We start from the raw sequence: 107,816 nt of genomic DNA, 5'->3' as shown, positions 1-107,816 counted from the left end.
TTGTTTGCACCTGCTGAAACTGCTCCAGCCCTGGACAAAATTAAATCATTACAGATACTAACATTCATTAATATAAAAAAAACTTAAAAACTCAAGATATTCCACTATGTATTCTAAAAACCTCAGAGATCACAGATCAAACTTTGAAGGCACTGGAAAACAGCAGCTCTGCCTTAAGTTATTCTAACAGTAATTACTCATTACCTTTGAAAATAAGTCCCTAAATTTGTTTTGAACTGTGTATAGACTACATGATCTTCAACTGAGAGGAAGTGTTTTGGTTTTTTTTATTTAATACAGCAAGCAATGACACTTTCAGCAGTTTTTAGTTGGTGGTATTTGAACTGTGATCTTTGAGTTTGTCCTAGAATTCTTCACATACCTTCTAAAGCCCTTCTAAAGAAGTCCTAGGTGAGCACATCACAGTCTTTTCTAATTAAAGTCCCTTTTCTTCAAACATCTTTCCATCTTTCTCTAGTTTAACACTGAGCTTGTTTCCCACAAACCATTATCCACAGAAATTTCTTTGTCCACAGTTACAAAACCTCATTCATCTCTCCAAACATTTTTAGACTTTTAGGTGCAGAATAGCAGAAGGTGCAGAAGGTATTCACTTGTCACTGGTTTTGCTCATCTTAAACCTAACTGCCTCTGTGTGCAATTCTGTCCAAACCTGGACAGATACTCGTAAGTTAATTAGTCATATTTCACATCATAACATTAAGTATAAAAATAAACAAAGTTTTGACTAAAATATAAATGTCTGAAGCATGGGATAAACATCTCCTGAAATAAGTATTTCCCTTGACCAAGTACAGATCAGGTATGCAAAGCTGTTCACTGGGCCTTCACTGTAGACATCTAAGGTCAAGCAAGATGAATTCTACTACCTCCACCCATTCTGCAGAGATATTTCCATATAACTGAGTGTGCTACCTGACCAAAGAATAAGCAATTAAACTCAAAGCCACAACAAGGATCAGAACAATTAGCGAAAACCAAGTGCACAGACTCACCAACCTGAAAAACACGGAAGGGGAATGATACAGATGACTGCTCCTAGCACAAAACCTACTAAACATGTGTGGGGAACTCCCTAGGAAACTGTGCAAACTGAGGGATTACCTAAAGGTTTTAAGACTTCAAAGGAGTAAGAATTTAGGGACTGTGTAAAATTTATTAGAGGATTTTTTTTTTGTGGATTGCAGCAATGTGCCAAACTTATTCTGGGACGTTTAAGGGAACTACCAGAAGTGTGTAAAGGGAGTGACTAAGGTAGACTGAAGAGAAAGAGGCACAGAAAAACCAAGGACAAAGAGGATAAAGGGGACCAGTCCCATATAGACAGCTTACCAATTACAATGCACTGCTGCAGTCCATCCCATATTATTATTGCACCCTATTTCTAACTAGTCTTGTGTGCATGTACCTGTCAAGGCTAGCAAACTTCAAGTGGGACTAACCCACAAGCAGGACAATAAGAGTATGAGCCACTGGACCAGGACCACATGTCTGAGGGACTTGAAGGTCCAGGGGCCTGCAAAGGGGAATCATGGGCTGGATGCCAGTCACTGCCTGGAGCGTCTCACAGAGCAGCTACCAGAGCCCCACGCTGCAGCTGTGTGCACACCCACAGGTGAGGCTCAGCCCTGGAGAAGGAAGGGAGGAGAAGGAAGAGGGTGGAGCAGCAATACCCAGCACAGCCCCTGTTTACACAGGTGCCAGAACAGGCACTGCACTCTGCCCCTGTGGATTTGCAGCTGGCAGTGTGTTTGTTGTTCGTATTGTGTGTAAGGTGTGCACACAGGTATTGTTTTATATTGTTACGAGCTTGATGGTACAGAATCACAACAGCCTGGGGTCCTTTGGCTTGGGAGGGGAAAATGTACAAAAAGCCCTGCTGCCAAAAGTCAGGGAATTCTGTTACCATGAGCAAAGTGAAGAAGAGCCAAATGGACATTGGCAAGAAAACCTCCTGTTGAAATTTTTAGTTGGTCTAAAAGGTTTATATATTTCCACATACCTAAGTGGCCATGTAGTTTGTGTTAGGTATCTGTAATGTATGGAGGGTAAAAGAAATTATTTTATTCAAATATCTGTTTCATTACATAGTCTGGCTATGATAAAATAGAAATAAAACATTGATGACTCCGTAGCTGCTGCATCATGAAACAGCTGAAATTCACCAAGGTTATGAATACTGATTTAAGTATTTATGCAATAAAGAAATTCTTTTTCTTTCAAGCCACTTCTTAAGTATCTTCCCAAAGAAAGAACATATACAGAAGTTAACTTTTTTTTTAAATCACCAGGTCTGTAGGCATTGCATTGGTTTAGAAAATATCTATCAGCTTCCTTTTTTCCTCAATCGACACCACCAACATTTTGAAGGGAAACACTACCAGTTTCCTTAGATTTTCAGTATTTTATGTGGTGTTAAGGATTTTATTTTGAATACACTTGGGTACACATACAGGCATGTATCCATAGTCTTGTTACATATAAACATTTTGATAAATCTAGGCAACTCCATTAAGGTGTCTAAGGTCTGATTACACCTCTCAAATGACCAAGGGGAAAAAATAATAAAAAGCCCTGCCAAATAAAAAATTATTAAGGGCTTCAGCTCCTTTATTTTAATTTCTAAACCATTTCAGCAATGGCCTGTAACAGATTTACATGAGCACTTCTTGCAAGCACAGCTACCACCTGGCAACTACTACATTTAAATAAATTTGAAAACCCCTACTCTTGAGTATTATGGGATTATGTACTTTTGGTGGATGACCACAAAGTGTCAAACTGTAAGGGTTTCCAAAAGGGATAAATCAACAGTGTACAAATCCATGGCCAGGGATCGTCTGAACTGACGGACTGCAACTGCCACCTGCAAAATTCCAAATGACTGATTTCCAACCAGGAAGCCCCAGCTCAGACCTACACGGGTTTTACAACGTGCATGTTTCTAGGAGTCACAGCAAGATTTGACTTTGGAAAACAGACTTTTTCCTGGAATGCTAAGAGGGTGCCCCACTTGATGCCAAGACCAGTCTCTGTGTAAAACTATACCCAATGATTTTGAAAAAGGAATTCATAACCGAATGCAGACTCCAAGTATCCTCCTAACTTTAAAATTCCATTTTTTAGCATAGTTACAACCTTTCTAGCAATTTTTAGCCAACCCTGATCCCCTGAGTTGCACCACTCGGGTCCTCTCTGAAAGCAACAGTGCACAAAGGTGTTGGAACGTGAGGAGATCCTTTGGACATGGCTCATACTGATTGCTCCACATCAATACCACACCACAACCTAACCAACTTCTGAAATGAACGTTCTTGTTACATTCACAGTTCTGCACAAAAGCTAATAAATTGCAAGCAGCAGGGCTTGTTCACACCAGAGGTTATCATGACTCAGCAAATCAATAATCTACAACTTCAACTCAAGCTAAACTGACAAGGCCGAAAATTTTTAATCACATTTCAGGAGATTAGTCTGGTTTTGCAAATTGTGCAAGACTTGACTACAGCTGTGTCATGAGCCATACTTTGGACTGCATATTCTCCCTCAAATTTTTCAGTATTTCAGGAAGAAAATAAACTGTATTTGGCACAGAGTGCACTGTATTAGTACAACAGGCACACAGCCAGCATCAGCTATTCTGTGATCTGTTCCACTTCTTATCATCATCCTACTTATAGCTCTTCAGCTCTGCTTCTCTTCCTGCATCACCCCATAACCTAAGTGATCCAGAGATTAAAAGAGACATTATGGCCAAAGAGCCATAATTTTGCCATGATGATTCAGGAATCTTGCCCAAACAGGACTGCAAGAGACAAGGAGTAAGAACCAGAAATGCATATGGATTAGTGTCAGTAGACACATTAAACAGGACATTACATGAAGGCAAGTGCTCCAAGTGCTCAATTTCCAGATTATAAAAAAAATTGAGTAGTAAGTTTACACTAATAGAGTTCATAATTTTTTTTTTGGTGCATAAGCTCAGGGAAAGGGGAGAGTCATTACAGACTGTAGTGCTAAGACTTTAAAAGATCTTTTCGTACAGATGATGTTAAGCAACATAAGGGTTATTACATATCTCATACCTCTCTTCAGTCTAGACAGCCTAATTTAATTCCAGCATAGCTTTCTGATCACCTTGGTATCTTCAGTAAAAGGCTGTTTATCGCACTGGAAGAGAAGGAGGGCATTTCCCAGGCAAACTGTAAAGGAACTTTGGGCTACATATACCTTGTGAAATGTGAAACTTCCATTTTTCTTCCATAAAGTTAAAATAGAAAGTTTATAATAAATCTCATCTAAAGGAGTTTCTGTGGTTTATACAATCTATGTCATTTTTCATCCCGATTTTGTAAGCTTTAAAGAGAAAAAAATATTCAACTATGTAATTATCAATATTAGCAACTCAACAGTCAGAAGTTTGGTCAAGTCATATAACAATAGTTAAGAAGCCAGCGCAAAATTATAAATACATTTACAGATGCCTGAAAATCCTGATGAATTTCTTTTTTGATAAAAGAAAAATAATACATTGTGGTGTAAGAAGTATAATGCAAGATATTTGGAATAATCAAAATCTAGTCTATTGCTTAAGGTCACTTGTTTATTAAACTTGTTTAAATAAAAATTAAAAACAGACAGCGTAAGGACAATCATTTTTGTAACTCTGTATGGAGCAGGTTTTTTTGCTTTGACAAATATTAACCTATTTCATCCTTTTTTTGTAGTAACTGTACCAAGGAATAGAACTGGAATTACAGATATCCTCCACCAAGAAATCTGCTGCTATCAAAAGGGTCAAACTCCACTGCAATACGCAGTGTTGGGCCAGGAACGTCAGACAAATGGCAATAAAAGATTACTGGGGAAATTCCTGTAACTACTCAAAGCAGAGGTGACTTGAGAAGTCAGAGGATGCACAACCTTGGAAGAAAAGTCATGTTTCTGGAACCATATGCTGTCTTACCAATGTCCATTAAATTTTCTACAGTGTATTATTTCAATAGCGACATTTTTCTTTCATTGTGACATTTTGTACATGTGAAAACAATTATTTCACTACTGCCACAATATGCTTCTTCCTCTCTGACACAAATGGCACAGATCCCGGCTTGCTGTGCTTACGACGATTCAGTTCCCTAGAAACAAAAAAACAGAAAAATGAAACTCTGTAGTCAGCACAAATGTTTAAGAAATACTGGCTTCCTCCTCAAGCTACTAATGGAGTTATCCTACACAGAAAACCAAAAAAGTTAAGAATTTCTCTTTCTATTACTCAAAAGCCATGTACTCCTTTCGGAAGAAGGACCAGCCCTTTTAAAAGTAACTTTAAAGTTGGCTAATTTAGAAAGGTTTCAAATGGAGCCTTTCCTTGGGAGCTCAGCTTGGTTTTCATGTCAACAGGATCAGCTGCTCAAGTTTGTAGAGTTTTTTAGCTAATGAAGATGACTAGGGCCCACCACTTTACTGTTAATTCAGTGGCACAGCAAAGTATGGCACCTCCTGCTCCTAGAAATTCCAATATGGCAATGATCCAGGTGGCATAAAACATTCATCCTGGAATTTGACATTATAAAAAAAAACCAAAACCACAAACCCACAAAAAACCAAACGAAAACAAAAAACCCACCACACACCCAAAACAGCCCATCCTATTTCCAGTGCAATGGGGCATCATATCATGCTTAACCAAGCACTGTGGCTCCTTCCAACATGGTACCTGTTGCCATGTCCTCACTGTACTTTTGGGAAGCAGCCAGTCCTCACTGACGCTGGCATTTGTCTGCATTTGCCTTAGAATCAATCCAGTAGCTCATGGATCACTCATTCAGATATTGGAAGGAGCTTTATCACTCCTATACACTGCTGCTCAAGCAGCACTGCAGTGATGCATTTTATTAAGAGGAAGAGAAAGCAAAGCCAGAAGAGCACAAGAGGAACACGTACTTCCGCCGCCGAGCCTCCCTCATGATCCGCTGCTCCTTGATTTGGCAATAAATACTCTTGGGCAAGTGCCGGTGCTGAGCTATGCGCCGGATCTGCGGGTGAAACTGGAACTTCTCCTTCAGCTTCTGATTGTAATTCATAGCTGCCCTCTCTCGGGGTGCAAGCTACAGGGAGAACAACACAGACAAGCACATTATAAAAGAACAGGGATTTAACTGTCAATCTTCTCTACAAAATAAAATTTTAACTCTTCATTCAAAGGGCTTCCTTCTAGCAAATTCCTTCAGAATAAGGGTAGGTAAGTATTAAAAAACCTAAAATTCCAACAATATCCCAATGCTCAAGCACAAAAATTTATCATCATTTTAAAGCTGAGTGAAGTAACCAAATTTAATTCCCAAGAATTAGGTTTTAATGTGCTGTAGAGAACAAAAGAGAACATAAATAGCTGACAGTAAACACTCTTTGATTAGTCTTTCCTAACCTCTGATGATGATCAACTTTCCCTGTAAAACTAAGATATGCAGGCATTTTAATCACTAGGCAGTGTAATTATAAATGCTACAGAGGAACTGTCTTCATCAACAGCTTTACGGACAGCTCTTCAGGTGGCCTAAATTTTACCCAGCACCTCGATCCCTTGGGAAGCACAATGCATGTATCAGATTTCAAGTATTACCTTGACTATACGGCACACAGGGAGCTCCAACTTTCATCAAGCAGCTAAAAAAAGTCTTAGTATCACAAACACATGAAATACAGGCGAGCTGATATTGCCACAAAAGACTAATTTTTAATTCACGTTTAAAATTCTGTCCGAGCCACCATTAACAACACTGAAAGTAAGAAACACCTTCTCCTCACAGCCAATCTACAGAAGATTTTTTTTTTCAATTAGGTTTTTTTCTTTTGGTCTTCATGTTTATTTATCAAAAGGAAAAAAACCTGTTTGCTATTACTCATGAAGCAATGCATGCTTTAAACAAAAATGCAGCAATCTCTATGTATTTTGGATTTACTTGGATCTTTGGGAATTTCAGCTGCATTTCAGTCTAGTGATCTTTCACATAAACATAAAATCTGTTAGTATTAAATATGGGATGATGATAATCCCATCCTCTTTTTCTTACCCTACTGCCCAAACTCTGTAACTCCCATACTTCAAGCATCTTAAAACCCTTCATATTTTCAATTAAACCATGGCACCAGTCTTGCGCCATTTCACATTTATGTCATAAACTACTATCTCCACTTAAGGTATTAAAAGTAAAACAATAGTTCAGGCAACTTCTATTTATTCAGCTTTGTAAATGACTCAGTGTCACTAATTTCTCACTTTCAAGAAAAGACAGAAACTGATGCTAACAAAAAAAAGCAGTAAAAAAACCAACAACTTTATTACACACACACTTGGAAATTCCACTTAAAATATAATGAAATGTTTTTCCCCCCTTGAAATCAGTAACTGGCTATTTATTCTCCACTCTGGAGATCACTTTTGTACGTGACTTCTGGTAGAATTTTTCATGAATTCTGAATAAATAAGTATCACACTCAGATGATTTTGGTCCAGAATACCACAAATGGTCTGAAAACAAGAAGCTCCACAAAGGAGCTTCTGATTTGGGACAATAAAGAAACCAGGTACAGAGCTGCTCATGGCTCAGAAAACTCTTATTCAGACATCAGAAATACATGATGCTCTTAACCTGGTCTCCACACCCTCTCGTTCATAAAACCCAAATCCTTCTGCTTTACTTACATTCATTGTGGCCTCTGAAATTGAAATTGCATAAATTTTACAGTCTTAGCCCACTAAAGCTACCCTACCCCTTTTACTGAAATTCTTTCTTGTGAGCCAGCCTGTGAATAGCTGGTTCACCCTCAATAAATCCCAGGTGTTCCCACTCTGCAGAAAACTGCCAACATAATCCAAATTAAAGAGCTTTATTTTAATTAAATGCAATGATTTTCCTTTAATTTTAGAAGAGCAAATTGCTGCTGATTTAGTATAACCTTGATGATTCTACAGACAAGAGGTGAATCTGTAAATTAAAGATAAATCCAGGACATCTTATTTAAAAAATTAATATAGATTAAGAGGTGTTGGAGCCTGACTCCATTTTTAGGGGTAATGTGGTATAGAGAAAGGCACACAGCTGGTGACTTTCCATCCAACTACCGGATGCCAGCGGCCAATACACCCGGCTGTGCTAAGTGCACCCTCATCCACACAATTGTAAAAGAAAATTCTGCAGTAATGACAAGTTTCCTTTATGAGAGATAGGAGAGAGCTAAGAAAGCACACTGCAATAATGCACTGAATTCCAACTCTCTCTTGCAAGTCACTTTACAAAGGTCAGTGTGAAGAGCTGAAGAGAACAGCGTTACTTCCCATTCTGTTTTGGACTGGAGAAGATGCACAACATGATTTGCAGTACTAGAGATTTCATTTATAGGGACTAGAATGCTCTCCAATTTAATATATATAATAAATTAGGATTTATGTGACATCATGAGGGGAAGACATGCTTAAAGGTGACATATGACTATTTTTTCATATGTTCCAAAAATGAACTTGCAATTTCTTTCCTACTTGAGGAAAATGAAGATTATGTGGCAGAAACGTAGCTGGTTTGTGTCACTACCACAGAAGGACTTCACAGCAAATACTTAGGGTGAAAAAAGGGGAAAAAGAACTCTTTAAATGCAACAAAGTTGTCAGTAAATGCCTCCTCGAGTAAACTGCCCATGCCTCTTCTCCTCCCTCCTGATGACACAGACTGCTTATTTTTCCATCTCAGCAGAAGGAAAGTAAGCATTTTTGCAGAGCCCTGATTAAAAGCTAAAACCACCCTTAAAAAAAAATTCTCCTCTTCAAGAGGGCTGTATTTAAAACTCCACACTATTAAGACTTCTGTAGTTCAGCATGAGAATACGAAACGAATGTTTATCTGTCCTCTTCAGGTTGCCCTTCTAGGTTAGGGCAGGCAAGAGCACAGATGCAATATACTTTTAGAACGCAGATATATCCCAGCAGTTTTCTACACCATAGCTTGTATTTATTTATTTTTGTATTGCTCTGCTGAAAACACCTTCCTAAATTTATTCCCATGAAGTTCATGATTCATTCTTTCCTGGACCAGAAATTTTCATCTCTTTACATCTAAATGGATGACAAAAGCAAAAAACAGAAAGGTAATATAAAGCAATGTAGATGCAAAGAGCATAAAATCATAGCTATAGGGCTGAAGTTACAGGTGCACTGAATCACGAGCCCAAAATCACTATGAAAAGAATGCCACGTCCCACACTATCTGGTACTGCTTGTTACAGGATTATCTCAGAAAATGGAACCACGTACTAGAAACAGACTGAAAGGATAAACAATGGCTAAAGACAGTTTTGATGTGCTCCTGCTAACGCACTTTGCTAGATCAAAACCAAGATTTCTAACTGCACTTTCTCCTATCTCTACCAGCCCATACTCAAAATCTGCTATTTCTGCATTTTTTAAGAAAGCAGGTAACCTATTATTTACTTATAAGCAGTAAACTGCTTTTTAAGAAAGTAGTAAACCTATTATGCTCCACTATTGTTCACTCACTCATCAGTAGTTTTACTAAAATACTAAGCATCCTAAGCCACTGCTCTGTTCTAATTCATAAAAGTAAGAGATGAAATTTTGCAGCTGTTACTCCCAGAAGTAATGTTACTAAGAATTCACACTCTAAGAAGTGAAGTACAGTTTCTTTTTTAATGTGGCAGTAGACTGAAGAGCAATGCAGCTTTTACAAGTCTTACTGATGATTCATTGCTTTCAGTACAATTCAAAAAAACCTAGTCTAACCCTTTTCTCTTAATTACATTAACTGTACATGATTAACTGAAATCTCCTCTATCACTGCTGCTTTTTCAGCCTTTCCACTCAGATGAGGCTCTGTTTTCCTCCTCAAAAGTCAAAATCATTTACCTTTTCATAAATCCCAAACTTCTTCAAAAGCACAGGTAAAAAAGCATCAAACATACTTAAGTCGTATTTTATGTATTTGAACAGTCTAGAGTTTCTCAATTCTTAACTGAGTCTTTTGCTTCTGGGCATGCAGAGATAGATGTTTACTGCCTTAAAAATAACACCTGTTATGTTCTATTTAATAATACATTTTGATCAATTAAGGAAATTTCATTAAAACCTAAATGCTGAAAATTATTTTAAAGCAACTGCTGCAGTAGCTCCAACAGAGAGATTTGGGTTTTGTTACCCCTATTTAAAACCTGTGCAGACTTAATTGTCAGTGGAATAGAGACACAAGATGCCTCTGGCTCCTCCAGAGACTTTTCTTCTTTCTTTCATGTTTCACTGATTTTGAATAATGAGTGCAGTGCCAAAGACATTAAAACCCAAAAGAAACATGCATGTCAGAACTGATGACTGCTCGGGTAGCTGCGGTTCAGAAAGTACAACATTCCAACTGGATAAATGTTCACCAGCCATAGCATGAGTACTGTATATTCACTAGAACTTCTCTGGAACACAGCAATGCAAAAAAACAACTAAGTACTCACCAAAGGAAACAAAAAATGTTAGATGACTATTTTTCTTTCTTTTTCGGGACGTTGGTTTCTACCCACCCCAGCACAAAAACATCCATCTTAAAATACAATGTATTGCAGGATTTTAGCATTATAACAGAAATACAGTGACCTTTGGATGAGTCATTCAATCAAATCTTCTCAGCAAAGAAAAATAGCAGACCAAGCAACTAAGCATTTAAGACATACTTTGACACTTCTGACAGAATTACTGAATGTTCAGCTTTGAATATTCAAAACATTCAAAAAATAGCCACAGACTGTGGAAGAACTGGACATTCATAAAATGAGCAAGCATATGCCTGTGAAGATAAGAACACCAATACTCTAAAAAAGAAGCAGATACTGAAGAAAATCAGTGGAACCTGCTAAATAGCCATTAACAGTTGCAGTGTTAAGAATCACAGGAACTACCAGGTTGGATCAAACAGGGATTGGCACAGTTGCCTGAATCCAAGCAACATTTCCAAGATATATCCAAGAGCATGATAAGCCATGAGGACTCCTGAGTCCTATTAGCTTCAATTACTCTCTAAATATCTAAAAATTAAAATTTCATACTGCTTCTAAAAAAAAAAACTTTTAACAACTATAGCCACCTCGGGCAGCTTCAAATTCTGTCTTGCTAAATGCATGGCTTCAACAAAACCATGCTTGAACATATTTCCACGTAAGATACAGGGACGTGAAACATTCTCTTCCCATTATAATGTAATTCTTCACAAGTTCATCACTGTCCTGTGAAGTGAGAGCAATTTTTCTATGTAATACACTATGTCCATTTTAAGTTCTTTCTCTATTTCTAAATAATTTTGCTTTCTTAAGTTGTCTTTTGATGTTGTGAGGTGTTTTTTCTAAGATAGGATGATAAATTCTGTATTCTAAATTATGGGAGGACTTTCACTTCTGAGAGTAAAAAAAATCCCCAACCAAAAAAAAGATCCCCCCAAAAGTAACTCAAAAAATGGGGTGGGGGGAACAAACCACATGTCACTTGACCGGTGTCATAGATAGTTATTGATTTGCTTCTCTTGGGAGCCAACAGCCAAAGCGCTTTGACAGAAATACACCCTTACACATGTTACAAAAGCTTTACTGGAAGAAGAGCAGAACTGAATCACGGGCACAGACTCCAAGGGGCAAAGCAAGCAACAACACAAAGGAAACAACAAAGGCTGTTTTGTGTAGGACTCCTGTCAGGTCAAGGAACACAAGAGTATGAATGTGCAGACCATATCCAATACCCAGTAGTCACAACTACTAGTGCCTTTTTTTAGGCCCATCCATGGCCAGTTTTCACTGACACAAATACTACAGAAAACAGCAGAATGTCACTTATCAGTCTACATTCTGAACACTTCAACAATAGCTAAGTTGTCCTTTTGGTATGCCATATTCCTGCAATGCAGGAGTAGCTGTGTTTGCCTATTACTTCCCAGAGAGAATTATCCTTACTCTTTCATAAGAAAAGAAGCCAATGCCATCTAGTAGTCAATAAAGTCAACTTTTTATTCACATCTGAAAATATTAGGAACCCTTCTACATGAAAACGGTATTTGTGACATTCTTTTTACCCACTTGTCCTTCACACAAAGGGCTCAGAGTAAAGATGAACATACCAGACAATTGTTACAGAACAGTATCTTAGAGAGAAACATCATGATCTCTCACTAAAAATATAGTGAGTAAATGGAGGAAGTTTCAGTTAATATCACAAAATCAGGTGAAAAGGGTGTTGCCATGAGCATATGGATATAACAGAAGGAAAACAGATAGTATTTCTATCCAACACTGCACTATCTAAACAAATTCAACACAAAAGTTAAATCCAAAAGTCTCTAATGAGCTTTGTGGAATCCCTGAAATTCGCAACTATGGAACTGATATTTAAGTGTTTGACCAAAGCACCACATGGGAAAATCCCAAGAACCAATGCAGAAGGGAAAAAAAAAAAAAAAAAAAAAAAAAGCATCCTCAAAAAAAGAGGTATCCTTCAAAAAATTAAAATTTAAAAAATTCAACCTAAACAGTAGTTTGTGATCACAATTACTGCAGAGACCACAAAGCTGTGGGTTTCTTTATCTACTGCTCTATAACAAAAATGAGAATAACAGACTTCCCAATACCTATGGTGGGTCATGGCTAAAGATACACATACATGTTATTTTAGCTGTGCTATTCCATATCCAGTGTTTCACAGTGCACAGGAGTCCACGAATTATCCTGTTTCCAGTGTAGCCCTAAGAATTCCTATCACTCCCTCCACCTGCCAGCTCTCCCAGCTCTGCTTCACTTCCCTCCTACAGATACTTAAAGCTGATGGAGCTTCAGGTAATCACAAGCAGTTCTAGACATAAATATGCAACAGATCCATCATCTCAACTGTACCACATTCTTCCCTAAATCACAGCTTCCCTTTCCTCTCCTCGCATCCTTTCACAAGATCAGGCAGAAATTCCCCCAGACATTATCTGACAGCTCTGCCAATGGGCTCAGAAAAGGTAGTGTAAGCACCTCCAAAATACCATAACAATATAAAGCCACATAAAGGGATTACTCCCAGCAGCTAAAGTGCCAAATTCATTCTCCAAAGTCACTCAATATTTTGATACAACTATGCATATGAATCTATGCAACTGGTAACTGAAAGGGAACATTTGGGCTTCACCTGTACATAAACATCTGAACAAGTGTAACTGAAAAGACTTATTTAATGAGGCTGGTGATTGTTCACACTAGGAACACCTCAATCAAACAGACTTACATTGAATTAAGTGGACTTCAGATATCACACTAGTTTGCCCACTTGGTATCTGAGAGTTAGGTTAATGACAATCTCAGTGTCAAACTACACATCAGTGCCAACAGTCTATTTTACAATACATATGCTTATCACAGCCTGATTTGTTTTTTTACTTTTATACCTTTTTTTTTAAACAAACAAACAAACTGAATGAACATGAACTAATCACATGCCAGTCAAAATCTTTAAAAGTAGTAACTCTAAACTTAAATAGAATTAATTAAGTATGGCTAAACAGAATTTACTACCTGCTTTCCAGTGGTAAGGGATGGATTCTAACCATTAGCACACAGGTAAAAAAATCTAGTTTAGATAGAACTGATGATTGTTGTTAACATTAAACAAGACCAAAAAAAGTCATCTTGTGTAGCAATAAGGAGGCATGTCATTTATTATTATTGTAAGCTGCAGTAAGTGCAATGAGCTACACTGCACAGCAGTCTGCAAATTAAACACAAATGTCAAACATTTTACAGCCTCCCTTTAGAAACAAGTTTTCAAAAGTTGAAGAGGCTAACTGGTTGTAATAACAATGAAAAATCCCAAACATCTCGTGATAACAAAAAGCAAAATGCAACTCTTACCACTCCCAGTTTTTCAGAAGCATTAGCTTTCCACAGGCGAATATTCATCTCATCTGAGCCACACAGAATGTATTTGTTATCTGAAGTCCATTTTACAGTGATGACATGCTGCATTCGTTTGGTATGATAAACCTCCCTAAAGCAAAGAGAAACATTTTAAAATCATCTATCATCACTTTCCTCACTATTACCTTTCAAATAGCAGAAAGCATTCTGTTCTAGGCAAATTTTTTTTTTACTTTTTCTTGCTGTTGTTTTTTAAAAAATCTGACTTTTTAAAACACTGTGCTGATCTTATCTTTCTACAGTTAGATACAAATGAAGTGTGATAGACTGATAAAGGACCACCTAGGATAAGATGCTTTTTAAATAAGTGCTTTCATAGAAATTATAGTAAAGAGTTAAATAATAACACTTTTTGCAAAACATGCCAAAGGTATACAGTATGAAATGCATACTGTTCCTGAAATAATTTTGATTAATATGCTTTTACATTGAGAGTATTACAAAATGGGAATGCAGAAAAATAGATGCCAAAGAATCTGACACCACCCTAAAGAATAAGAGAAAGAACACCAAAGAAACACCTCCCAGATGTCCATTTATGATACAGCAATGGATTTGCTACTCTTCATTGTGATTTCTCTCCTTTACCCAAAAATGGCCTCCATTTCTATTTTCTTTGACTCCTGCTCAACAAGTGCTGTTGAAAAATGTTCCTGCATGCTACATTTAAACCAATATTTAAGTTAAACTCTTGTCTAATTTTCATTGAGTATGTATCAAACAAATTTATTCTTTTATTTCTGCTATAAAAATAAAGGACTAAATACACTCTTCTGGGAATTTTAGCTATTTATTAGCATTCTGGAAGGAAAGAAAAAGTAAGGCCTATTTATTGTCCACCAACAGCCACTTCTTTGATACATTAGTCAGGCACTACAGCTTATTCTCTATCTTCCACTCAGTTATTTTTGCAAGGAAAATCCAAGTAATAATGTGAAAGACACACGAAAACAGCATCTATTCAGGTGTTGTGGAGAAACCAGACTGGGGCTGAGCTAAAATGGTTGTGAGAAAAAGGAAAGTAATCAATATATCAGAATAAATAAGCTTTAATAAGCTTAATCACCTCTTGTAATTCACCAGCAAGCAATAATCTACAAGAACAACTATGTGGAAGAATTAGCACAAGTACCATCAGAAAACATTAATACTCACATCAGCTTTTCACTCTTTAATAGCATGTGTGCACATCTGCACTTTCACAAGAATTTCAACGTTTACTTTCCTTCTACTACATGAGTCAATAACAAACCTTTTCTTCACCCACCTTTGGGGAACTAAGTCCTTTTCCTTTCTATAGTTTAAATTTGCAGCCTTTGCCTATTCTATGTCTGTGATCACAAGGTATTAAATATCATTTTTCAGGGACAGAAAAAACAGAAAACATGGTGAAATAACCTGGATCTGTCATTTGAAAGTTCACACAGAAATACAGTTCTGTTTACTAAGCATTTACTAAATTTAATCAACTTCTTAGTAACTCTTATTTCTTAGGGCTGAACAATTTCATTATTTAAATTCTCATTTAAAAATAAAATAGAAAGCAATTGAAGTTAGGAGTTTTTCAGATTGGCAGGACATCAGAAGTTAAAACTAGACTAGCATCAGGATCCTTATTTACAGATATTCTTAACCACCCTCTCAGTTTTCCAAGTAGGATAAGATCTTCTATTTACAGACTTTTCTCCATTCCATGAGATTAATATGAACTGTGCAATTCTAAAGAAGCCCAGCTTCTAAAGAATTTTAAGTGTCCCAGAACACTGTAATCAGCTTACATGAGGCAAAATTTTTCATTTGTAAGGCTTCTCCTCACTAAATTTATGGCTACTACACAAAAAGGGGAAAAAGTGGGGACAAAGAGAAAAAAACTCTTCCACAGGCCTTGGCAACAATCTGCTAAAATGTGAAACAAAGCCTTTTATTGTTGCATTATGGGGCCTGCAAACTTCTCCTCAGTGATGCGTGTTATTTTTGCACATCAGCACTTTTGTGAATGTTATTAATGCATACAAAGAAGCTGCTAACCATATTGTTTAATAATGCAAGAATCAGTAAAAGAACCAAAACAAACCTACAAAGGAACTGCACTACCTAATCACATTTAAAGTATTATTGCAAGACAAAAAGAAAATGAAAGCTATCTGTAGAATAGAGGAAATGTAAACAGCCCCTCCCACTTTTTAATGCAGCACAGGAGCACAGTTACACATCATGCATAATTTCATCAATCAATAATAAAAATATACTCCTTCACCAACCAATATTTCAACATTTTTGCCCTCAAACCACCTAGAACTTGGCTAAGTAACAAATTTGTAGGGGGACAAGGTTGGAGAGAGGAAGTCAAGCAGAAGTAAAATAATATTAAGAATAAAGTAAAAGGAGGAAGAAAGAATAACGAAGGCAGGTTTATGAAGATCAAATTATACCACAAAGATCAAATAACTTGCTTCAGTTTTCATCAAACTGAAAGAAAAATAAAAACTAGTGGAGACAGAGTAGATTCAATCTGAACTCCAGCAAAATATTTAATATACTGACTTATGAAACCCTACATGAAAAATTAAATCCAAGTGAATTGTACTGAAAGCACTGTATTACAAATCAAAACCAGGTTAGCCAAATATGAACAAAAGGTAGTAAGTGCACTGAAACAGAGCACAAAAGGGTCCCAAACTGATTCTCAGGAATTCACACAGCAATCAATTTTACATAATGTCTTTAGCAATCTTCCATATAGGATGAAGACAACCCCTAGGAAACCAAATGCTACAATGTTGTAATACACTGCGAACTTAAGTGGTGACAGAAACAGTATAAAGCAACCTAAAACCATTAAAGATGCATAGAGGGGGAGATCAAATGAGATTCACCTTGGTAAAATATGAATGACCTAAGCACAATAATCCACTCTAATTTTAATTCCATATTATGGAAGTACTGCTACTTGTTAAGTAATTTCACTCTTGATCCATACCCCAGAATTATGTCAACTACACAGCCTGTCAGCTTCAAGCTACTGACAGCACAAGATCTCAACACTCACAGGAAGTGAATGCCCCAATGAAGATGTTAATGAATGAATCAGTAATTTTGAGGATTTGGGAGGAAGTTACTGGAATGAATGACAGCAAGAGAGAAAGGTGTAAAACTACTCACCTGCTGTGACCTTTGTCTACAGGAAAAATGCGGATGGACTTATCAAAGCTGGCAGACACAAATTCTTTCCCAGTGGGTGAATAATCCACATCAAGAACAGCAGACACATGATCCATATGCACCATCACAGGTGATTCAAGAAACCGCATATCAAAAGTATATAAGCTTTAAAATAAATACATCAACATCTTAGTATCATAACAAGTCCTAAGTAAACAGCACATTTTACAGAAACCACACTTGAGGATAGACCCATATTGCAGAGGGAACTCCTTAAAGCAGCTCATCATACTTGAAAAGAAAGAAAACTGCATTGTTTAGGGTTTGAAAGGAGTTTGCTAACCACAAGGTTTAGTTATTGGATCAGACCTCGTTTTCTTGCTCACTGTCAAAGGACAGATAGGCTCCACTATTCCCTTCATCATCTGTTCATGGGTCACTGACTCCAAGCATCACACTGGACTCCTTTACTCCATCTTCAGATGTTAAGTATGCACCCTGAACTTGTAAAAGCATCTCTGAATCATTACAGTAAGCCTATCAATTCTGAAAGGTTTCTAAATATTCCATATTGTGAACTCCTAGTAATTCAGAGTCTACTGTAAAGTTCCATTTGTTTGGCACCCTCTCTTACTGCCTATCTTAGGCCAGACAAGTGCAAGGAAAGCTTGGTGTAGCAAGTGTAGGAGTGCAGGGAAAGCTTGGTCCTTACACATGGAGATGCTAGCTCAGCAGAGCCCACTATCTATAGAAAAGCATTATGTTAAAAAGTAAACACCCAGCTGCTGGACCACAGCTGGCTTGCTCTTAAGGACTTCAAAGCTCAGATAAAGTCTACCTCTACTCCCTTTGAATAAAGAAGCTAAGTGGCACAAGCTAGGTATAATCACTGTGTAGACCATCAAAAAAGCATATGTGCTTTACAGACACTGCATTTATTGAAACCTGCTTAAGATATACTATTCAGTAGAACTATTATGTTAAAAAAATTTAATTCACCAGGTTTCTCCCCCTCCTTTCTGCAGATGAATGCATAACTGAAATTAAATATATCTTACTGAATAATATAATGGTGATTATTGCTTTTTCCTTCTAAATTCCCCAAGAGAAAGTATGCAGCATCTTATTCAAAACTGCTACTCCATCTAATCAGCAAATACTTGTATATGCATTGTTGATATATGCATTTGCCTTTGCATACTAAGTGCTTCAGGCTGCAAGAGGACAGTTGTCCCTGACAGTAATTTTTTAGTTTACCAAGAGGAAGAAAACAAAAAAAATTTAAAAACCCCAAGCCAACCAAAAAGCAAATTCATAAACAAAAACCCCAAACTTATAAACAAATAGATTAGGTAGTCTAATAGTTTTACCATACCATAACACAAATACAAGAAAAACAGCACATTGAATGTAACACTACTTTCAAGGTCTGAGTCAGATTCCATTTCCTTAGAAAAACAGCCTTAAGATAAGTGATAAAATGCTTATGTTCTAGAAGAAAACAGTGATCTATTGTTAGATCACTGACTTCCTGGAAAAAAGGATATGGAGCACATTTGAAATGGCCTAGTTTTGAAGAGACAGCTTTTTCAATATCAGATTAGCTGTTCACATGAATAGTATTGTTCAAAAGTAAAAAACTGCTCCGAGACATCGAAAGGATAAGTACTGCAGTCTACAGAACTGTCTCACAAAAGATTAATCTGGGTTTTTTTTAAGAAATGTTCTCATCAAAATAGCTGATCAGTACAATGCATCAAGCTTCACAAGAGCTGGCAAGAAAATGAACACTTGTATTGCCTCAGACTAGACCAACAGTACTCATTTTCGAGGTCCCATTTCAAGTTACACTTGCATTAGTTCAGCTGCATTTATTCTAAGTTACACTGCTTTTTACCCCCCAAGTACTGAGACATACAGAAAGAGGTAGTTTATTGTCAATTCATGTGGGATATGCCCAGCCCTCGCCCTGGAGGGATCTCTGCTGAGACAAGAGATTTTGCAATCGCCCAGCAGGACTCCCTGAAAGGGGCAGCCGCTTCTTGGGTCATGGCGAGGAAAAGTGGACCCACAATCCTTTGAGAGACACTATGCAGATCTTTCTGTAACCCATTGGTCCGTCCCAGACCCTCTGTAACCCATTGGTCCGTCCCAGACCCTCTGTAACCCATTGGTCTGTCCCAGACCCTCTGTAACCCATTGGTCCCCCGCTGATCCCCTGTATCCCTATAAAAGAAAGCCACCTAGCTCCGTGGGGGGGAGAGAGCTCGTCCCTGGCTTCCCCTTCGCCGGAGGGAACCAACAATAAAGCTACCTCTGTGCGGAACCAGCCACACGGGCCTCTCGTCTCTCTCTGGTCTGGTTTGGCCTGGAGGATGCCCTGCAGAGCTGAGCTGGAATCACGAGCTGATAATCACTAAAGAGCTGACAGTCTCTGCAAGGGCCCTCCTTTGCTAGCAGCTGAGAGGAAGACACTGGGCCTCGGGAAGGCGATCCCTTTCGGGACCATCTCTCCGGACCAGTCACCTCTTCCTGGGTCAGAGCCACGGACCCCCCCCACCAGCTGAAATAAATTCATATTTCTTAAAATCAGTATGCCTATAATTCTCTAGATTATTAAGCGATTCAAATTTAGAGTTTGAGTAGTGTTTTAAAAATTTATTTTAGCATGATCATAAATCACCAAGATAGAGGTTAAGAATATAGCATGTCCAGGATTATCAAAAAGCAAGGTTACACTTACTTGTAATCTTCATTTGCTGCAGTAAAAATAAAAGCTTCCATAGGGTTCCAACACAGTGTATTTGTCCTCATGTTCAAGATAACCTGAAATATATTTACACATTGCTACCTTGTTATAGGCAGTAAAATACTCACTATAGTTCAAAACTTCTTATATACAACTGCAGACAAATACTTTGTAGATAGAGAATTATGGCAGAGGAGTAGTACACGACAGAATGTTTCCTCAACAGTGTTAGAAGTGAAACCCAAGAACCTCCTGTTCCTCATCATATGCTTACTGCTTTGGGCTATACAACAATTAAGCTTTCCTCTGTAAACCACCTTAGAATCAAATTCTTCAAAGTGGTCATTTAGCATAGCAACCTGCTAGTGGTCAACAGGTAAATCTGGAACTTCCAAAAAATTTCACTTCTCTATCCTATTTACAGGAACCTTTAGTTAAGTAATCAATAGACATACCTAATTAAATTATTATTTCAAGGGATATAGTCATTAATTGAAGCTGTGAACCAGCATTTGCAAAGGAATTGTAATATTTTTATGTTCTCCCAGTTATTACCCCTTCGTTATTTTATGTCTGAAATTGTAGTTCACGAATTCTCCTGGACAGCTGCCATTTCTTGCAGAAGTGCCAAGCAAAGCGCACAGAAGTTACTGTGTTGTTATCTACTCAGCACTATCACTGTAGCAGCAGTGAATCATTCCTCACACATTTGTAAGATTTGCTTGCTGCTTGTAAGCACGTGGCCAACAAAGAGGCCAGTTGGCCCTGAAGTGGGAGGAAGGCAGCTGATAGGAGACTAGTAAGACCCTTCTACTTTGCTAACTGCAGACTAGGCAAGAGGCATTAGGAAGCTGTACGTTGGATGTCCCCACCCTGGAGGACAGCTAGGCCCCTGTGGGACAAGGCAAGGCAGGGAGGAGGCCACCTGACACACCAGACACAGAAGCTTTGGTTTGTGCCAAGCCTGAGAGGAACTTCCAACCATTTATTTAAAAATAAGAACTATACAGTATGCCTGACACAAAGTGGATGTGTAATTACAGAGCAACTTATTAACAAACTGAACAACTCTAAACAGGATTGTCTACAATGCTCCAGGCCAGCTATAATCCTACTTAAAAATCCTGAAATGGTACTCAAATCTCATTTTTGTTCTTGGCTTACTAGACCAAACACCATAAATTTACACACATATTTCAGAATATACTTGTACAATTATAACCCTTACAGTAATGAACACAGTCTCAAAACAAATTAATAGTGATGACTTTACTGAACACCCCTCCAAAAGATTACAATGAGCGTGTGCCTATGCTCATAACTCTCCCTTAAGTCCTCAATTCCTAGGAGACACCACCCTGCTCATTATAAAGTCTGTGCTGCAGAACACTGCTCATTTTCAGGAACTACATTCAGCCAGAACTGAATGTAATCATCAGATGTCTAAAGTGATCTCTCGTTTAAGAAGTGGCCACTGAAATGCCTTCTGTTTACACTAATGTGACAACTAGAATTTGCTCAAGATTTCAGTATTGTTCTAGTTATAAATCTTGCACAAATCTGGGAAGTTAATAATCAAGGACTGTTCTTTATTCCTTCCTGTACAAGTTCATCAGCCACTGCAAAATAAGCACACAATTAATGTTAACCCACCATACATATAATAAGTACTTTAAATCATGTCACAAAATAACTTCAATATTGCCAAAAAATCCAGCTCTTTCAAAAGGAGTCAAGTTCTGTCATGCTCCAAATCTTTGTTTTTTCACCGAAATTTACAAGCCTTCAGTTCATTTCAGCAGTGACTTTTGGAATTAAAACAGTGCCTAAGAAATGAGATTGTCTCTAATTTCTCATTTGTCTCACAGTTCTAGCATTAGGTTCAGTAACAACTATGTAAGGCAACCTGGGCTGGAAGTAATTTAAGTTGCTGTAAATACATCAATAATGGCATTTCAGAACTATCTAAACCCATACCAGAGCCATAATTTACTGTTACTTTTAATCTATTGTACATCATCTCATAAAATGGGTAAGTTTAAGTCCTTATTAAGACCAGTCAAAATTGTGAAGTCCCTGACACTTGGTTCTCTTGGTTTATTAATTTTAACTGTGAACACTTGCTCACAAAGAGTGCCAGCCTGGAAATGTTGAGATTAACACAAAAACAGATTACCCAAATAATTAACCTGTCTTCCTTTACTACCTACAAGGTATTTGGTTGAGATGAACACCTAAGAATGTAACAAGCAAGAGAAAACACAGTTCCTGTCAGCTGTTTAAATGCTAAAGTCTATCTTTAAAACACCCTAAGCTTTCCTGATCCCACAGGTTGTACAAGAATGACTTTCAAAGTGCACCAACTCCTACCAAAACATTTTCCTCTTGTCTTTCAACAGAATTGCTTTCATTGATGTTTTCCAGCTTTTTTAGAGCAGTTCTTATCATGAACTTAGGTAGCATCTCACTATCTCCCTTTTTAAAACTTAAGGCTTCAAAACCCACACCCAGGACAAACAGGCAACAGAGCTACTGCTTCATGATGTGAGAAGCTGTACTCCTATTTCCATTAATGAAGGGACTCCCACTGACTTCCAACTGCTTTGCTGATCAAATCCCAGGAACTCAGCAGTGCCAGAAACCAATGCCCATACATAAGTAAGGTACCTCTAATAAGCAAAACCTTTCCCTTAGGAGTTCCAGAGCTCTTGGCTCTCAATGCAGAAATGGACATTTCATCTCCTTTCCACAGCAGAATCACCCCTACCCCAGGAAGAAACCCAGTACTGTGTCCATGGAAGCAAGGAAGTACTAATCAGTGTTTTATTCCTATGACAGGAAATGCACCTCAGCACGCTGCTTACATGAGGTACACAAACACATGCACACAGGTCTATATGCACATGTATGTACAGTCATATATTTAGCATATATCCATATGTAAAATTCTGTTAGATTTAAACTTAGTTCACAAAGGATCAAACTGCATCCTTTGACCTTGCAACTGCAGCTCTACAGCACTAGTTGTGTTCATTTCACCATTCAGGTCTTCAGCTGGCATCACTGACAAGTTTTTATAAGCACTGCTTCAGTGGTCCATGTGAAACTTCACTGAAAATTCTTGGGGTACAGGGAGACAAATATTGTTATGCCAACAGCATTCCTATTTTATAACTAAATACCATTATCATGTTCTAGTGTGTATCAAATCAATGACACTGGAGACAGTATGTAACATAGGAGAACACTGAGTGCATATTCACAAGCCAGAATATTGTATTTCAAGAAGAATATTGTTAAGAAAGTTCTGGGGCTCAGAACTACTGAACTTGATAGAGGTTTGATATGTTTGTATGAATTACCAGCTTCTTAGCTAAAATAAATACATATATTCTGTTAAATAGGAATCTTTATGTCATCGGTAAGTTCCACATATAAATACTATTTTGATTACACTGCAAAGGAGTTCTGAATGTTTATAGTAGGTGCACAGGGAAGGGTTTCTCTCCCTACAGAGGAAGAACACATTTTCAAATGCAGAGCAAGGCTCTCCAGTGGTGAAGTTACCTTTTTTCCTTCTGGCAAGAAGAAAAAAAAAATTTAAAAAACACACATACATAGACAGAACACAATACAGGAACATAAAGTTCTTATTGTGCAATTGCTGTCAGGTCAGGCACTTGATCAAGAATTACAACAGAGTGAGCATGACAGCCCATCTGAATGCAGAAAAAGGCCCTTCTAACTCTGCACTGTTTAAATCCCAACACTAATTCAAACTCAGAAGACTCAGACATTGAAAATTCAGTGAACTCACAGTTCAGAGCTTTCCGTTCTCTACTGTCACCAACAGTTACAGGCTATTAACATATTCAGGATGATTATTAGCACCATTAATTAATCTTAAAAATATTACCTTCTTTAATGGAGTTGATTTTCTCATGTCATATAGCACGATATTTCTGTCAGAAGCACAGCTTCCCAAAAGGTAAGTCTGAAAAAAAAACCAAAACCAGTGTGTATGGTCTTTGAAATACTTCTGGAGTGTGGTTAACAGCTTACATCAGATACCTAAGCTATTTCACAAAGCTGGTCATCAGTTGCTTTTTCAGCCAAGGAGATACATTCATCATTTTTTCTGTGCAGCTAATTACTCAGCACAAACATTTTAAATAGTTTTTTCTGTAAGATTCAAAATCCATGCAATGCCCTCTACTTTAAAACTAACAGGCAAATTCCCATAAACACTTATTCTATGAACATAGCCCAGTCAAGGGGTATAATAGGAAGTGCTGTAAAAGATCAAATGCAATTGTTTTGCCATGGAGAGGGTGAGAAGTCTCAGTCAGAGGTAGCAGAATACTGGAACAGACAAACTGGCAGCTCCACAGCCACATAACTGCTACACTGTATGACTGAGGTACCAGATATGTATTGTTGTGGGCAGAATAGAGACTGCCCTGCTTTTGTTCCTCCTCTCCCCCACCAACAGAGACAAAAGATAGGAAGATAAAATATATGGTACTACATTCCAAAATAATATAACCATAAAGATCTATGTATACCTCCCCCTAAATATTGCATTAAAACATAAAAATCTAAATTTAGAAGAAAAAAATTCAAGATGGTGTAAACAGAGTTTAGATCTCATACTGCTCAAGAAAAATACTGACTTCCAACATGCAACACAAGCATTACCTCAATGGGATTAAATTTTACACTGCTTATGCTATCAAAACCCCAAGTCAGAGAACACTTGGGGCTTGTCCTTTGTTCATCCCAAATGTCCACTTGATGGCCACAGGTGGCAAAAACAGGTTCCTTCCAGTGGTGATCAATTCCTGTATACACTGTCTTTAAGGAAAAAAAAAACAAAAAACCAAACAAAAATTTAAAAACCCAATTGTATGCATAAATACTCAAGTATGTTCTGTTAGAAAAAAGATCAACAAATCATTGCATATGGAGTCTCACATGGTTTTACTCATTTATATTACTGAAAATTAAGTCACCAGTGCTACCAGAAACTAAGTCTTATCAGATGTACCCCTACCAGTAGGCAAGCTTTCTTTTTCATTTAAGGTGCCTGTATGCATTTCTTGTTAATTTACAGTGGAGCTGGCAATAAAGGCATATTTACAAAATCCTGGCTGACTTTAAAGCAAATGAAAATTTTAAGAGTGCAGCTAAATTTTCAGTGGGGACTTGAATGGATTCCGTAGACATTGCAATAACTAAAGAGTTTCAAATTATGTATTTGGAAAAAAGTTTAATGTTTTTCCTAACAAAGCTTACCATAAATTCAAGGTGCCAAAGTATATATTTTTAGACTGCTTTTGTCAAAAAGAAAGATGTAAGCTGAATATTTTGTATTGAATGGCTGCAAAGTATCAGCATGAAAAAGAAGTTATTTAATGCAGACTAAGCACTGACAACACTTCTGAAGAGACTACAAAGAAATGTGACCAGTTTGGAGGAAAGGGATAATTAGTACAGACAGAGCTAAGCAGTCTCTGATGGCATTTGAGGTAGTCCTTTCTGGTTACATGTAAAATAAATGAAATAAAAATGTGAAGATACTTTAAAAGCGCCATTAAAAAATTTGATCCCATCACCTTACAACCCATTATGATAACAGGTGATATCACACTATTTCTCTCTCCTTCAAAAACTAGATAAAAAATTATCCAAACTTAATTCAAAAGAAGAGGTATAGGAAAATCAAAACCCAGATTTACTACCTTTCCAAGAATTGTGTGAATAGGTTCTTCTTCTTCTCCATATTCCGGGCTCTCCATTTTCCACTGCTTCACGGTTTTGTCATCGCCAACCTGGAAATATTGGAGAAATCAAGTACAGTTTTATGTAAATATATTCCCTTTTATTTTGCTAGATGTTCTTTGCAATTAAATACAGGCATCCTTTAAAAATAAAAACATTCTGTGGCATACACAAACACTTCCTCCTGCCTGTTCACTGTTCCATTTTTTAACTCCAAGCTACAGATTAGCTCTCCTGGTCATAATATGTTGTTAAAACATGTACATGGTCTAGCTGGAGTGAACATTCTTCATAGCAGCCCACCTGGCAGTGTGTTTCTGATTTGTGGCTAAAACAGTGCTGATACAGCACCCAAGCCTTGGCTGTGGCTGAACAATGGTTGCACGGTGCTGAGGCATTTCCCCCTGCTCCCACTCTGTCTCCATCACCCCTGCCTCACCAACCAGCAAACAGGCTTGGTGTGGGCAGCAGACTGGGAGGGACACAGGCATGACAGATGTCCTGAACTGGCCAAAGGAGGATTCCATACCACAGAACAATGATCTGCAATAAAAACTGCGGTAGTGGGAGCAGAAAGAGGAGGTGGGGGCTGCTGCTCAGAGATTGTCTGAGGGGGATCTGCTCAGGGGATCTGTCTGCTTCTGAGAGCAGGCGATTGATTCCCAGTTTGTCACTTGTTTCCCATCACCACCTTTCCTTCATCTATTCAACTGTCTATCTTGATCCACGAGGCTTTTCCACTTTCCAAAATAGACAGCTAAATAGGAAAAAGGTGAGCTGGAATGATGGCTATTTTGTAAGGCTACATTTTGTGATTTTTAATCAACTGGCACCTTAAACTGCAAATTATCTTCTGGAAGTCACTTTGATGAGCCTGTAACCAGTTAAAAGGCAACTTTTCCAGTTGCTCTGGTTGCCTGTTCCAAATTTTGCACTAATGCCAGCACAAGCTTTTGCATGGCTGTGCAGTGACCCAGATCGTGCAAACAGGCCTAGAAAAATATTAGCATTACAAGTTTATCTTCCCCTACTTGACTGCACTACTACTGTTTCTTCTCTCCCTCTCTCAATTTTCAGGCAGAGGGATTGTCAAAAGGGGAGTAACTAACCTGGAGTCACTTAGGATTTTTTATTGTGACTTTCCCTATATTGTAACTACTGTCCCGGTGACCTGGTATATACCTTAGAAAAGACAAATATAATGTAGTGAAAATGGCTCTTCTATGACCAGTTCAAATGAAGCACAACCTCAGGACATCTCAGTTTTCAAAAACAGTTCTTCTTGTTGTCTTATCTTAGAACTATTTTAATGCCAACAGGAAGACATACTATTTCCAAGCAGTTTACATGCAACTGAATCTGTTGTGGTTGTTATGAATTAATAAAGCTTTATTCACATGGAATGATCTTGACTTAATCAGATTATTTTTAATCATAGTATATGCAAATGGTTTCTTTTTTATATGCTTCTATGTCTTTCAATAAACATAATCCATTTACTACTTCAGTGAAAACTAGTTTACTCGAGTTTTAATTACATGACCATCTGTTAGGTATTTTCTGGTAGTTATCCCTTGGATGGTCTTGAATGACATCCCTATCACAGCATCAGAAAAAATTTCATTGTAAATAGAACTGTCAACACATTCAATAAGTGTATTCATACAGTATTTAAATATTTTACAGCAGAGAGCATGTTTCTCAGTGGAAAACAGATGGTGAACAGGTACTCTGTGCTGCTGCACTGGTAAGGAGACACATAATACTTACAGTGAAGAATGACGTACCACAGAAACGGGCACACATGCCTCGAACAAAGCCCTCGTGGGCTTGTATAGTGCGGATACACTGTCGTTTGGTCAAGTTCCAAATTTTAACCTGTTAAAAACAGAGGAGCAAATATTCTGTAAGCTTTCTACAGCCCACAGCTGCAGTTCACAATTCAAGTACAAGAGATCACACATGTGGTAATGAAATGGCAGAGCTGGCTTGGACACTGGTCAGATTTTATAATGTTAAAAACTATTTAATTATTCCTTTCTTGAAAAATAATTTTAAAAGTGAGGCTCTTTCCTTCTTACTCTCTCCCCTGACCTAAGCTGTATACTTTCTTTATTTTGCACTCCCCTATTTTTGAACTAGAATTTTTGCTAAAAAACAGCAGCAGTTATAAATTTAGCAAAAAAAATACCCCTTTAAAGACAAAAGCACAAAGAAATTTGGAACCAACAGAGTTTTTTCTTTCCAGTTGCTGTACTACATTGTCTATAGATGTCCAACTCTCACAGAGGTTTCTGTTTCAAAGCTTTTGGGCTCATTTAAAAAAAACAACAACAAAGAAATGGAGGACACTTTTTATATTTTTATGTATTTATAGTACCCAGTACTTTACTTGTTCTATCAGTGAATAAGAAATCTGGCTAAACTTTCATAGGAATTAGTTCCACTTCTCTCTGAAAAGGTAAACGTCCCTTATACTACTGCATGACAAATGCACTTTCTATAAAAAGCAGAAAGCAACCAACTGCCCAGAAGACACCTTTCAAGTATTCAAGTACTATCAAATTAGCAATGTAAGGGTGAGAAAAGACAGGGAATTCAGAAAAGACAGGTATTTTTTTCTGCAACTAGTTCCAATTAAAGTGCCCTTGATTACTACTTATAATTGTTATGTAAAATAATCAAATACATATAGGCTTAGCCTTTTTTAGGTAGTATGAAAAATTGTTATTCCAAAAAGTTTTTGGTTGTGTGCCCATTCCCCCTAGCTAGTCTGACAGTTTAACTTCTTTAGGAAGAGGAGTGGGGGGGATCATGTGGGCAGCAAAAAGCAATCACAATGTGTATTGGGTTTGCGTGGCCAGGTTTTGGTAGTGGGAGTCTACAGGGGTGGCTTCTGTGAGAAGCTGCTGGAATCTTCTCCATGTTCAGCAGAGCCAATGCCAGACAGCTCCCACACAGACCCCCCACTGGCCAAAGCCAGGCTAATAAGAAATGGTGGTAATGACTCTGTGATAACATTCAAGAAGGAACAAAAGTTAGTGGGCAGATGTAACTGCGCTCAGAGAAGAGAGGAGTGAGAATACATGAGAGCAATAACTCTGCAGACACCAAGGTGAGGAAAGGAGAGGGAAGAGCTGAGGTTCCCCTGCAGCCTGTCGTGAAGGCCATGGTGAGGCAGCTGTGCCTCAGCAGCCCATGGAGGAAGTTAATGGGAGTGCAGAGATCCACCTGCAGCCTGTGGAGAAGACGAGGCCAGATGCACTCAAAGAATGCTGTGATCCATGGCAAGGCCTTACTAGAGCAGCCTCCTGGCAGGGACCTGTGGACCAATGCAGAGAGGAGCCCACACTGGAGCAGGTTTCCTAGGACTTGTGACCCTGTGGGGGACCTACACTGGAGCAGCCTGCTCTTGAAGGACTCCACAGCGTGGAAAAGTCACCCACACAGCAGCAATTTGTGAAAAGCTGCAGCCTGCAGGAAGGACTCACACTGGGGAAATTCATGAAGAACTGTCTCCCATGGGAGGGGCCCACAGTGGAGCAGTGGAGGGACTCCTCTCCCTGCGTAGAGGCACGAACAACTTGTAATGAACTGACTGTAACCCCCTTTCCCCATTCACCTATGCTGCTGGGGACAAGGTAGTTTTAAGGTTTTATTTTACTTCTCATTATCTGCTCTGATTTTGTTAATAATAAATTCAATTAATATCCCCAAGTTCAGTCTGTTTTGTCCTTGATGGTAATAAGTGAGTGATGTCTCCCTGTCTTTATCTCAACCCATGAACCTTTCACTACTTTTTGTCTCCCCTGTCCAGTTGGTAGAGTGATAGAGCAGCAGAAAGTTTCACCTTCTGAGTGAGGATAAAGGTAACATGCTGGACAAAGACAGAAAAGTGTGGGAAAACCAATCAAGCCCAACAAAACACAAAAGAGAAAGGAAAAAGAAAGTAAGAAAGAAAGGTACCTTCTCTTTTGTGGTTTGTAAGCTTACCTCTCCATCACAAGCTCCAGACAGCACTGTAGACAAACTTTTTGGATGTTTGGCCATGCAATTAACTCCATCTCTGTGGCCATCAAGTGAACTAAGAAAGGGTTTTGCAAACACGCGTTCCAGCTTTGTGGCATTCAGAGCTCTTACGTACTCTCGAGCAACCTCAAATGGATGCAACGCAGGGTCATAGTTCCTTGGAACTGCAACAGAAAGAACATACATTAAAAACCCCTGTTGGAGCAGGTCCAGAGGAGAGACATGATCAAAAGGATGGACTACTTCTCCCATGAGGAAAGGCTGTGAGAGCTGGGGTTGTTCATTCTGGAGAAGAGAAGGCTCCGGGGAGACTTCATTGTGGCCTTTCAGTACTTAAAGGGGGGGTATGAGAAAGACATGATATGACAATGAGTAACGGTTTTAAACTTAAAGAGGGTAAATTTAGACTAGATAGAAATAAGAAGTCTTTTACAATGAGATGGCACATGCCCCATCAAGGTTTTGAGCAACCTGGTCTAGTTGAAGGTGTCCCTGCTCACTGCAGAGCAGGGTGTGGGGGGGGTTGGACTAGATGACCTTTAGAGGTTCCTTCCAACCCACAAAACTCTATTATTTTGTGAGTAAAATCAGCACAACTTTTGGCAGTTTTAATAATGAATGTGCAAAAGCAGAACGTGACGCACCAGAATTAAAACAGCATTAAGTGCCAAAAACTGCAAGCGGTAAGCCAGGAAATACTAAGGTTAAGCGCAATCTCGGGGTACCAGAACAGTGGTTAAACCCCCAGCGCCACACTCCTGCTCTGACACCCCGAGATGCGGGTTCCGGCAGCCGCCCGGCCCCGGGGAGCGGCGAGGGAAGCTCTCCTCCGCAGACGGGCACGGCACGCAGTTCCCCGCCGGGGACTGGCACCCGCGGGGGACAAGTCCCGGCGCTCGGAAGGAAGGAAGCCCAAAACCCACTGCCGGGGCTCTCCGATTCCCGTCGTGGGCGAGCACCAGCGCAGCGGCGAAAGGGAGGGGAGCGGGGCGGGGCGCGGCGCGGCCGACGGGAGCCCGAGCGCCTTCCTGCCTCCCTCCGCCACGGGCCTCATCCCTTGCGGGCGGGCTACACTGGGCCCGGCCGGGCCGATCCGATCCGAGGGCCGCTCCGGGAGCCCCGCTCACCGCGCTGCAGGTCCAGCTTGGTCTCCCGGACGTAGTCATCGGGGTTGCGGCTCAGCACCTTCACCCGCATGCCGCCGCCCGCTCCGCCAGGAACCGCGCGCTCACGTGACCGGACACGCCGCGCGGGCCGTTCTCGCGCGAGGGCGCGAGCCCCGCCCCGGCCCCGCGCCTGCGATGGGTGGCGCGGGCCCCGCGTGTGCGGCGCGCGAGCCGCTGGCGCGGGAGCCGCCGGCGCGCTCCGTGCTGCGGCACGTGCGGCTGGAGAACCTGGCGGCGGGAATGAGCGGCGGCGTCCTGTCCACCCTGGTGCTGCACCCGCTGGACCTTGTCAAGATCCGCTTCGCAGGTGAGGCCGGACCGGCCGCCCCCCCGCCGTCCTGAGCTAAAGACGCACCGACGTGCCGGAGCTCGCCGTGCCCGGCCCGGGACCTGCCGGGCTTTTTGCCCGACGCCCGCGCTGCTCTGCCCGGCCCCGTGTGCGGCTGCAGCAGCGCGGGTGCCGGCGGGGCAGCCCCGCGGCTTGGAATAAACTGGCCGTAAGCCGAAAGGGATGGCCTCCGACTCTCTTCCCTACTATCCCAGAGCTTTTTCTTATCACTTGTAGGGACTGTAAAATGTGCTGTGTGCCACGAGCTGTTTGCAGGCAGATTAGAGAGCTGGCCAGCCTCCTCCCCCGCTTTCATGACCACCAGTGCCAGGGGACACCGGAGGACTGCCTGCTTTTAACAGGCGGGTTGTCCCAAGCCCGCGTTCAAAGTTCACCTTTATTCCACAGATTTTCAACACTCAGAGCGTAGGGGTAGCTTTGGAATAACCTTGGTTGTTAACAGTAGTGGTATTGTTTTGCAGAAAACTCTTAACTAGTTTGTTTTTCCACAGGGAAACGACGACTCCTCTTGACTTTTCTGCTAATTTGAGAAACTCGTCCACCATTTATCATATTGTCTTTTAGAGAGATTGAAACATTTTACTGTATCTTTGGATTCTTTTCTTAAGTAGATACGTGGGTGTTTTAAGATCTCAAAACCAAACTATCAGACATTTTACAAAATTTAAAACGTTGCATGTCCTTTTTGGGCACATCCTGGGCTGCATTGTGAAAAGCATAGCCAGCAGAAGTGTTCTTTTCTCTCTATTTTCCATTTGTAAGACTACGTCGGAAGTACTGTGTCTAGTTTGGGGATCTCCCGGACAAGGAAGGAAGACAATGACACTGGTGTGACTTCATTGGAGGCCACCAGACTGGTGAAGGGGCTGGAGCACATGGGATAGGAGAACAGGCTGACAGAACAGGATCGATTTGGCCTCCGAAAGGAAAGGCTGAGGGGAGCTAAAATTGCAGTCTGTGACAATGTTATTGGAAAACACAGAGAAGGTAAAGCCAGATTCTTCTTGGAGATAGTTCATAGGCCAGAAAGGAGCAGGCATAAGCATGAACGTGGAAAATTCCAGTTATTTTACTGTGAGAATAGTCAAATACTGGAAAAGGTTGCCCAGGGGCTGTAATCTCTTCAGCCACGGAAACATTCAGGAGTCAACTGGTCATGTCCCTAGGTAACCACATCTAATTAGATCTGGTTTTAGTACATGTTTGGATTAGGTGGCTTTTGGAGGTCACGTACTTTCACATGCTTGTTTGGGTTGAAAATAACAGTTCCTATGTTTTGTCTTCAACCAGGGAGTAGGAGCTGATATCAGAAATGGATGTTGTGAAGATTCTTGGCAGCATCATTGACAAAAAGACTTGCATTCATGTCTCTGATTTCCCATGTTGTTTAATATGTTTATAAACTTGATCTAGTGTTTGTATGGCAAAAAAAAATTGAGAAATGTCTTTGGGAAAGGTCTAGCAGCACTCATTCAGGAGGGAGAAAAGAGGTGTTTGTGTTCTAGTTTTGAGTGGTTGTCAAGGTGCTGAGGCCTTGTCACACTGCTCATCAAAAGCATTTTGTCTTTAATGCTGAAATCTGTCACAGTGTGCAGTACTGGACACAAAGTGCAAGGGGAATGAATAACAAATGTGGCACTGAACAGAAAATGCCTGTTTACCAGGCATCAATATTAACCAGGGTTAATATTGATGGGGACACAAAAGCTACACTCATTGTAAAACTTGGAGATCAATTTTCAGTACAGTTGCAGTCTAGCCATACGTCTATATTAAGAATGAAAGCCGCTGCTATGTTGGCATCGTAGAGTAATTTAGGTCCAAAGAGAGCTAAGGAGTTCACCCTCTACTCAGATAACCTCTGCTTCGATCAGTTTGCTCAGTCATGTGTGCTGGAGTTTTGAGTAGCGCCAAAGAGGTTCTTCAGGCAACTTGTTCAAGTATTTGGCCTCTCTGCTGGATAAAAAGTTCTGGTCAGAATTTCCTGTGTTTCAGCTTGTGTTTGTTACCTCTTATCATCTCACCATGCACCATATCACATGTCGTCAGTAATCAACTTACTCCCTTGCTGTTATGGTAGGAGCAATAGTAGTTACCACTCCAAGTTTGGTGGACATCCATGTTCTACATGATCTGTCAAACAAAAACTTGTGTGTTTTCTATATTTTTGAAGTGACATTTTTTGAATATTTGGACAACCAGCTAACCAATTAGGTTATTAGGTGGGAGAAGAAACCTTTGAGTATTCTGGTAAAAACTGACTTGGGAATCAGTAAGATATGACCCATTGCTTTATAGAACATTTTAAAGAGAAAATTTGAATTTAAGAGTTGTTACTTGGGACTTGTCTAAACAACTTGGAGAAACATGTTGTCAAGGATCCCATTCATATCACTTGAAATATGATGCAAAATTGCTGGAGTGCTAAAAAGAAGAGACAGAAAACTTCAAATCTGCTCCTCATCAAAAATGCACAAAAGTGCGTTTGTTTAGCCTTGACAGATTGATAGGAACTTTCCTCTTACTGAGCTAAGGAATTCTTTTTTTGTTTCTTTCCAACCCCCCCCCTTTTTTTTTCTAAGTTCTTGAACTCCAGGCTGTGGCGGGTTTGGTTCTGTAACCAGGCGGAAACACCAATTTAGTGTAGTGGTTTCGTCCAAAATACTCATTACTGTTTACCTTCTGTGAGATAAGAATTAGGAGAAATGCAAAGCAGGCACCAACCTGAAAGAATATAAAGAAGTTTATTAACAGACCTAAAAGAGGAAAAAAAATTATACCATACCTTCAGAACTCTCCTCCTCCCCCCACCTTCCTCCCTTCTCCCACTGACAATGTAAAAAGACAGCCCTTGAGATGTTTAGTCTGTTTACCACTTCCATAATAACCTTGTTCAGTCCATTTAGAAAGAGAAGTCTCTTCTTGCTCGTGCTATGAAAACAGTATCACAATGAGACAGCCACCCACTTCCAAATAACTCTGTTCAGTCCATTTAGGAAGAGGAGTCTCTCTGCTCATATGTGAGTCCCTTCCCCCGACTTGCAGCTTTTCCCACAACTGCTTTCGAGGGTCCACTCTTGAAGGTTTTTGGGGTTTTTAATTTTAAGGTTGAGCCATTCAGAAACAAAAGTTCTCTTCACCCATCTCTGGGAGCATTTCATCTCTAAGAACAGAGGCCCTTCTCCTTCCCTGGGAGCAAAGGGTCTTCCTCATCTTCATCATTAGGACTATCTCTGGGAGCATCTCTAGGAACTGAGGTTTTCTCCTTTCCCATTTGGAGCAAAAGTCCTCATCTGGTCCATCTCTCCCTGTTCAAACTTCTCATGAAATTACAGCTGTGTCAGCATCTGCCTATCTGAGCACAGGTGCTTTTGCTTACAAGTTGAACTGAACACTCCACCCCCCATATCTTCATGAAATTACAACGGGTACTCTGATATATCATAGCTTCACAACAGACTTTCAGCTTTAAGCATCTCCTCTCTCTCTTCCCTCAGGTTTTCAGCTCTTCACAGCACTAAAAGGGTTAATCTCACCTCGGCCTTGCAGCTGGAATGTGGCTTATCGAAGTGGAGGGGGGGGAAGCGGAGCTGCTCTGGCTGCCCACAGCAGGGCCGTGGGGGGCGTTCCATGGGTGGAGCAGGGCCCATCAGCTCCAGGATGGCCGTGGCCCGCAGCCACCTGTCCCAGCACCAGAAACGAGAGAGAGCTTGGGGGGGGCATTTGTCTGTTCTTAAGTGTGTATCACAGAGGTGGTCACAATTTTAAGTGGCTTAAAGAATTGTTCATATTCAAACTGGCCAGCTGATAGGTTCTGTCAGATCATGGGGGAAGCTGTAAGCACTCCTTTGCGAGAACATCACTTCCAAGACTATGCTAGCTAACCCATGACACAGGCTTATAAAGCTATAAACCTCAACTCTTGCATACTTGTGAAATAATCCTTTTGTAACACAGTTGATCAGCTAGATTTCGTGTTCATTTGTAGCTTGCTTTGTGCTTCTGTGTTAGCTTGGATGCAGTTAAATTTTATGCTTCCTGAAACGTTTTCCAGTATAATTTCTTTCTTTCTTTCATAGTGAGTGATGGATTGGAGCTGAGGCCAAAGTACAATGGGATTCTCCACTGTATGACCACTGTCTGGAAGCATGAAGGACTACGAGGCTTGTATCAAGGGGTAACTCCAAACATGGTGGGAGCAGGGGCTTCCTGGGGACTTTACTTTTTCTTGTAAGTAGAACTGTAAAGTGTGTCATGCCCTGCACGATGTAGTGTTCGGATATGCATCTTCTTTGTGGGGTATAAAAATGTGCTAAGTGACTTACAGACTTGTGATTCTCTTAGCTAGTCCATGTCTGTTACCCTTTATTATGGTTTACTGTTTTAGAATTTAAGCAGTTTGAGTCAGAGACCTGTTCCTTTGTCAGGTACAGTGCATTCCCTTGATGCTGTGAAAGTACTATGGAACTTGAGAGGTGGTGATATTACCCATAAAGAATCCTCTAAAAGTGCCAATACACTGTGGTTAAAACCTCTCAAAAAGCAAGAACCTAAATTGATTTCTTAAGAATTAAAGAACATGAAGTTTTCTACTAAAAACTAAATGTTTGATTTTTAACCATTTTAGTGACAATTCTTTCATTGTTTTTGTCAGTTGATGGACTTTGCTTATAAAGCCCATTTTTTTAGTATTCTACTTTATTAATTCTGTTACTGGGACTTAATTTACTGCTTATCCCTATTAATTGAAACATTTTAGGGATCAGTTAGCTGGTATGCCTAAGCAAAGCTCACATCGGTTGTATAGACTCTGTTATTGTTGTGCTTCAGTCCTTAAGCTTTGCTGTAGATTCCTATTGACAGTTCATCTTCTGTTGACCATTTCTTAATCCACAAAGATTGCAAACTGGATCAAGAGAAGAAAGCTCAGTGGATTTCTGAGCTAGAGGATAGATACCTAGCACTGTGGCTCCCAATAAAAAGGAGTTCCTTTGAAAGCTAATTCTTGCTATCTGGTAATTTTCAAGACGCAGTCCCAGTGATACTGACAGTTTGATAATACAACTTAAATATATATTACCATAGTTCACTTTAAAGACCCAACTCCTCAGAGATCAGTGAATCAATTAAACAAAGATAGTTTGGATACCTTTTCTTCAAAGGCTGTGTAGCACCATGATCTTAAGTCAGGTATGTCATTCTGGGCTTGGGTTTTTTGTGATGTAGGTCTGTTTTCACCTTTACTAAATTGTGTTTTACGTTTTCCAGTTACAATGCCATCAAAGCTTACAAGAAGGAAGGGAAGATGGAAAGTCTCAGTGCAAGCGAACACTTAGTGTCAGCTGCAGAGGCTGGTGAGTTTAAATGCAACGACTAATGTTCATTTCTAGCATTTCCATATACTGCTAGCTGCCTTTCTGTGTCAGTGCACCTTTTTCTTAAAGTGGCAAGTGTAAGTGTTCCAGCCCAAATGCAGTCATTTATTGTCTGTACATAAAATAATGATGTCTAGCACAAATAAATAGGTCACTGTGGTCCTCAGTTTTGTGCAGAATTAGCAGTTGTCAAAATTTCTTCTGTCCTTGTTTTCATTCTGTATAAGTGTTTTCCATATTTAGTGCTATACTGGGTCCCAAAATGTAACTATAGAAATCTGCTGCTGTCAGATTGTTAACTTGTTAAATGTTTAACACTTGAACCTGGAAAGGATAAGGCCTGTTGAATTATGGAATGCTTTGGGTTGGAAGGGACCTTAAAAATAATCTAGTTCCAACCCCCTGTCACAGGCAGGGACACCTTTCACTACACCAGGTTGACCAGGGCCCCATCCAGCCTGGCCTTGAACACTTCCAGAGATGGGGCATCCACAGCTTCTCTGGGCAATCTGTTCCAGTGTCTCTCCACCCTCACAGTAAAGAATTTCTACCTAATAGCTAATCTAAACCTACTCTCTTTCAGTTTGAAGCCATCCACCCTTGTCTGTCACTACATGCTGTACAGGCAATTCAGAAGACTTTTTATTAGGATTTTGAAGCATTCATTTAATGTTGAAATATAAGGCGTGTTGTTTGGCATGAAAAATAGTAATGGATTCTGTTACAATGGTATTTTTAGTAACCTATAAAGCTATAACAGGTTGTTGCTATTAATTTGTCAATATTATTAAGCAAATTTCTCATCACAGAGGTGTCCATTAAATTTTGAATTATTGTATACTGAAGAATAACTCGGATAGTCAGTGCTACATTAAGAAATTTCCTATATACAACAGATTGTACTACTTACTCTGCAAAGGTGAAGCAATAGGAATATGCAAAAATACATATGCTCTGCAAAAGTTCCCCCCAGCAGGAGTAAATTGGACTTGATTGTGAGCTTTGAAGGGAGAGAGAGGGAGCAATGGAGGGCATAAACTTTGCCTGTTTTAAACAATATGAGTGCACTGGTAGGAAAGGTAGTTTTATCATTGTAGAAGCGTGTGTTACACTGGACTGAAAAAACTGGGTAAAGCTTTGGAGTTGGCATAACAGTCCGTGTAACTTCTATCTGTTCTCAGGAGCCATGACTCTCTGCATTACAAACCCAATATGGGTAACAAAGACTCGACTTGTGCTACAATATAACGCTGGCGTGGATCCCTCCAAGCGGCAGTACAGCGGGATGTGTGATGCTCTCATAAAGATATACAAGACAGAGGGCATACGTGGCTTGTATAAGGTAACCACACTTAAGAAAAATTCCAGGATTGCCTGGCACCACTCAGTAGCATGGTGAGACTTGTAAATATTTGTCTACAAAAAAAAAATTGATAATAGCTCACTTTTATTCTGTGAGTCTTTCCCACTGAAGAACTGCAGCAAAAAGGCTTAATCAGAAGAAAAGCCATTATACTGTTGAAATATAGGAGATCCTGAAGAATACAGTGTAAGCTTTATGTATGACTAAGTCGTCTTCTGTTGGGTGATAGGAGAGTAAACTATAAAGTGCTTTTTAATTTTTTTGAGTCTTCCTATAATTAGAATTTGGATAAGCAGGGCAGCAGTAATGTAACCTATGTTGTTGGTAGTACTTCCTTCCATTTTATCCCTTATCTCTGTATTTCTAACATCTTCTGGAAGATAACATGACTAAAGTGCTTGCTAATTTTTTCTTCCGCAGTGGAAAGTTTCACAACTGCTTATTTTCCCTCTGGTTATTGATGTCTTTAATCTGTCAGGTCTAGATACATTAAATTTGCAGACTTCTAAATATGGTCTGCATATGTGTGGGTTTTTTGTTCCCTTTAATTTAGAGAAACAGATGGCAACTGGATTTGGACTTTTTGCCTCCTCCTCCCTTCAGGTCATGACATCAAGATGCATTCATCAGTGCCTGGAAGTTGTGAAGAAACCTATTTTAATTCAGTCTGGCTCCTCTCCTGCAAGTAATGCTGCAGAATCATAGAATCATAGAATGGCTTGGAAGGGATGTTAAAGATGATCCAGTTCCAACCCCCCTGCCATGGGCAGGGACACCTTCCACTAGACCAGGCTGCTCAGAGCCTCATCCAGCCAGGGATAGGGAAGAAGACCACTTTCTCTTAGAAATTGTCCTGATTACTGAACATTAGCTTCTTTTATTTTCAGTGAAAAATGTGATCTCCCTTGTGCTGTGAGACTTGTGTGCTTCATGGCAATGAATGCCAAATTGTAACACCGGGAGCAAGGCACCTTACTTATTCCTATATTGAAATTGTCAGGATTTCTGATTTGCCTGCCAGGATGTCTGCTCTGTTCCATGTAGATAAGTTCTAATTTCTTGGATCTGTTAGGTTTTAAGATGTCCTTCCACCCTTCTTTTCAGATTATTCATGCATGTAGCATGTGTTGCCTTTGGCACTAGACACTTCTTTGTACTGTTAATCTGCAAGTGTGGGACTAAACCATCTATTTCCTTTGAAAGAGCAAATTACTTGCTTAAATCTGCAAAGAAGGTGACCTAAATAGGTCCTGAGTGACCTACATAAGTATGCACACTGAGAAACTTCCATATGACGTCAGGACTCTCTTAACCTTGTCTGTACTGGGGGAAAAGGCACCTCTTCAGTTGGCTCTTTGACTTGTACATACTTTAGCCTTCCTCCATTTCAGTGTTTGGGGGAGTTTTTATTTTTCTTGCTCTGCTTGAAATCGCACAGCTAAAGCTTTGTTAATTGCCCTGAGTCACAGGAGTTGTAGTACACACAAATGTCTTCTTTTCCCTCATAGTCTTCATTTTAGATAGCATTCCTTATAGCAAATACGGGGATCTCAGATAGTACCACCTTTTCGCAAATAAGGGGATCTCAACTAGAGCAACTGTCTCAGATAGATAGAATTGGAAAGAAAATCTGGAAGGAGGTTTTTTCTGTTTGAGATCGGTCTTCTGAAGAATGGTATTTCTGACCAAGCAGTTTGGTATTGCTCTTTATTGCACAGATGCTGTTACTGATCTGAGCAAATCCTTTCAGTCCTTTGAGGCACGAGACTGGTAAAGTCAGGATACATCAATCTTTCTAGCAGGGATCAAAGCTGTCTTTATTAGCTCTGCTGGGTATTGATTGTTAAATACAGTTCATCTGAATCTGGGTTCCTCAGTAAGTTGTTCCTCTTGAACTTGGCCTGGTTTTGAAAAGGCAGAAGTCTCCTTCACTCATTACCCCCATAATCATCCAGTCAGTGATCTTCCACACCTTCCATCCATTAGCATTTGTCTTTTGGCCTCCATCCCCCAGATGACTGGGGACAGAGCTGCACACCAGGCTGAATTAAAAAACAGCTTGGAGTTATGTACTTTGAACACACCTATGGATCTGTTGGAGACCTGAGCTCTAAAAATTACTTTGCTGTTAAGTTGAATGTCATGCAACCATCTTCATGTTACAAGTGCTGTGTTCTTTTCAATCATAAGGTAGGAGAGACAAAACATGGTAAAATAATTATAACATTGTAGGATTGGTGCTTTTAGGAAAACATAAAATACATCTGAGCTATTGAGAAACTGCTAGATGTATAGTCTAAAGTGACTGACTACTAAGACATCAGTCAGGAATGCAACTAGCATCCTTCATGGCTTCCATACTTCTGTATGTGCTTTTTTTGTTCTCTTTTAGGGATGATATAGAAGCAGCAGTTGGAAATAGAGCAATGTTTAATAAACAACAGTAAAATATACAGGAAATGCAGAAAATTTAAAGAGATTAAAGTAAAGTCCAGGTGCATCAAGACTGAGAATAATGTATGCTGACAACAACAAAAGTCATAGCAGTAATGTGTGCTCGTTACCAAGTGAAATATGTTTAGACACTTGTGTGTTGTCATTTCACCCTTGGTAGGCAAGATTCTATGGAGAGTAAAGTACTTTTTCTGGTCCCTTAGTGGCTAAGGCACCGAGTTCTCTTTATTTTGCAATGCTTTTGCTTATGTAATTTTTCTTCTTATAAATATGAAGCTTGTAAGGTTTGTGTATCTTTGTACTTGAATGTAGCAAAATCCATTGAGATTTGGCCATCTTGATTTTAACTTAAGTTGCAGGTTCTACAGAGAGACATAAGCATAAGTAGCTTTCACATAAAAGATGGTAACATTTTTCACCATGAAGGAATCAAGATGATAATGGCGACTTCAGTGTCTTGTCTGCACGAGTTGTCGGAGCAGGGCACTCGGATAGTACCAGTCTTTGACACACTGAGAGCCCAAATGAAGGCAACACTGAAGAGATTACAAGGGGTATTTGCTGCATTCTTCTGAAACATGTAGCAGAGGCTGCTCTGGCTTGAGTGCTGTCAAACACTTCAGGCAGCGATGTGAGTACCACATCACCAAATGAACCTTGTTCCTTTCTTTACTAAGAAGCACAGGCTTTCCAGTGTGTACATGTGCCTGTGTTTCTTTTTATTGTGATGTGTAACCTTTGAAACACTAACCAACAGGACATTTTCCTCTTGTCACAGATTTTCAGCACTTAAAACTCTTTAAGCCAACTTTAGAATACTTCTTTATTCCCACTGTCTGCTGCTCAGAATTATATGCTTTACCATTTAAATTTCTAATTACATATTTAATTCTGTCTATTGTTCTAATCCTTTAAAAGAGAGCTGAAACAGGACTTCTTTGAGAAACCGTTCATTTTGTCAAGCCCTCATGTCAAAAATCTTCTAAAGGTGTATATCGAATATTAAAGTGAAAACTAACAAGAAATACATGAAGTTAAATTATTTTAAAATTTATCTTTACAGTCATATTATAGATCAAATAAATATTAAATTCTGTCAAATTTTGTGGCAAGAAGGAATTTTGTATTAAATTATTCTAAGAACAAGAAAATAGAATATGTTTCAAAAACTTCCTCAGCCGAGATACTTCAGTGCTGTGAAGAAATCAGTTTTGCTTTGAAACATTTTTCCATAAGAATACGTTGTTTTCTATGACCAATAGAAGCCTGGGTCAGCTCTTATTTTACTGAGGCACATTGGCTGACAGTCACCTCACTCCGTTCTTGCATTTTTTAATATTGGCCCAACATTAAAAGTCCCTTAGTCTTTGGAAGCTTGTGTCATCAGCACAAGACTTAAAGCATGCTGGTATTTATTTATGAAGTATCAATCAGTAGATGCTTTAGGACTCTTGGGTGCAAGTTATCCAAATCTTCTGGCTTAAGTTTAAAAGTTTAGCCCTCTTAAAGGTTGTTCAACATCCTTCTTTTTTTGGCAGGGAAAATGTTACCTCATTCTTCTATGATATAAATACATCATTCTAATTCTTTCCAAGTGGAGAACAATTACTTCCACTGTCCTTTAGGAGTTTTACTGTCTAATCACAGGGAAATGTTTGTGAAGATTTTCCCTGCTCTGCCCATAAGTTTCATATTGTTCCTTTTTCTGGTGACCCAGATAATTTTTTCTTTGACATTTTTATTTTCTCTCCACCTTCTGTTTTTATATTACTTTTATTTTGTTCTGTGATCCAGGATTTCTGAAAACCAAAGTTGTCCTTTTCCCTTTTTTGGGGCCCTTTGGCTTCAAACTTCACTTCATGCTTACAGCTGACAAAATACAGATCTGTGGTTTAATTCCACTTGTTCTCATATGGGGAAGTGTTTTTACTGGGACTTTCACTAGCCCTTAATGCATTTCATCGGTTTGTGGTCACTGATCGTGAGTTCATGACCATTATTTCCTACTGTGAGAAGAAATTTATCCTCATTTATCAAAGAAATGCTAAAAAATCATTTCCCAAATGACTGAAATACTTAAGAAATGTGTATGTAGCATTCAGAAAGCTGATCCCTGAAGTGGTATTTTGTGTATTATCTGTGCAATTTTTTGTGCCTGCTGTAGTTTTAGTTGTTGGGGGTTTTTCTGAAATTTAGGAGTTTTATTATTTTGTCTCGTTTTAACACTATTTCAGTGGACTCCTATGGGAATCCCTCTTTTTCCCCTTCTCCAGGCTTTTAATCATATACTTATAAGTCTTTATTCAACATTTTGGGCTTCCCTCTTAGTCTAACAAAGAGTTTGGCGTCTGGGCACATTTTTAAATTCCTTTTTCTTGCCTGAATGGATCATAGGAAATAAAACTGTTCAGTTTTTGGGTTTGCTGGGTTTTTTGGGTTTTTTTTTTTTGAAACTTTGGTTCTTTGAGTGCTTTTAACCACATTTTGATCACTTACTCCATTATAGTTGTCCCCCAACAGTTTGCAGCAAGCTTTTCAGTCCCTTTCTGGCCAAGATGATTAATCCCCCATTTATTTGTTTTTTTCAGTGTAGGTGACCAACTCTTCAAAAAGAGGATTAGTGCTTTTCAGAAGCCATGCAGCTGGCAGCTCATTGTAGTGGAGCTAGTCCTGCTCTTGGGGGAACTCCTGCCTTCTCTTTCTTGTGCACAGTTTAGAAAGTACCTGTTTTCCCTGTTCGTTTCAACTTTTTTGAAGCTGAAGGTTGATGTATATTTTCATGTGTTTGGGTGTGTAAGAAAGACAGTGCTGGAGCAGCTCGCTCTCTTCTCCCACGGGGCCATGGTGTGGTGCTGGATGTGGCAGTGTCAGGTTTATGGTTGGACTTGATAATCTGAAAGGTCTTTTCCAATCGAAATGATTCTATGATTCTATATAGACACAAACATTTTTAGTATAGAAATATATGTATGTATCTCATAGATACACATTTGTACAGAGACACACATGCAAACACATACCTATCTATTTCCAGGGCTCAATCACAATAATTTTTTGTACCTCTGCTCCTGGTGGCCCTTCTCACTGAGTTGCCAGCATCTGTCATTGCCTTACCAGTCTCAGGTGGGAACCAAACCCTTCAGTGCCAGTCTCTGGAAAGGGGCAGGCACTGAGCTGCACATTTGCAAGACCACAGCTTGATTTGTGATCTTGTAGTCCTAATCGACGTTACCAGCTTGTGCTCTGTGAGGTGGAGTCCCTGGGCCACTTGTTTTATCTCAGTGACTCAGTAGGTGACTTTAGGCTGTATGTCAGAAAAGTAGCATTTGTTAAATGTTTGTGTGACACCTGTCCTTAGGAACACCAACCCAGAACTGGCTCTGAATCAGACTGCAACAGCAACAGCTGTGCGGGCACAGTCTGTACATTAAGGGAGGACAAATGTGGATGTGTGAGCTGTGTTCTGTTAAGTTGTTTAGGTTTTGTACGTTGCCCTTTAACCTTGTTTTATCCTTTTTTTAGGGATTTGTGCCTGGTCTGTTCGGAACATCACATGGAGCACTGCAGTTCATGGCCTATGAGGATTTGAAAGAGAGATACAACAAGTATAGAAACAGAGTATCAGATACAAAACTGGTATGGTGCTGGAGAAAAAAATGTGTTGTGGCATATGAATAAATAGAAGTTGATTCCATTTGTTGGGTTATACAGCAGCCAAATGTACAAAGTACTGATACATTAATTGAAATGCAGACTATATTGAAGGGAATAATACTTTCTCACCTTTTAGGAACAAGCAGCTGGTTTTCACTGTTTTTGAAAACCGACTTCTTACTGTGGCAAGTGTTTTGAGAATTTTATAGGGAGGAATGAGAGTTTTCTCTTGCTTTGTGGAACCAGAGGGTAGGGGTACTAATCCCTGGAAAACTGGGTGCAAGCTGGGGAAAGGTAGCTACTTTTGGAAGAAGTGTTTCTCTTGATGGGAATGAGAAAGCACAACACATGTGTTACAATCAGTTACTTGTAGCACTGATGTAATAAACATTGATGTTTCTTTTAATGTGTTGTATTGTAAGGGGGGGGAAATCTTGAGTATTTTTAGCAGTACATTTAAAAATCAAATAAAATTTTGGTAAACTGGCTAATTTAAACCATACTTAAGGCAAGCCTGACAATTTTTGTTGCTTTTAGAACACTGTGGAATACATAATGATGGCAGCTGTATCCAAAATATTTGCTGTGTCAGCAACATATCCCTATCAAGTTGTGCGAGCTCGTCTTCAAGACCAGCATAACGCATATTCTGGTGTGTTTGATGTGATCCGCAGGACATGGAGGTAGGTGTGCAAAATTAAAAGCCTACATGTTGGAAACTGAGTTTTACAGAATCAGAGCTACCTTTACTGGCTTCTGTGCTGACTTGCAGAACCAGTAGAGTTTAGAGCAAACAAAATGTTAGTTGTACAAGATCATACTGTGCAAGATGCCACCAACAGCAGTAAGCTGAGGACAAAGGAGGAGATAGGAGAGGGTCAATGCCCCCCTGCAGGTTTCTGTTGTTTATTCTGTCTCTCTTCTCCAGCAAATTTCACAGGCTAAAAAATAACATTGACATGGCAGGTTTGGGACACTAAAAGAAGTCTCACTTGGGCTGTTTTAGCTTATCCCATAGGACAGGAGCATTGTGCTTCTGGGAGTAGTGGCTAATCCAAATTCCTGGCAAGGTGAAGTGAGCTAGCCAGAGCTGATGTCCCTGGGTTACCGTGGGGCCTGACTGCTTTTGTAGTCTAGTCCCAGCTTCCTGTAGGACCTTTAGAGACCTGTGACCTCACACCTATTCATATCTTCTCACAAACCTTCCCTGAGTTCCACAGTGCAGGGGAGAGTTTTCACACAGAACTGTGTAATTACTAAGGGTGGCCACCTCTGCATGTGCATCCTGTACTTTCCTTGCTCTGGGCAGTGTTTCTGGGTCGCAGCATATTGCTGGAGAGATGGGAATGGAGTCCTGGGCTATGAAGAGATGCCAGCTGAATGAGGCTGTGTTGTTCCAGGAGCACCCCTGGTTCAGAGGCAGTATGACCATTTCAATTGGAGGCAGTTCAGAGCAAAAATAGCTTTGATGTCTCAGTGCTGTGCCCTTCAGTGCTGCAGTCTACAGGAAGGCTTATTAGTTCTGATAAAGTGTAATACAGCCGTTCTGGGGCCACTACTGTGCTCATGATGAAACAAATGCACCTTAGGGAGGGTAGTATAAACCACACCCAAGCACTCCCCAGGATCTCTGTTTACCCATCATTCCAGGTGTCCTAGGCCTGTGTAGCCTGCAGCTAAGGAGCTAAGATTTTAATGTCTCTGAAACTTTTTAACAGCCCTAGTATGAACACTGATTCAAATTGGGACAAGTTAGATTCTCATTTATTGGCCAGTAGAATCAAAATTCTGGAGAGGGTGCTTAAATTCTCAAAAAATGAATGCTGACTTTCCTTAGCTGTTTAGCCAGTTCTTGTAGCATGAAGAAAGTAAATTGCCTTCTACTTAGACAATACCCACAAAAACCACTCAAAGCCTAGGCTAAATAACTGATATACATAATACTATTATATGCTCACGAGAAAAATGATGGGTGAGTACTTGATGCACTTTAAATACTGTCTAAAATTGTCATTTCTAACCTGAAGTGCATGTCTCGGTGGGAGCATGAGAAATAAAATGCCAGCCTTTGGTTTATGTCTGATTTTTTCTATTAAAAGACATTAATTAAAACCGATTTTTTTTTTTGTCTTTAAAGGAAAGAAGGTATTCCTGGATTTTACAAAGGAATTATACCCAATGTGATCAGAGTGACTCCTGCCTGCTGTATTACCTTTGTAGTTTATGAAAACGTGTCTGGCTTTTTACTTGGTTTTAGAAAAGAAAATAATTAAAGGTATGAACTTGTGTTCCTAGGAAAGAATCTATCCTTTATTTTTTATATTTATGATCTGGGAGAAATTTAGTTCAGCAGTCTTCTTTGACACTTTGAATTGATCTGGTATTTTGAGGAAAGAATGTAGAGACAGTGAAACCCCGCCAACATCTCTCCTGTTGAACATTCCTGCGTTGCTGCCTTCCTCCCTGAATCAGCTGTGTCTGCTTGAAACAGATGTCTGCAACTGTGAAATAATAGTGCTGTGACTGGGTGAAGGCAGCTGTGCAGCAATTCCATTCATCCTGGCCTGCCTGGAATAACCCTCTGAGCAGTTTCAGCAAGTCTCAAGATAACGGTGAGATTCTGCTCCTGCACAGGTAGAAAACTTCATATGAAAGCAACTCTGGGGCATGTTAAAACTGTCCTAAGTCTCTGAGTATCATTAAAACAAGGAATGTCATCTGAATCCACCTCTGTGTTATTTGTCAGATTTTAGGATATGGAATGCTCCAGCCTCCATTGCTCATCCAACACAAAAATGCTGCCTCAGTGGGGTGCAATTTGGAAACGGAAATTGTTTTTTAAAACAGCTGTCCATTCTTGGGTTTGAATAATTGCAAGGCTGATGAAACTCAGTTCTTGTCTCATACCAGGACAGACTTGCACTGTGGTTTTTGACTTGGTTGTAGCACCAGACTGATGTATGCTGTGTGCATTGCTGGCCACTTAATTACTTTTCTCTCTCTTCCATTCTCTCTCCATCTCTCTCTGTGCCAGAGTGTCTCCATTAATGATACATCTGACCAAATATTACTAAGTAAATGCATATTTGAAAGCGGGCTTACATTTTAAAAATGAGGATTTTTTTTCTAGTAATCCCAGAGTGATGCAGTGTTCAAACCAGTGTAATAACAAATAGGACCAAATACTTACTTTCAAGAATATTCTCTGGAAAAAAAGTTTCTAGTCTAAAAAAATCCTGTGCACAGGACTTTCTTCAAAAAAAACAGAACAATCCGTTAATGTCTTCTGATTTGGTTTAAGGAAAAGATTGTTAATATATTGATTGCTAACTTAATGATAAATTATAGTACATCTCAGTAAATTTGTATAATAATTACGTTTTTTTCCATACCAATAATTGCCATCAAGAATTCGTACTTTTTAGAGTTCTGGGTTTGGTGGTTTTGGGTTTTTTTAGTTCTTTAAGAAAATACATTACTGACCATAATAATCTTCCTTCTGCTCTTGGTAAGAAGATACTAAGTGGTATCTAGAAAGTATCATTTAACTAGGAAATTAATTAGCAAAGGCTATTCGACAGGTAGTTACATAGGGAGCAGAATAATCACTTAGAGAAGTTTCCTGTTTACCAGACTAACCTAAAGCAGAAAGAACAATTTTTAATCAAAACTTAACTGATTAGGGGATTGGTTTAAATTTTAAAATCTGGAAAGCTACAGACACTACTCAGTATTTTGAATCCTCATTCGGCAATCCACTTGCTTGTTTTTGTAGATACTATTGCCACATACCACATTTTGGGTATAACTAACTTTATTAATAATTTACACTTTCTCTTCCACAATCCCATCCCCTCTACTGATACAGTTGATAATCTCATCAGAAATAATAATCTCATCTGGGGCCAGTATGGCTGGCTTTGGTTTTTATTAAGGAAGGTTCGTGTGTATTTAGCTGAAGATAAATTTACTGGAAGTTTACCATGTATATTATGTAGATCCATAACAGCAACTTCTTCTGCCTTTGGAGGGCACTTCCTTGGGTTTGGGTGTTTTGTGGTACACAGAATGAATTTAGTGGAACACTGAGTTAACTCTGCCACCCAGGGTCCAAAATATATTGTGAAGACAAATGCAAAAAGCATAAAAGAAAAAAAGCTGTGCACATACTACCCTGGATTAGTGTGCTCTAGGCCCAGAACAGCTTACTCGTGCTTCAGGATAAATGCAGAGACTGCGAGCATGGGCACAATCACTTACTGTATGTTAACTGACTTTCTGTAAATGCACACCATAGCTCAGTTCATAGTAACTTGTTTGTGTTCAGATACCTTAAAACCATCGTCCAAGCCAGTGAAAACATTACAGTTCTTCAGAGACAGAATACCAGCTGTGTAGCTTGCTGGCTTGCAGCAAATCTCACACACAGTCTTGCAGTTGGGCAAGCCCAAGTGCTCCCCTCACTGCAGGTGTGCTGCCCTGGTATCTGCAACAACAGCTACTGGCAAGAGCTACCAAGGTGAGAGATGCCTGGGGGAGACATTACAGCCTGTTCAGAAAAGAAGATGAGATTTAATCCTAAAATAGCTGAAATAAATTCATTATCTCAAATTTATTGGGGTTTTTTTCCTTTTAATTTCTGGGAAGAGTGGAGATTTTTGCATGTTGTACATGCTTTTCATGTGTTTTTTATTTCATTAATGTAAAATTGATTTTGTAATACAAACATGACTATGGTTTATTTTTATAATGTGTACAATTTTAAAAAATATTTGAGTATATCACTTGCAGCATTTGAAAGAAAATACTTAAAACACTGAAGCTAATGGTCTGTTGGAATGATTGCTGTTGTCACTTGTCAAACAGCTGGGACATCATTGTTTCACTTTACCAGTTCCCTTTTTGAAAGCCTAGGCATTTGAACCTGCCTTATTTCTGTATCTTCTAAACTATTAACATATCTAGCTTTTAACCAATACCAAAGTGGTTCTATATATATGAAAGGCTAAATCCAGGAGAGTTATTTTATTGGAGCAATGAAATTAAGTGCTGTAACTGTAAAATTATTTAGTGTCTGCATCTTAGTAGTGGAGACCAGTCATAGGTATTACACTGAAATCCATTCTATCAAGGAGCAAGCAAGGGAAGGAGAGCTTAGATAGTCTGGGTTTGCTCAGTTGTTCACAGTGAGGTATTTAACATTTACCACATTGTCTAGTCACAGTTAAGTCACCAGGAGTTTGTTGAGAGCCAAGACTGTAACAGCAGTGCATCCTATTCTGCAGTCAGGTTCACAGGAGTGAATTTTGTATATGTTTTCTGAAGGCTAAAGCCAATACCTGATTTTACTTTCTTAGAACTTTATCTCTAAAGCCTTCTACTAAAATCGTGTATCATAACACCGTGTAAAATACCTTAAGCAGATTAATGATCAATAAAATAACCTGGATTTTTTTTTTGTAAAAGGTCTTATTTATTTGATACAAAAAGTTATGGTCAATTCTAAAATCAGTGGTGGTATTACATCAAAAAAGAAATTTAAAAAGTTAATGAACTTTGTTTTGATATTTGTATTCTAAAATGGTTATTATAAAAAGCCTCTGCCATGTGCAAAACAAGACAAAGGCTACAGATGCAAGGCTTTGGTGCCTTTCAGTCCAGTACTTGCATCCAACTCTATTGAAATAAATTCTGAAGAAAATAGTAGAAAATTTTCTTTTAAAAAAAGGTATTATAAAAAGGAAGGGAAGTTATTTTGGCAGTTCTTCAATGATGATTCGGGAGACTGAATTCCATCCAGTAGAAGCATCTCCCCGTGGATAATCTGAGCAAGTCCCAACCCAGATGGCAATATCCACCAAGCCAGCATTGATCCCTTCGCACAGACCTTCCACTGGTTAAAGACAAAAATCAGGTTACCTCAGCAGACACAGTCCCTTTGTATGTTGCAACTGAAGGTGGACACGAGTACTTAAGAACAGCAGTTCCTTGCAAGCTTGTACTACTTTGTAAATGTTAACAGTTTTTAGAATTCTAGAACAATTTCAGAAATAAAAACTACTACATAGAGATGTGGCAACATCAGTTACAGCCATGCAGTGCCTCTGTCATGCTGCTGCCTGACACTCATTGCAATGCCTGAAGCAGATCACAATCCAGAGGATGGCTCAATGGGAGGTATACCTGCAGCTTTAAATACCCAAATTTACACACTGGGAGCTGGACTATGGCTCCATACCCTTCCAGCCATCTTTCTAGCTGTGATGGGAGGGGGTGGGGGCACAGCCATACCTGGCTTACAGCTAAGCCCTGTAAAGGTGATTGCTACCCTGTAAGCTTTTCCACTCCTAATTCACTCCTCCTCTATAAAGTTCCACTCCTGATGCCCCACTAGCACCACTAGTTGGAGGTTGGGTAATGAAGATCAGTCAGCTTTACCCCTATGCTGAAGAAATCCTATGATAGCTCTAGACGTTAGATTTCATGTAGTCATGTGCTACAGGGAGGAAAATGGAGAAAGAGCACAGACTTTGCATTCCCTTTTCCTAGCATCACATCCTTTCATGTTGAATGACTTCACTAATTTGCCTCAGCTTAGCAAATGAATAATTGCTCCTAGGTATTTCACTTTGGAGGTACTTGTGTGCCCCACCTGAAATCAGAGTAGAAATTGCAGGAGGAATAAGTCTCATTTTGTGCACAGATAATGTGCAAATACCGGTATTTTAAGCCAGGATGACACTGTCTACTTGGCAGTAAGGCTGTTTCTCCATAGGCTAATGCACAGAATGTCTCTGTATTCATGTTGTGGCAGAGATCAGTAGAACTGTCTGTATAGAAGTGTTTTCCATTTCTAAATCTCTGGATATAAATACCATGAAAAATAACACAGCAATAAAGTACCACTTAATAAATAATTATAATTCTGTTACTATCAATAGTCACCTCTGAGGCAGAAGAGTAAGAGGAAAAAGTGTTAGCTGGCCACTCTTCTGCCTCCTGTTTCAGTCCTCTGACCTTGTGAGGCAGATGGCACTCTCTGCCTTTGGTAACTGCTACTGCCTTCTACTCCATCTCTGCTCTCCCGGCGTGCATACCTGAGGAAGTTCGGTGTATGTTAATAGTAGAATTCAGCTCCGGGCTTCCTTGGTCTAGGTATATGATGGCTTCAATAGGAAGTGGCCCAGCACACTCTGCCCCATTGAAAGTGAAGTACCAGCGCTGGCAGCAGGCGTTCCTGCACTTGAGCCGCAGTGAGCCGCTGAAGAGCACGCGCAGAGCGCTGTTCGACCGCATCTTGGTAAAGGTACATTCCTGACAGGAGACAAAACGCTTTGGTGCAAACCTCTGGGCTTGAACCTATTCATTTTCTATGGATTCATACTTTGGACACATATTTAGGAATATATTTATTTCAAAATGCTTTGGCTATTCTCTTTAGTCCCCTCTAGGAAAAAAAAAAACAAAACTTGAGCCTGGCAAATGCCACATGGTGCAAAGATGCAAATCAGAACAGCACGTGCTAGATGGTAAAGCAGAAATGGATTATGGAAATTCTTAACTTTATTTAGATTACACCTGCTGTTAAGTTGGTAGCGTAGTTACCTTCTGGGATTTATGTAAAGGGGTATAAGCTCTCTGAAAGCTGCACTCAAGCCACAGCATCACACAATCATAAGGATTGGAAGGGACCTCTGAAGATCATTTAGTCCAATCCCCAGATCCTTGCATGACAAGACAGCAGTTCCTGTCTCTGCTACCAGAAATCCCGGAGTTAACAATTATCACAAGACAAGGTTTATACCCTGATAAAAATTATCACAAGACAAGGTTTATACCCTGATAAAAGCTCCACAACTGAAAAATAAGTATTTTCAGGTTTTTAAGTGGCTGTTACCCTGTCTTCAAAATGTTGGATATCATGGGGAAAAAAAGAAGTCTACTGAAAAAGTTGATTCTCCCTCTAGCCACAGCACAGCAACTAAATTGCTGTAACCACTCCAGGCTTTGCTTCATAGCTGGGATTGAGGAGGGATTTTTTCTGGGCTTACACCAAAGTGTTTGAAAGTTTTACACCCAGGGCTTCAGTGGAGGACGGACTGTCAGTCTGGGTGACATTGGCAATTCTGCTCCTGAGCAATGCTGATCCTTTGCAGTAGCATCCTGCAACTGAGTTTCAGTGAACAACCACTTTGAAGCAAGAGTTATAAAGACAGGTATAATTAACAGATTAAAGATATACAGATTAAACAGATTAAAAAAATGTACAGATTAAACAGAAGAGTTATAAAGTTGTACAATTAACAGATTAAAGATGTACCATTTCAATCCTAAAGATCCTCCTTAGGACTGAAATGGTTAAAACCTTGCCCTGTTTTGGGCAAGCCAGAGGTACTTTTTTGGTATTGTGACTTTCAGCCTTACAGTTACAGATCTGGTCTTACACCAGCCACAAAATTCTTCTGAAACTCTATTACAGAAATTAAACAGGCACATAGCTGAAACACAGCTGAGAGGAAACTGAAGTCGCTAAACCTTTGAGAAGGTCACCCTCGCATGCAGAAAAAGGTCCCAGCAGGAAACCTGTATGGTTGGTGCTGGCCAGCTCCCAGAGGCAGGCCAGAGGCTGCTGTGGGTGGTGCAGCAGCTCCGGGCAGAGCTGACTTACCGCGATCTTCCCAAGGTCGATGCCGTAATTTAACGCACTCCACGAGCACTGCTTGAAGTTGGGTGTCCAGGACTCCTCGATGCTCTCCCGCATGCACTCGCCCTTCTCCCCTTTCAGCCCATCCCGTCCCGGAATCCCAGGTGTCCCAGGGATCCCATTGGCTCCTGGGTTTCCATCCCGTCCAGGAACGCCACTGGGGCCTTGTAAGCACATGCCATTATACTGAAACACAGAACAGATCTTGCTGCTTCCGTCCCTTCACTCCAAGGGTAACCAAGTCACAAACACAAATGAATAACAACAAAACACAAAACCCCTGCTGTGCCACAGTTAATGGGCTATTTCTACATCTCTAAAAAAATGGTTCCAAAGAAGAAAAAAAAAAGAAGAGTAGCTTTTGAAAGATAAGCAGAGCCAGCAGAATTTGCTGTAAAATAAGATGTCATTTTTTTAATGAAAAGATACATAAATCCTAGAATTAAAAATTTACCTAGTCCAAGAATTAAAACCTGTTGGAAAACCTCAGAAGAGTCAAAATATTTCAATACAGAAACAAAAAAAGAAGTCACGTTAGTAGTTAATTTCTCCTAACCCACCATTACTTGTATAATTGTGAAGAAAATTTTCCATTTCATAGAGAGGAAAGGTTAATGCCACTTTTCTTCTGTCACTGCTCCTCTGGGACAGAACCACATCATGATAATCAAGCCCAAGTCAGACTCCAGAATGCACACAAATGGATGGTGATATGGACGTGGGAAGCTGCACCCTGGAATAAATCTGAGCCCAGGAACCCTGTTTGTTACAGTGGGAAGGCACACATGGGAGGATGGCACACTAATATCCTTGCTAACATCACAATATTAGGAAAGGTCAAATGTTGCTCTTCCAAACTCCATGTTAACACACTTTCACTTTATGAGACTTGGGATTTCCTGCCTTGGAGAGGAGGTTTGTGAAGCCCAGAGGTCCTTCCCCCAGCAGCCTGAGTGCCGGGATGCGGAAGGAACGCTGGTGTCAGCAGGCACGGAAATGCTGAGCAGGAGCCTGCAGGGGCTGGCCATGGCTTTTACTTCATATGCTCTTTCCCATCTGATGACTGACTGCTTCCTCCAGTCTTCATCCCAAATCCTCACAGATAGCTATATTCTGCTCTTCCTCTTTCTCACATTTATTCGTCTTCATCTATTTTAAACCACCGAATCCCCACCTGTTCCAAAAAGAAACAGTGCTGTAACTATTCCCCCTCATGCCAGCCATGCCCCTGTCTGCACTGAAGGAGCTGTAAACTACAGCCTCTGCCCTCTCTCCTTTGTCAGACTGGTGAATTTTCTTCACTGAGGCTGTGCCTTTTCACAGGCTCTGGTGCAAAAGTCAGCATACCCATCGCAGGCTTAGCTGGAGCCACTCCAAAAATAAAATCAGTGATTAGATGGAGAGGTCTAGTAAGAAGTAAAATGAGGGTTCGATTAATGGTTTGCTAGCTTTCCCTAACTACCTTCACCAGAGGAAAACACTGCTGGCTAAAGGCGGTGGAAGTATTGGAATATTTTAATGAAGAAAGCCATGTTTTAGAAAAGTTAGCTGAAGAGAAGATTGGCAAAACACACGCCAACCCAGGAGAACAATGCAAGGACATTGCTATTTCACACAGCACCAGTTATCTGGTTTTGCTGTTGCTTTCCTACTGGACTCTATTTGAAACAGTGACTGGCTCTGGCTTTTACATGTGGTTACTCACCACAGAAATCCTGAATGTGGAAATAGGCAAGAGCTGGGGGCAGGCCAAAGCTCTGGCCTATTGCCCCCCATCCCCAGAGACACTAAGAAGGGCTGGCCTGCCTCCACAGAGGAGCTGCTACCCACAGCCAGAGAGGGAGAGCACCTCAGCCATGGCACATCCCAAGAAATAAAAGGGAGCACAAGAATTATCTGGGCTTTGGGCTCCACTCCAAATAAAATTGTCTGTCTTGCCAAATCAAGTCTTTTCACGATTTCTTAAGCTAGAAATGCATAAAAAGTATTTTAAACATCCACTGAAGGCAAGATCCCCCCTCGGTCCTGCCTTCACTCTGCCCTGGCAAGGCTTTTGCTGAAGCAGTCTGTACAGCTGGGCTGTGCACGAGTCAGCTGCCACTGATTTACCTGCACTTCGTTGCTCACTCTGTTGCACCCAAAAAGCACCGAGCAATTTCAAAGAAATGAGGGAGCCTAAAATACTGCTCCAACAGAAAGTGTAAGATCATCCATGTGTACAGACTCCTTATTCTCAATGCAATTCAATTTCCACAATAAAAGTAAAAAGGCAATGAAGAAGTGAAAGGGAAGGAGCTTTGCTATCAGTGGTGCTTCCAGCACATCACTTTCGGTGATCTCTGTGACGATCATGGAAGGAATGACCATACCACTGGTTTTCTATAGAAGGGGAACGGCAGTCCAGCAGCTCACACATTACCTTCACATCTGCTTTCTACATTCCAAGGAGTGGAAAATTTCCCTCCTGTCATGTATCCCTGAGATGGGATAGTCCCAATGCTTTCAGGTTTCTAGTAGCAATGGAATTACAAACAGTGGTGTGCAGTCCCTGCCGCCAAAGGGAATAATGCATTCATGCGACTCCAAGGAAAAGTGGGTTCGGTAAGCATGCAGATAGTTTTCAGAGTATCTGCTGAAGAGCAGACTTTTTTTTAATCTTGTGTACTTCTTTTATTACTGTTTATGCACTAGCCTTTTAGGAGCTAAACAACAGTTAACTGCTTATGTTGGAAGGAACTAAACAGCATTTACGACTTATGTTGGAAGGACTCTAAGGTTTCGGGGTTGCCCCTGCGGTGCGCTGAGCGCAGGAACCAGCCCACGGCGCTGCCTCGGGTCCCGCCGCGATGTCCCCCCGGCATCGGGCACGGCGGGGAGTGGGGGCTCCGCCGGCTCCGGCCACCACCCCCGACCCTGGCCCGATGAGGAAAACACTAAAACACACACCGGGCCGCCGAATCCCTGAGGTTTCTGTCGAAGACCGTCCAGTCCGTTCTCAGCAATTTCCTGATTCAGCACAACAAGGGCGTAATTAACTGAACCACGAGAGATGCCCAGCAGCGCGGGAGCGGCGCTGCCCTGCCTGCAGCGGCCGCGAGGTTTTCCGAAAGCCTCTGATTTATCGATTTTTTCACATCTTTACAATAAAAAAGCGGCTCCAAGGCTCCTCCAGCCGCCCCCCGCCCGCACGGCTCCCCCAACACCCCCGCCCGCCCCGCTCCCGGCCCCTGGCCCCCGGCCCCGCTCCCGGCCCCGCCGCTCTCACCACGTCCACCACCTCCCGCTGGCGGAGCGCCTTCTGCTTCCCCTTGGGGCTCTCGGAGCCGCCGTGCGGCGGGGCCGCCGCCAGCAGCAGCGCCAGCAGCAGCAGCAGCGGGGCGGCGGCGGCCGGGGCGCGGGGCATCGTGCGGGGCGGCGCGGGCCGGGGATGCGCCGGGGCCGGGGATGCGCCGGGGCCGGCTGCAGCAGGAGCCCGGGTCCGCCGCTCTGGGCGGCAGCGCGGGGATAAATGAGCCTTTCAGAGCGCGCAGCCCGAGCTCCCTCCCCGGGGAGGCCGGGAATTTCCATCCTGTAACCGAGCGAGACGGCCGGGCAGAGCCACCCCCCCGCAGCCATTGGCACGGGGCCGGGGGCTCCCGCCCCCTCGGGCCGGCCCCGCCGAGCTTTCCCCGGGCGATGGAGCCCCCGGCCGCGCCGCGCCGAGCGGCAGCAGCGCTGCGGGCCCCTCCCGGCTCTCTCCCGGAGCCCCTCCCGGCTCTCCCGGAGCCCCAGGCACTTCGCTTCCACGTTTTCAGGTGTTCGCTCGGCAGTCGGTAACTCCTTTCCGATGAAGGAGCTGCTGTCTCGGCAAGAAACCGCCTAACGCCACAACGGGATCCTGATGCACCGTGAGGGGAAACTGTGATAAAACATCAGCTGGACATCAATCACAGACTTAATTTTAACAGAAGTCAAGGTAAGGACACAAAATTCTTCTGAACAATAGCGGATTTTGGACTTTTTCGAAAAACCTGGTATTGCTAGACTGAACATTGTCAATTTAGTAACAGAAGAAAAGCTCTTGGCTACTCATCTTATTTTGCTTTCATTTAAAATCGTACTTTACTTCTCATCATTCTAGAAATGAAAGCACTATAAAATAAAGGATGTGTTATATCCTTAATAATTCAAAATAGAAGTAACAGATGTTTGAGAGGTAGCTTCTGTATACTGCAAACTTCGTGGGATTTGTAGAGGTAGAGTTTCCAGAAGGGCGAGGTAAGCTTCAACCTTTTTTTTCTGAAGTATTTAACAAAACCACACATTTCTCCTGCAGGAAAGAATGCTACAAGAAGTTGAGTCATTCAAATAGGCTGCACAGAACCACAGAAGACTGAACCCCTACATGTGGCTCTGCACTTTAAGCCACTCCTGCCTTTCTCCCCTTTCCATGTCTGTACTGGTGGAACAACAGCAGTGAAGTGAGATTTACAGCACAGGTCACTCACATTGCTGTCATCAACCCAGTCACTCACTGTCCTGAGAACTGGGACTGACGTCAGCCACATTGCTGAGGTGAGGGCTCCTACCTTGTGAAGAAGGGAAGCATTACACCTTGCCAACTTCAAAAAACAGCTGGTAAATAATAATGATTCCCTAAACCAGTTGGGAAAATTTATGGAATGATGTAAATCCTTAATTGTAATATTGCTTTGGTGACAGCCTCAGTCAGCATCTACAGACTTCATGGAGCAATCGTGCAGTGCTGTCATCAACCCCTGCTCCTCTGGCCCGGGCTGATGGCAATACTGTGAAGGTGGTGATGTTTGATTTCTGTGTCACCTGCATGTTCACACAGGCATCCTTACCAAGGGTTTGGGATCCTCAGCATCAACACAGGCTGTTGCTAAGGCGTGTCCCTTCACAGGGTGCCAAACTTCTACATTACAGAATTAATTTCCTCAGGCAAGGTGCAGCAGATGAAGCACACAGTGCAGCAGCACTGCATACCTTCCTAAGGCAATCAGGATTTTAGAGAACAAAATTTGCATGGACATTCATGATTATTTCCCCACCTGGCTTTGGTCACCATTAATTTGAGTGTGGATTAGAAGCTTTGAAGTTCCAAACGGCTTTGCCAGAGGAAGCAAACTTCGGAGAACTGTAAGAGAAGGTCTTAGCAAACAATGGTGGGACATCTGCTTTGAGCTCTGGTGAGTGCCTTGTGCAGTTCCTAGCACTCATTTGACTTGCAGTGTGCATTTCCATCTGGAAAACAGAAATGTCAACATCCTCTTTAACCTGCTTCAGTTCAAGCAAGCCTTGCCATCTGTTAGGCTTATGTTCTGTGGGCTTCTGATATATTTGTTTCTGAGGGCACCGACCACTGCTGAATGCTGGTAAGATACTCAAACTGAATCAGAACTACTGATCTACTTTGCCTTAACTATTTTGCAGCTAAAAGGAGCTGTGGTAATAAAATTGCCTGAGCATCCACTGACCACGATCCATATTACATCAATTAGTGATTCCTTCATTTTATCCCTACTGCCATATGATATAGGCTTCATCTTTTATATGTGGCCTCACAAACATATCAGCAAACATTACGAGTTGCTACATCCACCACGTAAATGTCACTGAAATCTCCCAGATGGCCAGTCTGCTCCTGCACGGCCTGGGCAGGCTCACACAAGGTCACCGTGGCACAGTCAGTGCATCTTGCACTTCAGACGCTCATATGATGAGGCTGATGCCATGAGTGCAGTCTCTCTGCTGCAGCTTGAGCTGCTTCCCCCCCCCTCACATAGCCTCTCAGCATCCCAAAAATCCAGACACACAAGTCTGGAGAGGAGGATGTTCCCATACACACATGTTTCCATTCACCTCAGCCATAACATGCTTAAATTCAAGAGACTGGCCGTGGGGTCACTGGGTCTCTCTGCCTTTCCTGTGCAAACTATTCCAGTTTATGAATACTGTTTGTTAGTACACTGTTTTGAATTCAACCAGTAAATAATTGCTATTCAATTCAATGGTTATTCAATCCTTAGTCTTTACAGCATGAAATAACTGCAGGGAACCGGAAACACCAGACTTAGGTGTCTAAATATTACAGAAAGCTCAAGGCTGAGGATCCTGAGACAAAAGAGGCCCAGTAAGGTAAGTGCCAAGGCCTGGACTTTTCATCTGCCTTTAACTCTTACTGCTTTATACATTTCCCTGTTCTGGGGATGTCTTGGGGTTTTGACTTTTGCTGGCAGCCTGATCTCTGCCTTCCTTTGGAGAGCATGTTATTGTACACCAGGGTAACAGCAGAGCGCTCAAAGTTAGCACTGCAGTGCTCAGCATCACAACACTCAGCACCGTTGCTGATCTGCCCTTGGTGCTTTTAATTGTGGGGTTCGTAATTTAGATCTTGTTCACTTTATTACTGATATTTTAGAGTGACTTGTAAGTTGGTGTAAAAGGCTGAGATCAGGGAAAACTTTGACTTTTTCAAATGGCTCTTTGCAGGCTGCTGGTCTGATCAAGGAGACAAAGAGCTGTCTGTACTGCTGTAGAAGAAAACCAAACTAAGAGCTCTCGGGTAATTTATTACAGATTTAAGAAATGGATTCCAACTTCTCCCACAAAAAAACCCTTTGGAATTGCATAAAAATGAATGGGATTTTGGCCTTAGTCCCTTCTAAGATTTCTTAATTTAAATATATGATTCATATAGCGTGTGTAATATTAAAAAAATCCAAAAATCTCTCCCTCTCTTTTATTGCTTTACTAGCACAGATATGCCTATTTTTAAAAAGTCTTCCAGTAGCTTCTACATAAAATGTTCAAAGCAATATAGCCACAGCAGTGCTTTGCAGGTACATATATTAACATTTGAATCTTAAAATCTTATTTGGGGCATGTGCTCACCCTTCTGCAGAAGAGGATTCCTGTGTTCATATACAGGAGGACAGCATTTTATGAGTGTGAGGAAAAAAAATATCCTGGAGTTAAGAGTTAATTCTTCACTTCTGAATAAGCTCACGTCAGTTCTTAATGTTACTATAGGAAATGTATTTTTACACAATAGAAAACACGAGAGAATTAATACTTTTTATTCCTCATATTAATTATGTGTTCTATGGAGATAAATCTTTAACATTGTCTCTGACAAGAGCAAGACATAGATCAGATACCAGTGAAAACTTATGGAAACAGTTTCTTGCATTGCCTGTTGCGGTTCCAGGCAGATCTGTTTTTTTCTGTCCAAGCCATCAGCTGATTTATAGTTGCATTTCCCCATAACTGTGTTTTTACAATAATAATGATGGCACTGAATATTTTAAACTAAACACTATTCACAAACAGTCAGAGAGAGATAAACTTTAATAAAACTATTTGGGAGAACTGTCTGCTTCACTGATAAAGAATAACTCTGGACACCCAGATAATTCCATAGTGTAAACTTTATGATGAAAAGCCCATACAGTTTCTATTGACTGCTGGTTGCAAATTTCTGGTCTGTACCTCTGCAAGTCTGCACCCAAGAGCAGCTGGCGCAATCCCAGCTGCAGTCATGGAAACATTTGGGTCTGCAGGGGGATCTGGAGCACATCTGAAGCAGGTCCACTTAGATTGGGTTGTTCAAGGACTTTCAGAATGGGAAAATTATTTCAGTCCAGTTTTAAATTAAATTCACTAGGTGTCCAGTGAATCATCATGTGCAAGGGGAGAGCTGAGTCTCAGGAGGAACATTTGCTCATTAGAGTGGCTGTGAATTAGTCAGTGGTAGAAAAATCACTTGGCTACCTCACGAAACCTCAGTGAATAGAAAGGTTTATACAGAACTGAGTTAACTTTCCTTAAATCCTGTGCTAATAAATGGTTATTAGGATGTGAAATACAGTGCTCCATTCAGATAGGAAGGCTTCTTCCAATGAAGGGCACAATCTGTGTTTTTCTACACCATTCATCAAATGTATTGCCAGAAGTTTGTCCTTCCAGTTTTGGAAAGTAATGCCTCAAATTAGTGATAATCCCGAAATTAAAGGAATAGACTTGAACTTTGAAATGTTTTCTTTTATTTGTGTCCAGTGAGGCCTTTGAAAAGGAGTTCCTCAGGATAAGCAAGCTCTGAGCAGGACTGAGGCAGGGCTCTGGAGCCCTTCAAGGTGGCTTAGAGAAAACCAGATGCCTATAGCCACCATAACAGGCACACACAAAATGCACAGAAGCCTATGGATGCAAGAAGATTTGATCAAAGAAACAAACTAACCGGCCCAGATGCACAAAACTCAGGAGACAGACAAGCAGAGCCACAACAACGACAGATGGGAACATTTGTGATTGCTGCAGCTCTGCTTCTTGGATGTAGTGGTGGAGCTTGAAGCCTGTGGCATTCCTGTGACCTGGCTCCTCACACCCACACTGACCTCAGTGAAAAAGTCCCATGCCTTGAGGCAAGCAGGGCTGTGGAGCTTCTGGGCAGCACCCCCAGCATCTGCTCACGGATGACTCACAGTCACTGAAATGGCAAGAGATGGACTGGGGCTGCTGGGTCAGGCACAGTGAGGTTTACAAGTGGTTCAGAGGGGTCATCCTTTAGCCCTGAGGATACTTCCACAGGTAAACTCTTGCATTAAAATTGTTTTATGTGCTTATATAGGAATCCTGTTTGACTTGCATCAACAACTGACTAGTGCAATGGCACTGGGAAGGATCAAGCATGTGAATCCCTGGCTCATGTGGAGATTGTGTTCAGCCAGAACAGCAAAAGACCCACCAGGTTCCTGTGAAGAAAAATGTGGTTTTGAGCCTTTCTTTAAGTTGTATTTTTACAGCAGGTGCTCATCTAACTATGCTTTTGTGAGCATAACTTAGTGTGGTTTCCTTGTAACTTTGCTGTAATTACAGGATCTCTTGATTGATTAAAGATCTTATTTATGAGGTCATAATTTCCCATTGTCAAGTAGAGGAACTTTCAGGATGTGTGCCCTAAAAATGCTGTTGAGGTTCTATTCATTTAAGAGGAAAAGTTCTCCCTCCTTTTTTTTTTGTGTTTGTGTGCTTTCTTGGGTTTTCCTGCTGGTTTGGTGACTGTCCATTTCTCTCCATACAGAATCTCCTCACAACTATCAGCATCTTTCGGTGTCTTTCTCAGGATAATCTTGCCTACTAAAAGTTTAAGAAAAATTTTAAGAAAAATAAATTAATTTCCATGGTGAGCCCTGACTTCAGCCAGCCCAACACATTTGCATTTCATCCACTCACTGGCACATCACACCTGTCAGTGCCATGTTTCCACATTCCACAGAATGACACGTGTCTGGATTATTTATCCCTGTAGTGCATCCACTTGTTCTTTACTTGGAAGTCTGGATCACAGCCGTGCCTGTAGGAATCTGGAAGGAGAGCAAGTCCCATACAGGACTGTGTCCAAAGGGCAACATCAGTGACTCAAACCCAGTGCCAAGGAACGTGTTCAACTGCTTCAGCTTCCTCAAGGCCTCCACCTTCAATCATTCAAGAATTACATGCACTCTCGCATAGTAGATATGATACTACCAGAATTGGGTCTGGGGAGAATGCTTTTTAGATAGCTTAAGCCTTCAACTAATAACTAATTTACTAGTAATTTCTTGTGATCCAGTTTCATGTGGTAAGGTAGACCATCAGGAAGATAAACTGGGACATACATTGTCCTCTTAGTCCTTCATACATGACCAGCATTGAACATAATTTTTCCTGTTAAGACTGCTTTGGTGGCCATGTCTAATCATCCCACCCTCACCCCTCTGGCAAACCTACTCAACAGCAATAAATGTTTTCTTGCTGTTTCTCTTCACCTTCTGTGGAAAAAAAAGTCCTAAAATACCTTTCCCCTTAAAATACCTGATGTTCTCTCATGACTATGCTGCTGTACCTGAGTGTGCTCTCTGGGAGGGAGGTCAGTACCCCTCCACATCACCTCTGCCCAGTACCAAGTCCCTGTTTAGCACTGCCCTTCCACAAAAAGTGCTTTCTTCCGAACAGCAGGAACTATTCCCCTCTCCAGCTCCTGTCTCTGCTAAGAAACAAGCTGTGACCTATTTAATGAATGTAGATCATTTGTTTAAAGATCTCATTGGCCATTACTTTATTTCGACTAGTAAAACCTGAAATAAAGCAAACTTTTATTTTACAGTTTGTTTCAGTGATCAAAGTTAAAATGCAGGGAATGAACATTAACAAAGAGCTTGGATATAAATGTCCTGGCATGTTTTAGTCTTTTAATCATACTTTTAATCTCAAGTGGTTTTTAATAGGAAGTAAAATCCAGTTAATAAACAGAAGTGGATTTCATAGATGTACATCAGAAATACATTCTGAGCTCTGCTTCTAGGTATACAAAGCAGAAAGCTCATGAACGCATGGTATAAGCTGCTTTAATTAAACTCTAGTCCATTAAAAAAAACAAGTATGATACCTGTAAAGGCATAAAAGAATCAGTGCAAAAAGAGGTAACATGCAGGAAATAACATTTATACTCACGAGACTCTGAAATACCTTTGGTGCCAGCCATCCCAATTACTGCAAATACCACTGGTTAGTACTGTCAGTGAACTTTACCAGTGAATGCAGGCAGAGAGCAGCCAGATGCCTTCAAAGACTGGTCCAACAAGTAACCAGTGTGAAGGGAAGGATGCAGCATTTCTCCTTTGATGTGCAGCCTTTTGAAACAGCATGTTGAGACTGGGTGGTCAAACTTCACAGCAAAACAGGATTCCTCATCCTCTTCAGCTACTGCATTTTTCAGTGTTTTGCAGAATGCTAAACTTCTTTAATAAAAATAAGTTCAACTCTTCTTTTTTTTTTTAATTCTGCTTCTGAATTTCAACTGTATTTGACTGTTTAAACCAAATATATTCTGTATCCTGTAAGGAAAAAGGAGCTACAGTTCTCTGTAAATCAGTTGAACAGTTGTCAAAGAAAATAGTGCGATACTTCAGCTTGTTAATGCTCCATCACTGAATTGTTGGGGTTTTTAATTTAAATAAACAGAAGGATTTAAAGAGGTTTTTAATACTGCAGGTATTTTTCTTCTCTGCTAATAGCACTTTTAAAATGTTACAAACATTATTTTGTTTATAGTTTAAAACATAAACAATTTATTTTTTCAAATATGTGCATAGATTTACACTCTAGGCAAAGTCTACTCTGGTTTTCACTAAACACATTTAGCAAAATGGAACAGTAAAATACAGTATAAACAACATGTACCATAAAAGTACCATTTTGGTAACTTCCGGTGCTGTTTATTTCACAAATCAAGTATTATTTGATATGCTAAATTCATCTTGCCCTTTAAAAGATTTTATATGCAACCTGAAAACTCAGTGCAATGCATAATTTGAAGTGATTTATGACAGCTCCGTTCAGAGAAAGACTATTTGGTACACATAATTCCAGGTCTGGAGAAGCTGTCAGTATCCTATATTCTAGCTTCTTGCAAACAGTGGCACCAAACAAGACTAAAATGGCTGTATCAATGTAAATAGCTGGATTTACAGTACATCTTCCAGAAGATTGCCAGCCTCCATTAAACAACTTCGGCTGATGGAAATGTCCCAGGAAGAAGTTATTCTCACAGGTTCAGAACAGCCCTTTTAACATGAATGGTTTATTTTAACTTCATCCAGATAACAAGAGGAAAGCAAATAAATAAATACCTTTGGTTAGAGAAACTGTTTATGAGATTCTGCACTGCCCCTCAAGATAAGGCAGGCAGTCTTCCGGGCCCTGACTCATCTCTGTGCCCCTTTTCTTTCAGATTCTTTCCTCTCATCACTGTTGTGAGCATTCAAACAGCACTTTAACTTTCCATTTACTGCCTGGGTTCTTTGCGGTTAAAGCACCCAGAGAGGTCACAGCCTCTTTGGCTGTAAGGATCACCCTGGGATTTCAGAGTCTGTTTTTCCTGGTACAGCTGCCCTGCAACACACAAAGTGCTACAGTCTCAATCTACCACTGATGCATTTCACTGCCAGTCAATGTTTTGATTATTGCTTCGTATTTCACGCTTCTTTGATATTTTATCTATTTTTAAGCCCACAGTAATTGCTATAACTTCAAAATTACTTTGCATTTATCTTTTTAGAGAAGTTACCACAAAAGCAATTTTTTTCAGAAATTCCTAAAAAAAAGGAATAACATTAAAAAATTAAAAATCAATATTTTAAGAAGGTGGCAGCATGAGCAGTATGGAAATACATATTCTACATAATCTAAAGGAGGTCTTTAGAGGTCATGAAAGAAAAAATGCTGTAAACATTAGATGAAAGTACTTGTTCAAGTTCCTCACTCCTTCATAAGTCTGTGTTCATGTGAACAATTCCCAGCATTGTTCTGTCTCAGTTTCTCACACAGGAGGAATAAAAACATTGCAATACTTATTAACTCACACAGCCCTACTAAAAATACTTGTGTTTTAGGTGCAAAAATACTACAGCAGTAGGTAGAGCAACAAACATGCCACATCTAGTTATTAAGAAATATCCACTCGGAAGCTCTTACTATACAACAGCGTATTTTATTACTAACAAATACAGTAATAACAAAAGTACTGAACATGTGTATAAAGTCACCCAGTTACAAACAGAACTAGAAAAATGAAGGGTATTTTGTCCGCCTTTTCACAGGAGATTTTTCATATCTTTCTTACTCTCCACTCAGTAGCAAGAATTCTGTGTACTTTTAACAGGAAAATTCTAAAAGAATGAGCATATCCCATTGAAGGCAATAAATTACAAATTACTAAAATGCAGATACTGTAATATAAATTTCAGTTTTAATGCACGATGGATAAAACAAACAACTTTGGTTTATCAGAACCGTTGTTCCTGCTGTTCCAGCATTTACATGTCCTTTGTACCATGCAATTTTCATTGTTCAATGAATCACCATGAATGCTGCCCCAACTCACAGTAAATTCTCTGTGTAATATCAAAACATTGAGAAATATTCCTAATAGTGGTCGAATGCAAGATGCTGGACAGTCTTACAAAATGCACCGACATTTAGGTTTAGAAAACAGCAAAATCTGTCTCCAAATTATCTCAAGTAATAAATCCCATTGGCTCTTAAAAAATCTTGACTCAAATGAAGTCAGACAATGAAACTGTTACCCACATCAGCAGTATTTGCTCTTGAGAACCACCTAGCATAAGAAAGGCTATATGTATTAAGGCCTTTTTGATTTAGAGAAAATATATTGCTGTAGCATAATAGAAAATTAGGCTCTGTAGGAAAAGTATTAAGGCTGTCTTCTCAGTAAATAGACTGTTAAAGAAGTCTGCATATTTATAACTCAACAGTTATTTGCAGCAGTTATCTGCAAGATATTTCTCTACAGCATCTAAAAAAAAATGAAGTTACTCACATAGAAATAGCATGAGAAGAGCTTTTGCTGCAGCTCAGGACAAAAGCCCAAAGTCTGTACGTCAGACTGTGCCCACCGAGCCCAGGAGTCTGAGGTGTTTTCTTTGGCACCATGCCCTGGAACACCACACCAGGAGAGGCTCCAAGAGGCATTTTTCTGAGACAGTGCTGCATTTTCTGCATCATCCCTGCAGCAGGACACATCCCTGTAACAGGACCCATCTCACCCCAAATATCAGTGCATGTTATGGATAAAGGTCCAACCCGCTTTTCTCAGAACTGCGTCACGGTGGCTGATCACCAGGGGACTGCTGGCTTCAGTAACGCCCTAAGGAAAGCACATGAACTTTCCCAAGTTTGGACAATACATACAAAACAGTAGTTCTAAAGATTGACCTTATGCAGTCACTTATTTACAAAATTCATTTTACTGTACAAAATAAATTGCTGTAATTCCAGATTCCCTTTCATATTCAGTGTACAAGCTACCATACACCAGTGCTATAATTGATACAGCATGATACATAATTCAGAGAGTATTTAGAAATTTGTGTATCTCTTATTTAAGTGATACTGTTGTTTAAGAGACAGTAAAAAAGAGAAAAAATTAACAAGTTTTGAAAAATATCAGAGGCAGATGGAATTTTATACCTTGAGAAGTAACAGTGCTTTCTAAGCATTATTTTAATGCAATTCATTACAAAGTGTTCTTTATATAAGGAATAATATTAGTCTCTCATATTTTTCTTACATTATTGCCATGTCCTACAGAACTTCAATTTCCATTAGTCCTGGATAGGATTAAATACAGTACATTATGGCTAACGAAACATACATTTTTTAAGTGCAAAGCAGGATATGTGTGTTTTTTAATAAGGCACAGAATATCCATTATTTCCAGTGTAACAAAGAATTCATGTCAGTTTTACACAATGCAAATGTTCATACAAATTTTCAATCTTTCAGGGATTAGAACTGTTTCCTGAATCCAACTCTCTCCTGGTGTCTGAAGCTGAATAGACGAGTAGTGATACAGAAGGTGACTGTGAGACATCAGGTATTTGGGAACAGCTCCTTTGTAGTGAAGGAGATTCACTAAAATCATTTTTAGGAGTTATTCTGTAAGTAATGAAAAATAGAACACAGAGAGTCAATTTTAAGCACAGTTTAATTTCCATTACACGGGGGAAAAAAATTGAGTAGCGAAATCGTAATGTATCTTCAGCAGAATTCTTTTCAGAAGAATGCAATACAGTTCTGTACACTTTTCCAAGCCTATGGTCACCATAGTTCTTTCTCAGACCCATCACCTCTCAAAGTGATTGCAGTGTAGTCACAGATTTCTTGAGAGTCACTGTTCAACAAGGCAAGAATATCCTACAAGCTGAAGCTCCAGCACACAGTGCTTAAAAGGAAAAGAAGAATCCTACAAAAATACAGAACAGCCCATATGCTAAAGATACATGGCCACAGTCTGCAAGCTCTCTTGACAGCTACTGAGGGTCAGCTGCATACTGAGAGCACCCTGATTCTTCACAGAGAAGGAAGAGAAAACTAACAAAAGTAGTGGTAACACGTGTAAACAAAGATTGAGTTCGGGAGCCTTACCTTCCTTCAGCTACTCTCTTCATACTCTCAGCCAAGCTACTCATATGACATGTGCTATCTGCTTTGTTTCTCCTTTCCATCTGATCCACGGTCAATTTAGAACCAGGTAACATTTGATCTCCGCTGTTTTCACCTTCCTCGACTCTTCGGGCTGATGCTCCATCTGCCTCTATCTCTTTCTCAGATGTCTCTGGAGAGGTTTTAATTTCTGCCACAGTTTCTTGGCTTAAGTAATCATGATTAGTGATGGCTACTGCAGAAGTTCCATGATTTGTTGTACCACCTGTACTGGTCCCCATTGACTTTGAAATTACTTTCAGTCTGTGTGAAGTTGACTTGTAGTGCTTCTTTTTATGTTTAACTTTGGAATTGTGCCTCAAGAAAAATTCACATGATTCTTGCAGCACTCTTCGACTCTCACTGATTGGACTGAAAGGAGTACAAGCACATAACTAAACAAAGAGGATAACCTTAGCTATAATATAATAAATACTAGTACACAAAACCCTGAAAGAACAGCAACCAATGATGCAGTCTGAGATGGATGTTAATGAACACAGGGAAAAGAATTATACATGAAAAGAAGAGAAAAAATCATAATGGCTCCAAAGGAATTGTCTGTGGAACAAATAAAGCAGATTTCTACATTTTGTACTTCTGCAAATAGGTCCAATGACTAAAGTAGATTAATGATCTACTAGAGAGAAAAGAAGGATTAGCTCATAAGCAGCTGCATTACTAAGTTAACTTTATATAGTCAACCTCCTTCAACTGAAGAAAGGTAAGCATTATAAAAATGACTTCATTATTTTTAAATTCTTGTAGCTAAAAGCAATTAACATCTGAAACACAAGAAAAAATTATACAGGAAATGGAAAAAGAGGGGAGAGGGAAAGGAAGCTACAAATTCACCATCGAGGAATGCAGATGTAAAATAAAAAGAGCTTAGAGACTACTGCCTTGGGAAATCCAAAGAAACAAAATTATCTAAAACCACAGTATAATTAATAAGTAACAGATAATCTGAAAAGAAATAATCAAGGCATAAAAAAGAATTGAAAAAATGACAACTACAAGAAATTGAGACAAAATTTATAAGCTGTTTAAATCCATAGATACAAATTTGCTAAAATTAGATAATAAAACTGAATTCTTCTGTTTCATTAGAAAAAAAAAATAGCAAGACTAGATTAATGCAATAAAAGTGATAGAAGGAGGGTTCAATGAATATTAATTTTAAAATAAGACAAACCTGGCAGAGGAGAAGAGAGGATATTATTATTGCATGACAGTAAACATAGTACTAAGTACTGTGTCAAATGAAGTGGTCACAACACAAGAAAAGGACTAAACTGATGGCTGAAATTATCTTCCCTCCTTCAGCTGGAAACCAGAGATGTATTAGCCAATGCTAAACACAGCAACACACCTTCTGCTCTACAAGAGAGAAATCAGCAGAGGAAAATATTTTCTGTATTCTGAGAATGTTGTCAAAAAGTCACTGCATATGTAAAACTTCCCCAGACTCCAATGGACTTCTGCTGATGCCCAAAGCAGCATTTAGGGTCTGAGGACAATATTTTGATTACCTGAGCTATATATAAAGGAACATGTCTGAAAGCCAAATTTAGGTATACACTTTAAAAAACAGAGCAAAAAAAATTCTTACTCTCTTTTGCGGTTTCTGTTGAAGAAATTGGCCCATTCGGAACAGGTCTTTTTACTTCCCACCCAGAACACTGGAGAGATGCCAACAATTAATGTTAGCAAATATTTCATCAGAAACAAAAATATTTCCGGTCTTGCTAGTGCTTTTGCCTAGAAGATACCAAAGTTTAATAAATGTAAAGAAGAAAATATGCTTGTTGATTTTTTTAAATAAGGAAAACAAATAAATTTCTCAAATGAGAGACTTTCTCCTTATGACTGTTGTTCTTTGTTGAGGCTTGTACAGCAGACAGACATCAGACATGTAGAGTCAAGTCAGATGTCGTTCAGCTGAATATACACACAGAAGAGATCTGTCAGAAGGAAATGCTTTTCTTCTAAATTGAAAGGAAAGGTAATTTGGGGAGTAATAGTATTAGTAAACATGTTCTCCAGAGGTAAGTGTCAAAGATTGATCCCTTCAACTTAAAAGAAACAGCAAGTGGCTCACAGAATCACAGAATGGTTTGGGTTGGAAGGGACCTTAAAGATCATCAAGTCCCACCCCAGCTGCCCCAGGCAGGGACACTTCCCAGTAGACCAGGTTGATCAAAGCCCCATCCAGCCTGGCCTTGAACACTTCCAGGGATGAGGTGTCCGTAACTTCTCTGGGAAACCTGTTTCAGTGCCTCTCCACCTTTAAAGTAAAGGATTTCTTCCTAATATCTAATCTAAACTTACTCACTTTTCAGTTCAAAGCTATTCTCCCTTGTCCTGTTACTACATGCCCTTGTAGAAAGTCTCTCTTCCTCTTTCTTGTAGGCTCCCTTCAGGTACTGGAAGGATTAGTTGGGAGTTAATCTGATTAGACAACATCTTCAAGGAGCCACAGGAACTACACAGTAGCTTTCTGTTTATTGCAAAATTAATCCACCTATTTGCAGAACTGTATCATAGGAGCTGAGACATTTAACTCAGTGAGAGATCATTATCTTCTGCTCTCATGCTGCAAATTTAATTTATGCTACTTGTCTCATCTGCCAGATCCATCTATGAAAGTCACTATTTTTGTTGGCCAGGTAACATTAGCTACTTCAGTTTGTTTTTATTTGGTTTTCATCTGGCAAACGTAACAAAAGTCTACAAGCCAGCTCAGGTAAGTAAAGGCCAAGCGTTTTAAGCTATTCCACAATTAGCACACACTGTCTCTTATAGGGACAGATCCCATAGAGTAGATCTTTGTGCGATATTTAATGTTGCTATTTCTTCCTTCCAATGGGCTAATTAAAGGCTAAAACCACATGCTTTGTGTTATTATGCCAAGCTGTTACAGTCAAGCACTACAAAACAAGTTTCTTGATTTTTTTTTAAAGCATAAAAGTCTTGTTTTCAAACTTGTATATTCCAAAGCATTTAGGTTTATACAGAGCTCAGAATAAAACCCACTGAAGCCAAAATACACTTGCTAATAAACAGAATTGGAAGCCAAAATAATTGTCTTGTCTGTGAGCTGTGCTATTCTCAGCCTACACTGACTTAAATCCAGAGGATAGTAAGTAACGTTTAAGAACATAAAGAGATCAATCTTTATCACCCCATAATGCCTATGTTTTTATTCCTCATTTTTAATGATAGTTTATTGCAGCAAAAACATAGATGGGAAGTGTGATGCAATGAAAGATGACATGAGACACTTGTATTTCTTTTGATGACCTTGTCTTCTTATGTATTCGTTCTTAAATGGAAAGAAACAATACTTGTAAGTATGTAACACTCCCTGAAACTGCAACAGATTTAATGAACATAGGCAGATTTAATTTAAAAGTCTTTCCAAGGAAGTTTGATTTTAAGAGGCAAATGTTAAATACAACCACCTCCACAATTTTAAGTGTGGTTGAGGTTTTTTTTCCTTATTTGCTTTCTTTTTTTGGTTGGTTTCTTTATAAAGAATTCTTCACATTTCTGAAAATCAGCCTGCAAATGACAGCTATTGTGGAAAAAATATATTGGAAATTTGTTCTGTAATTTCAAGTGGTTTACACTTCTACACTTTAAAGAAAAGAAAAAAGTGATTTTAAATCCGTGGTTATAGGCAGCATTTAAAATCCGATTTAGTCCCAATTTTCAAAAATCATTATTTCAGCTTCAACTGAAATTGATGAAAATTCAACTCACGCAGTTTGATACTGAACTTGGCACCCAAGTACTAAGCAAATACTTTTAGAAACAAATATTGGGGAGAATGACCCTCCTCCATCACAATTTGTAACATGAAGTTCAAATACTATAAAAAAGTTATATATTCTGTTAGAGCTGCAAGTTGGAATTTAATTGCTGAATGCTACCAACTAGATTAAAATTTTAAAAGCAAAAGTAACATTCCACTGATTTTGACTTAAAGAGGAATTAATCACTCCATGATTTTGAACTGATTACTCTACATGAAAACAATTTACTCATTGCATGGCAGATATGCATAAGGGTTTTTGCTAATTAACGTTACAGTATTATTTATAAAGGAAAATGTTACTTGCCTGATAAGGACAAGGAATATGGTACTGGTCACAGTGGTCAAACACCCAAGTAGTTTCCCAGATTTTCCGGTTCACCAGTTCATAAACGTAACATCCAAGAAGTGCCACAAGTGGCACCAAGTACAAACCACTAAAAACTCCAATTCGGATCATGAATTTCTTGAGCTTCTCCTGGTTCCTGCCATCGTGCTGAATGACCTGCCGCACGTGGTTTAGAGAAATAATGCCAGCTAAAAGGAGAGAGAGACCAAAAAAAACACAAAGGCACAACGGCAAAAGCACGAAGTAGAGAGAGGCATCCAGGTCATAGAGACCCACAAAACAAACTCCACTGATATTGTCCCCTTCAACTTTGTTCATTGCAAGGAGCATAATGGTTAGAAAACCAGGTATTCCCCAGGCAACTGCATGGAACCACATGGCCTTTTGTGCAATAGCTTCACAGCTCCATTTTCTTCCTGCTGCAAGGAACCAAGTGATTGTCAGAATCACCCACCAGATAGTTCCTGCCATAGTGAAAAAGTACAAAACCATGAAAAGGACAGTACAGGCTTTGTTTTGGGAGCCAAGGACAACCGTTTCACCAATTTCTAACTTATCATCTGCCTCATTACAGGCAGTTCTGTTCCCAAGTAAAAATCCAATAAAGTACATTAGCGAGACTATGCTGTAACAGACAGAGTAATATATGATTGGTCTCTCTGGGTACCTAAACCTTTTAACATCAATCAGAAAAGTCAGGAACGTGAAAAGTGTAGCACAAAGACAAAAGATTGAAACTATTCCAATGAAGCTTTTTGCCACATCCAATTCATAATTTTTGAAGTACATATTGGGACATGGGGGTGCACACTGATCAATTCCTAGAAACTTGTAGCCTTGTCCATTGCTAGTGTGTAGGTGTCGGGGACACCAGAATCCATAATCCCTTCGGATCTGGCTTGGGGTCTTCTGGGTTCCATGTATGTTTGTGGTTACAGCAGCAGTGGCAGGAACAGTCTCATCACAATTGATTAGTCTAAATAAATAAACAGAAGAGAAAATATCTCAATAGCCCTCATTCTCAACTAGAACTACTTCTTAGAAATATGAGAAAAATCTGATCCTAAACACTGTTAAAATTTTATAGATAATGCAAATATGCATTATATGAAAAAAATTGGCTGGCATTATAAAAGCCAAACTTCAAATATCTGCATTTTAGAAGATTTCAAATGTGTTTATTTAACTGTTGCTCTCTAGCTGTTGTTTCATAGTTTGCGAAATACAACTCAAATTGCAACCATTCTACACTTTAAGATTCTACTAAACTTTTACATATGTACATAAAATATTTACAGCAGTTTTTTCGTTAAATTTTGAACACAGACTGTTGAAGACAGCAAAAAATCTTGTCCAAATGCAAGTTTCAATTAAGGAAGAAGACTGACATCATAACTGATGACTAGCACATGATTAATATAATTTTTTGTGCTGTACTGCTATTCATTGTCAACAACAATAAACTACCTAACTGAAAAAAACCACAGGCAGAAAATACAAGCACTGTAAAAAATTATTCATATCTTAGCAATTTTCTAGCTGTACAATGTTCATTGAAAAACTGCTCAAGATTAAATTGTTTAAGGTTTTAATTGGACACAAGATGCAATTTTTATGTAGGTAATACCGTATTTGCAGTGCTGGATATATCTTCAAACAAGATTATATAACTCAAGCAGGTAAGCATTTACTCAAAATGGGATTTATGTTCATATGCATTCCAAGTTTAAGTGTATGTTTAAAAGGAACAAGTTCTGCATTCTAGCTTTTAAAGTAAAATTCTGTTATCTCAACAGTCTTTGTCAAACATTATTACAAGAGCCCCTCAATTCAGTATCCAAGCTCAGCTCAAGCTAAAAACTCCTTCAGTTCTCTGTTTTACTGCATTATCATGCTATCCAAGTAAATCCAGACTAATTGTTAAGAAAACCGATTCTATGGCAGATTCTTTCATTAACCATAGGCTGGAGCAGTACATGTGGAAACTTCATGTGAAGAGTGAACTTCATTCAAGCATTGTCTTAATTGGCTTCATGTATGTCTGTAAAAATATAGAAGTGTGAACCTCCGTATTCCAGTTACTGCCCATGCTCACGCCAGCTCCTCTTCCATGGGCTCCAGCAGCAGGATCTTTGCTGCTCTAAGAACATCCTGGACTTCTCAGAACATGGACATGGACTTTTCAGTACTGGCTACCAGAGAGATATCACTTCACATATGAACAGGAAAGGTTCATTTTCAGTAAATGCTAGCAGTAATAAAATAATTTAGAGCTGTACTAAATCCTGCAAAAAACATAATTTGGTTTAAAATGTCATTTAAAGATATATTGAATAATAGGATTCACTTGTAATTGTCCTATTTTTTCAAAACAATCCTTGAAGATATTTGCTGTGCTGAGGGGCACTATTGTAGCATAGAACCTCACGGAAGATGGGAGAAGTTAATGCCTTCTTGTTGTAAAACCCTACAACTTCTGTTTTTCTGCAGAACTATGGAGAATGGCATTAATGCCACTTGTCATATTCACTCCAGTAGTGATTTCTATCAGAGGCCATGCACAGGACTACTGTCCCAGCTCTCCCTCAGCCTTATCACAGATTAGCAACTGCATGTGGGTTAGGAAAATTATTTGAGTTTCCAGTCTCTGCTCCTTTCCTGTACTTCTTGACCTGATGTGTGTTAAACAAACAACAACAAAAAATCTGGCCTTAGTAATTTATAAATATCCACAGCTGGAGGTCAGAATCTCAAGAAGATTGCACTGGAGTGCTTCCAGTAGTTTCCACTTAAAATACATAGACATCTTTTCCCCAAATGAAGTATTAACTGTCCTCTATCTGAAACAGGAAACACTTTTGAGGAAAAGGTGACATTTTAAACAAGAGAGTTGGCAGGCAGTACAAGAAAAGCAACACAAGAGTAGGTTTGCACATTTAAGCAGTTAGGAGCAAGATAAAGTTTCTACTATTTAATGTTCTGTGTCTGTTCAAATACAGACTATTCTATATTTCATTATCTTATGATGATTACTTCTATAACCCCTATTATAGTAAGCATGATCATCCCTAGTTTAGAGATCAGATACCAAAGCAAAATCTATGCCGTAACATAGAACATTTAAAACTTTTAGAAATTCATAGTAAAAAAGCTATTGCAGAGATCTGATTATTGAAAAGAACTGCTGCAGAAAATGCAGGTGATCATTTGAATAACAAAAAAGTTTTAATACAGAAATGGTCCCGTGCATAAGCACTGCAGGGTCAGCATACTAAAGAAGTTACAGCTAGGTGATATTTAACATTCTGCCCCAGATTTTCAACTCAGTCTAGGTCAAATATGAAAATACCACTCCCACCACCTGTCAATATGAAAAATACCTGTTACATTCCAGCTCTTCAGGCCATGCAATTCCAAAAGTGTCCATCAACTGCTTACAGTCCGAATACACTTTCTCACAGAGGCTTCGACATGGGTGAATCACGTGAATCTGATCTAGGCAGGCAGGGACAAAGGCTCTGCACAGAAATGTGTGGACGTCTGGTGAACAGTGAAGATTCATAAGAATAAGAAAAGGCTACAGGGTAGAAAAAGGCTTTGGTTAGCAATTTTATAAAGATAATTCAAAGCACCAAAACTAACTTTCATCATTAGGCCTCACATTTGATTCTATGTAGGTTTGAAAAGATACCAGAAAATAATGTTGGTTCAGCAGTTTTGAAAAAGCAAAACCCACTGGCCTGAGTGGCAAGAGGATCCATTAACACTTCAAGCCCAGCCCTTGCCCCAGGCTCTTGGAAAATCTCTGACTATCCAAACTTCATTTTTCCTATTTGACAACATTAGAAATCTGAAAGGTATTATGAATGCCCAACATATTTAAAAAATAGAGTAAAACACTGAGTTCCTTTGTACACCAGTCAGCTTCTAAACAAATGCCCTGAGGTTTTTCAAGGTGTGTCTGTTCCTGTAGCTCCTGTTAGATTACATTTTCACTCCTAAGTGGTGTGTTGTACTCATCTTCTCTCACTCTAAAGAAATTTGGGGTTTTCTTTGATTACTGAGATCCAAGTATCATTATTTCTCATTTTTAAATATCTAATTTCAAATCTCTCTCAACATGACTGAGAATTTCTTTGCCTGTGTTACCAAGTACCAGGCAGTGAGTAATTGATGACTGTTCTCACTAGAGAATTCACAGAATGAAGTTTAACTTTTTCTGCTCAATTCATTCAATTGATTATTCATAATCAGGCTTTTAAGTAAAAAATCCCAGCCTTTCCGTTCTACATTTTCCCAGCTTTATTATTAGGGCAAATTTTTTTGGCCGAAGTACTACCATGTGTGCAAATTTCAGACAAAGCAGGAGTTATCAGTCATTTTCGCAAGTGCTCTGCACTGATTTAAGCACAGCTTATGGAAGTGAGAGCTGCCACGCTGACAGCATCACCAGGCACACTCCTACTCCTACATGGGCCCAATGTCCACTGCATCGGGGCCCACAGGAGGGAGCAGAGGAGCTGGGGGGCTGTGGAAGCAGGGCCTCGTGTGAGAGAGCACAGGCAGAAATAAAACTGAAGCAGCCAACCATGTGTTGGTAACCTCTCGGTGACTCTGGGCATGGAGACTCCATTCCAGACCAGGTAGGGCCACGAGGTGCCAGGCACTGCCAGGACACAAGGCACACACATGGTGTGACAACACCTGACCCACACAGAAGCACTGGGGTGGCAGGCAGGACGGATCAGTCAGCTCCAGCTCGCTCACCAGGCCTGCAAGGAGTCCCAGGGAAAAGGGGGGAAGCAGAGCGCAGGGCAGCCCAGCTGGGGGGGTGTGCTTGTGCTGGAAGGCTGCGATCCCACTGCTGCTCCAACCGGCCCTAAGCTCGGGATGCACTGCAGGGTGCTGCTCACCGCAGGGCCTGCCACACCAGGTACCCCTTCCTGCTCCAGCTTGTGAGACTCTAACAAGCTGATTGAAACACCACTCGGAGGGAACTGACCCATGGCTGAGGGTGAAATCCAGCTGCAGCATCACGTCAGCCGAAGTGCTTTTTAAGCTGTCTTTTTGTTTAAAGCTCTTGTATTTCAGGAATAAGGAACCTTCACACCACATGTAAATAGCAAAATTCATGCGTCAGGAAAGCTAAAACAGTATTTAACACACTGTGAAGTGTGATGTTAAATAGGGACACTGTATAGAATTTTCAAAGTAGGCCAAGCTTTAAGTAAGATTTTTATTTAGTAAGAATTTTCTTTAATTCTTTGCCACCAATATCTATGTCTTTCAAACATTCAACCAATGGCTGTAAAAAGAAGGATTAGATTCTGAGTTCAGAACAGCACCCTTACTTTTTTCAGCTTTTAAGTAAACCAAATAGATTTTATTTATTTATTTATTTTATATATATATATCCTTACCAAAGAGCAAGTCTTACTACTGAACATGCAGTTTAAAAGAGAAGACATTGATAAATAAATTTCCCTTACAAAATAGAGTATGTACAAGTCCTCAAGGGACCTTGGTAATAAATACAGGAATGTGTGGGGAGGAAGGAAGAAGACAAGGCAGAGCAAAAATAACATAATAGTGCTTTATGATAAACCAAAAAAATGTTGGCAGTACCCTTCAGAGCACTCCAGCTGTGTGCTACATCTGCACATGCCATTACAACAGGCACACAGAAGTTTGATCCCCTCTCTGGATGCCTGCTCTGGAGCTGTCTTTGCTGGAACCCAGTATCTGAGTATTTCATGACAAGGAGAGAAAGGCAGTTCTGGTATACTGTGTTCCAGTTCCATAAGTTAGATTATTTCCTAAAGGCTGCACAGCCTCAGATGAAAAAAGTAGTCAGGAGCTTACCCTAAATGAATTAAATTCCCTTTGCATAATTATGATTTTTCTTCTCAGATGTTAATTTACATTTGCTCTGTTCTTCCTGGAACTTAGGATAAAGACAATAGCCTGGGTAGTCTTATTCAATTGTTACAGAAATTGAGTTTACTTTTGACATTTTGACATACAAATTCTTGTAGAATTTGTCTTGATTGTTGTGAATTCTTCCTTCTTGTCACCCATACTTCATCTCACTTGATAAAATGTAAAATTAATTTTCTAGAGCAAGTTTTGGACTACCTGCCAAAAACTTTTTCAGCAACCTCATCTAGAAAAGTAAAGATTTTAAAAAATCTCAATATTTATATCAGTGAAACCAACTTTACCTACAGAGGTATTTTACCAACTATTTTGATAAGCAACTCAACAGTTTTTAAATAGCATTTTCCAACATAGCTAATAAGGTTACATATTTCAAGCTTGCCCCTTTGATACACAAAACTAACATAAAGAAAACTTCCAGTGAAGAAAGTCAGGACATAAAACCAACCTTTACTACTCCAGCAGAGTTTCTGTTATATGAAGCTACTTAAAAGCTGAAATATCACAAGAATCACAATATCTATAATGATACTGTATATTAGAGGTAGATAATGAACGACAAGCAAAAATAAAATGTTTGCAAGAGTTTTACTAAAGCATGTTGTCATTGTCTAAACATTTGTTTAAAGAGCATATTTTATTTAAATGCAAAACCACCCTAACTGATAAATTGAAAAATGCAAATTTTTAGGAAGAATGCTATATTTAGCCTATAAAGCAATCAGAGTAGAATTCCAAAAATTTGGCTGCCAAGAGTAACTGCTCTTACAGTATTTATTTATTTCAGCTTGCTAAAAATATTTACCTTCTGATACTTGAAAGTACGAGCACAAGAGCAAGAAGTTTGATGTTCTGAAAACACAAGCTGTCCTCCCGAGTTAGACCATTCAGCTGGACGCCTCATTCCACCCTGGCTGGTAGCAAGGGGCTTTGTAATAAGACAACCCAATATCTCTCCCAGTTTCCTACAATCAAGGGTTTACGAAACAAGCTGCACGTTGTAACACAGCCACTGTGTTTGTTGAAAAGACAATGACAAACCTTTCTTCCTGAAACACATCTTATCCCTTTTTCAATCATTTAAGCTTAAACCCTTTGTAAAATACTACAGCAGTAAGTTATCCTGCATAATTTAAGCAGGCATTGCTGAGACAATACTGCATTTTATCTGTTTATTGTAACTTCTGGTTTTGCAGCCTAATGTGTGTTTTGACAAACAGCTAACAGACCTCACTATACTTTTTCCATGTCATTTTGTCCTCCTATTATCATTTATATATTTATATATTAGTATGGTAATGCTTTAAATTTTGATTTCTGTTCCTTTCATAATATACTTTGCCTTCTATTTGCCTTGACTACATTTGAACACTGACATCACATTTCCAGTGACAACAGACTTTCTGAGTGACAGTAACTGATAAAATATTGTGCCCACCTACTTGTATGGATAGTGGGTGTTATTTTCCCCCCATATTTATTACTCTGGGAGTTATTTTCCCCCACACTTATTACTCTGCATTTCTCTACCCTAAATCCCAGCTACCATTTTATTGTCTAGTTGCTTCTGGCACAAGATCTTTCTGCAATTCTTTCAACCCATTTTGTTTTCTCAGCAAATTTAGTATGCACCCCTCTTCTAGGTGCATTTATGAATTAGTTGGGTATCAGAGGTTTCAGTACAAGTAACTAAGGGCAACCACTCTAGTAAATTATTTGGTATAGCATGAAACTATCAGCTCAGGTTTTAATATCTCTTATTGGGAAAAAACATTTATTTATTTATTTCTACTTTTCTTCTTCTTCTTTAGGCAGGCATTGGAAAACAAAGTCTCCAATGGGTTACCAGCAGAGTCTTAAAAAAACATAGGCTATGACCATGTTTTTGAAAACTGAAGTGTATATAACATACCATCTGAATTATCCCTTTCAACAAAAGTATGCAGTCCCTCAAAAAACTCTAATAGATTTTACAGCCAATGAGTTTTCTCAACCAAAAAAACTCTATACAATGTAAAACTTTGCCTCAAGCACACACAAATGGGATTTGTAAAACACAGATTTATTTCAGCAACTGCCTACTTTTACCATTTAAGAACAGCAGAAGTGTTAGTGAATTGTGCCTGGAACTCTGCTAACAATGAGGTATTTTTAAATGTGGGCTTCATTTCCAGCTAGCCAAAATGGAAAAGTTTCCTCATAGAAAATAGTATGTCTGCATTTCCTGATGGACCATAAAAGCAAAATCTTACCAAAACCAAAGTATTTGCTCCTCCAGCTGCACAGTCTGGAAGCAAAAAGTAAAGCCAAGATCACAAGCTCACTGACAGTTAAGATCCAGTGGCTTCAAGGGCACTTCATGTGAACCATGGATGTCCCAACCACAAACCACATTTTACCCAAGTGGTTAGCTGGGTAAGTTGCATGCATGCACATGCTGGTGTCCTAAGCATCCAAGTCTGGGATTAAACTCAGAATCTTATACCATAATCCTCCTCCCTTCAGGAAGTTCAGGGTCTGCACGTGGCACAAACTCACAAAATTCACTCTTCCAGGAAACTAAGGCACTTGGCATTTCAAGCATTAGCAACCACTGTCCTGTCATATGAAGAAGAGATGAAAATCTGCACATTGAGTGACAAGAATGTTAAAAATGTTAGAATGGAACCAGACTCTTGAAAAACAGAAATGGAGCCTCACACAGCCAATATAAATCCTGAAATATAAATTCTCATCTTCTTGACAACAGGAAGCAAAACTCAGTAAATATAAGGCAAGCTGGAATACAGTAACAATCTTTAAAAAAAGCACCACAAATAAAAAAACCAAACCAACAAACTAATAGCAACTGTAAAGTCAAAGATGATGCAGTTTGTAACAGCAAGAGGGGCACTGCCTCAAGCAGTATCAGTGAAGAACTGAGGACTGTAGTGGGATGAAAACTTTTCACTAACAAAACATGAACACCTTACTAAGTCCTAGATTCCTTGTGAGGTGTGTCTATGTTATACTTTCTCCAGTGGCAAAGCCAAGCTACCTCAGAAATCCAGTTATGGTGTGGTTCTACAAACAGTAACACAACTGAGACAAGAGAAAACAAATGGTGCAAAACACAGAAATAAATGTCTAAATTCTTAAATGTGCTTTGCCAACAAGTAAATTGCAATCTAGAAGTATATGTGGATCCTGTGCTCAGTATGCTTCTCTGTTTTGTGCTTAGCAGGCTTACAACTCCAAGACACAAAAGAATCAAGTTCCTTATTCCATACAGACATTCCAAACACTCTGTTGTACCTCATCTCAGTCTGATCCTAGAGAAAAGCATTACCAGAGATGATCAGTCTCTGGGGTTCTGATGTATGATAACTACCAGCATACGCCAAAACAAGTAAGTGAAAATACTCTCCTGTACCCTGCTGGTTAATGTCACAGAGATACCTAGATAATATAGAAAACTGTGGATTGAATTATCAAGGTCTTTGTTACAATCATCTATGGCAAACCTTTATTGTAAGAGACAGGAAATACCTTGAATTGCTGAGCTACACAGAGGATTCGAGCTTTTGTTCAGCCACTGGAGTCAGATATCTAAGACAGTAACAACCTGTTCTCCTAACCACTGAGTTCTACCTACCATGTTAAAACATTTAGCTTCATTAATCTAGTTAATACTGAGGTTAACTAAGTTAAACAATGACAGACACCAACTGTCTCAGTGTTAAGCCATGTCACCCCTTTGATACAGATCTTGTGACTTAAAGCAACAACATTTCAACTTTGTTGCTTACATAACTGTATTTCAGTCACTGAAGCAAAGGCAGCTTAAATCTGTATTTCTACAATTATACTACACTGTGCACCTCAGATTCCTACCTATATCAAAGATACACATTACAATTCATGTAACTATGTTACCTGCTTTACAGGAAATAACATCTACCTAAATAATTAATAATTAGTCATGGAATATCTCAAGTTGGAAGGGACACAGAAGGATCACCAAGTCCCTTGCTTCTCACAGGGCACCTTAATGATTAATAATTAAAAATTAATTATTAATAATTTAAAGTACCATACAAACACACCTACTATCCAGTCACTATAGAATTAAGTACAGTCTCAAACCCTAAACCAAATATATTTATAAATATATAAGTTTTCAGATGTGATAGCCAGGAAATACAGCCACTGTCAATCACAGTGCACATAAATGATCTCAGAAGAAGAGACAGTAATTACTCTTCACACTCATAGAGGTTTGCTAACAATCTTCACAGCATCTTTAGCCACTTTTACAATGACAATCTGTTTCAATTAAAAACAGCGTGGCATGGTTGATTTAATCCTACACTACTGTTACAATAGAGTTATTCTGGCCTGGATGCAAACAAGATTAGCATCACACCCAGAGAGATTAATGCCTTCATGCAATTCCTCAATGGGCTGGCAAGGGTGGCAATTTGCCGATGGCCATAGCGAAACAGCTGCCAAGAATCTCTGACTTCTAATTCATGCACAATTAACTAAATCATGATATATAAATGTCCCAACACATGAAACTAAATTAAGGATGAAATTTTCAAGTTCAATAGATTCAAAGAAAGGTTGAGAAAAGACTGGGTTCTTCCCACTGGAAGTTACATTGATGAATTCAGATCAAAGGCAAGTTAAATACACTTAATCTGGCATGTAAGGATTTTGCAGGAGGCCTAGGCAGTTTAAGTGTCAGTGTCTTGTTGCTACGTGCCTGCTAAAAGCTGCTACTTAAGAGCAGAACTGCAAAACGGGAACATGGGAATGCTCAAAAATGTTAGTGCAATGCCAACCATCCTTTAAACTACCAAGGAACATGGTATGAACTCATTCGAGGGCCCATATACTCCATGTCCCTACCTGAGTTGTGGGTAATAATCAGCTACTGCTGCCAGCAGGAAATATCAGTTGTAATCTGTATTTTCTCAAGTCAGTTAAAATTACATGGGTAAAACAACAAAAGTTTTTCAGGACTGAAAGTCATCAATAGGAACAAAATATTTTAGCTATAAATGTATGTAAGATATATATATTAGAAATATGAATACTTGTAAGCTTAATATGCATTTTTTGTGCATCCTGATTTAACAGAGGTAAAAGAAAATCATCAAACACACATGAATTTGATTTCTGTTTTAATAAGCTGCTTTTAAAAAAGCAGCATTACTTTCTGCAGCTTCCACAATAGACTAAAAGTATATGAAGTTGTGTTTAATCTAAAAGCTTTTCAAACATTTAAAAATGCAATCAATTTAACATTTACATAGATAAGAATAAACTATTTTGTCAGAGTACAAAGTAGGTTGCCAAGTTGAAAAGACAATAGTTGAAGTTTCCTACTCCGGGAAAATCTGGAGTTCAAAGAGCTGGTAGAGGGTGGCAGTGGTGTAGAGAAAGAAAAGGGGAGTAAACAAGCCAGCGGGACAAATGATGCTGTTCTGCTGTGAAAGATGTTTGCAAAGATAAAAGCTTATTTTTGTCCTTCAACCGAACAGCAAAGGCAGCACATGCACTTAGACTGTCAAAGGGCTGCAAACAAAGCGTGGGGACAGCCCAGCGTGCAGTGGCTGATAAGCTGGACTGTTCCCAGCAGTGCTCTTCCCACAGCCGTCGGGGCCAGGCGCTGCCTATCGGTCAGCGCCTGAACATCGGAGTTCAGAGGGCAAAGGATGGCAGCTGATCCTAAAAACCCCTGCACTGTAAAGTCCCCAGGGACTGGCGCCGGCAGGCAGCCGGGTGCCCGTCGGGGCAGGCTCGGCGGGACTGAGCTTCATCACCCATCAGCTGAACTATCCAGGCAAGAGTTCAGATCCCGGGCTGTGCAACTGCTCAGGGAGCCAAAGCACTCAGCAGCTAAGCTAAATGGTCAATATATCTGCAACAAGAACGAATCTATCTGCAAATTCTTCACTGTCATTCACCCCAACACATGCAATATACATACACACAAACATATATATATACACATATATATGTGTCCATATATATATATATGTGTGTGTGTGTGTGTATTTATATGTACACATATAATGGCCTGAACTTTCATATTAGCTATTCAAAGGTTATGGGAATATTAATCAAAAATCTGGCCAGGGTAAGGATAAGGCACATGGGGGAATGTTTTCAAAGGTCAACAGGTCAGCAAGGCACTCATGCACTTAAAAAAAAAAATAAAACGAACTCCAAAAAACTACTCCAGCACCACACCTGGGCACTAACATTGCTATTGACAGTATAAATGGGCACAGACACAGAAAGATAAAGCAGGCTATTCTGATTTTTTACTTTTATACACTCTGAATTGTTTTGCATTAACTATACAGAGCCACAAAATATTCTGAGTTGGAAGGGATTCACTAGGATTAAGTCCAACTCAAGTGAATGGCCCATGCAGGAATCTAGCATAAGAATTTCTTTCTGTAGTAAAACAACTTAATTCCATATTTTCCCTTTAAGTATTTTCACATGCAAAATAAAAATACATATGTCCCTATATTTTTAACTATGTCAAAGGTTATAAACAATAAAAACAGGAATATTACATCTCACTATCTGAAGCAAATGAAAGTACAAGTATTTCCAATACTTTTCAAAACAGCTTATTACCAAAGTTCACTGCATTTTTTGTTTTACCCTAAATTACAGCTTGACCTAAATTACAGATATTCCAGCCTCTGCAATTTTCAGTCCTTAACAAACATGAGAGCTTTTTCCCAAGCGTTACAGAACTGATCTAGTTATACAAAGATTTTCAATTATAAATTGTATCTGGTTTAGGTTTTGTGTAAACTATACAGAGCTTAAAGGACAGACAAATACAAGTTAACTGAAGGAAAGTATATTGCAGGCTCTCAAACATCAGAAGTCTACACAGAGCTTCATTACATCTGGACTGTGGTAGCATAAGAATTTCAAATTTTAAATTCTCCATGTATTTGCCATGTATTACAGGAGTAACTGGATTTATTGCTAAACTTTTTGTGCAGAATTCAACGTAAAGGATTACCTGTAATAATGTTGATAGACCGTGTTATCCTTTAAAAAGCCCCCCATTTCAAGGAAATTCGAGAAGTCATTACTGCCCTGGTTCCAAAAGTCATCCAGATTCGTGCTTCCCCCTCTCTCTGTGAGTGTGGAGACACACTTCAGCACAACAGCACCGCCCAAGTTACCAGAGCAGCAACCCTGCACCATTTCTTTCTTGCCTACTTCATGCATTTTTAAGCAGTCTTAAATAAAAACTTCAGTAGTCTCAAAAAAACCCAACTTTGGTATGATGTAGGAGATGTCAGGCAGGCATGCACAAGTCATCTGACCAAGCTGAAGCCCATGAAGCTGCAGTCACCTACCTGAGCATCTGCAATCATTACCTCTGCCTTCTGCTTTCACTATTTCCAGCTGGTCATACTTTGAGACATGCCCCAGTTTTGAATGCCTGCATTAGACACTATTTCCTTATTGTTAGCCCACAGTGCTCGTTTTGGTGACTTTCCCCTCATTATCCCCCCTATTTCTCCTGTTCTAAAAACTCAAAGCCACCTTTCTTCCTCTCTGTCACGTTATGATTTGTGGGCCATGCTAACCTTCAGCATTTAACGTTCTGTTTGTAGCTCTGGGTATAATCCCCAGAGAGATCCCCCACCCAACTGGATTCTTAGAATGGTGCACCTTGTACCTTCATTGCAAGAGCGTTAGCTCATGTGAAACAATATGTAGCTGGGACACGACGTCCTAGCAAACAGGTCACCACGAGGCTGGATGGGTACAGTCCCTCTCCAAAAAACTGCTTTTAATTTTTGTATGCAGGACAATTGTGTGGAAAGTTCAGCCACTAAGTGTTTTGTGGCAGTAGCTACTGAGACTAAAGAAATCTGGTTATGCAGGCCCTCTGGGGAATACAGCATGAGCCAAACTTGGAAGGATATGTTTATTCTCTGAAATAACTTGATCTACCTGAAGTTTAAGTACAGGAAAGATGGATATTTTTTTTTTTTTTCTCCCAGGAAGCTCTTGTCTAGAGGAGAGGTATCTTTGGTAAGAGGTCATCCTTACTGTCCTACAAAGACTGATCATCCAGGCCTCTCTCCCCCCATCTACAGTACCTACTTACACAGCTCTTACACAACCCCTGCACACTTCTCCTTCTTCCAATAGCTAAGCAGAAATCAATTAAGTCTCCACTCATCTACACTACATAGTTCAGAAGAAGAGGGGAGACATATGCAGCTTTTCCTCCGGCAGGCAAATTACCAATGTGTTACAACAATCACAGATGCACACAAATACACAAAAAAGACCCAAAAAGGCAACCAGGTGACAAAGGAACCATGTTTGCCCCTAAAGGTTAGTGAATCAACAGTCAACACTGAGAGAGAAAAAAAGGCAGCAAGTTTTGTGGTGCAGATACTCCCACCCCCTACTCTGGAATGCAATAGAGAACTAAAGAGATGACACAATAGTAGTTTTAGAAATCGTCAGATTTAATCATTGCACTGTCAAACTAGAAGAGAAACCATGGACATTTGACCACATTCCTCATCCCATGTGGTTCTTTTCTGAACCATTTGCTTTTTGTGGTCTTTATCAATGAAGGCATAGGTAATATTTGGTAGCCAGGTTGTCACCCTGAACATCCATCCTGCAAATGGAAAACTAAACCTGCATCCCACCTTCACCAGCAGGCAACAAAGGCCCGATGCTCCATCCAGCCTCCTGACCCACGCAGCACTGTGGACAAAGAGCATCTCACACCTAAACACCACAAAGCTCTCTTCAGAAAGACATCAGGATCCTCTGACATTCTTAGGCTAGATTTGTAGATAACATAAACATCATGAGCCTTGCAAAAATGTCCACCAATGTACCTTAGTTCACCAAAGCCTTCAAGACAATCCAGTCGCTGTTGCCAGACCTGCCGTGGGCCAATGCACTGGGTGTGAGTTGTTACTCAGTTTTGATCCCACACAGTTTGACAACTCAAGGACAGCAGAGGGCCACCAGCACACAACAGTATACAATTTTGTCCACTTCCTTACTATTCAGAGAAAGATATGTGAAGATGACCTTCAAAATCGTGGTCATCACATCACCCTCAGCAGACCTGTCCTAAAAAATTGTGGTCACCACATCACCCTCAGCAGACCTGTCCTACCTAATCTAATGCTAGGTTTTGCTAATGACCAGGTAAAGTTCACAAAGTTCCACTGAGCAACAGTCACTTCCACGAAAACACTAAGACAATATGGAATTGCACCTGTGTCTCAAAGCTTTGTACCCACTGCTGGCTTTCCCCAACTCCAAGAACGGTGTGTTCTCAGCAGACAGCTCAGCTCCCAAGCCCTAACTTCCTCCCATCAATGAACGCAAAGTAGTTCCAAACTCAGTAGCTCTGTTCCTGTTTTCCTTCTCTATATAAATAGTTTCAGGGAAGCTGTTCCATTCATCCACAGGTGTCCTCTTGGAGTAGGCTACAGCCACAGGACTAAGTCCATCACTGCCTTAGTTTAGCTAATAACCACATTTCAGATTTGAGTGTGGAGAAGAGGGAATCAGAGGCAAGGCTGCACAGCGAGACTAAGCTTGCAGCTACACTTGAACATTAACCAGGGCACTGCAGAATGGACAGACATCTGCAGGAGACAAACAACAAGATATCACAGTATTTCTCAGAAGTCTGCTGTTGAGAAAGATCTGCAAGACCGCCTTCCTTAGGTCAGCTTCAGGCCTCATGCACAGTGAGACTAGCCAAAATATAGCCCAGAGTAAAACTCCTCCATCTCAGGCAGCAGACAGGTAAGAAGTGTGCTGACGACTTCACGTTGTGATCCACTCTTGTAACACCAAAGTATTTGCTAGTGTAGACATAGCCTCTGAACATGGATAAAGAGGAGGCTCTTGGAATCACACTGTCAACACCATCTCCAAGAACCCCAGCTACCATCCCTTTGTCAGGCATGCATTACTTTGGACTCCCATGCATTCTAAATAGCATCCTTGCAGAACAAAGAGCAAGGCAGTGCAATTCATGTTATCAAGTGGACAAGTATTGCTGTCCAGAGAAAGCAGCAGCAGTGTGGGGTATACCCAGCCCCCAGCCTGGAGGGAGGTCTGCTGAGATAAGGAGAGTGCTTAACCTCCCAGCAGAACTCCCCTGGAAAGGCAGCTACTTTGCAGTTAAGGGGAGAAGACAAACCCAGAATCCTCTGGGAGACCCTATGCAGATCCTTTATAGCCCATTGGCCCTTACCCTCTGATACCCACCCCCTGTATCCCTATAAAGGCACCCCCTGCCCCTGTGAGGGCAGAGAGATGTTTGTCCCTGGCCTCCCCTTCACCAACTAATAAAGCTGCCTCGTGCAGAACAGCTACACGGGCCTCTCGTCTCTCTCTCCCTGGCCTGGCTTGGAGGCTGCCCTGCAGAGCTGAGCTGAAATCATGAGCTGACAATCACTAAAGAGCTGACAGCCTCTGCACGGGCCCTCCAGCCAGCAGCTGAGGGAAGACACCGGGCCCCGGGAAGACAATCTCTCTCGGGACCATCTCTCCGGACCGGTCACAGCTTCCTCGGTCAGAGATACTGACCCCACACTAGCTGTCATACAGCAGATTTTGTGGATGACTGATATGCTTAAATCCAGGGTAACAGGATTACACACATTCACCTATCTGCTTTCAGTCAATCTGCACAAGCCAATCACACTTGACGGACCTCAGTACTACAGGTAACAAACACTCTTTTAGTGGCTGTAGTTTACTGTACCCATAGGAATCAGCAAAAATGGTTTATGAATGTTGCTATAAGCACCAATCTAAGAACTAAAGATGATGTACATTTCTTTGGAATACCTGAGAGCAAGAGAGCAGAAAAATGAACACACACCCCAAATTTTTATGGTATTTTACAAAATTAAACAGATAACTCATGTTTTTGACCCCTTAGTCAATGCTTTTCTGCAAGTTCCATGGTGATGCTCAAAATTGAATTACTCACGTCCAACTATTTCTAGAGACATAACCAGCAGAGAAGTCAGTTATACTGCCTTGTATTTCCTTAGAGCCATATGAAGTATCCAAAAAAAATACTTTGGCATCTGCCAACTTCTATTTAACAAGCATCAATTCAACTGTTTCATCACCACAGTCTTTTGTGACCAACACTACATGCTGAGAAGCTAGTAAAGTTACCTTAGTTTGTACACAGTAACACATGATGTTCTACATTTACCACTTTTTACAAAAGCCTTCCCTGCTCCTTAGTACCATGGTAAAGAGACAACAAAAATGTTACAAACAAAATATGAATTAAAGAGTCCTTTGTGCTTGTTCCATTGGGCCAATGTCCACACCTCTGCACACATTCTCCACTTTAGGGTCTACGGCAGCACCAGGGACAAAATGTAACTCCAAGCAGATTGAGAATATTGGCTATTTTCCTAAGAGATGCTGAGATTTATGCTTCAAGTTATAAGTACTAGTGGTTCATATATTACACCAAGCACTGCTCATGTGGAGTACAAGCGAGAAGCAAAGACGGCTGTCTCCAGAGATTAAGTAAACTTACACCTGTGCTACTTTGCAGGATGTCCTAGTAATAACCTTTTCACAAAACAGCACTTATCTTCCCAAAACTCCCAATCTACAATGGTAGACAGCCTTCTCCTTCCTGTGTGCACGCACGCACCAATTGAAGCTTGCAGACACCAGGTTTACAGGTTTTTTTAAGTATTTTTATATTGAATTAACTGTAAATTTGTATTTAGTGGAAGCAAATTATGCCATTACATTACAAATTTTAACCCATGCAACTTCAGTGTTAAAACTTTTACAGGTACTTTTTAACCCCCTGTAAATGACTTTGTCTAAAGTGACCCCAGTTTTCTCACAATTTCTGTCTGCTGCAGCCAGCTGCACTTAATTCTCCACAGACACGCACACACATACTCTGGCACATGGCCATGAACTCAGAAGTGAATGGAAAAATCACTACTGAATCATTTTTTCAGTCTCTCTGAGGTACTTTTTTGTTCTCTGTGCAACATTTTCCAGTGTTTTCTTCTATAGTCTGCTCTAAAAACTCACTGGCAAGCCTTTTCCCTTTGTACTTCTACAGACCTGTGGATCTTGCCCACATCAGGAACTCTTAAGGGCTTGTTTCCTGTGGACACATTCCAGAACTGCAGCAGAACAGATTAAGAGATATGAATGTAAGTTACAGCACAGTAACTCTCTGCCTTGCTGGAATAATGCTTTCAGTTAACAACCTATTCCAGGGTAGTTAAAAGTAGGAATTACTCTGGAATTAGAAGTGACTTGTTTTTGTGGATGACCACGAGGGGGAGTTACACCTACTTAAGTACAACTGTAATGAACCAGATCTTCTGCTATGTCCACTGATTTTCTTCATCAGACAAACCCTGGATCTTCCATCTCCCAACCTAAACTAGTAGTAACAAGAGCAGTGTTACTGCTAAACTGCTTTGATATACAGAGATGGTAGGCATCTGCAAATAATCAGATTCCACAGTCATGCAGCTGTTTAGCAAACATGCACAAAACTTCACACCACAAAACCATGCGGTTTTACTTCCCTAAAATCACCATTTGTTGTGTAAACAAAACTAATCGAAATATAAAGTAAAACTCAAGAAGTCAAAACTCAGTCTGCCAAGTTGAAAGCTCAGAATTAAACTAAATAAATAAATATGTGGATGGAGGGAGCAACTGGAAATTATGTATTTTTTACTGCAGAAAACAAGATCCCAGAGGGACTATCCTCACCAGCCAGAACATCCATAACAGAGGCCCTAGGACTGAGTTAGTAATTTTCCTGCTCCAGTGTTCTGGTTTATAGCACATCATTATAAACAGCTGATACACGAGGCAGAATTGTAAGACCATGTATCAGCTGCTTTCCTGGAAGACAACCATTATCTGAGACAGTAGCTCCACATCATCCTCTCCTGGAGGATTACTATGAAGACACCATCCAGAAATACCAATTTAACACATTCTCAGAAAGCAGAGGAACTGTACAAAAGACTTTGTGCACCAGCAGATGGAAAGCACAGCTCTTCTGGCTACACAACACTCCCTTGCAGCAGAACACACCTGTAGATCCTTCAGCATGGGACATTGTGAGTTACCACTGTTTTGGAGAGTGAGCTTCACCTTGAGGTGAGACTTATCCTCTTGACAAATCTTGGTCCTTTTGGAGAGTAAACACTCTCCAAAAGTTTTTAGAGGGGACAGAAATATAAAACTGGACTAACATTAAGGCTCTCTCTGCACAAAATATTTTTGATTTCTTCAAGATGTCTCTACCTTGTGCCTTAGGATTGCATGATTAAGCATCTTACTCAAAGTCAACTATGATACAGGGAGCAAAATACTGCAGGCCTCAACCTCAAAACCCAGGGAGACCTCACATGCAAAGATGTAAATCTCATGCCCAATCTTGAGAACAGGCAGGGGGAGGGGAGGGGGAAGAGCGAGACAGAATTAAAAAAGAAAGCCTTTAAGCACTCCTACTGAGGATCAAAAGAAAGCACTTCTATGGAGTGCAAACATGCTATTAAAATTCTTTCTTTGGTATGAATGAAGTTTGGACTGAAAAATACAGAAAAATTCAAGCTCTTAAGACAACAGAAGTTTCCTCCACCTCCCAACCCGCTGCCTCTTTATGGCTGCAAAATGAAATGAAAACACTATTCCAGAAGTCAGTGACTCCTCCTCCCCTGATGCAACACCAAGTTCCCTGAAAAGCAGAACCCTTTAACAATCCTGAGAAGGTTCTCTGTTACAACCAACTATGGACAAACTGGCGCCGTTACTGAATGACATGCAGAATGACATTAAAATGTGTGACATTGGTACACACTGGTCTCTCGCAGAAGGAAGGCTCAGCAATGAACCACCATAAGTTTTTACCATATTAATTCCAAATCTAAGCGCTAGCAGCGGATTCAACACTAGCTTCATACAGAACAGGAGCAAACTCCTTTTCACCTGTAAAGCAGCTGCCCTAAAAATTCACTTCGACCAAGCAATCCACCATCACTGCTGGACCACAAATAAAGGCAGGCAGACAACCGCATAGGAGGCAGTTCAGAAATGTCTGCACAGCACCATAGTAGTAAGGAATACCAAATTAGAGGCCAGGCAGTGGGAATGACAGGAGACTAGGAAGCCAATCAAAGAGGGTAGGGAAATCAAATCCTAATAGACACTGTTGTTCCCCACAGCCACCCAGCCAGTTAGCTGAATAGTGATCAACCACTGTAGTAGTCAGGTTATAAGAGTGACAGGACAGAAAAAGAGAGAAAACAACGGAACTTCTCACTACCACACAATTTCTAATGAAGTAGCTATACAAGAAGGTAAGTAGCTATATATAAGGTAAGCCATGAATCCTTTCCAGAAGGAACTCCCTCCACACATGCACTAGGCACAAGTTACTGACATTTGAGAAAAGTCAGACATAGCAACCCAATAAAACTGGCTCTGTGGTCTCTGTGCCCCAACAGCAGCATGACTGGAAGGCACAAATACTGACAAGCGCTGGCTCAATGGCTGCAGTTAAGACACACCAAGTAAGAAGCAGCAGCATACCTGCGGAGATAAAGTGGCAGACACTGCAGGAAGCATTCCTGACAAATGACAACTAGAGAAGAACTGTACAGTTCACAACTGAAGCCTACAGCCTACCTTCCAACTTAAAAGCCCTTAATTTGTCAGAGATCTGCAGCTGAATTCAGTTGCTTGCTTACAGATGGCTTAATATTTGATAGCAGAATTTCCCATACATCGACACCAGGCTGACAAAAACAATGTGAGACCAAAGCCTGTGCCATTCCAGGCTGGCAACTGGTGGCCAAACAGGGAATCGTGATTATCCCAAGCAACACTAAAAACATGTTTTGGCAACTGAACCAAGCTCCTCCTCCAAGCTCAGTAAAGAGTATGCAAATAAGATTTTAGTAGCAGTACCTCCAACACCACATATAATTTTTTTAACAGAAACTTAATATTCACCTCACTTCTGTTTCACTCTCTGCATAGCACAAGACACTGAGCTTTTCAAGACCTGTGTTAAGATTTTCCCCCTCCTCTTACCACTGAAAAGCCATTATTAAAACAGGTTTAAAACTTGTTTTACAAGCCTCTCACCCAGAGAGGCTCTCACCCTTTACAGGTATTGCTATGGGCAAAGCCTTTCCACAACACGGCATATTCTCAGGGGAGCCACACTTACAGTCAGTTCAGGTAAGAAAAGTGCTTATTTTCAGTTTAAAAGAGCAAAGTTGATCTTTCAGTCAGAAGTTTCAGCATCCAGTCAGAAGACAACAGAATGCAAAATCCACAATGGAGAACAGGGCTAAGAATAACTGCAGGTGCTTCTCCTTAGTAGATGTAAGCTGAGAGAGGAGCAAAAAGCATCTTCTAAATATGACTTTTGCACTGAGTTCAGGCAGGCCAGGATAGCACAAACTATTTCCCCTGAGAATTTCAACAATTGCTCTGTATAACAGTAAGGTGCCTGAGCTATATGTGATCAGCTCTGCCAAAATGCTCTGAATAGCCACATTGCTGTGCTACACCCATTCCTCTTCCACTCTAATACAGGATCCAAGGCAGGGTGGAGGGAGGAAATCGTTAGCTCCCTTACATAGTGTTTATACAACCAAGAAGCTCTAGAACACTGTTTCAAGAAACATCTACTCACTAAACATTATCAGCATTGTCATTCAGTGCAACAGATATCCCAAATAATTTCTTAATGACAAATTTGATACATACTATCATTGGGGGGGGGGGCGGGGGGAAGAACTTACGTCCATTTTGCGAGCAGCTGTGTCCTGATCATAGTGTCCCATGATGTTTGGGAAAAAAGTCATATTGTAAGGCATTCCTGAACATCTGGAAATAGTAATTGGCTCACATGTAAATAAGCTGTGTCCTTGCACCAGAGCTAGAAGTAAACTGCAGGTCGCAGAGAACACGAGTGCTCCCATTTTGTCAGGATCTCCAGCTTCAGCACATCGCTCTGTTCAGTAGTTAGACAGACCGGCGTTGCACAAGGATAAAAACACGCATCTTCCTCTGCTGGCTCCAGCACAAGGCAGTAAGGCACACAATCAGACTCGTCACAGCTGCTTTAGGTACTGCCCTATTTTAGCTGAGCGCGACTTTACTAAATCCCTTCTTCTTCGAGCCTGTACGTGCGAAGACGGGACAGAGAAGTGAACATCAGAAACAACCCGACCGTGACCACCCGTCCGAAGGCCAAGTTCGGCCTCCCCGCCGGTCTGCAGGCGAGAGGGCAGCTCCGGCCGGGCCGGGTTCCCCGCGGCCTCTCCCCGGCCCCGCACACCCTGTCGGGGCCGCGGCTCGGCGCAGCCGCGCTCCGGGAGCGGCGCGTTCGCCCCCCGCTCCCGCCCGGGCCCCGGAGCCACCGCCGCTCCCAGCACCCCGTTCCCAGCCCCGCCCTGGGAAGCGGCGCCCGCGGGCCCGGCGGTGCAGTCCGCCCAGAACCCGGGGCTCGCCGGGCGCGGCCCCGGCGCCGCATCCCCGCCACGCCCAGGCCGCGCCCCCGCCACCCCCTCACCGGGACCCGCCTCCCGGCGGCCACCCGCAGCAACGCTCCGAGTTGGAGTCGCTGCTCCCCGGGACGAGACTGGACGGGGCCCCCGTCTCGCTGCCCGCTGCGCTCACCGGCCGCGGCCCCTCCGCGATGGCCGCCCCGCGGCACCTGCAGGATGTGGCGTCTGGCGGGCGGGGCGGGGCGGCCGCACCTTCCCGCCCCGGTGGGGGCCGGTGCCGGCGGGCGGGGCCCCGGCCGGGGCCGCCGGGGCCGCGGGGAGCCGGAACCCGGGACCCGGGACCCGGCCTGTGTCGCCGCGGCCCCGGGCTGTCCATGGGCCCCGGCCGAGAAGGGCTCCGGGGCTGTAGCCCAGACTCAAACGGCGTGAAAATCCCTTCAAACTGACTCGGCACTGGAGTTTTCATAAACTTCTCTGTAATGCACTGTATAAATTCTGAAGGCAGTTTACAGACATTCAAGTGTCGGAACATGAACCTGTCCCGCTGTTGGAAGCGGTCTCGAGGACTGTTTCCAAACGCACCTCGGCCTCTGCCGGGCGGGAGGGCTCCGCCACAGAGGGCGCCCGGCCCCGCGCTGACACCTTCGCCGGTACCTTGGCTGCCACTTTCACTGCCACCCTGGCTGCCACCTTAGCTGCCACCTTCGCTGCCACTTTCACTGCCACCCTGGCTGCCACCTTCGCTGCCACTTTCACTGCCACCCTGGCTGCCACCCTGGCTGCCACCTTCGCTGCCACCTTGGCTGCCACTTTCACTGCCACCCTGGCTGCCACCCTGGCTGCCACCTTCGCTGCCACCTTGGCTGCCACTTTCACTGCCACCCTGGCTGCCACCCTGGCTGCCACCTTCGCTGCCACCTTGGCTGCCACTTTCACTGCCACCCTGGCTGCCACCCTGGCTGCCACCTTCGCTGCCACCTTCGCTGCCACTTTCACTGCCACCCTGGCTGCCACCTTCGCTGCCACCTTCGCTGCCACTTTCACTGCCACCCTGGCTGCCACCTTCGCTGACACTTTCACTGACACCCTGGCTGCCACCGTGGCTGCCACACCGTCCTGCAAAAGGCCCAAATCCTCAGGAGACAACGGGTGCAGACAACACAGTAGATGAGGCTACAGCGAAGGAAGAGATTGATATTAGAAGTTGATGTTTAGCAGTTGAATTTAATGAAGGAAAGGGAAGTAATCTGAAGTATTTGCTGGGGAAAGGGACATTGTGGTGAGAAAAAAGGGAAATGACTGCTCAAGCGAAGAAGGAGCATTGTGGTGACTTTGGTGCTCAGACTACCACTGTCTTCCAGAGACTCGGGTCGAGCAGAACTGTCCTCCCACCGCTCCTACACCTGCTGCTGGCTGAGACCACACATACCAGACAAGTACTGGCCATGTTCACAAACACAGGCCTGAGCTAATGAGACCTAACTATAGAAATGCTGAAGGTTACTAAGCAGAGGTGACCAAATTTCTCAGCATGGAGCCACCCAAGGTCTCATCAGGCTGCTGTTCAGCCATGCAAGTTGCTCCACGCTCCAGGACTGGAACAGGAAACACCAGATGCTGAGACATGCAAACTAGATTTAGGAATGGTTTGATGATGTACAGGCAGCACTGCCTCTCTTCTAATGAGCCCCTAGATAGTCTGTGCAGTCTGGCACATTTATCTAGAGAATCCGTCTATGGATTGGGGAGAGTGTGAACCTGCACATGGTTATTCAGAAGACAGTAAGCATCTAGAAGCTCTCTATTTATACAGATATTTTGTGTGTCATTGCCTGGGTCACCCTAAAGAAACACAAAACTTCTCCAGATTCTCTTACACCAAACCATTTTAGCACCTCTATGAATCATAAGGAGAACCTGCTGCATATCCACATAGTTCTGCCACTTGAGCACATGGAGTAACTTGATAGCTGGAATTAAATTTGCTGTACAAACAAGCAAATGATCTTAAATTAAATGTTATTTACAGGTTGTGGAAGCTAATGTACTTTACTATATGATAACACCCATGTATATTATCCTTTGTCATTGCTCCACTTCTCATCTTCCAGCTGGCTTCTGTCCTAGTCTCTCTCAGTAGCTCTTCCCATCCTAGAAATACTACATTTTTCTTTTCATGAGCTCTGAGAGGCCGCATACTCGAGGGGTCTGACAGTGAGAGCCCCAGGAGCACGCAAGGGACAGTTTCCCCACTCCACTTCTGCCAGAGTTTTTCTTGGGAAGTTCTTGCTCGATCCTTGATGAAATTGCAGAGCTGTTCTCAGCTCTGGGAACACCATCAGACACACTGAAACCTTGCAGGGACAAAACGTGTTCAGTGTAGATTCACACTCCACTAGATTTCTAATGAATTCTGTTTCCATTCTAGATCCATTGACTAAGTCTATAGGCATTTCATGGAAATGGCAGGACAGCTAACTAGGACCATCTATACCAAGGGAAAAGTCTCTGCTTCCCAGTATATAGGGTTGACAGATTCTCAGACAAGCTTCTCTTACAATTTTGATATGGGAAAACCAGCATGTCTTGCATTATTTTAATGATTTTAATTTAATGTGAAATTTTGCTGAAAAGCCAAAGATCCAAGGTGGGGAAATTTCAACCAAACCACAGAAATTTGTCAAAGTAGCAAGCATCTGAAAATAGGGTATTGGGAATAGTTTTGCAGCCTTAGCTGTAAGATCTAATATTACCATAATGTACAAATATGGCTTTATATAAGGTGATGGCTTAGTTTGTTCCATCAGAATCCATTTTTGTACATTAATCTCTGAAAAACAGATATGGCTAAGTAACATTCTTTTCCATCCCTAAAGACTCTCATGTTTTTGTTAGATGACAGGAAAAGGCAGAGAACAGGAAGCATGAACCTTTCCTTCAATCACACTGTTGATATACTTTCTTTGCTCAGAACCTAGTTGCTAAGCAAGTTATTCCAGAGGCTGGTTCTCAGAGCCGTGATCTAAATATATTTGTTTCTGGCTCTATTAAGGTCTTGACTAACCAGAGTGGGGAATGTGAGCACTCTCACTGGTATCTAGCAAAGCACCTTCAAGTATGATTAGGTATTTTAAGCATGTGCTCCGATACATTGCTGATTAGGGATGCAGCTACTCAGAATTGTAAATACTTTTCTCATCTGGTGCTGGAGATATTGTTAACATTCCAGTTAATATTGATTTGCTGATCTTTCCCTGGCACTGCCTCCGACAATTAGTTTAGCAATTTTTACTACAAAGAGTATAAGTGATTTAAAGCCTTATTTAAGTTCTAGGTCATCCTCAGTTGTCTTTCAACATATTTAGCAGAAGGGGATTCAGCAGTGGCACACAGCAGGTCCCTTCCAAGCTCTGCTTGCTCCCACCATTTTTGCAATGTCTCTCAGTTTGAGACAAGTTTAGGGGAAAATGCTCTGGAAGGAACATCTCCTCCCCTGAAGACAGGTTTCAGCACTCCCTCCCCACCAATTCCCAAAGGAATTTCTTGGACGAAAGTGAAAAAAACTATTTATTTAACAAGCAAAGTACTGGCAAGGCACAGGAAACAAACGAATAGTGTTAGAGAATTAACCTCCTCGATGCGGAGAAAGCTGTTGGATTCAGAGTTCTTTGCTGTAGCTGGCTCGGCCCCTCCCGAGGTCCGAGGCTGGGATGTGATGTCCCTGCAGCCTCCCTGCCTGTCCACGGGGTCCGATGATCTGGTTCTCGCATCACAGCTAGGCTGAACAGTTCCAGAAGAAGAGGAAGAAGTTACCAGAGGATTTCGGGATGCCGATATGGGAAAATTTCTTGCCTCAGCTAACAGGCTGGCTAAAAGCAGGGAGGTGCTCCCTCGGCTCTGCAGCGGTGAGAACGCGGGGGAGTGTGTGCGAGTCCTTGAACACAAACCGTGCTGAAGAATTTGCCTGGCTTCTCTTCCCCCTCTCCTGGACCCAGTTTAAAGCATGGAACCCATTCCTGGACATAAAGCAGAGGATAGGGAAATACAGTATTATCATAAAATCACTCCAAGACGCAATGGATGTGGTGGAACAGGCTGTGTTCCATCCCTTCCATGCCCATGCTCCATCCAGCTTGCTTAAATCCACCCTCAGCAGAAACATTCACAACTTGCCTGGGCTATGAGCTAAAGTGCCATTTTCTCCATTAAATTTTTTGTGGAGACATCTCTCCAGCAAAGGCAAACAGCAAGGTGACCATGTTTACCTGCTGCATGAACACGTTAGTGCCCCACATGCGCATGCTTTATGGAGGAGGGATCTCAAATGGTTGGCAATTGTCAGGAAAAAGCCTTCCTCTAGCACAGAAGAAGGATGTGTGGTGTTAGTGCTTGGAGTCTGCACATGAGTACTTGTATGCTGGCTTGAGCTTTCTCCTCTTGGCACATCTAGAAGCTTCATAATTGACTTGCCCTGTTGGAACATTGTACCAGAGTTTGACTTGATGTAATTTAAATGTTACAGATTTGCCAATTACATAGCTTGATGTTGGCGGATTCAGTTATAAGGCTCACAGTGTTCTTATTATTCTGCATTTAAAACACATTATTCATAATTTGTGGGAATTTAAAAGGACTAAATAGCCAGTAGATGGCACCAATAAATCCTGTTTTGAGACTTAGAATTGAAAAATGTAGTTCTTGTCTTTTTCTCAAATGCATTTTGGAAATGAAAAAAACTAGACAAAACATTGTTATTGGCATAATTTATACTTTTTAGTTTACAGTATGAGTTTATGAACAGAATGTTTTTCCAAAGTCAAGACTCTACCATGTAATTGAACACATAAACTCGTGAGGAAGATCACAAAGATGTGTTACAGTAATTTCCCAGTTATTTAGAAAATCCAGTCTTTGATGAGTTAGTGCCTCCTGAATACTTCTGCAGTCCCATGGAGCTGTGCCAGCTTATACCTTGTTTATAACACATTTTCTTCTGTAAAGCTTTAAACTGTAACTCACCCACCTCGACTCACTACAGTGATGAAGACTGGAGATGGAATCGTATCGAGAAAGCCAGAATGTTGATGCATTGCTGTGTATTTACTGCGTTACTGGGTACTTGGAACCCGTGTCATGTTCCTCCATGAACAAGGTATGTTATTTAGACTTTAGTCCTTCAAAATATTACAGCTGTGTGGGTTGTGGCACCCACACACAAGAAGATGTTAATTTCTTTGATGTAAGAAAGATCTCATCTTTCATTTGTCTGTAGATGACAACACTGTGCCCCCACAGCATTGCTTTAATAAAACAGTGATTATGCTAATAGTATTTCTTTCCAAACAGGTTACCTCACCTAGCCTCGGATATTAAGCACGATGCAAACTAAACAGGAAATACTCTCATAAAGGGTAAACTGTCCTAACAGTTTAAGGCCAAGGACACTTCATTCCTTGTGGACTTTTAGCAGCTGCCTTCACTCCTGATAAATCTGCAGCCTGTCTCCTTGGGTGACAGTAACAGTAGCAGAAACAGTGAGGGCTTTTCCTGACAGAGCCCCTCTTATCTCATTGTTTCTGTGGCTGGGGTGGTACTTTAGACAATGTCACAAAGCTGGGGGAAAAGAAATCTGTTTCAGGTCATGAGTCATTTCCAATGGAAAACACTGATACAAACCAAGCACTCTGTTAGAGTGGACAGGCAAGGAATAGGTGATTCCAACAGCAAAGCAGCAAGTCCTGGCTTAATGGGGTATATTGTAGCTTTGGGTTTTGCTCCCTCCAAAACATCGACCCATTTCCTGAGTTGAACTGTCCCTTGCAATACAATGTGCAATTATCAAAACAGGAGTGACTTCACACACATTTCAAATGCTGTTAAGTTGGTAGGTCAAGATACTTATTGAAACATGAGGATGCTAAATATACAAGAAAACAATAGTTTTGGAAGTTTATAGGCAACTACTAGAAGGTGATTCATGTCAACCGGTTAAAGGCAAACTAATGAGCATCCACAGAGGTGTTTCAGAACATTGGTAATTATATCCATCCCATAACCACTTAATGAATCATTTCTCCTCATCATAACAATCCTGTGCTGCAGGGATTTCCCAGGTTCTGATGAGCTACCTAACATAGTACCTTGTATGAAAAAACCCAGATCTGCCTGTAAGTACATCCTCTCAACACCTCCTCCCAATGGGATTGCTGGAGTGGCAGATTCACTATTTTCTAAAATGTAAAGGAAAAAATTCAGATAAGAAGCACAAATTTTTCACTATCGTTGCTTCACAATTTCTTTACTAGCATTTCTTTTAAATCCTGTAAAGTTATTGTTAATGTGTAAAAAATTAATTAGAAAGTGTCATGATTACTGTATCCATTATCTTTACAAGTAGAACAGCAAGTCATTTCCTGTCAGCTTTTGGTCACTGTTTATGATAATGAAAACTTATTTTAATAATGGTTTTAATGCTCAGAAATAATGTTTTCCTAAGCCTGTTTGCAGGTGCTCCTGAGCTATTATAAATGGAAGCATCATGCAGAGTACGAAGGATATTTTCAGCTGAGACATACAGTTTTGCCTGAGATCAATGCAGAATACAAAAATGAGTCATGCTTTAGATCTTACAGTAAGTATAACCACATAAAAACTCATTTCTCAGGTTAATAAAACCTGCTACACTCCAGGACTTGTGTCAGCATTACTGTTTTAAATTAGGATTTGCAAAACAGGGTTCTGGAACCAGTTATACCATGTCCTAGGAGATAGCGCTGACCACTGTTAAGGCATCCAAATTATATAAACCTCATTTTCTTAGTCTCCTTCCATGTTGTTTCATCCTTGATGTTTAAGATCAACCATTGTATAACCAGTCAATGTCTGGAAATAAAGCCTTTCCATCCAGGGATTTATAGTCAGATTACAGAGACAAGAGTGTGAGTGTGACAGCATCTCAAATACAAATTATGGAAGAAAAATAAAATCATAGAATTATAGAATGGTTTGGTTTGTAAGTGTATCTTAAAGATCACCTAGTTTCAACTCCCCTGCCTTGTGGCAGGGACATCTTCAACAAGACCAGGTTGCTTAGACCCCCATCCAACCTGGCTTTGAACACCTGCAGGGATGGGGCAAATGGAACATGGAATATGTCAGACAAAAAAATTAAAATAGACAAAGCCAGTAATGAATGAGATAAGAAAGGTTTTAGCATGTGTCAATAGTAATCTCAGTAGGTCATAAGCAGAAAAAATACTTCATTAGCAAGGGATTGAGTTTAACCATAAAAATGCATTTTTTTGGCTACATCTAGTTAACATTCAGATTTGTCTTCCCACCTGGCATGCCAGTTTCAGTAATTCACAGATATCATCAACTATGACAACAGAATTTGAGACACAAGGAGGCAGACAAGGGGCTAACCACTACTCTCTTATGTATTTTTACATTATTTTTGCACAAAGTGCACTGATTTCATGTTTCTGCCTTCATTTCCCTCCTTGGCCTTTCTGACACATAATTGAGTGTATTCAACTTGAAGGTGAAAGAGGAGGTCAAAAGCCAAAAATTAAAGCTTCAGATAGAGAAGGAAGGCCAGGAGCCAATGGGGGAGGGACAGAGGGGCAGGATTCTCCAAGGCACAGGGATGAGAAGCAGAGGAGGAAGGCCAGGGGGCTCTTTGCTTCTCTAAGTGGAGTGTAGAGGAGGCTGGGTGAGAGTTTACTTGCTGGATGGGGATGGAAATTATAAAGCTCAGCTATGGACAATTGCTAAGGATCTAACAAAGCATCCAAAATGGCAAAGCAAAACAAAAATGTGTCAAATAAGCAACAAGAAAGGGGAAGCCTGAGATACTAGGTGGGATTTATGCCTCTCTGTGACATAGGAATCCTAATTCACCTTTCTCAGAGCATTGGGTTGTTGTAAAGTATTTGAACCTTGATAGTGTGCCCCAGCCAAACCATTTTTAGTTATTTTTACCAGAGCCCTCAGAGTGGGACCAGGCTGGAATTACCCTCACTGGCTTCACCTGGCATTTCCACCTTCAGATGCAGCACATCAGTGCCAAGAGGGTTTTTAAGCTCGATTCTGAAGGCTCAAGGGGAGAGAGGGGATAGGTTTATATTTGTTCTATGTCTTTTGCTGTCTTGTTGTTTGGATTTCCTGGGCTAACTTGGCTGCTGATCACTGGATGGGTTTTGTTGCTGTCATCATCTTGGTGCTTGCCTGGATCAGGAGCTCCACCTGTTAGAGCCCTCAGGAATTCATCAAAGACTGAAAGGTAAACTGTGCTAAATTGGGAAAGAAGAAGCTGAAAAACTAAATACCAAGACAGCAAGGTATATCTAAAAAAAGGACTGTGCTGCACTGGATTGAAACCAATCATATATTCAGAAATTGCGTGCAGAGCTCATGGACAAAATAGAGAGACCCATCAAGTAATGTGGGATCTCATGCACAGCAGTTGCAAAATGTATATGTACTGTATTATGGATAAGTTGTAAAATGTATAGGTAGAGTAACATGTATAAGTAGTATAAGATAAGCAAGTGTGATATATAAGTAGTGTATTATGTATAAGTAAGTGAACTGTATAAGGTATGTATAAGTAGGTAGACTGTGTAAGTAAGCAAAGTATGTAAGTACAGTATTATGTCAAAGTTGTGAGATGTGTGAACACAGGGGTATTTTAAACAATAAGAAGCTTCTGTGTAATCATATTGATCTGTTGATCAGAAGGCATGAGTTCCTGCACTGGGTCATAAAGGCCTGTGGTCTTGTTTTCCAAACAGGGAATATGGCAGAGAAGTATCCAGAAAGCCAAGTATCCCTATTACAAAAAGAAAGGGAAAGGCACTCATGCCATCAGCTTCTGGATCCTAGAGACCTTCTGAGACAAAGAGACACTTAGGGTTCATGGGAAACTTCTCAGGCCTTCCTTGCCAAGAGCAGCCTAATCATCATAGTTTTCTTTTACCTCAGAGGACCCAAACTGCCCTTGAATGATAGCGATGTCTACGTTTCCTTCCATGGAGACACTCTTGTGCATGATGTGATGCCCTTGTCCTGCAACAGAACACAATTCAGAGCCTCCCAGTAGCAGAGGACAATGATGTAGACATGCTTAACTGTTCATTGTTGTATTTGCTTTAAAAGTCTGGCTCAGGGCTTTAATTTTAGTCTTGCGCTGCAGTAAGTTGCATTTCTACCTGTGCTGGGCCTTATGGGCATAAAAGACCACAGCGAATCACCCTGTGCCACCAGCTGTCACCTCATGCACTGATGATCCTTTACTCAAACTTTCAAGCAGTTTCAGAACCATCCAAAAGGTTCAATTTGGATCATGATATGCTGAAAGTACACATTCTCCTAGAACATTACTTTTCATGGTTGCATTTAGGAGTAAGTTTGGAACTACATTCTATGTCTGGTCTAATTTCACAGTGGTATCATTCTGCAGAACCAATACTTTTGTGGTGAAAAGTGAAGATAGGCAAAACAATCTCACCATAGTAGTAGAGGCCATGGGTCTGCTGAGCAGCTAGATGGAGAGGTTGATCATGGCTGGTAGCCACTCCAGACCTAAGGACACTGACAACATTTAAGGGAATAGGCCTACCAATCCTTGTAAAGAGGAGCACGGACATCCAGAGATGGCAACCCTGTTTACAGAGGTGAGAAAGAAATTCCATACCAAAGGTATTGTAATACACCTCCTGGGACCTTTTCAAAATGTCAGTAGAGCAAAATGGATAGACAAGCAAAAAACCAGTTTAGCTCCCCCAATTCAATTTTTGATGGAAATGCAACTGGAATAATGTTACTACGAGTTGTTAGTCTGGCCCTTGGATTCATAAATCCTTTGTAAATCCAATTTTACTGTCTCTGTGCATCAGATATCACAACAGCTAGCGTAAGTACTTAGAAACTTCACTCTTCACTACTCAAGCAGTTATTTGCCCTTGAACAAAGGGACTGAAATTAAATAACAAAGGCAGCATTTTTTTTGTCTTCTCCTGTTATACTAACACATGCCTCATTATATTTTGTACCAAATTAATTCAACTTCCTTTGAAAAACTCAGGTGAAACTGTTTAAGCAAGTGTTGTGGAGTAATTTATTCTAAAAACAGATACTAACAATTTTAATAGAAGTCAACAAGTTCTGTTATGGCGTCAAAAATTTTAATGTATTCATAGATTTACACAGATATAACTAGCATAGGATTTAATCCAATGGATTGATAGTTCCATAATTTCCTAATTTGTATGTTTCCCTCATTCCATTCTCCTCTCTGTGCCTTTTCTGGAAAGATATACATATTTCTGCATCTCTGCCAATTGCATTTTGTCTTTTCCTCAGCCACTAGCAGATACAAGGTTTCTACACTCCTGGGAGTAAAGTGAATAATTTAGCTAAGCTTTTGTTCGACCTCTACAAGAACTGTGTGAGTGAAACTGTTGAATGCCAGGAATGAGTTCTCAAATTTCTACCAATTTGGAAAAATCTAAAATTGCTTTATATTCAGGAGCTCTAGCTGTGTCAGTTCAAGTGCTAGTTTTAACCTGTTCCTGAATTTGAAAGCAATAAAAAGGGAAGAAAATCAAACCTGCATTACTAGAGCTTTCTACTTTCATATTATTTTGGTGTAAGGTAACATGGTTTCTTCTATATTGTGGACTATTGTAGAAGAGCAGCAGCATAATCATGTTGAATGAATGAAGCCAGAGCCTCACTAATGAACACAGAAAAGTAATTTTTTTTGATAAAAAATGCTTATAAAATATTGTCTAAAATTATAGAAATGTTATTTTTATGTTGTATAAAATTATATAAACAAAACCATAGGAAAAAATACAAACCCGCTGATTTTGGCCCACAATTAAGGCATTTTATCTCACAATGCCAATATAAAGTGTATAGAGTGTGCAAGCCATACTCACTTTAAAGTTTTTATGCTAACAAAATAAACAATGTGGTATGCAATGGTCTTAGTAGTAGTGAAAATCAGTGTTTCTTGAATAAAAACTTACCTTTGCTAAGTGCAACCAAAATGGTCAGTTAATGGAAGGAGACAGATGTCACATAGACCTATCCCCACTGAGTTTTAAACTGCTATTTTAGATATATGGAAGAAAATCACAGAGTAGAAAAAAATTTATACTAAATGCTGCACTTCTGTAGCTAAGTAAAGCTTAAACTTGTCCGTCATGTGAAGACGAAAATCATTATTTCTTTTTACATCAAAGACTTCCAGCAGAGGTGGAAGGTGCTATTACTTTTCTAAGACTACAACAGGCAGTCCGAGAGCACAGTCAAGATATATTTTATTATACTACACATGTCAAAAAAGTGGTCACCTGGACTTGTTCAAGCAAATCTCCAACAGGTTCTTGAGAGCACAGGAATATATCTAAGAATGAGTGGCACTGACTGTTCAAGTACGTGGGGTAAACTCCACATGAATTTGAAGATAAACAGTTCAAAGAACTGAGCAGACATAAATGAGGATATCCTGAGTTAATAAGAAAAGATCATAAATTTGCAACCAAATAGGTCCTGGACTAGCACGGTTTTATTGCAGAGGGAACTGGTTGTTTTGCTCCTGTGTGTTCGCCAGGAGTGAACATGCACATGTGCCATGTGGGCAGCGCAGATGATCTGGGACTAGGATCCAGGAACAGGTATTGGAGCTAAGGGATTTGGCAGCATGAACTCACCCTGTGAGAATAAATGCATTTGTAACATGAAATACCAGCAAGGGCTTATTAGACAGAAATGAAAAATACCTATATGGTGAAGGCATGAGAAATTACTTCTCACCATGGATGCAAGTAATTAATATGTTGTAAGAAAAGACAGTATACAGACAGATGAGTAGCAATGATAACAGCAATTTTGTGCTGGAAAAATTAAAAAGATATATATACCAGTATATATTCTGGAAGTAATTCTGTTTTATTTGTTAATTATTCCTCTAAATTGTCAAAAGCTATCAGGCGCAGACCAGGGACAGAAAATCCTTATCAGGTATGAAAACCCAGCTAGAGCAGGAATGGGTATAAAGTGTTTGCCTCCACAATGATTTTAAACATGTTAGTTCATCTAAAAGATGGGTTTGAATCAGAAATATGAATAATAAATACCATTTGCATAGGACACTCTACATGTACATTAATATTGAATTCCCTACATCCTGACAGTTTCCAGAGGAGATGATACTGCTTGGGTGGAGTTGTGGCTGTTCAGTGAATTAATGAGGACTAATTTTGCTCCTGTGCTTGGCAGTTGTGATCATGAGCCTTAGTTTTGCCAGGCCCATGTCTGAATTGGTAAAATTATGCTCTCAATAATACAACAATGTGTCTAATAATTAGCTGCAAAACATATGTTGTATTAATAGTTTGAATGAAGTGGAAAAAGGTGTTCTGGGAGGGGACTAATTTGAGGGCAAAGGAGATGCTATTGCACTGCAGAAGGGATGGTTTAGGGACATGGACAGGCCACAATACCAAACATTTTAGGTTCAAGTCAGCCCTTGAGTCAGGCAAATCGAACATTAAGCCACTTACTAAGTGTGACCCGGAAGGTTCTACCTGCCTTGCATGAACAAGCCCAATATTTAATTTCCTGGTAAAACCAGATACAGAAGAACATACATCATTTCATGCCTTCTGCGTTTGACAGCTCTTCACAGCTGATAAAGAATAGGCTGCTGCTTAGCTATGGTGCCTTTTCTTAAGCTGCTGTTTGACCATGGGCAAACTGTTGTTTCTATCCATGCAGTAATACCCTAGATGTATTTCCCTGAATCCAAACCTGTGGAGAACCTTTTGCAGAGGTTAATGGAAATCAAAATAATACTGATTATAATGCAGGAGTGTGCAAGCAAAGCTAATTAATACAACTGGCAGCACAGCTGAGTCCTGCCTTGTGACACCACTCTCTTTCTCTCTCCCTCAATCCCATTTTTTTCCTAAGCAGGTACCCGCAGCAACATAAAACTACATGTTTTATACAGTCTTGAATGGATATATTTGCAGCAGCATCCCACTTTTTGCACTCAGAACTTAAATGATATCCAATCCTCCAGAAAGAAGTGAAAAGCTATTATAGCCTCCCTTTTTCCTTCTTGCTTATGAACATCCTAGTTCGAGGATTACAATATTTTCTAGGTTTTTGTGTTTGCTGAGTTTTTCTGTGCAAGGAGCTGTTGCAAATAAACTTGGATTTTATCTTCATTAAGTGACGTATGTCAACAAATGTAATTTCTGGTGGACCAGCTCGCTTTT

At 40.4% G+C, this 107,816-nt stretch overlaps 5 protein-coding genes and 1 long non-coding RNA gene across 8 annotated transcripts; 2 read left to right on the top strand and 4 right to left on the bottom strand.

Annotated features, from left to right (window-relative positions):
* Window positions 1–4,604: 4,604 nt before the first annotated feature.
* Window positions 4,605–30,970, bottom strand: DCAF13 (DDB1 and CUL4 associated factor 13). Its single transcript, XM_069005287.1, has 11 exons — window positions 30,862–30,970; window positions 29,699–29,898; window positions 27,476–27,583; window positions 25,666–25,755; window positions 24,623–24,778; window positions 23,841–23,918; window positions 19,919–20,001; window positions 17,176–17,340; window positions 13,948–14,083; window positions 5,968–6,131; window positions 4,605–5,159 (listed from the first exon to the last, which is right to left on the bottom strand). The coding sequence occupies exons 1-11, from the start codon at window positions 30,929–30,931 to the stop codon at window positions 5,072–5,074; spliced, it is 1,338 nt and encodes a 445-aa protein (XP_068861388.1). The 5' UTR covers window positions 30,932–30,970; the 3' UTR covers window positions 4,605–5,071.
* Window positions 30,971–31,017: 47 nt separating this feature from the next.
* Window positions 31,018–46,818, top strand: SLC25A32 (solute carrier family 25 member 32). Of its 2 annotated transcripts, XM_069005285.1 has the most exons (8): window positions 31,018–31,207; window positions 35,329–35,479; window positions 36,518–36,603; window positions 37,806–37,966; window positions 43,964–44,077; window positions 44,633–44,778; window positions 46,233–46,370; window positions 46,587–46,818. In XM_069005285.1, the coding sequence occupies exons 1-7, from the start codon at window positions 31,036–31,038 to the stop codon at window positions 46,366–46,368; spliced, it is 966 nt and encodes a 321-aa protein (XP_068861386.1). In that variant the 5' UTR covers window positions 31,018–31,035; the 3' UTR covers window positions 46,369–46,370; window positions 46,587–46,818. The 2 variants fall into 2 exon arrangements, with proteins under 2 accessions (XP_068861386.1, XP_068861385.1); XM_069005284.1 differs by having other exon boundaries at window positions 46,233–46,818.
* Window positions 46,819–46,913: 95 nt separating this feature from the next.
* CTHRC1 (collagen triple helix repeat containing 1) lies at window positions 46,914–56,217 on the bottom strand. The gene is made up of 4 exons (XM_069005286.1): window positions 56,065–56,217; window positions 52,764–52,985; window positions 51,193–51,409; window positions 46,914–49,988 (listed from the first exon to the last, which is right to left on the bottom strand). The coding sequence occupies exons 1-4, from the start codon at window positions 56,200–56,202 to the stop codon at window positions 49,846–49,848; spliced, it is 720 nt and encodes a 239-aa protein (XP_068861387.1). The 5' UTR covers window positions 56,203–56,217; the 3' UTR covers window positions 46,914–49,845.
* A 352-nt stretch (window positions 56,218–56,569) lies between these two features.
* LOC138105986 (uncharacterized) lies at window positions 56,570–61,985 on the top strand. Of its 2 annotated transcripts, none has more exons than XR_011148846.1 (5): window positions 56,570–56,754; window positions 57,115–57,991; window positions 58,832–58,940; window positions 59,295–59,367; window positions 60,861–61,985. It is a non-coding gene; the product is annotated as an uncharacterized lncRNA (long non-coding RNA). The 2 variants fall into 2 exon arrangements; XR_011148847.1 differs by having other exon boundaries at window positions 57,115–58,177.
* Window positions 61,986–65,314: 3,329 nt separating this feature from the next.
* Window positions 65,315–94,435, bottom strand: FZD6 (frizzled class receptor 6). The gene is made up of 6 exons (XM_069005282.1): window positions 93,814–94,435; window positions 75,394–75,590; window positions 71,972–72,989; window positions 69,460–69,608; window positions 67,791–68,219; window positions 65,315–67,301 (listed from the first exon to the last, which is right to left on the bottom strand). The coding sequence occupies exons 1-6, from the start codon at window positions 93,991–93,993 to the stop codon at window positions 67,145–67,147; spliced, it is 2,130 nt and encodes a 709-aa protein (XP_068861383.1). The 5' UTR covers window positions 93,994–94,435; the 3' UTR covers window positions 65,315–67,144.
* A 602-nt stretch (window positions 94,436–95,037) lies between these two features.
* LOC138105278 (transcriptional regulatory protein AlgP-like) lies at window positions 95,038–98,822 on the bottom strand. The gene is made up of 3 exons (XM_069005039.1): window positions 98,787–98,822; window positions 98,152–98,301; window positions 95,038–95,637 (listed from the first exon to the last, which is right to left on the bottom strand). The coding sequence occupies exons 1-3, from the start codon at window positions 98,820–98,822 to the stop codon at window positions 95,038–95,040; spliced, it is 786 nt and encodes a 261-aa protein (XP_068861140.1).
* Between the last annotated feature and the right edge of the window lie 8,994 nt (window positions 98,823–107,816).

Source organism: Aphelocoma coerulescens, chromosome 2, assembly GCF_041296385.1.
Source record: "Aphelocoma coerulescens isolate FSJ_1873_10779 chromosome 2, UR_Acoe_1.0, whole genome shotgun sequence".
In the NCBI taxonomy this organism is placed as follows: domain Eukaryota; kingdom Metazoa; phylum Chordata; class Aves; order Passeriformes; family Corvidae; genus Aphelocoma; species Aphelocoma coerulescens.
The sequence above is the reverse complement of the archived record's forward strand: the minus strand, read 5'-3'. Positions and strand labels throughout refer to the sequence as shown.

Bases quoted from the DNA above. Each gene is read 5' to 3' on its own strand.
- DCAF13 (XM_069005287.1), bottom strand. From the start codon at position 30,931: ATGCGGGTGAAGGTGCTGAGCCGCAACCCCGATGACTACGTCCGGGAG. The intron at 14,084-17,175 runs GTGAGTAGTTTT...TCTTTGCTTTAG, and splicing joins GTAGACAAAGGTCACAGCAG to GGAGGTTTATCATACCAAAC. The intron at 5,160-5,967 runs GTACGTGTTCCT...TTTTGTTTCTAG, and splicing joins AGGGAGGCTCGGCGGCGGAA to GGAACTGAATCGTCGTAAGC.
- SLC25A32 (XM_069005285.1), top strand. From the start codon at position 31,036: ATGGGTGGCGCGGGCCCCGCGTGTGCGGCGCGCGAGCCGCTGGCGCGG. The intron at 35,480-36,517 runs GTAAGTAGAACT...TACGTTTTCCAG, and splicing joins TGGGGACTTTACTTTTTCTT to TTACAATGCCATCAAAGCTT. The intron at 36,604-37,805 runs GTGAGTTTAAAT...ATCTGTTCTCAG, and splicing joins AGTGTCAGCTGCAGAGGCTG to GAGCCATGACTCTCTGCATT.
- CTHRC1 (XM_069005286.1), bottom strand. From the start codon at position 56,202: ATGCCCCGCGCCCCGGCCGCCGCCGCCCCGCTGCTGCTGCTGCTGGCG. The intron at 52,986-56,064 runs GTGAGAGCGGCG...TCTGTGTTTCAG, and splicing joins AGCGGGAGGTGGTGGACGTG to TATAATGGCATGTGCTTACA. The intron at 51,410-52,763 runs GTAAGTCAGCTC...GTCTCCTGTCAG, and splicing joins TCGACCTTGGGAAGATCGCG to GAATGTACCTTTACCAAGAT.
- FZD6 (XM_069005282.1), bottom strand. From the start codon at position 93,993: ATGGGAGCACTCGTGTTCTCTGCGACCTGCAGTTTACTTCTAGCTCTG. The intron at 75,591-93,813 runs GTAAGTTCTTCC...TCTACCCTGTAG, and splicing joins CAGCTGCTCGCAAAATGGAC to CCTTTTCTTATTCTTATGAA. The intron at 72,990-75,393 runs GTATTTTTCATA...TTATTTATTTAG, and splicing joins GAAGAGCTGGAATGTAACAG to ACTAATCAATTGTGATGAGA.
- LOC138105278 (XM_069005039.1), bottom strand. From the start codon at position 98,822: ATGCGCATGTGGGGCACTAACGTGTTCATGCAGCAG. The intron at 98,302-98,786 runs GTAAACATGGTC...GGAACTGTTCAG, and splicing joins CTAACGTGTTCATGCAGCAG to CCTAGCTGTGATGCGAGAAC. The intron at 95,638-98,151 runs GTTAATTCTCTA...GGCCTTTTGCAG, and splicing joins GCTTTCTCCGCATCGAGGAG to GACGGTGTGGCAGCCACGGT.